Genomic DNA, 124,220 nt, shown 5'->3' on the forward strand with positions numbered 1-124,220 from the left:
ACAAAAAAGCTTTTTTTCAATTTTATTCTTCTCTAATTTTTATTTTTTTGCTTTTTTGTTTTGCCTTTTTTTTTAATCTTTTTGCCACTTTTCCTTGCATTTTTTTAATTTTTGTTTTTTTCCGTTTTTCTTATTTTTTCTGCTTTGTTTTGCATTTTTTTTTTTCAATTTTCTCTTTTTTTTTTATTTTTTTCACTTTTTCTTTTTCTTTTTTTGTTTTTTCTTTGTTTTTGTTTTTCTTATCCTTTTGATTTTTTTTTGAACCATTTTTTTATTTTTTCCTGTTTTTCTTTTTGCATTTTTTAACAATTTCTTCTACTTTTTTGTTTTCCGAATTTTTTCTTTTTTAATACTTTCATTTTTGTTTGGTTTTTGCATTTATATTTTTTGAATATTATTAACCCGCTTAGACATATTTCATTGGATAGAGGATGGAGAACTGAAGCAAACAACGAATGGTTGACCGTGTGAGGAAGACCGATTGACCTGAAACAAAAAAAAAAAATCACTGATTGAAAAACTATGAGATAATCATTCAATTTCAATTATAGTTATTCAATTTTTCGTTTTTAACATTTAAATCTTGCTTTTTAAGTGGTACCAATTTCTTACCTGAAATGAAGAGGTGATGAGCATCCTCTTCTCTCCCCACAGAGCCAGTTTTTTTTATCTGTTTTTCGCTGATTATTGCCACACATGTCCTCGGAAACCAGTTGAGGACATGAAGTTCCACCGCTGCCGTTCTGTATGCGACCGTAAATCAAGATGGCAGCAAGAGATGATAGCCACAACGGGCGCAAAAGCCTGGAATATGTATGATTAATGAGTCTACTGGCTTTTAAATGAATCAATGTAGAAACATCTTTAAAAACTAAATGAAAATTCTATTTCAAAACACTTACCATTTTGCCTGTATTGTCTTTGAGGCTTGAATACGTCACTCTTTCAGTTTCTAACTGTTTGCCGTAAATACGCTGAAAATAGAAATTATAAGAGAACATTGTTGCACAAATTGTTGTTAGAATATCGAATGAATCGATTTTGGTGAAGTTCATAAGATTTTATCACGAAGAGATCAAAATATATTATATTTTCTCCCACAAATTACAGACATATAATCATTTCCAAAGTTATTAAAATTATAAATTACCCGTTTTATTGTTCTCTTCTCCTTGAGCCACTGTGTATGGTTCTGTCTGGGGCACTTTCAACTCCTTTCGGAGTTGCTTTGAATGATCATTTAAATTATCTGGGTGAAGTTCGTTCATTATTAATGAATATTTCAAACTATTCAACAAAAATTCTACAATTTTATCATTATTCTACAATCATATCATTGATAAAAAATATTGAAGAAACCTCAGAAATTTTTGTTTCGGCATAAAAAAGTGATATGTTAAATATTTTAAAAGAAAATCAAACATACGTTTTGTTCGAGTTTTTCAATGATTTTTTTATTATTTAATTGGGTTTTTTTATAAATAATATATATTCCAATTAATACTTTCACAAAAAAATGATTTAATTTTAAATATACTGTAATTTTTCAAAATGCTTAAACAAATATAAATTTTTTAACTTTTATTTTATATCATAAAATGATTTTGTCTTGATTGGATAAAAACTGCATGGATAATATGAATATATAATTCATAATTCATTACTATCACTTTAATTAATATTGTTGCTTACATAATTTTTACACCTTTTACGATATTTTGTGAGAAAAACGTGATAAACGTTAAAAGTGGTTTAAAATCTTACAATAAAAAAATGAGTTTTCCAGTTTTTCATTTGAAAAAAAATGGGAGAAATTTCAAAAAGTTATGCCTTTTATCAATTATTCTTTCATTTATTAATAATATTTCAAAACTGTAAGAAGAAGAAAGAAGAAGGAATTTTTCGTCCTTGAAATTGTTACAACTACTAGAAATCATAGTTTATCTTTCTTTTCTGTTAATTAATCCCTTTTCTTTTCTTACTGATTGGATAAATAGGAAAATTTTCATACAATTATTTAACCACAGTTTCTGTTTGTTTTATATTTAAGTATAATTCTATTTTCAGTTTTTCTATAATTTCAATAAATATTTAAAATATCATTTATGTGTTCACTTTACTTTATTAAGTTCTTTTAATGCTTTTTGTGATATTTTAAGTTAAAACAAATGATATATAATAAAAATATGATATGATAGATATGACAAGATCTATTGAAGTAATTTTTTCCGTTTTTTTTTTTTTTTTTTTTTTGTCTTATGAAACTTCATGGTAAATATGAAAATTATAAATTATTATCTTTCCTTTCCTTGTTGCTAAAATTTTTTTTTTCGAAAAAATAAGAAAAAATTATGATAATTATATTTAATAAATTGTTACTGCAATTATGTAATGATTTCTAATGATCTGTAATTGTTACTTGAGGAGGCATTTTTGATTATTAAAATTTGAAGCATATCAACAATGAATATGTAAATCTTCGGATTTTTCACACATGAGCAATTCCATTCTTATATAAACCTTATAAAAAACTTTCAAAAAAAAGCAAAAAAAGAAGGGGAAAATTTTCACTGAGAATGAATAGTAATAGTAATATAATAACATTAAATTACAACATAAAATCTCTCGACATAATGCTACAAATTATCAAAATTTAAAATTAAACAAAACTTTCTAAATTTATGCTTTAATATGGAAGACAAATAATTAGAAGATAAAAATTTAAGATTTATTTTACAATAAATTAATTTGTAAATAACAACAAAAACATGCAAAAAAAGGAATGGTCAATAAACATATCTAAACATCATATACAAACAATTAAAGCTATACATGATAAAAAAAAACGAAATGCTCGTGTACTACAAAATATAATAATGGAAGATGAAATATTATTCATAAAAAGAACAATCTTTTTGTTAAAATTATAGAATATTATTTTATTTACGATTAATAAGAGGTTAAAAAAGTTTCATTTTTCTTTCTTCACACCTCATTGTTAACTTCGATTCAAAAATGCCATTTTGCTTAAGCCAAGGACATTCTGTCGTTTCCAATTTCCCGTTAAAATTCGCATATAAGTTAGACGAAATCGTGGATTACAAAAAGCATAACAAAATGGATTTATCGTTGAATTGATGTAGCATAAAAAGTATGCAATATGAAAATATACCGCCGGAATGGAATCTTTATAAAATGCTTCCCAGCATACAATAACTGAAAAATAAAATGTACGTATAAATATGATTGTTAGTAATTCATTTCATTTATGAATAGTTCATTTTTTTCTGTAACGAAAATATTAATTAATTTTGTGGATAATAATTATATATGTATTATAAATACTTGTCATTTTTTCTAATTAAAGTATTGAAATGATTTCTTTGTACAAAACAGAAAAGGAATAAAATGCTTAGAATTTTTAGAATTGTATGAATAATTTTAAAATTTCTTATGTTTGTATGTATTAAAAAAGTAATAATAATATATATTTTGGAATAAAAAAAAAATAGAAAAATAATATTTTGGAATGAAAAAAAAAAAAACATGAAGCAAATTCTATCAAATGTTTTCGAAATTTCACAATGTATATCACTTTAAAAGTTTATTAGTGGTGAAATTTATTAATTGATTTTAAATCATTGAGAGATTTCAAAAACAAATAATTTCGAAAATTATTGTCAAATTTAACGAAAATTTTGATTCATTTCATTATTTATTTTGCAACTTCATGAATACACAGATGTATTCAGCTTTGAAAACGCAACAACAACAAAAAAAAATAAAAAACTTACCATCAATTTTTTGTAACATTTTTCTATCTTTTCTTAATTAATTAATGATATAGCAGTGGAAAATTGCGCATGCAACAAATAAATGATGAAAAAAAAAGTGAAGCTTAATTTTGAAATTCGAAATTTGCTAATTTAAGATGATCAAACAATGCTAAGTTTTGAAGCTAGCTTAATTTATGATTTTAAAATTTCAGTATTTCGACGCAAATTCAAGAACTTGTTCAATAATCGATGAATAAGTGCGCATTTCCGGCAATAAATTAACTATATAGACTAAACTGTGCAAAGTTCAGAAGGTAATTCAATTTATCATTTTAGAGTTTAACATTTAGAAAAAATTCGAGAGTTTAATTAATAATTAAGTAACGAAAGTAAGCATTTCCAGTACTGAATTAACCATATGAGCTATCACCTTTTTTTGCTTTGTTAATATAAATGAGAAGTAATTATTGATAAGTTTAACTAATTAAAATGAATATTATTCACCATTGTAAGGCGTCCAAGTAATAATAAATGCTAATAAAATGGCGGAAAGTGTTTTTGCTGCTTTACTTTCTTGCTTTCTTTCATTTTTTCTGCGTTCCTTCTCACTTTTTCGTTGCTCGTTAAATAATTTGCTGAAATTATTTGCTTAAAAGGCATTATAAAGTTTTACTACAAAAAAAGTAAACTTAAATATTATAAAATTTTATCATTTTCATAGTAAACAGCAATAATTAACTAAACAAGTGATCAATAAATAGTTAATTATTCCATATACATTCATTTTTAATTAGCTATTCACACTAATTCTTATCAAAAGTTCAAAAAAGGAAACGATTAACTAGTATCTAAAAATAATTCACCACCCTAAATTTAAAATAAAATTTCTTGAAATTTACAATACTCTCTTACTTGGCTAAAATAGTTCCATTTAAAAGTTGTTGAGAAACCATATTTTTACGAACATCTTCTATTCTGTCCGTTCCAGAGCGTGATAATCTTTAAAAGAAAACAGCTAATTTAAATTTGATTATGAATTTGATAAGAAGTACTAAAAATCACAATGAAAGAAAATATGGCTTAATTCAAATACACTTAAATGTTATCTGTTAAATTAAGTTAATTAATTTTATTAATTTAGTAATGAATAAAGTAATTCTTTAATAAATGAATAAAATTAATTTATTTTAATTTAGCAAAGAAAAAAATAATGAAGAAAAATTCCTCATTCATTTGCCAATTCAGCAATTTAAGAATAAGGATAAATGATTGATTGCTGATATGAGGATAAACTTGGATTAATGATTAATTTATAAAGAATCATGACTTCGTTAATAAATTAGTAAATAATGATTCTTTTTTTTTAGAAAAAAAAAACAGGAAAATGAAAAAGAATTAGAAATATACTCAGAAATATCCGAATCGCACGATGAAAGACGTATACGTGACTGTCCTTGCTCGCTATCTTTTAATTCAATTAAAACAGTATATGTGGAAGATTTATCTTTACGTGAAATTCGATCACCTGCAGGTGATATTGTTTCCGTTAATAAACTGTTACTTTCCTGCAATATTTTACTTCAAAAAAAAAGCGAAATATTTTTTAAATCTTATTTATATGTCAATCAGTAAAATAGTATCAGAATAAATGACAAAAAAAAGTAGTAGTAAAATTAGATTTTTATATTTGCAATCGTTAATTCATAATTTTGTTCATTAACGGATGTTGCATCGATCATATTTAGGATACTGCCAGATATGATAATTTGATAACAAATTTTACGTGAAATTTAGTCAATCAATTTTAGTAGGAAAAAAAAAAAGAAACAAAGCAAAATTAACGATAAAATATTCACACGATTATTTCAGAAAAAATTAATAATATTAAAATATAGGTATGATTATTATGGTTTATCATTGATATAGGTTAATTAACCTGATTAATTAAGCTTGCTTGTGGTGATCGTTTTAAACGATTTTGTGCACTGTAATATCGGATATAATTACTGCTTGCTACTGAGACTTCATCTGGACCAATTTGTTGAACATCGCCGCCACTTTCTTCCATTGAGCTACCAACGGTTTTTTCATGAAAAATCCGTAAACAACAATTTTGCTTTCTCACTATCCTAAAATTCATTTTAAAATGTTTGTTTAATAATAAAATGTTTGAAAATAAAAAAAAAATGCTAAAAATGTATGAATTAATTAAATGATTAATTTACTTTGATGAAAAATTTGGTAATGAATTTTTCGTTCGTCCAACGAAAGAATTTTTGGTTGAATTTGTTGATGCATTTGACTGTGCTTTCTTCTTATCTTTCCTATGCTGATTCTGCAATAATTAATGCATAAATGTTTTTAATTTTACATTTCTGATAAACATTTCTGATAAAATTTCTGATAAACATTTTATTCATTAGAAAAACGAAAAAATTTTATTAGTATTATCAATTTGTTAATTGGTTTTGATCAAAAAAAGAAGAAATAAAAGTAAAATGAATTAGCTATTGTTTCAACTAATAAACTAACAGAAATAAACATGCAAAATTTGAAGTTTGCTAATATAGAATAATATGATAGCACACTAAGAATTAATATTAATTAAATCAGAATGTATTACTGCCATTTATTGTTATTGTTACTATCATTTATTATTGTTGTTATTACCATTATTATTATCACTAGTATTATATTAATATTGATACCTGGCCAGCTTGCAAAAGGCACATATCTTTTTGTTGCTTTTTTGTTTCATAATATACTCGTGAATATAATATAATCATAATTACAAGAGGTAACCAAAATGCAGCAATTGTTGTACCAACAGAAGCAAATTGATTCGTTTCAATAAATTGTATAACGCAACGGTCAGGATGAGTAAATCGACCTAAATTAAGCAAATTTTAATTTTAATTACTGTGAAATTTGCAAGATTTTTATTTAAAGCTTGTTAAATAAACGAGTGTACTATTACAGTTTTGTTTTAAACAGAAAAAACTTTATATATGATCAATTTATAAATTAAAGTGATAAACTCTTGGTGGAAAAAAGAGGAATAATTTATGAAATGATAATTTTTTACAATAAATCATTTGTATTTTCATTACATTTACTTTAGGCAAGGAAATAAATAAAATGGAAAATTAACAATTTGTTTTTAGTAAACTTTAAAAATTAAAAATACCTTCAATATAAGGCCAACTAATAATCCATGGTGGCCAAAGCAGAGCTGAAGCAATATAAGTACTGGCTATCATCAAGAATGCTTTCTTTGCAGTTCTTCTATAAATAGCAAATTGTTGGGAAAATAATATATATTTTCTTGGATGAAAATACTTTAAATTTATTTTTTTTTTTTTAATAATAATAAATAATTTTAAGAGGAATTTGGAAGAAAATTAGAAGCAGAATGAATGGGAATAAATTTTCTAAATTTAAGTTTGAATAAATTTTTGACAAATGATGAAAAACCTTACTTTTTCAGTATGGTGTAATTAATATTTAAAAAAAAAAAAAAAAATGAATAAACCTTGGACGATAAGTTAATGGCCTAGTAACAGAGAAATAACGATCAAATGAAATAAGCAATAAATTGAGCACAGATGCATTACACATCATATAATCGAGACATAACCAAAATTGGCACATTGCATAGCCTAAACCCCAAACAGTATCAGCGGCCATATAGTATGTCATAACTGGGATCGATACTATCCCTGAAATTCTTTTTTTCTTTTTCTCTTTTTTAAAAAATGAAACATTGTTTATATAAGTTAGACTTCATATAATAATACTAGCAATCATATAATTTATTATTATTTGGTTTGATACTAATCTTTAAAAATATTTTTTCGTTATTTTTTGCTCAAAATAATTGAAAAATGATGCTTGCATAACGTTAAATACAAATAACAAATAATATATCATTACTGGCATCAATACTAATCCTGAAATTTTTCATTTCTTTCTTCTTTTGGCCAAGATTATTGGCAAAATGAGACATAACCTAAACTTTAAACAGTAACAATAATTACTACAATTAATAATTTTTTTTTTTTTTTTTTTTTTGAGGATTATTCAAAAATGAATAGAATATTTTGAATATAAATATTTTTAAGATTAATTTTTATATTTACAATCAAAAATATGAAATGATAGAGTTGAAAAATTATTGAAATTCAAGAATATTCGTCCTATCATCTTATGATTCATCTGGGAATTTAACCCAAATTGCACTGTTAGGCTTTCAGCGGTGAAAAAAAAAAATGAAAAATATGAAAAGATATGATTTAGGCTAAATTTGTTTCGTTATTTAAGACTTTGACAAAGAAAAAATATTTTTTTTTTTTATTTTTCTACATTTCTTTCTGTTTCAAATTCAATGAAAATAAATTTGTTTCAAAATATTAATAATTAATTTGAAATTTTTTTTTTTTTTTGTTTTTGGTAAAATTTGTCTGTTTATCATTGATTTAGTTTTTCTTTTTTAAATTGGTCATGCAGTAATAATTGGTTTTCCAAAGACATATTTAAGTATGATGCATATCTTTACTTTCTATTTTTAAGAATTAAGGCTCACTTTGTTTCATAAAAAAATTTTTATTCTTTTTGTATTTGCTAAAGATAAAAAAAAAAATTTCCAAAGAAAAATTATGAAAATATCATCGAAACATTTTATTTCCAAAAATGTGAAGAGAAAAACTGAAAAAGTTTTTTCTACGAAATTTAAAAAATAGGTTGAATAAGAATGATAAAATTTTAGATGAGAACTAGATAAACAACAAATAGACAAGAATATCTTAGTAATTTTACTTAATAATTTGTCTTCTAAACTATTCAAATGATTAATAGAATTTAGATGTATTTAAAAGTTGAACCTTAAAATTCAGATGAGCCATTTAAACAAATTATTAGTTCATATATGTTAGAAATTTTTATTACTTCTAATAGAAATTTTTCTTTTTTAAATATTTAATAGTTTTGAAAAATATTTGATAAATCTAATTGTACAAATTATGATGTCTTTTTTTTTTTTTCGTTTTCTTAAATTTTTTTCTTTTCAAATAAATGCTAAATACATTTTTCTTTTTAATTTTATTAAGTTTAAATTTAAAATGAAAAAAAAAAAAAAAAATAAAAAATGATCATTGGTAGAAAATAAAAGAGAAAAAAGAAATCAATACCAATAGCAATATCAGCAACAGCAAGACTGAATAAAAAATAATTACTGATTGTTTGCAATTGCTTGTCAATTTTGAAGCTTACCATAACCATCAAATTACCACCTGTTGTTAAGAAAGCAAATACACTTCCAATTGCTATGATACATATAAATCTGTAATAGAATTAATCATAATTTTAATTTTGAAAAAAATTAAATTTTAATCTAATAAATTTACATATTTTTATCATTGATTTGTAATACATTGAGTGAATGAATGAATTAATTATCCATCGAATATTTGGCTTTACAATTTTTTGCAGTATTTTTTCTTGAATTCATTAGTATGATTTTAATGAAATTTTAGAATTTTGAAATATTTTCATACGAACTATTATTCACTTAAATAACAATAAATTATTTAATTGTTAAATTGAGTAACGGAAACAAGAAGCTAGTTTATGGGTGAAAGTTTTGTTAAATATTGAAAGTCAATTAATTAAATTAAACTAAAACTTATTTCATATTAATATGTAATAGATACTTATTGCGTCCTATATTATTAAAAAATATATTTTGAGTAAAAATATTTGAATGAATTAGTAGCGGTAAAACTTATTTGAAACAATATTGAAATAACTTACAAAATTATTTCCTTTTTATGTAAAAGCAAGACTTTTACTATTAATAGTTAATAAATCATTTCGGGTAATAAATTTTATCAAACATATGTACGCAAATAAATGATAACATTTGAAATTTTAATTTGAATTATATATATTTTCTTTTATGCTTAAATAACTCATAGAAGTTTTTATTGCTCTAAAAAACTGAATCCATTGAATTAATTAAATTAATGATAGAAGTAATAAGACTAAGATAAGTTTACTTTGGATGATCCAATTTTTGCTGCATATGTTCGATAGTAATATTGGATAACGCTTCATTAGTACGATTAATTATATTATCGTTCATTGATGTTTGCTTGAAATGAGGAGAAGGTGTTATTGTGTGATTAAAAATAAAATTTAATTCAGATAGCGTTGAACTTTCATCATTATAAGAAGTTGACGATGCAAGCACCTGCAATATTCACCAGACAAAAATTATTCTCGAATTTTGTTAAAATTTTAATCACACATTAAGTTGATTCATTTTATTAAAATTAGATGTAAAAGAATTTTAAAGAAAAAAAAGAATAATGCATTTATAGTATCATTGTTATTTACTTCATCCTATACAAATTTAATTTTTGAATAAAGTTTAATAATATTTTAGAAATTAGCTGCTATAATTGAAAAATTTCTCCATATCTGATTCAGTCTCACTTTGTTACTTTTAGTAAATTCAATTCAATTTAATAATAAGTTAACAGTATTTTATAGATTGAATTAATTCAGTAGTTGCAATTGAAGCAAAATTTATTGCGTTTAATACTTTAATGTAATTTAGCAAATGTTTAGATTTCATAATTTTAAATTCATTTCAAATATATAAATATAAAGTTATTGAATTATGCATGCACGTACGTTGCAAAATAAGCAAAAATGAAAAACAAAAAAAAAAAAATTCATAAAGAAAATAATAATTAAATTAAAAAAAACAAGAGAGAAAGAAACAGTTAATAAGAATTGAAGTATTAAACTAAAATAATTAATATGGAATGTTTAATAATAATAATTATGAGAAAAAAAAAAGACGATGCAGCAAATATTACAACAATAACTTTAAGAGTATAGCCATAAAAAAAAAATGTTTATTTACTATAAGTAAATAGGAAGTGCAAAGGAAATAGTATGATTCAAATTTATATTATAAGTGAACTGAAGCATAAATTAACAATTTGCTTTATTCTTACATAACATAACAATAACATTTTTGGCTTTAGCTTCTTTTTTTTCTTTTCTAGACTTAAGGCTTTTTTTTTTAAAAAAAAAAAGCTTCATTCTTTTTTTTTTTTTTGTTGTTTTTGTTGTTTATAATCACTGATGCTTAACAAAATACAGCTAATGATACTACTATACTGCCTTACTAGTTTACCTTTATATATATTTCTTTTGGCAATATTTATCATTTGTTTAACTGAATGGTATATTTATATGAATTTTCATCTTTTTTATTCTATCTCACTCAATTAAAACATTACAAGTTCTAAGTAAATATTCTTTATTATTATTATTATTATTATTATCATTATTATTACTATTGCTATTAATGTTTCTGTTAATTGTACTTTATTTTCTTTGCTTGTTGCTGTAAAAGTTAATTTTAAAGTATTCAAAGAAAATGTCAAACTGACAAGTTGATTAATTAATTGGCCAGCTAATAAGTCTAGTTTTCTGTTTTGAAAAATAGCCAAGGCATTCTATAAAAAAAATTTAATCAACAAACTTTATCAGTTGCCTTTTCTCCTTTTCTCTCTGTTTACCGTTTTTTAAAAAGGCAAAATGAAATATCAGTCAAGAGATTTTTACTCATAGATTTCTATAATTAAGGAAAAAGAAATTTTAAAATTAAGAGTCATTATTTAATAAATAACTGTAACTGATTAAATAGTGATAGATAATAAAATATTTTCAAAAAATTAGAAAAAATTTTTGCAAAAAAAAGAACAAATATTTTTTGGAGATATTATTTAATATTTATTTAAAAAAAAAAAAAGTGATATAACAGGAATTAAAATTTTTGTTGAAATAAAGGACAAAAAAATAAGAATGAAAATAAAAAGAAAAAAAAACAAAGCGACAATAAGCAATAAAATGTTATGTATTTTCCAGCAAAATTAAACAATGATAAAGGATTTTGAATCTTTTGAGGTGTACCTGAAGGTGTAATTAACAACTGTTAAAAGTAATTATCTGTTTAAATTTGATGAAGTCATCAAATTGTAATTAATTGCGCTTAGCAGGAAGCTATAAAAAAAATCAGATGGTTAAAAAATTTTTCTTCGACAGAACTATGAACAAAAATATGAAAAAATTTTCAAACTGAGTCAAAATTTTTTCCACTTTTTATTTCATTGGCAAATTTAACAATTTTTTTAATTACTTAACTTTCACAAATGGCAAAATGTAACAAAGTTAAAATAGACTTGAAAGTTGAAATAATTACAAGCATATTTTAATCACTAAATTTACACATATTAGAAAATCATAATTTATATTAAGTCAAAGTTAATAATCAATTAAACTTGATAATTAAAAAAAAAAAATTAGCTTATTAAAAAAAATGCTTAATGTATTAATACGTTGGTATTCAACCATTAATTAGGTTATGTGTAGTTTAATTTAAGATTTTATAAATTATTACTTTTAAAGATCAAAAATTTTTTTCTGACTTTTGTCATTTCGGTCAATGGTGAAATAATTATTCACCTGCATAACAATTCGAAATATTTTGGAACGAACGAAAGATCCAGGTAATGTACGCAAGATTTGCTCATATGTTGTTGTTGTTGATGATGCCATCATCCTTCACTTTGAACCAATTTACCAATTTACCTTTGATGAAAAATAAAACAAGGAAGGAAGAAAGGAAATAAAACAGTAATTTTTATTTTTTCAATATTTGACATAAAATATACATACAAAATAATTTAATTATAAAAAGCATTCAATGATTAATTTAAGAGGCTTTTTAAGGGTTTTTTTTTTTGAAACCATTTGAAGTGAAAAAATTTTCAATTAAATAGTAACTTTAACAAACAAATTCCAAGAAATAACAACGAAAAATAAAAAATTAAGTGAAAAAAAAAGGAAACGGAAGGGAAGCAATAATTGATTACAAATTTTGAACAATTAATTAAATATCATGAAATAGATATTAATGAGTAATAAATAATTTATGATTTGTATTTATTGATTTATCAATTAAAGGAGACGAAAAAGAAAAGAAAATAAGTTATGATCAAAAGAAATGAGATAAAAATGTCAAAACTATAAGCGGAAAAACTATCAGTTAAATAAATGAAATATTTCCGCCAATAAATTTATCAGTTCGTATAGATAGATTATTTCCTTTTTTCGTCAAAAATTTTATGCGAATATTTTGACTCAACAAAAAATGTTTTTTTCTTGGTGAGAACATACTACTTTCATGGTAACACTAGTAGTAGGATTAATTAGTAATGAAATAACTGATATTTGTATCAAATTAATTTGCATTCGAGAAAAAAGTATTAATTATAATAAAGTGCAAAAGTTAATGCCAACATTGCCATAGCTGTAATATTGATAAAATTGTTTAAGATGTGTTTTTTTTTTTTTTTGATTAGTAAAAAGTTTTTATAAATAAATTTAGGATAAGAAATAACGTGTGAAAATTAATGAAGCAAATGAATTTTTATATTACTTAATTAAATTTATTAATTTTGTTATGAATAATAAAAATTAAAAAGTGAGATTTTTTTTTTTTTGTTGTACAAAAAACTGGAAGAATTAATTTTATCCACAAAAACTAAATTTGTTAAAAATTTTAAAACTACTGCTACAGAAACGAAAAGAAAAACTATTATTTATAAGGTAAATTACAGGAAGCATTAGAAAAATATCAAAATGATTTTAGTAGTTTGATGAAACAAATAGAAAAGAAAATATTGAAGAAACGAGTAAGAGTGAATTCAAATAGGATAATCCTGTTAATTCATCATTAATTAATTCATTGTTTTATGGAATCATTTATTGAATTCCGGTTTTCATTGACAGATGTATACTGAATAATATATTCGAATGTTAAACTCTCGATGCTACTAACAATAATAATAACAAAATGTTTACTAATTTATCATATATTGCTATTTGCTATTTTATTCATTTTTATCATTTAATTGGTCAAAAATGAAAAGAAAAAATCTTTGGGTAATTTTTTAATTTAGTTGATTTTTTTTTTTATTTTTTGAGAATTTTTTCATTTATCAAATGTTTGCTTTTTTGATTTGAAATTTTATCTCTTTTTTTTATAAAGTCAAAATGAAAATGCAAAATGAAATGATTTTCAAATAGTAAGTAAATCTTCTGATAAGATAAAAAATAATATTAAAAAATGATTATTTAAAAAAATGCAAATTTAAAAAATAAATCAGAAACGATTGAAAAATATATAACAGTTGATAAAGTAATATATGAAATGATATTAGAAATTAAAAGTAAAACTATTAAATAATCGAATGTGTTAGAATTGAATATTATTATACTCATATACTTATTAAGATGTATTTTTAAGTAATATTTGCAAAAAATAAAAAAATGGAAGAGCAAGATTGAAGAAAAGGCGACAATAGTGGAGTTTTATCGTTTTCTACTTCCTTTTTCTTTTTTTTTTTTGTTTACTTCTGCTTTTGATAATCCCTCGATATTGTTAAATAGCTCCCTACTGGATTGAAGTTGAAAAAAAGTAAGAGTTAAAATTTATGACAAAAATGGGTCAGCAATATCATCATTACCATCATCCTTCATTTTAAAATTATCTTCAATTTCCTTATTCTCAATTATATCAATTTTACAAGTGATAATTTGTCAGAAAGTCAAAGTGCAATAATCTTTATCATATATTAAACTTAAATTTCTTCATTGTCTTTTTTTTATCGTTCATTTTTATAATTTAATAAATTATCATTGCGCAAGAAATTTTTACACAAATTATAATTTATTCGCTTGAAATAAATTTTCGTATTTTTTGTAAAAAAAAGTATAATGAGAAATATATTAAAAACTTGCAATCATTGCAAATACTTTTCATTTCATCTTTAACTTTTTTTCAAAAAAAGACTGTTAATAATTATTATCACTAACAAATAAAAAATTTTTTAAATAGGCAGCATTAAAAATTTAACTTAATACTAAAATAAATCTTACCATTATATGCAAAATCAAAAAAAAAGAAAAGCAAAAGTTGCATAATTTATTTTATTCATAATAACGGACAAAACAAACCAAATTATTAACAACATACTTCTTAATCTCTCTCTCTCTCTCTCTCCTTCTTTCTCTTTCCAAATTAATACGAAGGAAGAGAAATGGATGTGTTTTAAGTGTCACCTCAATATTTAACAAGTATTAGCATAGCTAATCGAGAATAATACGAAATTGCATGAATGATGGATGATATTTGCATGGATCAATTTGTTTACTAAACTTGAATGAGATGAAAATTGCTTATCAAATAATATCGTAAACAAAAGACAAAAGTTTTATTATTAAGGTATCAGTATTGAGTAACTCTTTTTTTTTTTCCATTTCATCATACCTAAATACATATATGTTAAAATAATTATGAATAAATCAAAGAATATATTTAAAATATTAGTGATATTAGTGAGATGTGATGAAAAATTTTCAAAATAATTTTTTTTTAATAAATAATTGCTGCATTTCATAATTTAAAATTGTTAAATAAGTAACTTCTCATAGAAGAAAAAAACTTAGCTAGTAAACAAAAAAAAAGAAATTGCTAAATATGCATTATTTTTGAATTTGAATAAAGTTATTAAAAAAATTACATTCCATATTTATTTGATTTAAATTGAAACTCCGATATATAATTCCCTCCTTTTTTTGTGTGTTTACTTTGTTTTAATACATTAAGAAAAGGAAAAAAAAAAACAAGAAAAAGATGAAAGTGTTGAGGAAAACAACAATATTGCAAAACGATTGAAATATAAAGATAGAAATATTTAGAAAATACTACCAAAAAAAGAATGAAAAAAAATTGCTACCACTAAATATTTATTTTTTAACAGCTGTTAATATCTGACAGTTTAATCATTCATACAATATTTCTCTGTTTCTTTTCCTCCTTCTTTTTCTTTTTTACAAAATATGACAATAATTACTTTTTTTTATTGAAAATTATTTTTTTTTTTATTAAAATTATTAATTTACAATGACAAAACAATATATTTAAATTCATTTATTTAATTAAAAGAAAAGGAAAGTATTATATTTATATATTTTATGAAACAAAAAATAGTGCATATATATGGAAATAATTAAGTAATTTTTTTTCTTTCTTTAATTTGAAATTTTTATTTTGATACATTTTAATTTTAATTAAAAAAGGAAAAAATTTTGCTCAACATATTTATCACTTTAGGATGCAAGATATATTTATTATTTAATAAAAAAAATAATAAATGTAATAATTAAAGAATTGATTCAAAATTCTGAATCATTTTATTTTAAAAAATTTCGTATAATTTCAACACGAAAAAGATGGAAAAAAAAAAAAAACTTTTTACTAATGAAGGCAAATAGCAATATATATATATATAAGTAAATTTTTTTAAACTTTATAAATTGATGCTAAAAAAGCGAAAGAAAACCTTAGCTAATATATTTATTATTTAGTGAAATGAAAAAAAAAAAAGAAAGAAAACGTCCATTGATTTTGCTAAAATTTATAATCAAATATTTTAATCTTTTTTGAAAGTTAACTTGAAATTTCGAAATTTTTAAATTATTAAAGTACTCACAGTAAAGTTGATTGTTGTAAGATTGAAAACAATATTATAATTGAACTGTTGTTGATAAAAAATGATAAAATAAGACCATTCAGATAAACTTTGAAATATATTATGTTCTCTGGTCAATGCAATTTACCTGTATGTTATTTTGAAATTAAATTTTAACTTAAATAAATTATCTATATCGATTTAAACTTTAAAATAACACTAATGAAAAATTTTTAAACAGTTAAATATAAAATAGTTAAATTGGTAATGCAAAATATTGTTACATACCTATTGCTAAGATGAAAAAAAAAAAATAATTTAAACTTATCAAACATGAAATAATTTAAAAAATTTATTTTAATATAACAATAACTATTTACTACTACTAAACTAAAAAAAAAAACTTAAAAAATACTTTTTTTTATACTTTCAAACTTGCAAAATTATCAAAGCTATCATTAAATATTAATAAAATTGTATTATTTTTTCCCTTAAGCAACATAAACAGACTAATATAAAATATGGAATACGTATGTTTGTGAAAATTTTAACTCATTTACATCTGAATAAAATTATAATTATATTTATGGTAAAATGACAATGTCAAAATTTTTTCTTTCAAAAAAAAAAAAAAAAAAAAAAAAAAAACAAAAATTAGAAAATGATAAAGAGAAATAATAAAATAGTATTGGTGTAAAAATATGTGATAAAATTCAAAAAAAAAAAAAGAAAAGAAAAGAAAAATGCCATTAACAATTCTTTTAAGCTTTTTGGTAGTGTAATTGAATTTGAACAAAATGTGGATGAGAAATGCAAAAGCGCAATAAATGATAAAAGGAAAACATTCAATTCTAATAAATATTTTCTTATTTCTTTTTTTTTTTTTTTCTCTCTCAAAATTAAGCTTTGCATGTGATAATGGCTTAAGCACTTAATGCACTAATTTACTTTACTTTTACATATTGCATAAACATATATTACTAATCCATTTTTTGTTGTTTCTTTTTTTTTTTTTCTTTTTAGAAAACAAAAAAGTGGCAAAAAAAAAAAAAAAAAGAAATTGTTAAAAAAACGAAATGAAATTTTAACACACACACAAAAAAAAAAAGCTATTCAATTTTAACAAAAGAAAAAAGAATGATATAAGGAATAATTTTCAAATTTCAATTATTTAGTCTTACTTTTTAGCATAAAATAATTTTGAAAAAAAAAAAAAAAAAAAAAAAAAAAACGACATCAAATTGTTTTTTTATATTTTTACTTCAAACTTTTTTTTTTTTCTCGATGCAAACTATTTATGTAAAAATTTGCATTGATGAAATGATCAAAATTAAGAGTTATTAATTTTAATATATTCTTATTAGTTAAATTTTTTGTTTTCCTTTTTTCATATATTTATTTTTGGTAATAAATTTTTTTTTATTATATTATATTATGAAAAAAAATCAACAATTATTAATCAATTTCTTGTTATATATTATTTTTTAATTTCAAATTAACGTATGAAATAATGAGCTGAATTAAATTAAATTTAGATAATAGAAATTAAATTAAAAATAAATTTGATGGATTAAACAAATAAAAAAAAATAAGAGTTTGATCAACGTTTTCTTTGTTATACCTAGATATTATCAATTCAATTTTAAATGATTACAATGATAAATTATTATAACATCGATATTCTCGCATACTTGAATATATGATTTAAATTTAAATATATGATTTAAATCTAAAGCAGTAAAAAATTATCTCTGTTAAATTTATATATGTATATCAATTATGATTTTCAATTCTTAATTATCAAATATTACTCCAGCATAAGTGACGTATATTATTATACAAAATTATTTATTAAAATTTAGGATAAAATTTAATGTTTACTTCAATTATTTGCTTTTATTTATTTATTTATTTTTTGCTTTTAATAAATTACTAGCAAATGTTAATTAAAAAAATTGGAATTATTGTATAAAATGTATTAATTAATATATTTCAAATTTTGCTAGCAGTTTTTTTTTTTTTCTCGTAAATTGGTTATCAAATAGCATTCAGAAAAATTTAATTTCATTATAAATTTCATTTGTACCTGTCATTTATGTATTCATAAATAATTAGTAAACTGTATAAAAAGAAAATAATTATCATATGATTTGAAAAAAACTATGTTATAGTCTACATGGCTTATATACATGCATTTAAAATTTAAATTTAAAATTTTAGATAGAAGCATTTACTAGTTTAATTAATTAAAAATTTAGTTAAATATTTTATGCTCACAGTTTTTAATAAGATTCAAATGAATTTTCTCTTTCATAAGTGATACTGAAAATTTATGAATGTAACTCAAAAATTTATTTCTTTCTATCATGTTAATTTTTTCACCTGTTATTTTAACTTAAATTACAATATCAACAATATGACAATGCTTTTAAATGTTTTAAAAAATATTTTAGCAATAAATAAATAATAAACAATTAAAAATGTCTTATCTTCGTATCAATCTCGTTCAGCTCAAACATATTAAAATATTTTAAAAATTTGATGGAACATTTCAAAAATGCTTAAACATAAACTTTTAACAATAAATCATTTTATTTTAATTAATTTTTTTTATTTTTATATTATTTTAATAAATAATTTTTTTTTTATTTATTTTAATTAATTTTTTTACTGATATTTTTCTGCAAAAATTATCTATTCTTATCACTTACTTCCGATAAATGTTAAACAAATAATGAATATATCTTAAGTTTTTTTTTTGTTTATTTGTTTGTTTTTTTCCTTTTTGTCAACAATTTTTCAGTTTCATTAATTTAAAAACTTTTTTTTTGTAACATATTTTTTTCTAATAAAAAAGGAAAGAGGGAAAGAAAAGAAAAGAAAAAAAAAACATAGCATAATGATATACTAAATTATTTTCTTTAATATAATCAAAAAATAGTGATAAAATTATAAAAACAAAATGAAAAAAAAAAAATCTAAATTTCAAATAACTGAAAAGTTTGTAAAACTTTTTAAAATTATTTATCTTTTTTTTTCATTTTTTTTTAAAATGATTGTCATTGATAATTTAACTATAGAATGAATTAAATTATAATAAACATTCTTTAAATAGTCTAATTATCATCATTTTTTCTCTCTTCTCTCTCTCTTACCCTCTCTCTCCCCCCTTCCTTTTCTTATCAAACATGCAGCACCTCTATGAAATTAACATGCACGCATGCATGCATGCATGCATGCATCTCTTGTGCATACTTATTCCACTTTTTTTAAATGTTAACAAATTATAAAATAATATAAATTAACATTCCTTGCAATGTGATAATACAACAATTAAAATACTTTCTAAGAAAATATATCAATCAGTTTTTTTAATCTAAAATTAAATACTTAAAAATTAATCTCAAAATAATAAAAAAGAAATGCAATAAAATTAAAAAAAAAAAACAAAAATAGCAGTCTTAATTTGCAAAATAAGTCAAATATTCTTCATTTTATCATTTATAGTTTTATTATTATTATTTGAGTAAATCATAAATAACATCAAAATATTTTCTTCTATTTCTTAAATTTCTTTCCTCTTTAAAAAAAAAAAGTGAAAAAACTAGAAAACAAAAAAAAAAAAAAAAATGATACTTATATGAAAGAAAGATTTAATTTATAATTTAGAAAAAACATTAACTTATTTTTAAAACGAATAAGTTCAAACTTGTGACATATGTAAACGGAAGAATTTGTAATTTATGAATTTTTAACAAAATGAAAAAAAAAAAAAATGTGAAAAGAAAAAAATGAGAAACAAAACGAAAAGTTATATAATTATTTATTTATCGGTTAGCAATAAGTTTTTTTTTTTTTTTTTTTTTAAAGATTTATGCGAAAACTATTGTTTTTTTATTAAGTTTTGAAAAGAAAAAGAAGATTGATATTTTATTGATAACAATTATTTCTCATTCATAAAAAAAAAAAATTATCAAATTTCATTCATAAATTTTTGAGAAATTTTATGCTTTAAAACTTTTTATTTCATTAGAAATCAATTGTAAAATTAAAACTTTTTTGGTGCTTCTTTTTTTTGTTAAAAATTAAATAATTAAAAACAGTAATTGATTTCTTATTGATGAATTTTGTTAATTTTTACCTTTTTTTTTGGACAAATTTAATTGTTTTGTTAAGTCTCTTAGCTATTAGTTAAGCTTACTACCTGTTTAATTAAAAAGTAATTTCAAAAAAAAAATGGAATGAAAAAAAATTTCTCAAATCAGATTATACTAGAAATAAAATATTATTGTATCCTGAAATATCTCAATGTCATCCCAAAATTGAAAGTGGAATGGTAGAAAATAAATGATGAAAAAAATTAGTTTAAGCTAAATAGCTACGAAAATAAAACTTTCATATTCTGGAAAATCTCAGAGGTATGCCAAACTCGCAAATAATTTCATTTAAATTTTAAATATATAAATTTAAATATATAAATTTACAATATATTTTCCTTTTTTCTAATCATTAATTATATTATTATTAATTAATTATAATATTCCATTTGCAATTTTGGAATATTTTTGCAAATATTTTAGATAATAAAAGTAGGAAATGAAAATGAGAAATTACTCATATCAAATAGTATCGAAGAGTTATTTGAAGATACAAAATATTTTTTGCATCTTTAAAATAATTCGATGATAACATAAAGTTTGCAGAATACTAATAAAAGATGGAAGAAAAAAAAAATTTTAAAGTAATTAAATTAAAATGATAAAAATAATTTTTGAATAATTATATGAACAATAAATATAATATTGAAATGAAGAAATGGATAAGATGTAATTATGAATGAAGGAGAAAATATGAAATAATTATGGATTGAAATTACAGAAATGTTCTGCAAAAAAAAAAAAAAAAAAAAAAAAAAATGAAATTTTTTTTTAAAATTTGTTTGAAAATCTTAATAAATATTTTGTATTTTTCTTTTAAAAAATAATATAGTGCAATTTTAGTGACAATACTAATTAATATTTAAACAATATGCAATTTCAAATTTGATAGCAAATAATTTTGAATGTTTCAAACGTAAGTTTAATTGCAAATTTCTTAGAAATATTTCAACATGTAATGTTGCTTTTTTTTTTCTTTTCATTTTTTATTCGTTGTTTTAATTTTTTTTTTTTTTTTAAATTCATTTTTTTTTTTCTTTTTTATTAAATATTCAGTTTTCACGCTATGCGATAAAAATTTTTGTTATATCTGAAAGCCATAATTGCAGATAAGTCATTTCTCAACCAAACTGATAATGAAATTGTTACGCACGCTAACAAATAAAACAAATTTGAATTGAAAAGTTCTACCTAAAATATAGGATAAATTATTTGAAATTCACTAATTGTATTTATGATTATCAAATATTAATTAGCTTAATTAGCTTAATCATGATTATCGAATATTAATTAGTTTAATATTAATTATTAATTATTTGTTATTCGTTGATCGATTAGCTCAAATATTTGAATTATATTTCTTATACTTATGCACATATAACAATTATTAAATTCAAATCTTAATTACAATTACAAATTTACAGTTACATTTCTTATTAGCTACGAAATCGAAATTTAATTTTTTAAAAGCATTGGTTTTTATTATTATTGAATGCTAATTCAAATATATTAATCATATATTAACACTTTTCTATACACTAATTATTAATTCAAGTATTAATTGTTGTTATTCTAAATTACTTTCCATTTCACATTAAATATTAATTTGAATAAATAGCCATTCAAAAGAAAAAAAAAAAGAAAAGTAAAAATGAAACATAGAATAAAAGCAATTATATTTATAGTTGTTTGTTAGTTGATAAAGAAGTATTCGAATATTTGAATTGTGATAAAAGAGAGTTTGAGGCAATTATAAAATGCAAATGAAAAGAGTTGAAAGATTGGCAGAAAAAAAAAAAATTTTTCATAAAAAGTCAAACTTTTCATCTCATTTTGTGTATGGCATAAACAACTATAAATTTGAATACTTCATTAAAATAAAAAATGAATAAAGCAATTGTCAAGTTGAATAATTTTTTTTTTTTTTTAAAAATGAAAAAAAACTAAAAAAAGCATTTCTCTGTGATAATAAACGAATATTTCTTTATGACATATAAATAAAAAAAAAAAAAAAAAAAAGAATGCAAAATAGAGTTCCTATTTTCTTTAATCATTTATCAATAATCTTTATCATATCACTATGATATGATACGATGTGGTATTATTTAATGCATTCATTTATATTTTCATCAATTTTTATTATTTATTAATAGTGATGATATGATATTACTTGAAAAGCATAACTTTCTCCAACATAATCGGTTTTTCATCAATAACTCGGATTAGTCTTTTATCATTTTATCTTTTATCACTTATCATTAAAACACAAATTTCTGTGATATTACCTAGAAAATAAGTAAAATTTTAATTGCAAGTGTTTGCAAAAGAAAAAAAATTTGATAGATGATTAGTAGATAATTAATTAAATGACATTTCAATATTATCGGAAAAATTCTAAAAAAAAAGTTTTTAAAGAAAACAGATAAAAAAAAAATTTACATATTTAAAGACATTTATTTCATCGACAAAAATGCTAAATTGCTGCAGAAATTATTCATTTTTAATTTATTGTAAAATTAATTCAGAACATTTCCATATTTCATATTATTTTAATTATTTCTGCCATTTTTTTTTTGTGAATAGTTGACAAAAATGAATTGAATTTCAAAATTAATTAATTACAGATTGCTGAAAACATGATAGATTGATCAGAGTGATAAAAATATGATAGTTGATTTGATAACAAAATGTAGCTGATAGAGAAATATGAATTAAATGTGTCAAATGTATTTATTTATTTTCTTTAATTCTATTTGATCATTTCGTTCTTTTCTTTTTATCAGTTTTCTTTTCATTTGCTAATATTTGTTTTTATTTTTTGATTGTATTTATTTTTATCATTGATTATTAGTCCCAACTGCAATGATATTAATGAAATTTCAAGTATTTCATTGAAAAACTTATTTTTATATCTTATATTTTATCCTATATTTTTTTTTAAATTATCTTATACTTTTTAATAATTTTGCCAGCTTTTCATAAAACATTATAATTTATTATTCAGCCATTAAAATAATTTTATATTTTTCAATTTACGTTTTATATTTTGTATTAATCAATTTAAATTAAATATAAATAATGCTTAAATTAATCGAAATGTAATTTCCAGCATCAAACATATGTGCAATTCAATTAAAATTATGCAATTAAAATTTTTAGTACAACATTTTAATATAACAAAAAAAAAAAAAAAAAAAATTCATTAATGAAATATTTCATTCGTAGATTTTTTATTTGTAAATTTGATTTTGACTTTTTTTATACATATATGCAGTAAAAATTTGCATAACAGACATTTGGAGTTGGAGAGTTTTTTTTTTTTTTTTTTTTTAAAAAAATGTTTATCAAGTAAGTCAATTTTCAAGCGTGGAATCTCACGTAAGGATTAGATATTATTGTTTGAGATAGTTCTGTGAAATTTTTAAGTGAAAAAGTTAAAAGTGAAAAAGTGGAAAAGTTCAGATCTCTACGAATTCAATGCTTTTAGACATATAATTCTATTTTCCTTCCATATACACGCGGGAAACTCCTGGATACCCAAAGGTAAAACTGAAATTAAATGTATGCGCTATATGGGTAAAATATGGGAAGCAAAACCATTTAAACTTCCGGTCATGCTTGATCTTCCAGAAATGTCATATATTCCCGATCCGAATATTCGCGCACGCTAAATCGCTTTATGTGGGTCTTCTTTTAATCAGAGTTGAAACCAGTCTGGTTTTTTGCCCGTATTAAGAAGAATCATTGCCCGAAGAGTTACCCTAAATTAATCTTGGGTAATAATGCTAGCCAATTCCAATTAGTTTTTCCATACCATTATGGAACGAAACGCACAACTAGCAGAATTTTTAGCAAAGTAGTGATATGAAGGAATTTATGAAGTATTAGTAGGATGGAAAAAAAAAAATTACTAACATTATATAGTAGAAATAGAAGGTAAATTAAATACGTAAACTTTGAATGACTTTGACTTACGGTCATTGACTTACGTAAACTTTGAAGATTACGTAAGCCCCCAATTACCCCAATTGCTAAACACCAATGATTAGGAAGAATTTTTCATCCACAAATTAAGTTTTTCCCTCCACAAACAAAGAAATACTACATAAGGAAGAATTTGCATTAGTCAACAAATCAAAAGTTTCCCGCGGAATATGGAAATTAGTTGTGATCAAAGAAATTTAAAAAAAAAAAAGAAAGGAAGAGATAGAGAAATAAGAAGTGCCACAATCGATTTATCATACAAACTAACTAATGAATATATCCGTATCACTTGAAAATGAATTCAATAATTGAAATTCAATAATTAAACCAAAATCATTTCCATAATTTAATATCAATTTTTTTAAGTACGTAAAAATTTCATATTTAAACATTTGAATGCAAAAAAGAAAAAGAAAATGACATACTGCCTAATATCCATTTTGTTAGAATTTATTATTTTTTTTTAATGAGAAAAGAATGAATAAACATAATTTAATTTCTAATTGATTCATTTTCATTGCTTCAAACTTTCAAATACTTTAAAAATTAAAAAAAAAAAAGTTTTCAGCTTTGCAAAATTAAATGAAAAAAAAAAAAAATAAATGCTTAGAATAAAAAATAAAAAGTTAATGATGAGAGAATAGTTTATATAATAGTTATATTTTATTGATTCATACATTAATTAGTTTAGATTGTTATGATTCACTATTTTTTATTTTTTTTTTTTATTAATTATTTTTCTGTTTTGAAAGCTTATTTTATTTGAATTTTTAACATTGAAATAATATCCGTGGTTCATTATCAACAATCTTTCATACATTATTTCTTAAAATTTAGTCCAATATTTCAATTAAACAAATCATGATTTTAAAAATGATTGTAAAAAAATGAAAAAAAAAATGATTTTAAAAAATGAAAAAAAAAAAAAAAACATTTTGCACAAAACTTATAATTAAATATAATGAATGAATTATTCGTTATTTTTATGAAAAGCGATAAGTACTATTTAAAAATATAGGTAAATTGTAAGATATCAACAAGTGAGTGAATATATATCTAACAAAAATTGAAAATAAGCATAGATAAACATATTACTTGATTGATTGATTGATTAATTAATTAATTCAAGTTCCAAATAGTTAGATAAAAAGGTAAATTAAATTATCAAATAGACAGATCAGTTAACTCTCAAATAAATACACAAATAGATAAACCGGGAAAAAGTAGATAAATGAGAGCTTTTCATGCTTTTTTTTTTTTTCAAATATTAAAAAAAGCACAAACAAAAAGCATAAAAGATTATTGTATTTTACTTAAATTCAACTCTCACTCTATTTTTCCATTATCAAAATTAAATTTTTAAAATTGAAATTTTTTTAAAAAAATTACCCGTTCTTTAACTTATCATTTTTTAAGCTCAATTCTTTAATGATTTGTTTAATTAATTAATTAAACAACTATTCGTTCCATTTATTTCTCCTTTGTATTCATTACTGTCAACAGGTATTATTTATATAATTGGAATTAAAATTTATCAAAATTTTGCGTATTTGAAATATTTTAATTATAAAATTCCATTTTCAATTAACGGAATGATTAATTATTTGTTCTTACATTTCAATTTCAAATATTACTTAATATTTTGAATATCTAAATATTTGTAAATAATTTTGCAATTTATGAACATTTTTGATAAATAAAACATTCATAAAGATATTTTTTTTTTTTTTAAAACCATTCATCAGTGATTGTCAAATAACTTATTGTTGCTTCTTCTTCGTCAATTTTTTCTTCTCTTTTTGTAATTATTGTTTCATTTACAATTGTTATTAAAACTTATTGCTTTTTCACATTTATCAAAAATTTAATTCATCGTTTTTCTAATACTAAACAAAAAATAAAAAAGTAAATTAGAGGAACATTTAAGCGATTCATCAGTTTTCTATTGATGTATTTCATGTCATCTCACTCATATCATGGATTAACATCGAAAGAGAGGAATGATCATCAAATTAATTAATTAAATGAAATCAATTAATCCACACCACATGAAATAGATTAGTGAAATTAGAAATTAATCAGTTAATTAAATGAATCAATGAAGGAATTTAATGAAAGGATGAAATGAAAATTAATTGAAAAGAATTGAACTGAATTGATTATTAATAACTGATAACAAATGAGCGATGACAACAACAATAACAACAACAACAGACATTATCAGTTGCATATTATCATTATCGTCGTAATTTAACTCCATTCTTTGAGGTCAAAGGTTTATTTCACAGATGAATTAGTGGTGTGTGATTAAATCGGCAATTAATTTTGTTTTTTTATTGTTTCTCATATAATAAAGATGTTTTTACTGCTAATCATTGTTTCAATTATTCTACTCTTCATTTTTTTTTTGTATTATCCATAAATTTCATTAAAATACTGTTTGCAAAATAATTAATAATCAATTATTAATTGGTTCACTGATACAAATCTTAATTGAATGATTGATTGTTACATGCAAATTATCCATTAATTTCCTATGTAGCATAAATGCATTTTGTAATTAATTTTTTTTTTTTTTTTTTTTCAGCGACAAATTAAAAGTTTTTCTTTTTTTTCAATGCTGAATAAATCTTATACAATTGCTTTTTCTTTTTTAATTTTCATAAGACATTAGAAAAGCTATTGATTTATAATTATTTTATTTGTTAAATTATGTCAATATTACAATGTTAATAACATATAGATTGATAAAAATTAAAAGATAGAAATTTTAGTAATTAAATTAAAATCTATTTTTTACATATTTCTTCACAACTGAGATATTATGAACATTAATAATAATTATGAAATGCTAATAAATAAATTATATGGTAGAAGTAGTTAGTAAATAATTGTATTTGTATTATTGGTATTAACAGTAATACTAGTGGGTAGTAAAAGTAGAAGCAATGGTGGTAATAAGATTGTCACCATTAACACCTAATCTAACCGGTTTTTATTAAAATTCCCCAAACATTATTTTGGTAAGAGAGAGCAAGAAAATGTCACGGATAAAATATGTCACATCTGAAGCAGTATTGAGCAGTACTTATCGTTGTAGAAGTAGTTGCTGTAGTAGCAGTGGAAATAGCAAATTGTAGTAATTTAAGCAAAAAAAAGAAACAAATGAAAAATGAATAAAAAAAAAAAAAAAATTGTATAATTTGATATTAATATGTATAAAAGTAACACATATTTTGTTATGGTGATTATCACAAATTATCACATTTTTCTCAACCAAAAAATTTTTTTATCATTTTTTATCAGAATTAAAATATTTTTCATACTGATAATATATGATTACCAATTTCTATTTGTTTGCAATAATAAAAGAAAAGAAAAAAAAAAGACGAAGAAAAAGAAATAGTTAAACATATGCTAGTATGACGTGATAAGCTTATCATGTTCAAAATAGATTAGATGTTCATAACTTTAAAGTTATAGCATGCTAAAGTTTGCAGAAAAAGAATTTTTTTTTTTTCATCTTCAATTTAAAAAGAAATTAATAATGAAATGATTCCCACAATATTTTACATTTAGTCTTTAATTATAAAATCAATAGGTCAAAAAGATATGTAATTTTTTGCTTCTCATACATACTTTATTGTTTGCTTATTTTAAGCTTTAGAAAAAGAAGTAATACATTTTATAGCAATAAAAGATTTAATTTTATAATTAAATTCAATTTCTGGATTTACTTCTATGTGAGGTATTACTTTTCCTCTTAAGTTGAAATAATGTAAAAATGAGGTAAGTATATTCAAAAACAGGCAAATAATTTCATGTCTTTCATTATGCTATATCAATATCTTTCACATCTATCCTTTTATCTTTTTTTCTATTGTGTATATTTAAAAAAAAAAATTTTTTTTTTTTTTTAAATTTGGACCTACTGAAAAAGACATTTTGTTCGTTTTCTTATATTCTTGTCTTGTCGCAATTAATTAACATCGTTAAGTTATTGTATGGAAAATTCTTATTCTTCAGTTTTGTTCGACTTTCATTTAGACAATTTCTTCGCGTTTCTCCTGTTTTAAAAATGATATCTTTACAATGAAATTAAATTTTTAACTCAAATAATTTTATATATATATATATATATATATATATATTTACTTATTATTTATCTGTTATTTTAAAAAAATAACAGATTTGAGACTAAATTTTTATTTTTTTGATTTTTTAAATTTTTGTTTGAATAACTAGAATAATCAAAAGGAATATAACTATGTATTATCGAATAATGAGTAATAATAGGCTAATAAATTGTCCCAGATGTTGTTAGCAATTTGCTTTGCATTTTTTTCTTTCATTTTTTCTTCTTTTTTTTTCTCTTTGTTTATTTACATGTTCCATTCTTTTTTTTTTTTTCTGTTTTAATTTTCCCATCTGAAATGCAATTTTAAGAATTAAACAAGACAAAACAAGAGAAAAAAAAAACAAATTCATTTCTAAAAATTTTATTTAGGATATTGATAAAATTATTCAAAATTATGCTATACTATAATGACAAATATCGAGAAATTTGAAAAAAAAAAAAAAAAAGGAATTAAAAATAATCATTCAATTATTAATTGAAGAATTTCTAATTTAAAAATCTTGACTAATTTTATCCTTGAATAATTTTATCCTTAATTTGATAGTTTATCATTTTGATTGTCTTGAAATAATCCAAGCTGAAAAATATTTCATCCCAAATTGTGCAAATGCTTTTAAGAGCCATTCTTTTTGGCCGACCGATGAAAATTTACAAAATGTACGTACCATCGACACTCGTCGAATGGTAGAATAAGAGAAGAGGAAGAAGAAGAAGAGGAAGAAGAAATGATGGGATGGAGAGGGACGTACATTTGAATGACAAGGTGGCAGTGGGAGTGGGAGTAGGGGTATTCGATGAGGGGGACAGAAGGGAAGGAATGGAAGAGGTGGACAGATGAGATGAGGCTTGGGAGGTAGGTCGGTAGGTACTCGTGGTACAGGGGAGGAATGTGAGCGGGGGAGAAGAATTAAAGGTACCCTCACACACACCTATCTACCTCCCTTTAATGTTTGCTCACTGCCAAAGAGGAAAGAAGTATTTTGGATGCCGCGGGAGGGTTACAGGCTACATTCTTACACACACACACACACACACATACACACACACACACACATACATACATACATAGCAGGAGAGCAATTGACCGGTGTGCAGAAATGAAGCACAGATTGGTCCGATTGATCTGTGGCCTCAATCGATACGATTCGAACTAGGCCAAACATTGTCGGTCGACTTCATTCTGTATGTTCAGTCTGTGTTCATCCGTCTGTCTGCTGTCTTGTATTTTCCTTCATGTATCTTATTTATCTCATCGGTATGTGCAACTAAACTGTACGGGAGTTGATGGGCTGTTTATACTTTCTCTTTAGGCTCTTATATGTGTGTCTACGTCGGTTTGTCTATTTGTCTGTTTACTTGCATGTGAGGCCAAATGGTGTACATACACTGACATACACACACACACACACACACACACATCATCATTTCGCCATTTTGCAGTATATGAGAGTCTCACCTTAGACTAAACAGGCATTCGTAACAATTTAGGTAGATGCGACGGTTCTTTCCTCACCAATGTAGCATATCAAATGTTTCAACCTATTCTTACGTGTCTTTGTATATGCATATGTATGCTTGCGTGAGTTTACACGTAAGTGAGTGTGTAACTATACGTGAGTGGGTCGTATGCATACTTGTGGCCAGGGTACATATCTGGCTTTGTATGTATACGTGTAATATCTAATGTGTATAAATGCTGTATGAAAATGCATGCATGCATAGCTATAGTGCGTGCATACACGTTTGTACGCATGTATACGCGCGTACTTTACGTATGTACAAACATTCCTAATATATTTGTGCATATAATTTGTGGTATGTATATTATATGTTCACACTTGCATGCACTGTATGTGCATATGCATGTTTATGTATGATAATATAACGTATACACGTATCTTACGTGTGTGTAGTCAGCACTTACAGCTCTTTCAAAATTGTCATGTTATCAAGATAGAAATGACATAATAGTGTGACAGAGATGAGTGATTCCGGTGTACAAATAAGTGTTGCAAAAAACCAGCAATGATTCCGGAAAATAAAACTGATAATGTAGTATTGAAAAGGTAAATAGGATTGTTGCCGTTAATATATACTAGTGGGTTTAAGCTAATAGTACTCTGCACATATCATTCACGTATCTCTCCTTTGACCTTTGCTGATCGATTGTTGTGTGTATGTGAATGGAGGAAGAAGGAATTTTCTCTTTGTGGTTACGTTTAGCTATTTATTAGTGCTTGATTAGCTAATCTTTTTATATCATTAACACACCTATCTCTCTACTTCTTCATTACTCCATATTACATCCTCAGTTTCGGAAACAGTAATTCCGGATCGAATCCAGATTGACTTGTATATGACACAGAATATGGCATATATTAACTAAAGTAAAATTATCCATTTAGACGTATATATACACCATTTATTCGTTTCATGCATTAAATTTTCAACATTATATTTTGCTTTGAACTATTATCCATTTGTATTCTTTGCAGAATGTTCTTTGTCTCTTTGTCACATATATTCTTCAAGCTTCTATTCTTTCTACCTTTTCCTTCTTGGAAAAATAGGCTGAATGGCATTTTAAAGTTTTTATTGGCGTAGTAAAATCAATGGTCAATTGTACTAATTATGTTTTGAGTAACAGTAGTAGTAGTAGTAGTATTATTTGAAGTTATCCTTTAAAAGGCCTGTATGTTACATTCATTCTTTACACTTACCATCTCATTTCAACTATTTCGATAATACCATTTAACACAATCATTCATTTCATTTCTAGTGCAAAGGCAAAGGCAAAAGACATATAGGCATCTTTTTTCCTTCCATCCACCCATCATCCATCCATCCATCCATCCATCTATCCATCGAACCAACCAACCAACCAACCAAGCAACCAACCAGTCAACCATTCAGACCTTTCATCCTTCCATCTATCTATTCATCCATACCTCTTTTCTCGTCCTCTTCTTAGTGTTCTGTATCCCCAACCCTGTTTGGTCTTCTCTTGCTCTGATTTCCGTACCAAAACTTCCATTGTGACGGCTCCATTTTCACTCGACTCAACTCGACTCGTTTTCCTTACGATCAACGTTAGTTCCTGTTGTCCCCATTGCGAAAATTATGACTGGTTTGATGCGGCTGATGCTATTACTACTACTACTGCTTCTGTTGTTGATGTTGCTGCTGCTGCTTCTGCTTCTGCTGTTTGGTGGTGGTGGTAGTGGTGCTGGTGATAATGGTGTAGTAGTGGTGATATCGGTAGGTAGTGCTACTGCTATTACTGCAGTGGCACTGCTAGGTATTACTGCAGTAATAGCTGTAGCACCACTGTTGTTTTCATTGATGCCACTTTGGTCATTGACATATATTTCATATGCTAAGAATGAGAAGTAAAATCAACTTAAGAAAAGATTCTATAGCAGGTTACGAGAAGAATTTCATGGTGAAAGATAAAACGATGAAATCTTCGGAAATTCTTGAAATGAACGGAAGAGATAGACCTGCAATGGCTAAAGTTTGTAATTCTTTTTACGATATATTTCATATTGGTATGTATATATAAAGTATTATAGTGAATTATAAAATGACTAAAGTGGTACTTCAGATTTTGGATAACTTGGAAGTTTTATTATGCATATGTGTATTTTGAAAATTTTGAAAAGAAGACAGAAGAAAATTTAAAATGAAAAAGTGAACAATTTGCGGTTTGATATTTCATGATTTCATGAATTATTCGCTAACTTTAGTAGTATTTTTGGTTTTATTTGATATATAAATTTATATTAAAATATATTTTAAAAGAAGTAAAACTTGACCAAATAATAAATTATTATATAATTAATTGAATTAAATGTGATGTACTGAAATATGATTGTAGAGTAAAGGAATAATCTTAGGTATGAATGGAAGCAGTAATAATTTTCGTCAATTTACAGGTGGCTTGTTTACTTCTTTTTTCCTTCCTATTTTATATTAAATCTTAAAATGTCAACAACAAAATGAACAACAACAGCCATAATAACAAACTGAAGAGTTTTTGGATTGCTTATTGGCAAAAAATAAAAGTATATATTGTTTTTCGTCTTAATGTAATTTAAAGAATTTTAATAAAAATTTGATTTAAAAAATTTTCATACACAAAAAAGAGAATGACACGAAGCAAAAACGTTTTCATTCCTTTTTTTTTCTTTTTTTTTTGCTTCCTCATTGTTCATTTTGGTCAAGTTTTATTTCTTTTAAAATATTTTAACTGTTTCCGCATACTTTTTTTTTTTTTTTTTTTAATTTTATTTCTCATCGAATATATTTTCCTTCTTAATCATACATTTTATTGCTTCTCTATTTTTCTCTTTTCTCATTTATCAATTATACAAACTAATCTTCTTCCTAGATTTTGTGCAATTTTTTTTTTTTTTCTTTGACTTTTTCACAAATTTAATAGATTTAAAGATTTAGATTAAACATAAAACATACGAAATTTTCCATTTCCATAACAAAATGTTAAATCATCGATAGCATTGTTAGTGGTAAATTAGCAATTGATAAGATGCTTTCCACTAGATAGATGATAATCGTTTTCAAGTTTTCATTAGTTTTTATTTTGTCTGTTGAATGCCCTTAGGGTTCTTGTCTTCGTGCCTTATCTTGTTCATACCATTGAAGTAAAATATTCTTGTCTGTGATGACTCTTCCTTTTGTTTGATCAAAAACGGGTAAATAATAATAGAAATGATAATGATGATGATTTTGTTGATGAGATGAAGATGTTGACCAGAATGAATTGTTAATGTAAAATTCTGAGGTTATGATATAGGTTACAATGAATGATAATGTTGATAATGATGATGATGATGATGATGATAGTGATTGATGCTGATGTATTAAGTGGGTATAAAGGTTTGCTAACCAAAACTTTTGAGGAATTGGATGGGGAAAGGAAGAGAGGTGGGAAAAGAAGAGGAAGAGGGAATGACAAGAAGAAAAAGAAGACAAGATTTTGTGAAAATCTGGTTTTGGCGACTTAAATGAGACCAACGAAGGCATGGCAATAATACCAACATTACCGATTGTGTCCCCATTTTGAAGTTTGAAGATGGAAGGCTATTGACAGTTATTTTATTTGGGCGCACATTCAGCCATAAAATGATCAGTGGAACGGAAAGTTTATTTATTATATTGTTCGTGGTAGTAATATATTTATGAAGGGTAAAGAAAAGAATTATACCTAACTTTTAGTATCACTAATATTTATTTTTTTTTTTTTTTTTGGTTCATAACTTTGCGAGTTAATCTTTTTGAGAGGTAATATTGAAATAATTTCTTACTTTATTACATTACCTATGCAATATATACATATAGCAATTCCCAAATATTTACTTGGAACTATTAAAGTATTCAGAAGAGGGAAAAAGCGAGAGAGAGGAGAGAGAGAGAAAGGGAGAGGAAGAACTATTCATAAACCAGTATGTCTGATAAGTAACTAGACTGTTAGCTAGCATCGTAGAAATGACAGAAAAAAAGTGCTAGTAAAAAAATATATTTTATTTGCTAGATGATTTATATTTTTTTTAGAAAAAGGAAATAAAAAAAAAAGAGTTGGAAAGATTTTGTCTAATTTTTTTAAATAAATACTTAAAATTTGAAAGAAATATTTTTTTTTAAAAAAAAGTTTTAAGCATCATTTCTAATAAATTCTCTTTTCTTTTCTTTTTTTTTTTTCTTCTTGTCACAGGCATATATGCTTATGTTTTAGGGCACAGAATTTTGTCCATTGCCAGCTCAAATATCATTCGCATCGAACTTTTTCATCTTCAAACAGCAACCGGTATTTTCGGTTATAACACCCCGGGACCACCTTTTTCCTATCCCATAATTCACCTTCCCTCCCCCGCCTGTCCTATTCTTTACCCAATTCATCTTTCTTGCCCAAACACAGCCCATCATCATCATTATCAGCACATCTCTTTCATCTAACAAATTCTCTCATTATCATCACTAAAATATATATTCTGAAATCGTTCGTAACCTACTGGTTTGAGCCAGCCATACAATCCAAAAATTTCTTGGTGATCATCGGTGTGAGAATGTATATATTACCTCTTAGGCCTGTCTAAATATTCCTCTTTTACCATCCTATTCTTCTTTCGTGATTTCTCTCTTCACTCTCTCTCTTTCCCTTTTTACCTGTCCTCCGTTACTCCTACTTTTGCATCCTTTACCTTTCATGTCATCGTCATCATCATCATCATCATCACCACCATCATTTCCTTTTGGTAATTTTGAGCAACAATTAAGGACAAGTGTGTGGTTTGATGGATGTATGTTTGCAATATCCCTCTTATAGAGCCAATTAATTATCATTAGGCTAGTCGACCCATATCATTCCGATCGTACTTGTACCTTTCATCGTTTTTCTATCCATCAGGTTGTTATCATACTACCACTTTCAGTAGTTGTAACTAGCAACCATTTACCACCGTTATCACCATCATTACATCATTACTACTAGCATCACCACCACACCACACCATCACACTAGTACTGCATCTGTGAGTTGAAATCATATGGAAAAATGATGATAAAAAGATGATAAAAATTAAGAAGAAAAAAAACTTTCTTTATGATAAAAAACCTATTGCAACTTAATCAGCTTAACTTATAATGCAATCGGAGCTGTTTTTATTATATTTAAAAAAGATGAACTTCACAATCATTTTGCTAATTAATCTTTTCTAGGCTCATTTATTCCAAATTTTACAACAAAGCCTGTAGAAATTACTATTAACTCAACAATCCTCATTTGTTTGCTTATTTATTTATTTGCTTATATAAAAGCTAATATGTACTGTTAGCACATGATTTGTGTTAAATCGCTTAGAAGAATTTTTCAAAACTTTTCTCAACTATTACCCATGTTGCAATAAAATGTTTATTAGCAAAGATTTTCTTTTTTTTAATAAGATAACTTACAGTTTAAATTCAATTAACCTTTTGGAATATATGAAGATATCATTGAATGGAATAAATTTATCTTTATCCATTTGCAAACAATTTTTTTTCATCAGTTATGTTTTCTTTTTTCCCCTTCCCCTCCATGAACTGTACAATTTTGTTTTCAATTAAATTTTTTGAATGTTTTTCACATTTTCTTTTATCTTTCCGTTCTGAATATCAAAAGATGTTACATTCAAGAGAGAAGTGAATCAAAAGTTGTTACATTTTAGGAGATGTGTTTTGATTTAGACGATGATACTGTTATCTTCAAGAGTAGAAAAATTTATAAATATTTCAGATCTAAAATGAATTCATATCAGATTTTATTTGTGAATTATGACGTTTTCGCGCAATTTTACACTTTCGAAGAGAAGCTTTTGCTTTTACTGTCTTCTGAAATGGTTAAAGTGTTGTATTTCAGAAAATAAGTAACCACGGCGGACCAACGGCCTCCTTCGATGGTTTTCACGGCTGCTGAACTTCCTAAGTTCACTACGCATCCAGCAACATTCATTCCAACAGTATTTGGTGGACATGTACTGGTATATGAAAGCCGTTCACATCCAGGACATCGGCGTGAATTCGCTTTCAAGACTCGATTTACCAATCAATCGGGTGTCAGCTCATGCTATTATCGGTGTATGTCTTGTCGTAGTATGAAGAATAAGGTACCACCAGGACCAGATGGAAAACCACCCCAAATTCCGTGTATCGCTGTGAAAAATGGATTCATCGTGAATGATCCCGATTTTCCGGAAGCAAATGATCATTTCTGCATTCCACCAACACTTGATGAATCTCGGCAGCGTGAAGCGAACGGTTTTGCAAAGGCTATTGTTAAAGGACGTCCACGACAAAAGGCAACTCGAAAGAATAATACCGGTGGTGGTATCGGTAATGGTAGTAATCTTAAGAAAGATTCGGTAATAGCAGCACAACTGCAAGCATATCAGGAAATGAGTAATGCATTGCTGAACGGTTCTGCTGGAAATATCTTCGACATCTCCAGTATTGCTGGTGGTTTCGATCTTAGCTCCGACTTTACGGCATCTTCTGCTTCGCAACTATTAAGTTTGGTTACCGGTGGAGTAAAAGGTGAGCTGGATTCAGCGGGTGATAGCAGTGACTTCCTGAATAACATCAAAATTGAAGATGATGATAGTGATGGTACCGCAAAAGCAACCCATCTGCTTGCATCGCTAATAAGTTCAGAACCAGCTTTACGAACACAAATGATGCTACCGGCAACAGCTCATCGGACTAATGTGCTACCTTTAGCAATAGCAACATCCGCTATACCTACTAGTAGCGGTGGTACCGAAGATGAACAACTGAACAGTATAAATGGCCCTGACACTCGTAGTAGTCCAGAAAGTAGTACAGCTGTGGTTATCAATTCATTGCAAAATTCAGATTCTCGACCACCTTCCGTAAGTTCTTCATCGGCTTCCGTACCTCTTTCTGGTATCACGGTTCCAACAGTGTTAGTCAATGGTTTATCAACAAGTAGCCGGAAACGAAAAGGCAATAGTGGAAATTCACTCGAGAATCATTTTGATGAAATTTTCGAACGATATATACTCAACAATTGGGAGATTGTTGATAATGGTTTGTTAGCTTCCGTGCCATTTCATGCATATTTTTAGTTGTTACCTTTTGGAATTTGATTATTTAATTTCAAGTGTTATTGGATTGCTATGAATCCAAAAAAATTGTTGCACCAAAAATTTCTTAAAATATGAGCTGCAAAAAGTATTATTTATATATATATAAGAAATATTAATTTCCTTGCGTTAATGTATTAAAAAATAAAAAATCATAATTACGCAGCAAAATTTATTTTTTTTATGTTTTCTCCGCCTAATAACTAGTATGGTAGAGATTTTCGTTGTTGTTTGCAGGTAAAAGACCTGAAAATATTGCTGAACATACCTGTGCATTAATCCTTTCATTGGCTCGAAAGATTCCGCAAGCAGTAGCATCAATGAAAGAGGGCAAATGGACAAGGACAGAACCATACGCCGAAGAGGTTTCATATGCTTTTCAGATCTTTATTCATGTGATTTCGTAAGAAATTTATTTCCCATTAATTTTGATGTATTAGAACTATTGGTAGCTCAGTATTAACTTTCAAATTTGAGACTTCATCATTTATCAGATTTTTTCTTTTTTTTTTTTTTTTTTTTGGATTTTATGTTTCTGTGCTTCTTAAGAAGTTTTTATGATATTCACTAAAACTGGATGCTTCAGTTTTAGTGAATGTCATAAAAAGAAACATTTTATTGGATTTGTATATTGTTGTGTAAGAATTTAACCTCATGAATTTCAGCTCAGAATTATCTTTTATTATTCCAGATTTTTGGAAAATCATTAGCGATTATTGGCTTAGGGCGCATTGGTTTAGAAATAGCAATACGTATGCAGGTCTTTGGTATGCGAACATTTGGGTATGATCCACAGGTTACACAAGAAGTTGGTTTATTTATTTTTTTTCTTTTTTTTTTTATTTTTAAAATGCTGTAGACATTGATTTAGATGTAGAGCTAGCAAAATTTTTTATTCCTGGATATTTTGTCATTAAATGTTAAATAGAAATGGAAAATATATGTAAACAACGCTTAAACCTAATTGTAATTCAAGTGTTAATTCACGTGGGAATTCCGGATTGGCTTTGTTAAGATCTTAGATATAGTAATAGCACCCCATTATCTATAATAGTCGCTGAGCGAAATCATTCAGAATAATTTAATACTTTTGGGTTTGAATAAATATATACAGGAAGCCGCTCGGCATGGTATTAGATGGCTCCCCCTGGATCAACTTTGGCCTCAGGCTGATTATATTGTCATCCATGTACCACTGATACCACGTACCAAAAATTTATTGTGCGCTTCAACGTTAGCTCGCTGTCGAAAAGGTGTGAAAATAATTAATATGGCTAAAGCTGGTATCATGAACGAAGTTGATATGTTGCAAGCTTTAAACAAGGGACGTGTCGGTGGTGCAGCCTTTGATGTTTATGTAGAGGTTAGTACTCCATTTCTGACTATTTTACAAAGAACTTTATATCTGCCTGTGTTTATGCTCTTAGCATATGGTGTTAGTATTGATAGGATTATATCACTGAAGAATTTCAGGATGCTCCGCTTGTTCGTGGGTTAGTTGAACATCCAAATGTTATTTGCACACCGCATATGGGTACTAGTCCCTTGCAAGGACATCAACGAATTGCAAATGAAATTGCAGAAAATATTGTTTCACTGAATAATTCGACTGGTCCATATGGAGCGGTAAGTTTCAATTTTACTGATATCGATTACTGTTGCTCAATAATTCAAATAATAGGAATGATTAAGAAGGAAAGATGATTTAGTACAAAATGTGATTAAAAGGTTGAAGTGCAAAAAAGTTTTTCTTTTTTTTTTTGCAGTGATTTTTTCATTAATTTCATTACTAATGTTTATAGAAGATTTCGTTGTCAATTTTGTGAACTTTACTGATTAAGGGATTTGAATTCATTTTTTTTTATATCAACTAGCATGTTGCCGCATGTTTTTGTTTCTCTATTTGTTTGTTTTCTTTATTATTTATTGTTGTATTGTTGTTGTTGTTGTTGTTGTTCTTGTTAACTGTCGATTTGTAGATGAATGCAGCAGCGGCTACAGCTGCATTGGATGAGGCTAAAAGTCAGTGGATTCGTGCTGTAGCAACATTAACGCAAACGTTGGCCGTAATCGGGAATTCGCCAAGAGCGGTTACTGTACGCTTCCCTAACTGTTCGTATTTGTACATTTACTGCCTTTTATTCAACCTTTTATCAAATTAGTATCAGTTCATGCAAAAATACACTGTTGCAAATTTTCGGGATTTGACGTATATACATTTCGAAAAGTTTCAGGATTTTTATCTCAAAAAAGAGAAAAGGTTGAAAAAAAAAATGGTCAGAATTGGTAAGTATAACTCAAAAATCGTTGTGCCCTTTATCGTAGTGATAGTGATTGTATTGTTGTGATGAAATGTGCATTCGATAGTTTGTCTTTTTAATTTAAAGTTTAGTTTCAATTTCGAAATTATATTGCAATAATCTTGTTTCAGCCCTTGTTAGCCTCCAAAAAGCTTTACATGCTGGTGCTGTTGTTGGTTTGATGTATGCATCTGGAAATATTGGTTCAAATCTGGCAGCTGCTGAAATGAATGCACGAAAAGAAGGTATACAGGTAAGAGAGAGGACATCATCTCATTCAGTGGTAAACGCTGTTTGATGGACTTTTAAGATCTTTTTAGTTTGTATATATGTTCTCATGGAGGAATATCTCAAAGTTTTATGGATCGTGTTCGAGTAAAGGAATATGAGTTACTGCTCTTTTGCAATAGTTAATCTGCAGTGATTTATCAGAAGTGTTACAGGCTATATGCTTTCTAATCTTTGCAGATACGTGAAGAACCATGTGCAGCAAAAGAATTGATTGTTGTTGCTGGAACGCGAAGCGTTAGTGGTTATCCGGCTCCAACAGGCACTATAATATCTGCATTCAATTCATGCAAAGTACCTGTACCTCTCTTAGCAAGTGGAACATTTATCATGGATTTCTCGGATAGTCATTCGTTTGATATCAGTGATGATGATATAAAGGTAAAATTAATAATATATATTAGTAATATGCCTGTTCTAAAAAAAAAAAAAAAAACAAACAAACAAACAAACTTTTAGTCATTGTCTATTATAACACTACTGTTATTTGTTAATTTATTTACTTATAAATTAAGTTATCATGCATTGAAGCTATTTTATACTGTTTATTTTTTATCAGTTTCAGTTATTTGATTTTAGTTTTACTTAATATTTTAATCGAATTTTCCCATAGTAGCCATTTCAAAGGAAAGCGAGTGAATCAGTTAATCATTCAGTGCACTGAAGCTATTTTAAAATAACTAGTAGATTGAATTAAAAAAATTTGTTGTTCCAGGCAAAAATGATGGTTGAATTCGGCTTATTGGGTGGTGGTCGAGTTGGTGTACTTAACGATTTGAGCAATGATGATGTATTGCATTTGTCCAAAAATTATTGTCTAGTTAAATTTGATTGAAGTCCATCAAGCGAAATAATATGTTTCGCAATTTGTAGCAAAAAAAATAAATAAGCATTTTTTTTTAGGAAATAAGTAGCAGACATATATTTCTATCTTTCTCTAATTAATTCGTTTTTCATTGAATTGCTGAATGAATTCGCATAAATTTAAGCTTAGCAAGCTGCAGAGATCGGTGTTTTATTTCTTTCCATTTTGGTCTTTATTGTATGATTGATTATTGTGTTATTTATTTTTTTTTTTTCAAGACTTCATCTTTAAAACTAATAATTATATCCTTATTGTTTATTGAAGTTGTGTATCAATGCATTGGCAATAATGTAAATACTTATTATACTTTCGATCTGCAGTTAGCTTTCTCATAGAATTATACTAGAAATCAAAGTATAAAAATCGTCTATGTTCATCTAATCTGAAAATTTATGGTCAGGAATGACCTTTTACTTTGGTGCACACCATTGTAAATGAAAAGATATGATTAAATTTAGATGCAATTATCATTTGGCACTACTTTTCACCTCTCTTGTCATCTCATTAATAACTATTAGTTGTTGCCATGGCATGGATGAAATGAACAAATAAATTTTATTGTTTCATTCCATTTTAGATTAATTTATCGTTATTGTTGTTGGAAAATTATGAAAATCATCCTTTGTTTTTATCTCTATGATCTGATTTCTCAATTGGAAAATGTATTATTTAATCTATTGATTACAATGCAATATACAACATAGTTAATGAATGCTAAAAAATGGAAAATGATGCAAAAAAGGCAAAATGAATAAGGGAATAACAATAAATAAAATAAATAATACATATTCATAGTATTTATGCTAGTTTTTTTTCCTTTAAAACATTGTTTTTCTGATATGTACAGCTTAAAGTTTAATGTTTGGTTGTATGTATTTTCCAACTTTTTGTATTTAATTTTTGTTATTTTATAGTTTTTTTTTTTTTTTATAGAATGCATTGTTTATTAATCTTTTTATTCCTCCTCCTTTTTCTTTTCCATCTTTATAGTTTTCTTAAATTATTACAAATGATTTTTTTTTTTTTTTTGTTTTATTTTTATTAAATAATTAACAATGAATTTTATTACCAGTACACTTATATCATCATTAAAATGCCTTATTTTACTCCTTTCTCACTATTATCAGTGCTTATCTGTTTTTCATCTTTGTTTTTCTTTCTTTTTTTTTTTTTTTTTTAATCTCCTTTATCTTTGGTTTTTCACTTCTGTTACTAGTGCCTTTTTTTTTTAATATTATACTTTTTTCCCCCTTTTATTTCCCTTTTATCCTTTCCCCATTGTGCATATAAACTTCTTTTTTTTTTTCTTGGTATGCCTCATTTTTTTTTTTCTCGGTATGTTTGTTGTTTTTTTTTCTTTTTTTTCTTTGATTTAATTCTTATTTTTGTCAACACTTATTGAAATTTTCAATATTTAGATGAATATTTACAATATTTACTTGTAATAATTTTCTCAAGAATTTTTGATTCATTTTATACGACAAATGTAAGTATAGGTCAAGTAATATGACAAATAATGTATAGAGGAGATATTTCCAATGAGCTTTTCAAGTCAATGAAAAAAATTTTAATAAAGTGTTGAGTGAGTAGCTAAATTATCACTATCAAATAGCACTGTTATTGTATGAATTGATGGTGTAAATCTTCAAAATAAATGAAACTGTGAATAGTCTCACACCTGGCAACTATTAATGGAAGTGATAAATATCAAAAGAACTTTTCTTTTCTTTTTTTTCCTACTAAAAAGTCAATTGCCTATTCTATTAACTTTTTTTTTTTTTTAATTTCAGATTCTATTTTAGTTTTCTCATTTTGGATATTTTTTTTTTTTTTTTTTAAAAAAAGTTTGCTTTTTTCTTACATATTAATTTTAATACTCGTATTAAAATGCCTAATGATATTTTGTCATTCATTTTTTACAAACTGGCATATTCAACTAGCAACATTTCATCAGTGATAATAATACAATCATTTTATCATCAGGAATTAATGGCAACAATTTTACTTTATTTCTTTACACTGTATTAAATACTGAGCAAAAAGAAAAAAGGAAAATTTCTTATAAAGATATGCAATTTTTGTTTTTTTTGTGAAAATTTTTCAGAAAAAAGAGGAAATGACAACATTAAGTGCTGTTGAATAGTAAATAAAATGACATAATCGAATAGTGAAATTGAGTTATTAATGCCATTAATTGAATTATAGTTAATCAGGTATGAGTTATTAATTTATTAATTGAATTATAAGTAATAGAAATCAGTATGATTTTTGAATTATAGTTAATCAGGTATGAGTTATTAATTTATTAATTGAATTATAAGTAATAGAAATCAGTATGATTTTTGAATTATAGTTAATCAGGTATGAGTTATTAATTTATTAATTGAATTATAAGTAATAGAAATCAGTATGATTTTTGAATTATAGTTAATCAGGTATGAGTTATTGATTTATTAATTGAATTATAGTTAATAGAAATCAGGTATGATTTTTGAATTATAGTTAATCAGGTATGAGTTATTGAATTATTAATTGGATTATAGTTAATAGAAATCAGGTATGAACTAAATCAGTAACTAGAGTGGTAGAATGCATATAATTTTCTCTCGAAAAAAGCAAAAACAAATTTTCATACATTAATTAAATTGCATATTTACTTACTGATAGCAATAATGCTAATATATACATCGCCAATGTATAATTAATTAATTAATTATAAACGAGTGGAAATCTTGAGGTGTGATTCCAAAACGACTAAATATTGTGAATGTTTGAACTTTTTAATAAAAATTGATTGCTGTATGAACAATTGATGATCATATTTGGTTGATCATAAATGCATTTATTCATTATGCATAATGATTATTCAGTATAATATTATTAATATTATATATATATCATAACAACATTATCATTATTTTTTCTAGTTCTTTCAAGAAATATACATATTCTCGATTAAATAAAGATAGATTGCTTAATTTTTTTTCTTTTTTTCTGATACTTTGAATTTAAAAAATATTGACAAGATGCAAAGTTAAATATTATTATAAATATTAATTTCATTTAAGTAATGTAAAATAAATGCAGAATTTCACATATGTGACACAATATTCTCTCGAATAGTTCATTCTCGATAATCGTTACACAAAATCACTGTTATATATGTAATCATTATATATCACTGTATCACTATATATATACATGATCATCGTATCCAGAATTAGCAATTTATTCGATTTTTTTTTTAATATGTCTCGAAACTATTTTTAGAAAATCCTCTTTTGTCAATGATGGCGATACGAGAAAATGATGTTTTCCTGATAGTTAAACTGGTAATCTTAGATGTGATATGAGAATAATCATAAATCTATCTGCGGTACAGCAGAGCTTATCTGCATTTAACAAGATGAAATAATCGAAATTATTATTAGAAAAATTGAGGAAGTACATCTGAGGGAGAGGAGAGAGTGTAGAACTTCCGAAGTGCAATCGAGAAAAACTACCTTCATTCCTCTATTTAACTTGTAGAATAGGAGTGGTTTATAACAAAGCACATGATTACCGTATCTAAAGAGCTTCCGTTCCGGATAATCTTTACTCTCTCATTACATCAATTACTCATAAGACTGAATGTCAAAACAGCAGACTCTTACAATTTTTAGATGTTAAAAGTTAAGTCTAAGTTTGGCTGTTTGGTTGGAAATTTTTAGTATTAAAATTGGGAGCAATTTTCAACATCTTTGTGAATACAGTAGAATTCCAAACAATTTAGATGAGTTTTAGATAAGGAATTTCTTAACTGAAACATTTATCTAAGAATTATTCAAATAAGACAATCTTTAGTCTTATGAATTCAATACAAATTTATTTCGACATATTCGATTCAAATTTATTTCGTTATTCAATGCATTTCAGAACTCTCTAGAGCCTTCTGAGGTTAGAATTCATATATTACTGACTCATCATCTGTTCTTGATGTTCCGAAATATCTATGAAGCTTGCAGTATGTAAGGTTGCTTTTCTTGCAAGACGGGTAGGTGAGCAAGGAGTTCAGAGTACCTGGACTTCTAGGTCCTTTGAATTCCTTTGATGAGCACTCTGGGCATTTTATGGTGAACTAAAGGATGCTATTTTTAATTTGCAAGTTTGGGCCATAGCAGCGAAATATTGAGGTAGTAGGTTAGATGAATAACTTTAAAGGGTTAAATGAGTTCCATCTGCCCGCATCCGAAATTGTCACTGTTTAAAATGACTGCCCAAGGGGTGCTGGTTAGTCCATTCTGCCCGACACGGTCGTAAACATATTACATATATTTGATAACTGTTTTGTTTGCATTACTAACTGAAATAATACAAAAATATTTGATTTTATTCATATTAAATGATGAGTAGTAATGTGAAATCAATCTTTGATTATAAATATTGAATTACCATTCTGATTCACATGCAAGGAAGTATTCTTCGGTAATACTGCTGGACAAATTTTCAATGAATTCTTTATGGAGAACTGCTGATGCTACTTTTTACGTTGTCAAAGTGCTGCTGGAAGGGAATACATTGAGTAATCTGTATGTTTGGTTCAGAGTTTAGACTCTGAGATTGTTGCTAGTATTGAAAACAAAGGAAAGTTTATTGAAAGACAAATATCTTTGTGTCATTTATGTTCATTGTTTTACATTTGCACCAGCAGAAGCCGCCATAAAGATACTAATTCTTGTGATCTTATAGCGAGACTGTACTTTTATTCGATAAAGTAACAATTTCATTTATAGAAATTTATTTGGGTTGGATGTGTTGGTTGGAATATTGGGGTGCTACTGTCTTTTTATTATCGATATCGTTATTACAGCTGTCTTATTGAAATTTTAATTGCCAAGTTCATTGCAGTATTAAGCATTTTATAAGAATAAAGTTTTACAAATCGAGAACTAAAAGGGAAGAATTGACTCTCTCAGTCTTTCCATCACGATAGAAAGAATTGTTGACAAATTTGACGTCACAAGCCAGGAATGAAAACATCGGTAAGTAATTCAACCAGATGCATAATAAACAAGATGAAAAGCTCATGTTATACCTTATTAGAACGAATTTAAACAAACTTAAGCCGATAGGTAAATTAGTTTTCGAAAAGATAGAAAGTGTTTATGCAGAAGAAATACAAGAATTAAGTAATCAAAATAAGTCGAAATCTTTAGAAAGAAGAGTACTTATGAATAGAAATTTAAAAATAATTGAAAGAATCATTTCTAAGGCAAATATATTAACAAAGAAATGCAAAGAAGCATTACGATCTGCTAAAGACAAAAAAGTTTGCGAGTCGAATGCTTATTCAGTAATTGTCACAAATCGCTTTCTGTTCGATCTTTTCTAATTGAAATAGATCGGATACGCTCATTGTGTGAGAAAAATCAGCAAATAATGGATAAAACGCAAAATCAAGTCAAAAGACTTTAATTGAACTAATCAAGAAATTAGTAACGACAAGTAAGAAACCCTCCAGAAATGAAGAAAGGATTTGATGGAAATCACTTATAAGCAATTTGAAGATGCAACTGATAAAAGACAGCTATAAATGAATTTTTACACTTAATTGGATGTTTCAAAGCAGAGACATTAGAATACGTAAGTAACTTACTGTCAATGATATTGATCATGAAATTTGAAAAATAGTGGAATTATGCAGTGCGTTACAGAAATTGGGCAGGATTAGACAAAAATTTGATAAAGGAACTACCGAACATTCTCCCCAAATTAAAAACATTAGAGGAGAACAGTGAGACAAACAAGCTGTGGACTACCATAACTGATAAGTTGCCGGATTATCTCTTTTGCTATCCTGATAAAGGAGAAGTGGACGAAGTCTCGACAATGGAAGTTATAGTAATATTAGAAGGGTAAATAAAAGTTATACAGTTCTAGAAATCACGAAAAAATCCAGCAAATGGAAATTTGAAAGAAAAGTTGCTGAGACATCATGAAATGAGTTTTTAGCTCCCAAAACACAAAGTCTAAACTTAATTATCGATAAATAAAAATGAGTGACTATTTGTGCGACAGCACTCAAACCCCTCAGAAGAACCCTCAGTATATAAGATTATGTAAAACGACCGGAGGAAAGGCAAAAAGTCTTTGATATTTTTTGCCTATTTATCAGTTGAATGATAACCGAAAAGTAGTAGCGAGACTAGGAAAGTTAAAGGATTTGAGATGATGCAAGCAATGCTTAAGTTTTATCCAAAGAAAAATATTATTAAATATTTAAATATCAACTATTTCACAGATCAAAACAGTACGCTGTGTGGAGTACTGAGAAGGATCCGGCAAGACGGAAGTTCCATCGAGATGGAGAAGCAATCTCAAGAAAAGTCGAAAATAGAAGTAGAATTTGGTTAAGAGGACAAAACATGAAGAAACGATGTTAGTTATTCCATGCAACCTAGAAGGACATTAATGATTTTGGATATGAGAAGCGATTGCAAATTGGTCACTGAAATAATGGCCAACAAATTAGGTCTGTTGTTAGACAAATCTAGTAATTAAGTAAAGATTACAGGTATTGCTAGTAACATTAGGAATTAGAACATCATCGGAACAATAAAGAATATTCAAACATATATTACAGAATTGATTATGATGAAGGAATAAGGTTAGAGAAGACATATCTGGAAATGGATCAGGATGAAAATGGCAATCAGTAAAATAACGAAGTTTGAAAGAAAGATTAGGAGAATGAAGAGAATCATGATAACTCAGTGAACTAATAGAAAGAAAAATGTAAACTAGAGGTTATTGCAATCGAAGAATTGATGACAAGACAGAGAGAAGTACTGAATGCTTTTCAAAAGTTTATACTATAACTAAAGATGAAAAAGTCGTAAGTTGGTCTTAGAAAAATAAAGATGTTGTCCCGTGTCAGCAAAACGATATAGCTTAACTCAAGAAAGGTTGAAACGACAGTGAAAATAAGTCTAACTGATTACGATGAATATTTGAATGATTTATTTCAAGATGAAGTTATTGAAAAGATGAAGAAAGAATCTGCATTAGACTGTGATAAGCCCATCAGAAAACCACCTGCGAGTTTTATTTGATACTTTAGCAAAGACATACATAGATTATTGGTAGGAATAATATTACGTATAGAAAAACATTCCTAGAAGTAGTCTCTCTATAAGTATAATATGGTCATTCTTAGAGTATTCCATCAATGAATTAGGATTCATTGAAGTTTAAAAGTGTTTGGTATTATTCACAAATTAGAATGAATAATTGTTGGTCATTAGCATTTACACTTCTATCTTATAGAATTAAACTAATTGTTTGAAATCGCTTTTGTTTTTCCTTTAGTATTTGTTTGCCATCTAATTTACGCAGAGTTACTGAAGATGAATATTAGATATATAGAATTTTTATATCTTTAAAAGAAATTACTTCCAATTATTCCTTACTATTTTATTAATTTGTTGTGCTATTTTAATAACTTTTGCATTATTTGATGCTGAAAATGATTAACTAAAGAGTAATAAACAAAAAACTCTCTTTTTTGCTTTTATGATCAAACTACTTAGTATATTTCCAATATTCATATTATTAGGATTAAACCGATTTTTAGTTGGTTTACTCATAGTCAAAGTTTCTCATCAATTATATCAGCTCGAGATACTGTGATATTACATAAAATTATTGTGCTGAAATTGCTGAACCAAAAAAGATATTAAATAAACAAATTAAATTGTATAAATGATATCCTTGCAGTTATAGAATAAAACTGTCAGTTATTGTTAATTGTGGCATCAAAGTTTATTGCTCAGCTAAAATAGCATAAACTGAAGTTATAAGTAAAACAACACACATAAAAGTCATATTGAAATGTAATTTTTATTCATTAAAATTTACACATCGAAAAATTTTTTGGCGGATATTTTTCATATTTTTGTAGTTATATTAATAGTTCCACAAGTTACTTCTTTTTTCACTGTAAAATATATTTTTTGTTACAGAAAAGTTGGTAGTTGTTTAGATTAGTTCAATACTTTGATTCAAAATTAATGAAGCAGGAAATCACCGAACAATTTTATGTGGAAATTTCGAAAAAATTGTAAATTGCAGCGTTGATTAGAAAAAATAAAAAAATAAAACAGATATCACATAAGAAAACGAAATCACTTATTTTTGATACTGTGGTTGTTTGAGAAATGATTATTTCTGGTGTTGTTTTAAAATTTTGAGAAGAGAATCCAATTGTTGTTTGCTTTTCAGAAGTCCTTCAACGACAGGCTTTTGTTTTTGGAGAAGTTGTTGAAGTGAAGGTTGCTTCTGCTGTAGTTGTTGGAGAAGTTCTTGTTGTTGTTGCATAAGTTGTTGGTATTGAGCCTGTGGTTGCTGAAGTTGCCGAAGAAGATCATGCATTTTCGGTGGTTCTAGAAGTATTTGCACAGCAAGTTGTTGTTGTTGCTCCATAAGCTCCACAAGTTGTTGTTGTTGTTGGAGGAACTGCTGAATGAGTGGTTGTTGCTGTTTGTATTGTTCAAGAAGTTGTTGTTGTAGCTGTAGAAGTTGTTGAAGAAGAGTTTGTTGTTTTTGAAGTTTCTGATCAGAAGGCGGCTGCAGTAGAAGCTGAATTAGTTGCAGTGAATATTGAAATTGTTGGGAAAGTAGTTGTCCCTGTTGTTGAAGTTTTGCAGCTACAACACCGCGCTGCTTAAGAAGTTTAAGACGTTGTTCTTGCTGTTGAATTTGATTTTTAAGATTATTTTGATCTTGATGTCGAGATTGCTCGTGATTTTGTTCCATTTGTTTTTGAAGTTCAAGCGCTTCTTGATGCACAGTCGATGGCTGCATTCTTTGTTTTAGAGAAAGCAGTTGTTGCTGCAAATATTGTTGAAGAATAGGTTGTTGTTCTTGAAGTAATTTTTGATGACCTGGTAGTTGCTGCAGTAAATATTGGACAGTCTGTTGTCTCTGAAGAAGTTGCTGAAGAATAACTTCTTGTTGTTCTTGAAGTTGGTTCAGAAATGGTTGTTGTTGTTGAAGTTGTTGAAGGGTACTATGCAGTTTATGAAGAAATTCTTGTTTATTTTCACAGGTAGGATTCTGTTCAAGTTGCTGACGAAGTTGCTGTTGTCGTTGAAGAAGCCACTGAAAGTGCGAGTGGTTTTTTTCTAGTTGTTTGAGTTGCTGTTGAAGTTGTTGGTGAGGCTGTTGTTCATTCAGGAGTTCTTGAAGAAAAGACTGTTCTTTTTCTATTTGTTGGACAAGTAGTTGAGATTTTTTCTTATTTTCGGTTGACAATGCTGTCATTGTTGTTGAAGAAGAAACTGTTCTTGCTGCTACTGTCTGAGTTAATGTGAAAAAGGTTGTTACTACCGTAATTTCTGGAGTTGTTGCCTAAAAAAACGAAACTAGAAAATAGAAATTACAAAATTTGTGAAAGTGGAAATGCTCATTTAAAGAAGCTCACAAAAAGGCATCTTGATTTCCTACGGGACGTGAAACCAGAGCCTATTTCAGTGGAAAAAGATTCATCCGAATCATTCTTTTAACTACTTAGATATCAGTAAAAGCTTTATTGATTGACTCAAGCTATTTCAAGAAATTGCAATTCCATCGTGGACATAGACTGATGATGAGTGCTATCAAACTGAAACAAATTTAATACCTTTGTGCTGGATGAAAAAGCAATGATAAGAAGGAAAATGATTCCTTTCTTCATTTTCACCATCTCGATTAATCAAATTTGAACTAAAAGAAAGTAATTGACCGCGAATCAAAATAGTAAATTTTGAGTTTTTCAAAATCAAAATAGTAAATCTTGCATTTTTAAAGTTTTTAATTGAGTATAGAATTTTAAGCATTAATTAACAATCATTCAAATCAATAATGCAAGTGTACTATTTGGATTAGCCAAGCACCAAGCAGTTTATGATTCGAGAAGTCTCGGTCAAATTCTTTCCCTAATTTCCATGGCAGTGAAATCCTCCCTCCAGAATCGCATAATATTTCTAAAAGGGTTTCATTTTCAAAAGAACCTTCTCCTTATGCAACCTTTGAGAAACTATGAAAAAGCATTAAGTTTTTTAATTTTTGTTCATAGGAAAGCACTGGAATTATTGCCACACTGAATAATTTGAGTTGTGCTGCAAAATTTAAAGACATTTATATGCTATTTCTTTCATTCTGCTTTTGCAGAATTTTCCAGTTGAAATTGATTGAATTGAATTGAAAGCTTTGTGTTCCAAAATTGCATTTCTCATCCAAAACTTGGGGACAACATGCATTGCTTTGAGAAAATTCACCGTATTATTGTTCTTTCTGTTTAGATAGATGAATTTTATTACAATAAAATAAATTAAACGATTGGTTTGTTTTCTTATTTTGTTATAATACAAACTTTTCTGATATTGAAAAACGGTTTTTGTCCGTGCTTCCGCCTCTTTCTTTTCTTTAAAGGTATTACCAAAAACGATTAGACTGATCGCTCACCAATTTTGGCACTTCAGTGACCGACTGTTAATTCTGAAATAGTGTTGCACATACACATTACATTAGCATTACATAGGTGTTTGCATACTTGCATGCAGTTGAATATTTAAAATTTATTACGGACAGTTGGGATTTATCAAACTGTGCGTAAGTCACTAATAATTTGGAAATGAAATGGGCGATGTGCTCTACACAAATTGAAAATTTGAAAAAAAAAAATTATTTGTTTCTTTGAGAAGCTTCAGCCATCAGTTCCGATCAGTGATGAAATAAACTTTTTCCTTTCTTAATGTACTGTCATTTGAAACATCTTTTTCCGTTTCATTTGCTGAACGACCGATACTTACTACTTGCTCTCCTTTCTTCCTACGCTTTCTAGAAAGTTCAGTGATAGTTTGCTTTGTTCCCAGAAGTGCATAATAGCTTATGGAAATTGAGTAATTAACCTCTGCTTTCAGATTTCACATGGAATTCCATCAAGCCTAGATGTTTTGGCTGTTATATGAATTTGCGAGTTGCTTGCAAATTTTTTTTCACCGATTATTGCATGTTATCTTTAATTACTAGGTCTTCAATTGGACTGAAGAGAAATTGAAAGTGTCCAGCTATCAGTTCAGAATGAAAATGAAAGTAAGTTTGATTATATGCGTTGAGTGGATGTTTTGTACCTTACCTGTCGTGAAATGGGGTCTGATTTGAGTAATTTATAGAGCCAAATAGGGAGTACTTTGTGAAGTAGCAATGTTTAACAGTAATCTTAATTTTATTGAGATAAAATTATCCTAATCGAAATTATTATTAGAAAAATTGAGGAAGTACATCTGAGGGAGAGGAGATTCCTCTTTATACAGACAAATTTTAAGAGAAATTCTTCTATTCTTTGCTGCACTAAATGACTTCCCTATTAGCTAGTGATTGCTTAAGTTTTCTTTTAATGATAAAGCAGAAAAAAATTAATGGTCAGTTCATTTGAATGTTTCTGATGAAAAATTTTTGTATAAATCCAACAAACAACCGTTTCGTCACCATTTATAGTTTGCTTTAATTCCATTTTGTTTTAAGAATGATAGCAAAAAGCTTGATTCAAAAAGAATTAGTTTTCATCAAGTGAAAGTAACTTTTTGCACTGAAGAATAATAAGTTTCCGAGTCATTATTTGATGGGGATTGATTTAAATTAATTAATTAATCAATGATAACGATTCATGACATTTGTTAACTTTTCATTGACTATTCTTTGCTAAATTATACTATCAGTTGTTGCTCATAATTTACCAATTCTCACCTTTTTTTTCTTTTAAATGAAAAAAAATTTAATTTTTGACAAGCAGAATTTTTTTTTAATTCTTTTTTAGCAAGGCAACGAAATATGATCAAAGTAAAAAATCAGATGGAGATATAAACAAAATTCAATCGCCGATGGAGCAAATCCTCTATTAATAGTGCATTCCGGAAAATATTTAATAAATTAGACCCTCAAGTTGTTATTATCAAAAATTCTATTATTATGCCACTGCTTGAATTACTATTATTTTTTTTTTTTTTTTTGCAACATCGAAAACGTAAAAGAAAATTATTTCAGTAAATTGTGAGGTTTTGTATAAAAATGATTTCATACATATATAAAATTATGAAAAGAATGAAAAGCAGAAAAAGTAACAATAATAAATGAAATAGAAAGTAGGCAAACGGAATTTATTTAAAATAGAATTTGAAGAAAAAAATAATAATTTTTAACTTTGCATAAAATAATTTTATTTATTCTATTTATAGCAATGCTTCAATTATTCATTCTCTGATGTTATACGTACAAAATTCACATACCTTTCATATTTTTGACTAACTGTCAATGAAAAGAAGCTACGAATGAATTATAACACTAGATGTTGTTTCTATATGAAAAGAATTTTTGATCAGCAATACGATTTGTGCTCGGAAATTAAATGCCAATAAGATATTGAAATTTTAAATTCAAAAAATTTTAGTACCAAAACGTATAAGTTAATTTCAAAGGAGAAGTAAAGTAGAGAAGAACAATGAGTTAAATCAACAAAGCAGAGCGAGAGTTAAATGAAATTCAATAATATAAATTCTCTTATCATTATGTTATCATATCATAAAGTTGAAATGATCAACGAATAGTTTAAAAAAAGATGTCCGCATTATACCAGTTAAAAAATACCGCTACTCCATCAATCGTTTTATCGCCGATTCGTGCAATCTTTCAGAGAAATTCAACAAACCATTATCCATTGCTTACAGTCGTTCTTTCCGAATGAATAATAATAGAGAATTTTCCGGATATTAACCTGTAGAATTTTTGCTGTTAATTGAGAAAAATTTATAAGAAAGCACCGACAAACTCAAATTCCACGCAAAATCGATACCAAACGACAAAATTAGCGAAGGACTTACTAATTAATACCCAATTATCGTTGCTAACAACCAATTTAAATGCTCAGCTTACGATTTGAAATGCATAACTATTCTCTTAAATATTCGTGGAAAGTCTGAACTGACTAATTTGAAATTAAAGATGTTGCCAGTTTCTTTCAGATAGCAACAAAGATAGAAGGCTGTTTTTGCTTCTTTTGTTCTTCCCTTAATATCTCAAATGCAGGTAATTAAACCTTCAATTTATGAAATGTTTGTTGCAACAACGAATCCAGGAATTTCAAAAATAATTTTAATAACGATACCAGTATTATCACCCAAAACTTAAATAAAGGAAAAATGAAGTATTCTCAACTTTTATATCGATATTTTTGTTTTTAATATTTATGTTTAACTAACGTTTTAATTATGGATATAAGCCAATTATTTTTTTTTTTCCTTTTTTGTTCTTTGCTGCAGTAGTTAAAGCAAAATTACATTTGAATGTGATTTTCTCTGTGTTGTTTTACTTTCAATTTAAGTTTATGCTATTGGAGCTAAGCAATAAACTTTGATGCGACAATTAACATTAACTGACACTTTTATTCTACAACTGCAAAGATATCATTTGTACAATTTAATTTGTTTGTTTAATATCATTTTTGGTTCAGCAATTTCAGCACAATAATTTCATGTAATATCACAGAATCTCGAGCTGATATAATTGATGAGAAACTTTGACTATGAGTAAACCAACTAAAAATCGGTTTAATCCTAATAATATGAATATTGGAAATATACTAAGTAGTTTGATCATAAAAGCAAAAAAGAGAGTTTTTTGTTTATTACTCTTTAGTTAATCATTTTCAGCATCAAATAATGCAAAAGTTATTAAAATAGCACAACAAATTAATAAAATAGTAAGGAATAATTGGAAGTAATTTCTTTTAAAGATATAAAAATTCTATATATCTAATATTCATACTCATATTCAGTAACTCTGCGTAACTTAGATGGCAAACAAAAACGAAAGGAAAAACAAAAGCGATTTCAAACAATGAGTTTAATTCTATAAGATAGAAGTGTACATGCTAATAACCAACAATTATTCATTCTAATTTGTGCCATGAATAATACCAAACACTTTTAAACTTCAATGAATCCTAATGCATTGATGGAATACTCTAAGAATGACCATATTATTCTTATAGAGAGACTACTTCTAGGAATACTTCTCTATACGTAATATTATTCCTACCAATAATCTATGTATGTCTTTGCTAAAGTATCAAATAAAACTCGCAGGTGGTTTTCTGATGGGCTTATCACAGTCTAATGCAGATTCTTTCTTCATCTTTTCAATAACTTCATCTTGAAATAAATCATTCAAATATTCATCGTAATCAGTTAGACTTCTTTTCACTGTCGTTTCAACCTTTCTTGAGTTAAGCTATATCGTTTTGCTGACACGGGACAACATCTTTATTTTTCTAAGACCAACTTACGACTTTTTCATCTTTAGTTATAGTATAAACTTTTGAAAAGCATTCAGTACTTCTCTCTGTCTTGTCATCAATTCTTCGATTGCAATAATCTCTACTTTACATTTTTCTTTCTATTTGTTCTCTGAATAATCATGATTCTCTTCATTCTCCTAATCTTTCTTTCAAACTTCGTTATTTTACTGACTGCCATTTTCATCCTGATCCATTTCCAGATATGTCTTCTCTAACCTTATTCCTTCATCATAATCAATTCTGTAATATATGTTTGAATATTCTTTATTGTTCCGATGATGTTCTAATTCCTAATGTTACTAACAATACCTGTAATCTTTACTTAATTACTAGATTTGTCTAACAACAGACCTAATTTGTTAGCCATTATTTCTTGTGACCAAGTTGCAATCGCTTCTCATATCCAAAATCATTAATGTCCTCTCGAATTTTCCTCGTTCGCATGGAATAACTAACAACGTTTCTTCATGTTTTGTCTTCCTAACCAGTAATTATTTCCAACTCTTCCTTGCTAATTTATTTATTTATTGTACTATTTAATAACTTCTGCATTATTTAATGATGAAAATGATTAAAGTATCAAACAAAAAACACTCATTTCTTGCTTTTATGACCGAACTACTTAGTTTTCAATATTTTAATATTTTTAAGATTAAACTGATTAAACTGAATATTCATATTATTAGGATCAAACCGATTTTTAGTTGCTTTACTCATAGTCAAAGTTTCTCATCAATTATATAAGCTCGAGATTCTGTGATATTACATAAAATTATTGTGCTGAAATTGCTGAACCAAAAATGATATTAAATAAACAAATTATATTACACAAATGATATCTTTGCAGTTTAGAATAAAACTGTCAGTTATTGTTAATTGTGGCATCAAAGTTTATTGCTTAGCTCCAATAGCATAAACTGAAGTTATAAGTGAAACAACACGCATAAAAGTCATACTGAAATGTAATTTTTATTCATTAAAATTTATACATCGAAAAATTTTTTGGCGGATATTTTTCATATTTTTGTAGTTATATTAATAGTTCCACAAGTTACTTCTTTTTCAACTGTAAAATATAATTTTGTTGCAGAGAAGTTGGTAGTTGTTTAGATTAGTTCAATACTTTGATTCAAAATTAATGAAGCAGGAAATCACCGAACAATTTTATGTGGAAATTTCGAAAAAATTGTAAATTGCAGCGTTGATTAGAAAAAATAAAAAAATAAAACAGATATCGCATAAGAAAACGAAATCACTTATTTTTGATAGTGTGGTTGTTTGAGAAATGATTATTTCTGGTGTTGTTTTAAAATTTTGAGAAGAGAATCCAATTGTTGTTTGCTTTTCAGAAGTCCTTCAACGACAGGCTTTTGTTTTTGGAGAAGTTGTTGAAGTGAAGGTTGCTTCTGCTGTAGTTGTTGGAGAAGTTCTTGTTGTTGTTGCATAAGTTGTTGGAATTGGACTTCTAGCTGGCGAAGTTGTTCAAGGAGATTAGGTATATGATGAGGTTTTAGAAGCATTTGTACAACAAGTTGTTGTTGTTGCTCCATAAGCTCCACAAGTTGTTGTTGTTGTTGGAGGAGCTGCTGAATAAGTGGTTGTTGTTGTTGGTAATGTTCAAGAAGTTGTTGTTGTAGTTGCAGAAGTTGTTGAAGAAGAGGTTGTTGTTTTTGAAGTAATTGCTGATAATAATGAGGCTGTTTTAGAAGCTGAATCAGTAGCACTTTATGTTGAAGCTGTTGAAAGAGTACTTGTCCCTGTTGTTGAAGTTTTGCAAATAGATCACCGTGCTGTTGAAGCAGTTGAAGATGTTGTTCTTGCTTCTGAATTTGATTTTTAAGATTATTTTGATCTTGATTTCGAGATTGCTCGTGATTTTGTTCCATTTGTTTTTGAAGGTTAAGCGCTTGTTGAACCAAAGTCGATGGCTGCAGTGTTTGTTTTGGTGCACGCAATTGCTGCTGCAAAAATTGTTGAAGAATAGGTTGTTGTTCTTCGAGTAATTTTTGCTGATCAGGTAGTTGCTGCAGTAGAGTTTGGGCAGTCTGTTGTCTCTGAAGAAGTTGCTGAAGAATAACTTCTTGTTGTTCTTGAAGTTGGTTCAGAAATGGTTGTTGTTTCTGAAGTTGTTTAAGGGTAAGTTGCTGGTTATGAAGAAGTTTTTGTTTATTTTCGCAGCCATGATTCTGTTCAAGTTGCTGACGAGCTTTCTCTTGCTGTTGAAGACGGTGCTGAAAGTGTGACTGGCTTTGTAGCTGTTCGAGTAGCTGTTGAAGTTGTTGGTGACGCTGGTGTTCATTCAGGAGTTCTTGGAGAAAAGACTGTTCTTTTTCTATTTGTTGGACAAGTAGTTGAGATTTTTTCTTATTTTCGGTTGACAATGCTGTCATTGTTGTTGAAGAAGAAACTGTTCTTGTTGTTATTGTCTGAGTTAATGTGAAAAAGACTGTTGTTACTAACGTAATTCCTGGAGTTGTTGCCTAAAAAAACGAAACTAGAAAATAGAAATCACAAAATTTGTGAAAGTGGAAATGTTCATTTAAAGAAGCTCACAAAAAGGCATCTTGATTTCCTACGGGACGTGAAACCAGAGCCTATTTCAGTGGAAACAGATTGTTTTACAAAAAATTGGAACAAATTTAATACCTTTGTGCTGGATGAAAAAGCAATGATAAGAAAGAAAATGATTCCTTTCTTCATTTTCACCATCTCGATTAATCAAATTTGAACTAAAGAAAAGTAATTGACTGCGAATTAAAACATTAAATGCTGCGTTTTTAAAGTTTTCAATTGACTATAGAATTTTAAGCACTAATTAACAATCATTCAAAGTGTGCTATTTGGATTAGCCAAATACTAAGCAATTTATGATTCGAGAAATCTCGGTCAAATTCTTTTCTTACTTTCCATGGTAGTGAAATCCTCCCTCCAGAATCGCATAATATTTCTAAGAGGGTTTCATTCCACAAAGGAACCTTCTCCTTATGTAACTTTGAGAAACTATGAAAAAGCATTAAGTTTTTTAATTTTTGTTCATAGGAAAGCACTGGAATTATTGCCACACTGAATAATTTGAGTTGTGCTGCAAAATTTAAAGACATTTATATGCTATTTGTTTCATTCTGCTTTTGCAGAATTTTCCAGTTGAAATTAGTTGAATTGAATTGAAAGCATTGTGTTCCAAAATTGCATTTCTCATCCAAAACTTGGGGACAACATGCATTGCTTTCAGAATATTCACCATATTATTGTTCTTTCTATTTAAATGAATGAATTTTGTTGCAATAAAATAAATTAAAGGAATGGTTTGATATAAAATGATCAAAAGATAAAAGTGTTTTACTTTTGTGAAAAAAATTAGCATCATAAATCCAGAAGTTCCGAAAATTGAAACGAAAAATTAGCACCATAGTTCGATATAGAATGATCACACATAACTGTTTCAACGAATATTCATCTCAACAAACCTGATTAATCGACTAAATAAAACTTCAAGAAACAGAAAATGTTGGAAATTGAGTACCTCATTTCGTACCTAAAAACTAAAAATGCTATGCGATTAAAGTGGGTACTGGTAATAAGGAAATCTCACATGCGAAATTAACTTTACTTAAATATATGAACGACAAAAGTATTACATTTAGAGAGAATATAGAGAATATTATTTTAATGACAAAAGTAAAAGAGTGATTATTGGTGATCGCTTGAAATATTATGGATACTTTGATCTCATCAAATACTTCTGAAAAATTCCTTTGTTCTACTTATTGTGAAATCATTCATAGGCTGAATAAACATTCATGTATATCGACTGAACAAACATTCGACGAGGATTTTGATGCTTTGCATGTTTTGCTATTTTCTAACTTTTATATCAATATTTTTATCTATAATATTTAAATTTTAATTAAGTTTTAATTAAAGCTATAAGGCAATTATTTAAACGTATTCTTATTTACCTAAAATTTTTCCTTAGTATTTATATTTCTGTGCCATGGCATATTAGTGGCAAAATAGTCTATGGAATCCATTTATTATCTACTTTTCGTTTTTTCTTTTTACTTTTTTTTTTTGTACACTACTAATATAATTCTTGTTTACAACTCAATTCTTGTTTACAACTTTTTTTCTTTTTATCACTGACCTTTATTCCTGGAAAAATTCTTTTTTCCATGCCATTTTACATTTGTTTATTATATTTGTCATTTTGCAAAATCTCTTTTTTATGTTTTTTATAAAGCTCACTTATTTCATGTTTCTTGTTGATTAAATTTTAATTCATTTTAAAACATGTCTCTTCGCTGATGTTCAATTTTTTCTCATGACCCATGTTTCTTATTACTTCTTTCCAAGTGTGACATTTTTATATAACCAAATTTCAAAAAAAAAAAAAAAAACCAAAATTGAACAACGACACTATAACTGCGTACTCCAAAGCACGATTAATGTTAACAAACATAAAATTAGTAAAAATATTATTGATCCTTGCTTCCATTTCCAATTATTTGCAACTACTTGTTGCTACTTGTAAATATTTGTAGTTGGAACCACTTGCAACCACAGTAAAAATTTACAGCACCTGCTTATTTACCTTTCCGTATCATTTGTTTTCCTTTCTTTTGGAACCACCTGTTCCTACAACCACTTGTAACCATCTGCTACCGTAACCACTTTTTACTTTAACCACTTGCAACCGCTTTCTACGACCAACTTACGACGACACATCTTTAGTTATAGTATAAACCTTTGAAAGCATTCAGTACTTCTCTCTGTCTTGTCATCAATTCTTCGATTCCAATAATCTCTAGTTTACACTTTTCTTTTTATTAGTTCACTGAGTTATCATGATTCTCTTCATTCTCCCAATCTTTCTTTCGGACTTCGTTATTTTACTGATTGCCATTTTTATCTTGAAAATTCATTCACAGCTTCTTGTCATTGACAGTTGGCCAAAAATATGAAAGGTATAATTATGGTGAAAAGCAGGAAAGGATGCCTTCAATAATAACAACTGATAAAATCATTAATGTTCAAAAATCTCGAAATGAAAGTAAAACTATAAAATGTGCAAAAAAGTTACACAATACAATGAGTCATTCAAAGTAATCATCGATTTTAATTACTACAAAAGTACAATAATTCCACTTATCAATTCTTTATAATAATTATGAGTTTATTTCCATATGAAATCATTTCTCTGCCTAATCCATTTTATCTGTTCATCAAATTTTTACTTTTTAACTATATTTGTAGTTAATTAGAATTAAAATAACTGATAAAATCTTCACTGTCAAGTCATTTATTTTTGCCAATGAAAATTGCTTAAACTTTTTACACTTTTGCTCCATCGGCGATTTAATTTTGTTTATATCTCCATCTGATTTTTTATTTTGGTCATATTTCGTATAATTAAATTTTTTCATTTAAAAGAAAAAAAAAAGGTGAAAATTGGTAAATTGGAAATAAACGACAACTGATAACAGAATTTAGCAAAGAATAGTCAATGAAAAGTAAACAAATGTCATGCATCGTTATCACTAATTAATTAATTTAAATCAATCCCCATCAAATAATGACTCGGAAACTTATTATTCTTCAGTGCAAAAAGTTACTTTCATTTGATGGTAACTAATTTGAATCACATTCGAAAAGCAAAATGGAATTCACGCAAACTATAAATAATAACGAAATGGTTGTTTGTTGGATTTATACAAAAATTTTTCATTAGGAAATTTTTAATTATAATCATTTTTCATTTAAACAAACTGAAGAAAACCAAATGATTTATCTGCCGTTTTTTTTTTTTTTTATCACTGACCTTTATTCCTGAAAAAATTCTTTTTTCCATGCCATTTTACATTTGTTTATTATATTTGTCATTTTGCAAAATCTCTTTTTTATGTTTTTTATAAAGCTCACTTATTTCATGTTTCTTGTTGATTAAATTTTAATTAATGGAAGTTTTTTTTCTAAATATTACTTCTTCTCACTTTTAAATCCTTTCTTTTTTAATTTTTTTTTTTTCAATAAAAGATTAAAATACTGAAAAGAAGTAATATTTAGAAAAAGCTTCCATGAATTAGGCTCAACAAGAAATAAAAAAAAGAGAGAGGTTTCATAAAACGATAAATGTAATAAGCAAATGTAAAATCGCGTGATAACAGGTTTTTTTTTCAGCAAAAAAATTGCGAAAATGAAGTCAGTGATAAAAAGAATGAAAAGCTGAATTGCTAAACAAGAGAAATATTATCAGTATTCTGTACAAAAACAAAAAAAGAGTAAATTTAACAGAAAATTAGAAATATTATGAATTCTTTTAATTTTATTAAAAGAAATTATAAATTGCGACGTGTTGACATGTTGATTTAGAAGAAATGAAAACAGAATCAGATTTCCCAGAAAAAAAGAAATCATTTATTGTTGATGCTTGGTTGTTTGAGATTATCCATGGTGCTGGAGCATATAATCTAATTGTTGTTTTAAGGTTTGGAGAAGACTTTGCTTTCTGGTACCTTGAATTTAAAAAATATTGACAAGATGCAAAGTTAAATATTATTATAAATATTAATTTCATTTAAGTAATGTAAAATAAATGCAGAATTTCACATATGTGACATAATATTCTCTCGAACAGTTCATTCTCGATAATCGTTACACAAAATCACTGTTATATATGTAATCATAATATGTATCACTATATATATACATGATCATCGTATCCAGAATTAGCAATTTATCCGATTTTTTTTTAATATGTCTCGAAACTATTTTTAGAAAATCCTCTTTTGTCAATGATGGCGACACGAGGAAATGATGTTTTCCTGATAGCTAAACTGGTAATCTTAGATGTGATATCAGAATAATCATAAATCTATCTGCGGTACAGCAAAGCTTATCTGCATTTAATAAAGATTAGATGAAATAATCGAAATTATTATTAGAAAAATTGAGGAAGTACATCTGAGGGAGAGGAGAGAGTGTAGAACTTCCGAAGTGCGATCGAGAAAAACTACCTTCATTCCTCTATTTAACTTGTAGAATAGGAGTGGTTTATAACAAAGCACATGATTACCGTATGTAAAGAGCTTCCGTTCCGGATAATCTTTACTCTCTCATTACATCAATTACTCATAAGACTGAATGTCAAAATAGCAGACTCTTACAATTTTTAGATGTTAAAAGTTAAGTCTAAGTTTGGCTGTTTGGTTGGAAATTTTTAGTATTAAAATTGGGAGCAATTTTCAACATCTTTGTGAATACAGTAGAATTCCAAACAATTTAGATGAGTTTTAGATAAAGAATTTCTTAACTGAAACATTTATCTAAGAATTATTCAAATAAGACAATCTTTAGTCTTATGAATTCACTACAAATTTATTTCGACATATTCGATTCAAATTTATTTCGTTATTCAATGCATTTCAGAACTCTCTAGAGCCTTCTGAGGTTAGAATTCATATATTACTGACTCATCATCTGTTCTTGGTGTTCCGAAATTTCTATGAAGCTTGCAGTATGTAAGGTTGCTTTCTTGCAAGACGGGTAGGTGAGCAAAGAGTTCAGAGTACCTGGACTTCTAGGTCCTTTGAATTCCTTTGATGAGCACTCTAGGCATTTTAAGGTGAACTGAAGGATGGTATTTTTAATTTGCAAGTTTGGGCCATAGCAGCGAAATATTGAGGTAGTAGGTCGGTCTGTTAGATGAAAAACTGTAAGAGGTTAGATGAATTTTATCTGCCCGGATCCGAAGTTGGCTGCCCGAGGTTAGTCCGTTCTACTCATCGACACACTTCGACTTTCGATTCTTTAGTTGAAGACTATCTGGCATGGAGTGAAAGGTACGTAAGTTCCTTTTGCTAGCATACACAAGGAGGTGTCCAATGAGGATATATATATTTGATAATTTTTTCCTTTGCAACAATATTTAAAACAATACAAAACAAAAATATTGGATAATTTTATTCATATTAAATTGTGAATAGTAGCATAGCAGCAATTTTTAATTGACAATTATCAAATTACCATTTTGATTTGCATACAAGAAAACATTCTTCAGCAGCACTGTTATGATATTTCCGCATTTCATCCAATATTTTGATAAGCTCTATGCGATGCTTTTCTTTTTTAGATTGAATTGTACCTAAAGCTTCAAAAACCTGCAACAATTTAAAGTTATTATTTAATAGTAATTTCCATGAGATTATTTTAAATGATAGTAAAATAACTAAATTTGAAATTTGTTACGCATGAAAGGAAGGGTTATTAATATGTCATCCATTTGATCTAATAATATTTAAATAATAGTAATAATCATACTCCTTATACTTTGCCTTAATTAAATTTCAATTTAAATGTGAAATATTTGTTTATTTAATTTTATTTCAATAAAAATATTTAAATTCCATTTCTCTAACCTCATCTGATTGTTCCTTAAATTTTGCAATTGCTTTATTGCAACTTTCTTTTTTTTGTTCCGTTGGATTATTCGCATATTCATGTTTTGCAAAATCCATTTCTTGTCGACGTTTGATGAGTTCTTGACGCTGATTATTTAATACTAAGATCATTATAATTTAATAATTACTATTTACGCAAAATATTTTAACAATTTTTTTTCTTCCTTATCAATTATTATTATTATTTTTTGCTTAGGTATCAATAATATAACATTCATTTAATAATTAGCAACTATTTTTCTCTACACAAATTATTCACTAAATAATTATTAATCATTTATGTCGTTCAATTTTTCATTGATATTTTTTTGTTTAACCTAACCGTATTTCTTGGTTTAAAATTTTTGCTTAATTAATTATTCTCATCCATTTATTGTTTTCAAATAATTTTCATTTATTTGCCCTATGTATTTGTTGTTAACATCCAAAAATTATTTATTACTTATGCAATAACTTTAATTATTCTATTTCAACATAACTAATATGACAAATAACTTATTACAGATGACTTTAATGCTAATAATTCCATCATTTGTTACTCAACCCTTTCTTTATTGTTATAATATAATGTCATATTAGAATAATTATAAATCAATGATTGATATAGTAATTAAAAATCAATTATTGGTAATGAATAATAATCTTTATTATTATTCATCATCATTCATCAATAATATTCACTATTAATCGTGATTTCATTTTTCAGTAGAATATTATGATAAATGATTATAATTAGCATATAATTATTAAACTTATAATTAGCAAATATAAGAAACGCATATCTTACACACATAATCAACATTAATAAATGTTCGAATAAAATGAATAGCTCGACGTCCTCGTTTGCAGTAAGATCGACGTAACTCGGCTAATTTTATGCATGCACGAATGCATGCCTGAAATTATAATTAAACTTGCAAAAGTTCAAAACAAATGCCAAAAATTGTAGAAAAAAGCAAAATGCAAAATAGATTATTATTATTATTATTATTGAAATATCTTTTTCTCTCTGTTCTAATTGAAGAACTACTAACGAGCAGTAAATAGCATTAAGTTTAAAATTAAAGCTCAATTAGTTATGAACACTTATGCTATATTGATTTCCTTTTTATCGTATTTTAAAATTTTCTTTGCTGAATTTATAAATTATTTTTTTGTAACTATACGAAAAATATTTTTGATTTTCACTAAATTATTAAGTTATCAAAAGTGCATCTAGCATATGTAATGATAAATAAACTTTAGTGGCATAATTAAGTTTAAAATTTTTGACATATCTAATAATTAATAATGGTAATTATAATTATATATGATTCTGTTAATTATTTTAGATTATAGAAACCTCAAGTGCTGGAATATGAGCTGAAAAATTTTCTCTCATTGCTTCTAATGAAACGCTTAATAATTCCGTAGGATCTTGATTTAATGGACATTCAAATTCCATTTTTGATTCTGCTTCAGGTACTAATTTCGGATTTTGTTGCAACACATGCATAATGCTTTCTGCTAATTTGCATAACATTTCCTTAATTAATAATACTGAAGGCAATATGTTAGCCTAAATCTGCGTTTTTCTTTTTTTTTTTTTTTTTTCTGTTTTTTAACGAAAATATATTTTCGAATTTAGCTAAGCTAAAATGATTATGTAGATATTGATTAATTATGATAAGAATTAATTTTTATATGGATAAATGGAAAAACCATTCAAAATTGCTTAAATTAGCATACACTTATCTAATATTAAGTTACTAAGCAAAATAAAAAAAAATATTTTCAAATTTTTTGGAAAAAAAATGAAAAGTTCGATGAGCATTCTTTGAATTAGTCATTCGTAATTGATACATTATGGTAATTAGTAAGTACATCATTTTATGTTATATGAATCAGATAAAGTTATTGCTGAAAGTTTTTTTACCTTATAAGTGTCTGCATCTTTCACTTGATTCAAATAATCCGGATTAAGCTCAGAAGTCTTAATAGTACCAACTTTTTCGCCTAATTTCATAAATAGCTTCCGGAATGCACCTCGTCCTTCTGGTTCCGTTTGTGGTGAAGCCATTTCCATTGGTTCTTGAATTTTATTTGTATCCTTATCTGATTGTTTCTTATTTTGGTCATATTTCTTAGTTTCGCTAAAATTAAATTTTTCATTCAAAAAAAAAAAATAAATAAATAAATAAAAATTGATAAATTACTAATTTATAAACGATATCAAAATTGGAATTTATCAAAGAATATTTAACAAAAATTTAACGAAAATCATGCAACGTTTATCATAGATTAATTAATTTGAATCAATTTACACCAAATAATGACTCGGAAACCATATCATTCTTCATTTAATTTTAGTAAAAAAGTTACTTCCATTTGATAAAAATTCAAATCATTTGATAATTCAAATCAATTATCATTGACCTTCTTTTTGCTGCCATTCCGAAAGCAACCGAATCGTTTGATGAATTTACGCAAAGTATAAATAATGATAATAACGGTTGTTTAGTTGTATTTATAGTAAAAATTATTTTAACCAAAAAAAAAATTTTTATAAAAAATTTTTAAATGGAATCATTTTTCATTTAAACAAACAAAACGGTTTATCTAGTGTTTTTATTACATTCTGATCAACTAATCATTAATTTCTGTTTACTTTATCATTAAAGCTTAAGCAATCACCAACTAATCAGTGTCACAAATAATTCCTTAGAATTTCTCTTAAAAAGTAGCCTGGATAATGAGATAAATGTTAGGTGTTAAGAGATAAACCGCATGAGCATTAAAGCAATTTTAATAAAAAGAAGAAATAAGAGTTTGTATTTAGTATGCTGAAATATGTTAATTCGAATTTCAAATACTTATTTCGACTTTATAAACTTTAGTTCAACAAATGGCTTAATGGATTGGTTTAACAAATTATATGAAAGTTACAATAATGAACCGAAAAGATTGTTTCGAGTAGCAGTACACTGAGGAAAATTTTATTTATTTTATCTACTGATCAAAATTGATGGCAAAATTTTGGAATTTTCTTAAGCCCTTTGCCCACTTCATTTTTAAATCATTAGTGATCCAAATCACAATTTAATAAATTCCAACAATATTATCAAATATTCAAGTCCTTGTAAATTATTAGTATTTTTGCAAATATCTAATTTAATAATCAGGAAAAAAAAACTGTAGTGATGTTAGCATTTAATTCACACTGCACTTTCATTCAAAATTAGCATCCACCATCAACAATCGAACATAACCGATTACTATTGTTGAAATGCTCAGACTGGTAAGCAACTTGTATAATTAGTTTTTTTTTTTTTTGGTAATGTCTTTCTTCAGAGAAAAGAAAGAAGCAAAAGTTTTGAATAAAGACAAAAAGCTGTTTTTTTAATATCAGCAAAGTTTCTATTATACAATCAGTATGCTTATTTTAATTTTACAAAATAAGAAAACAACCCATTCTTTTAATTTATTTTATTGTGACAAATTCATTCATTTAAATAGAAAGAACAATAATATGGTGAATTTTCTGAAAGCAATGCATGTTGTCCCCAAGTTTTGGAGAGAAATACAATTTCGGAACACAATGCTTTCAATTCAATTCAATTCAACCCATTTCAACTGGAAAATTCTGTAGAAGCAGAATGAAACAAGTAACACATAAATGTCTTTAAATTTTGCAGCACAACTCAAATTATTCAGTGTGGCAACAATTCCAGGGCTTTCCTATGGGCAAAAATTAGAAAACTTAATGCTTCTTCAAAGGTTGCATAAGGAGAAGGTTCTTTTGTAGAATGAAACCCTTTTAGAAATATTATGCGATTCTGGAGGGAGGATTTCACTACCATGGAAAGTAAGAAAAGAATTTGACCGAGATTTCTCGAATCATAAATTGCCTGGTGCTTGGCTAATCCAAGTAGTATACTAGTATTGTTGATTTGAATGATTGTTAATTAGTGCTTAAAATTCTATACTCAATTAAAAACTTTAAAAATGCAAGCATTTACTATTTTGATTCGCAGTCAATTACTTTCTTTTAGTTCAAATTTGATTAATCGAGATGGTGAAAATGAAGAAAGGAATCATTTTCCTTCTTATCATTGCTTTTTCATCTTGTACAAAGGTATTAAATTTGTTTCAATTTTTTGAAAAACAATCTGAAATAGGCTCTGGTTTCACGTTCCGTAGGAAATCAAACTGCCTTTTTGTGAGCTTCTTTAAATGAGCATTTCCACTTTCACAAATTTTGTGATTTCTATTTTCCAGTTTCGTTTTTTTAGGCAACAACTCCGGGAATTACGGTAGTAACAACAGTCTTTTTCACATTAACTCAGACAATAACAACAAGAACAGTTTCTTCTTCAGCAGTAACGACTGCACTGCCCATCCAACATAGCAAAAAATCTCTTCCTCAACTACTTCTCATACAACAGCAACTTGTCCAACAGACAGAAAACGAGCAATCTTTTCTCTACCTTCTGGAACAACAAGATCCTGTGCCTCACCAACTTCAACAACAACAACAACTTCAAGAACTACAACAAAAGCAGCCGCACCTTCAGCATCTTCTCCAACAACAACAACAACTTCTTCAGCAACTTATACAACACCAACATAAGCATAACTGTAAACAACAAATACAAAGTCTTCTTCAACAACAGCATAGTATCCTTCAACAACTTCAGCATCATCAACCATTTCTGAATCAACTTCAGCACCAACAACGTGTCATTCTTCAGCAACTTCTTCAGCGACAAAAAATTGTCCAATATCTACTGCATCAATTGCCTCATCAACAACAATTATTTCAAAAACAACAACCTATTCTTCAACAATTTTTCCAGCAACAATTGCTTTCTGTCCAGCAAATGCTTACTGTTCAACAACAAATGCAACAAAATCTCCAGCAACTTGAACATCATAATCATCATGATCATCAAATTCAACAGCAACAACAACTTATTCAACTGCTTCAACAACACCAAACTGTATTAAAGCAACTTCAACAACAGAAACAATTACTTCTTCAGCAGCTTCAACATCAAGTGCAAATACTTCAGCGACTGCAACAGCAACAACCTTTTGATCAGAAACTTCAAAAACAACAATCTCTTCTTCAACAACTTCTACAGCTACAACAGCTCCTTCTTCAGCAATTCCAACAACAACAACCACTTATTCAGCAGCTCCTCCAACAACAACAACTTCTTGTGCAGCTTGTACAACAACAACAGCAACTGCTTCTACAAATGCTCCAGCAACCTCAGCAAATACCTAATCTCCTTCAACAACTTCTCCAGCTACAAGTGCAATTCCAACAACTTATGCAGCAACAACAACAACTTCTTCAACAACTCCTGCAAAAGCAACCTTCACTTCAGCAACTTCTTCAACGACAACAGCCTGTCGTTGGAGAACTTCTGAAAAGCAAACAAAGTCTTCTCCAAAAGTTACAACAGCAATTGCATTATTTCCTTCAATTCCAGAAATAATCATTTCTCAAACAACTAAGCATCAACAATAAATGATTCTTTTTCTTTTTTTCGTGAGATATCTGATTTCTATATTTTCATTTTCTCCAAACTCACCATGTCAACACACACAACATCACTTACAATTTCTTTGTCGAAATTTCAACAAGAACTTTTTCAATAATTTTTTTTTTTCAGTAATTCCCAGCCAAAACAGTATCTACTTGATCTAAACAATCATTAACTTTAGAAATAATATTGCACAGTGGAAACAAACCTGTGGAACTACTATTATCTGAGCAAAAAATTTTCCGATATGTAAATTTTGATGAATACTAATCAATTTTGCTTCATGGAAATTATGTTATTTTAACTATTATTTTTCCGTTTTAATGTTCAATACCATATCATAGATATCTATTATAGCGTTGAATTATTCGCTGATAACGTATTCGATAGAGATAAGACATTAAACAAAACAATAAAACATGAAAATAAGAGAATAATAAAGCATTTACGAAGTAATTGTAATTAGACAGCACTAACACGGAAATATAGTGACGTCTAATTCAAGGTAAAGTACTTCAAGGTAAAGCAGAAGAAAGCTCAATAGACTGTGTTGCAAAAAGGTCAATTAATTTATTATATATACTCAACTTTTTGCTGACTTTCGTAGTTATCCATATTATCAGTTCCTGAAATGTTGGTGCTTAGACTGTCACAGATGTCCAAGTTATTACTTCCCAGAAGTTAGTGTTGTTACCTTTTCCTTTTCTTCACTTTTATTACTTTATTAATACATATTCCCACTTTGTAATAATTAATGATATTATTGAAATGTTAAAATCAACTCGGAAGCAATGCATTCTTTTTGCCATTCTGATATTTTGCTGTCATTTATGAAATCAGAAACAATTTATAGCGATAATTTCACGCCCACTTTAAAATCTGCAAATATTTCACTTTTTAAACTATTAAACTATTTTCAAAGTGATACTAAATCGTTTCTCATATTTGAATTTTCAGTCTTTTGGACTTTAAAAAGAAATTAATTTGTATGCAAAGTTTAATCAAAAACCTTCAGTGATATCAAATTCATCGATATAATCCATCAACTGATCTATTTTGCTATCCATTATCTAATTAAATTTTCCATTGCAAAATTAGGCAATATCCCATGCAACGATAGAAATAATTGTATATTCTAAGAATGAAAGAAATTTTGCTAATGCACAATTTATTATTGATTGCAGTGATATTAATAATCAAAATAAATGATAGTTTTTACTGATAAGATAAGTTATCTGAATTGCATTTCGACTTAGTTTAGTATACGACATTGCAATAAGACTAACACTTGTTTTTAGGTATTTTTCCTGCAATCTAAGAGTATTATTTGAAATTGAACCAAAATATTTCATCCTGTCTCTATCGATTTCTGAAGCAACTAAAGGCAGTAATAAGAAATTAATTATGGACAGTATGATCGATCTCATTTTTTGATCTGAAATATTCATTGGTTAGCAGGTCATTCCTACTTGTTAATAATTAGTTTGTTCAAATATTTCCAGTGATGAATTATGAATGCTTCATTCTTAAATAGAATTACGCAAATTTTTTGAATTATTTTCAGAATAAAAGTTATGAAAAGAACAATAATAAATGACAGAGAGCATAAAATACTGAGAAAGACAAAAAAAAGTTACCAATATAAGGAGAAAACGAATCTTATCAGCAATGCTTGTGCTTATCACAAATTTTTTTAATGTATGTGACCAAAACATCACTGCTTGCCAAAAGATTAAAGGACAAATCGATTGCTTCAATTATAGAATTGAACTGTCACAGTTCTTTTGGGACATCAGTTTTGCAATCATTAAAGATTTTTAGTTTCGAAAACTGAAAATATTCAGTTCATTAGTTTTCAGTGATTGCCAAAATCCCTGAGACTTTCAGCAACCGGATTCGGTATTATTTACGTTGCTATCTTTATCACTGCTATGTGATATATCCATAGCAATTTCTTTTAATCTTCCAACGTTTCTCCTTCATTTTAAAGTGCTAATTTCTGCAAGATGGCACATTTAGTCCTTCATTTTGAGTAATTAGAATTTTAAAATTTGGCATTTAGGCAAATGAATGGAAATATTTACAAAATTGTCTTTCAAATATAATAGAAAGTATTATCATTTGAAAGTTACATTAGAGATGGAGAAAATTCGAACAGTTCCGTTAAAAGAGTATCTTCAGGACGTGAATAAATCATGAATAGATTTTTCACACTGCAACGAGTTAATTCTGACGATAGCAGATTTACAGAGTTCATAATATTCAGCCCAGGACTTTGGTCACTCGAGAATGACATAGTCTTGTCCGAATGACCAAGCAAAGAGCGACGAGAAGTATTGCTTTTTCATATGGAGGAGTGAAGAGTACAAAGGGGTTAGATCTCTAACCAAAGCTCATCTCCGGTTGGCTAATCGCAGTCAACGAAAGCTTTCTGCTACAGTCGAATTAGAATAAAGAAACAAAGGCTTCAAAATTGTGTTCAAATTAACTCATTCACATTGAAATATCCGAACCAATCTTACACTGAGGGTATGAATAACCCGAGTGTTCTGGGTTTAATTGCCCACGAAATGCTACGACTTAACATTGACATTGTCGTCCTTAGTGAAATCTGTCTCTCAAAGAAAATCATGCCAGCTGAACACTCTTCTGATCAGGTAAACCAAGAATTGAACTTTCCCAGCTAGAACTGGTTTCATGATTATACCTCTCTAAATTTGTTAATGTGACAGGTGATTCAACTATTGTCCTTTCAACATATGCTCATCTAAAGAGTTCCTATAGGGAAAGAACTAAGGTCTGGGATGAATACAAGGTAAACATAATGTTGAAAACTACAATGACAACAAGCGTCTCCTGTAGGAGTTTAACACAGAGTAGCACACGATGATTCTTCACATAAATCCGGTCCGGAAATAACTGGATGCATTCTCGGCCTAAGCACCGGTACTGAATGACGTCTGGTGACCTCTGTAACGGTTTTTATATCTAATCATCAATATTTTTGGTTTTAAATTTCACCAAAAATAGATGCAGATGCAAAACAACTATAATTAATGAAAAGATATTGCAAAAGAGAAAATAAAAATAATTTAATTCATAAATAACAAAAAAAAATGGAGTTGACTAAAAAGCGCGTAGAAGCAAAAAAGACCAAAAATGTCACACATTGAACAGAAATAATAAAAAAAAAAACGCGAGCTATGAGGAAAGATTGGATATTAGCAAGGCGACATGTTTTAAAATAAATTAAAAAAGATTGAAAAAGTGAAATGAAGTAATATTTAGAAAAAAACTTCCACAAATCAAAATTTAATCAACAAGAAGCATAAAGTAAGTGAGCTTTATAAAAACTATAAAAAAGATATTTTGCAAAATGACAAATATAATAAACAAATGTAAAATGGCATGAAAAAAAAATTTTTTTTTTCGAGGAATAAAGTTCAATGATAAAAAGAAACTTAGCAGTACAAAAAAAAAAAGAGTGAAAAGAAAAAACGAAAAGTAGATAATAAAATTGGAACGGATTTCGTAGACTATTTTGCTACTAATAGACCATGGCATATGGATATAAACAGTAAGAAAAAGTATTTCATAGTTCTCAATATGAATGTTTAAAGTAATGATAGCTTTTCTTGGGTCATTCTATTAACTTTAAGTTGCCCAGGATAAGTTTGTCGAATTCTCAATTAGAACCTATTTAAGCAACTAGCATAATAATCAAGACGTCCAATCATTTCCTTTGATGATCCGTAGTTTGACTTATTATTTTCGTGGATAAGCTCATTCCCGTTGGGTTAGATAAATTCATTTATTTCATTGAAAAGTTTTTGAATCTTTGACTTTGGTATTTCGGCTCCTTACAACAAAGTGTCAGACATACCTCAGTCACTTCGGACTGCAATAATTTTTTTGTGAAATTTGGGCTTCTGACTTTCTAACTTTTGTAGCTTACATTGGTTCATCAGATTTAAACGAATAGGTTTAAAGAAGTAATCAGCACCAATAAGATAGTCAACTGTTTTCAATAACTCGCTGAATCTCTCAATTGATTCTCAATTGATGTCTGAACCATTCATTATTGCGTAGGTAATAGATGGATGTTAGGATTATTACATAGTATCAAATTATATCTTAAAAGATTAAAGACTGACTGTAGACTGTGTGGTTCGAACAGATCTTTAGATGATAGATTATTGATCGTAATGACATTCTTAGAGTATTCCATCAATGCATTAGGATTCATTGAAGTTTAAAAGTGTTTGGTATTATTCATGGCACAAATTAGAATGAACAATTGTTGGTCATTAGCATGTACACTTCTATCTTATAGAATTAAACTAATTGTTTGAAATCGCTTTTGTTTTTCCTTTAGTTTTTATTTGCCATTTAAGTTACGCAGAGTTACTGAAGATGAATATGAATACTAGATATATGCGATTTTTATATCTTTAAAAGAAATTACTTCCAACTATTCCTTACTATTTTATTAAATTGTTGTGCTATTTTAACTCTGTTGCAGAAAAAAGCAACTTTTGCATTATTTAATGATGAAAATGATTAAAGTATTAAACAAAAAACACTCCTTTCTTGCTTTTATGACCGAACTACTTACTTTTCAATATTTTCATATTTTTAAGATTAAACTGAATATTCATATTATTAGGATCAAACCGATTTTTAGTTGGTTTACTCATAGTCAAAGTTTCTTATCAATTATATCAGCTCGAGATACTGTGATATTACATAAAATTATTGTGCTGAAATTGCTGAACCAAAAATGATATTAAATAAACAAATTATATTACACAAATGATATCTTTGCAGTTGTAGAATAAAACTGTCAGTTATTGTTAATTGTCACATCAAAGTTTATTGCTGCATAAATTGAAGTTATAAGTAAAACAACATACATAAATGTTTTTATAAATTAAATAGTAAAAAAAGTTTTAATTCTTCTAGATTCTGTTTTAATTAAGTTCTACCAATGATAGAAAAATATAATATATTTTAAAAAAATATATTTTGAACTTAACTGATTAGTTTTATTTGCATTATAGCTGATCCGCTTATATTTTGTCAAGGATTTTTGACATTTTATGCAAAAAAAAATTTTTTAAAATTAACTTTGAAGCAAACCTTCAGTTTAGAAAATAATTAAATTTGCAATTATAAATGATTATAAATATACTTTAATGACAGTTCTAGATACAACTATTTAAGAAATTTCGGCAATTTTTAAAAGTTTTTATAAATTAAATATTAATAAAAGCTTTAAATTTCTGTCTTGAATAAGTGCCAAAGATGTTAGAAAAATATAATTCACTTAAGAATGAAAAAAAAAAAAAAAACTAAGCCAAATCATAAGTGGAATGTATTTAATTATCAACTGGACTGCCTGCCTAAGATTCGATGAGATGAAAAAACTAAATTGTCCTTTCGTTTACAGTTTTCCTAAACTGCCAGTATAAATTTCTCTTAATAAATTTTAATAAATAAATATAAATAAATTCCCATTAACTATATAACCCTTTCCATTTTGATTATTACTGAACGGATATTATTGTTTGTTCCTGCCCATTTGGTTTTCAGAAATTCATTTCTCAGAAGAAAATTCCTTTCAAAATATAGTCAACATTGGCATTGTACTTGGTTGATAATAAAGCTGTATCAACAGACTTTCGTTCTTATTTAAGAACGAATGAATGACGGTTCAACACTATCTAGAAAACTTAGATATCGCACTGATGTGGACAATTGCGCAATTGGCGGTACTCGCCTTCTTAGCCGCTTTTGCTACTGCTGGGTGAGTTTTCAATAGATTTTTTCATCCTCTCTGCAAAATTTATCGCGAAATTAGGCAGTTTTCTCTTGCATGCTGGATTTATGTTAGTTGAAGTTTTATCCCAAATTATCCCAGAAGTTTTATCCTAGAGAAATTAACAGTCACAAATTACCTGAGAATTGCTACTTCTCAGGACAGAGCATACATATTCACAAGCAAAAAATGCAATCGTAACATCTGCATGCACGATCTGCAGTCATCAGAAAACCAGCGAAAATACCGATAATTCGGGATTAGTTTATTTATAGCAAGAAAAACCAAGGCTTAAACTTATTATGAATAGAACAATTTTCAGCGAAATAGAACAGCTGAAAGAAGTTCTAGGAAAGTTTGACAAAGATTACAAACAGGGCAATATGACGAGACTTGCGTCCGATTTCAGAAGTGCATTGAAGGAATATGGCGATGGTTTCGTTTTCCTTCTTATTTCACTTCAAATTTTAACCTTTTGAATGAAGGAAACCACTTAAATTAATTTTCATCTGAATTTATTGTAGCAGAAAAGTTAGATTTAAAAATTAAGAATTGTCATATTTTCAGGACAACAAGGGTGAGCACGATTCTATTTCACTGAGTACCATATGATTTCTATTGCAGAATTCTGATGGCATTGACTGAATAAAGCATTTGAAGCTTATAACATAATTTGAGAATTGCTTACCTTCAACACTTCTGATTGCATTTTTCTTTTTATGGGTGGCTAATAAAGCACTCTCGGAATGCAGCATAAAGGCGCAGAATCTGAAAATTAATGAAATAACAAGACGAATAGTTCAATTCATAAATTCTTCTAATCCCGTAGGAAATTGAAAACAGATTGCATAGTTTTCTTTGGAGCTATCTTAGGAATATAGTGGGTATTACTAAAATATCTAACTAAACTAAAGCAAGTAGAGATTGTCTCTAATTTTTCGCTCGTAAAAATTCTTGAAAATGAACCCCATTCAAAAATTACTGTAAATTTAAACAGCAAATCGACCGTTGTGCAAGAATTCTTGAAAAAAATGGAGAGCAATGGCGAGCAACGAGCAATGGAAAAATTAGAAACCGAATGGAAAGATTATGTAACCGCTCTCGGTACAGTTTTCCATCATTGATACTTCAGTATTTCAGAAAAGTAACTCAGTTCTGTGTGCATTTTCATTTCAGTTTTAAATTTTTCTTTTGTAGAACTAAAATTTTAGACGAAAGAGCAAAATTACTGTGAAATAATTCTTGCAATTTGCAGGAAAACATTACGATCAAAAGGAAACCAATTTTAGAATGGCAATATTTGAAAGCAACGAATTAATGACGGAAAAGATAAATAAAAAATATGAACAAGGCTTAGTTTCTTATACAACGGCCCTCAATGACTTGGCTGATTTGGTAAGTAAAGTGAAATGGATTTTGAAAAAGAAAAAGAAAAAATGGGAAATGGGATAGCAATATTTGATTTTGATCTTTTTAAATAGGAATTGTTGATTTTACACCTTCGTTTTGATTCAATTCTAGACCGATGAAGAATTTATGGTGATGAATGGACTTCGACTGCCCAATCAAACTGATCTTCGTGGGAAAAGGCAGACTTCTGAATTTTATAAGTATGATGAAAGGGAGCAACTGCCAGATCTAGTTGATTGGAGAACGAAAGGTGCCGTTACACCTGCCAGAAATCAAGTAGGTTTTATAGACTTATAACTTGTAACATATAACGTCTTGTCCACAATTTCAACACGGATCAATTAGGACTTCTTCAATGATCAAGAACTTGGCGACTAATAGCGCGTGTCACAACATGATCATGACCTCAAGAAGTGAAATATTCAGGGGAACTTGCTAAGATTTTTCAAACGAGTCATAATTGATCGCAACATATCGATTGGGAGTGTTATGAGATTTAGAGTTGAATCTGAATATAACTTGTAACTTGAATTTGACTTTCGTATGCTCAAGAGCCTTTCTTGATTGCTATTGTAGTTGGTATAGACGAATGCTTTGAATGAAAGATTTGTTGTAACGATTTTATTCGCTAACGACCACAATATGTAGGTGTTTAACTATAGCAGCAATAGTGATAATTTCATATAGCACCAACAAATGAAATGAAGGAAATGGATAAATGAATAAATTGTTGGAGAAATGAGTGAACTGTGAGTGGGGGAGAGCAGCTGAGCTGTAGCGTACTGATAAGGAAGAACTGAGAAAACTGATGAAGACAAAAGATTTAAATTCTTATATAGTGGGCACTGACTTGCAGCAAGAGTATAATTGTTGAGTAATGAGCTATCAGATGATCGTTACTCTTTAAGAAGTAGGTTTTAATATTGTAGATTCTCAACGAATGACTATTAGCTTAGGAACCTTTACGATTTTTTTTTACATAGTTCAATCCTTACATATTTCGACATAGCAAGTAAATTTGATTTGGAACAAAGAGTATTTAACATATTAAACAATGTACATATACCCGTTGTTATCAGATGAAAATGTCTAGACAAGAGATAAGCTCAGCTACAATGGGAAGATGAGTGCTGGAATAATGGTTGCTTACAATTTACAATTTGAAACAGTTCTATACTTCTAGTGTTCATTTAAGACAAATTGTAGTATTATGGATTAGTACAATTTTGCGTGATATATTTTGTAAATTATTTGGTGAATCGTGAGATTATTTCGAGTTTCTCGACAAAGGAATGTGTAAACTAAAAATGCATGCAGTGCGGCGGTATTGATGTATAGTGATTATTTGCGCTGAAGTTTGATTAGTTTACATTTGAATGGTTCTAAATAGATAGTTTAATTTTTTGAACTAATTTTGCAGGGACAGTGTGGTAGTTGTTATGCATTCGCTACAGCTGCAGCATTGGAAGCTTATCATAAGCAGAGGACTGGAAGACTTCTTGATTTATCCCCTCAAAATATTGTTGACTGTACAGAGAACTATGGTTGTGATGGTGGCTACATGGTTCCGGTCATTTTTTGATCTTTTTTGAGTGCCTAAAGATTTTTTCATCATTCACTAGCTTTTACTCTTGGTTCCAATTTTTCATTTTATGGGCTTAAGAGGATTTTCAGGTGTTCGAATACGCAACAAAAAATGGAATTGCAATGGAAACGAAATATCCTTACGTTGGGGTTCAGGAAAAGTGCAAGTGGCAAGAAGACATCGCTGTTGTCACAGACAATGGTTTTAACGAAATAGAACCGGGTGACGAATTAGCACTTAAACATGCCGTGGCCAAACGTGGACCCGTTGTTGTTGGAATTTGCGGTTCTAAGCGTTCTTTCAGATTTTATAAAGACGGTAAATTATAATGTATATCTCATCATAAGTTAGAGAATAATTAAGCAATTATTTGTGATAAATGTAATTAAATCATTATTCAACTATCGGTACAACATTGTTTATTTCATTATATTTCGTTTTCCCATTCTTCAATATCTGTTATAGGCGTTTACTCTGAAGGAAACTGCGATGAAATTGACCATGCAGTACTGGTGGTTGGTTACGGAACGGATCGCTCATATGGGGATTACTGGATTGTTAAAAACAGGTTTGCCGCAATTCATCTGTTTTTATTTTGGTTTCCCTAAAAATTTTCTTTTAATGAAATGGACTCAGTTTATTGCTTTGCACTAATGCTAGTAGCAGTTGAAATTTTTTCAGTTGGGGTACAGATTGGGGAAAAGATGGGTATGTTTATATGGCACGAAACAGAGGGAATATGTGCCAGATCGCCTCTATGGCTTCATTTCCCATTTAATATTTACTAAATTTGATATTGGAAGATATTTCTTGCACTTTAGCTTATGTGATATATGTGTTGAGGATGTTAATTATGGTTAATTATGACTTAATAAATTTTTGGTATTCAGAAGAAAAATGAATCAAAGACTATTTTATCAAATAAAAGTAAAATTTCTTGTCAATCCGCATACTATCTTAAAATCTGCCTTTATTAAACCAGGCTATTTAACTCTAAGTTATTTCCAACTAACTTTTTTTATTCATACCGTAATAAAAGTCGCAGAATACTGTAGATGTGATTAATTCATTACTGAAACATTTCTTTTAGCATACGAAATTGTTGGAAAGTGTTAACACTTGCAACTTAAACATAGAAATTATTCGTCGAGCATCGATTAATGGATGATCACTTTTTAGCCCCCTTTTAGTAATCAAAACAAAGAAATGTCATGATATCGTTATTTGACCAGAGAAATAATTCGTTTGATGTTCAAATCTCAACTTGCAGGAAAATGGGCAAAACAAAATTTAATCAAAGGATAAGCAAATTATAAGCTAATAATTTGACGAAGTAATAATTTGCTACAAGATTTGATAACTGCTTGCTATACTAATTCAAAATTTCAAACATAATTTATGAATGTTCTCTTTTTGCATGCGGCATATTTCATTATCAGAAATTTATCTTATTATTAAACCATAATTAGCATATGTATCAAATGTTAAATAGCGAAATAAATATCTTGTGAAATCAAAATTAATTAATATCAGATGGGAAATGAACCCATCGAAGCAACGTGGCACATATTCCCTTTGTTTCGTGCCATATAACCGTATCCTTTAACTCCCCAGTGGGTTCCCCAGCTGAAATTAAAAATCATAAATCCATTTAATTTCAATTCATTCAAAGCAGCCATAATATTTTATTTAGTATTAAGAAAAACTTAAAGAGATACAACGACAAAAAATCATACCAAAAAAAAAAGTATGAAATAAATAAAGTATGAATGATTGTAGGAAGTGAATTGAGACATACCTATTTTTAATGATCCAGTAATCACCGTGAGTTCGATGCGTTCCGTAACCGACAATCAATACTGCATGACTTGGTTTAGTACAGGTATTACTGGAGTAAATACCTGAAAATTTTCAAAGATTAGAGATCAGATTAGAGTTTGGTATAATGTTTGTTTAAAATTTTCTCTTCATATATCCACTGCTTATTCCAAACTTAATTAATTCAAAGTATTTCAGAAATATTTCATTATAACATACCGGACTTATAAAATCTGAAACTTCGTTGATGTCCGGAAATTCCGACAACAACAGGTCCATGTTTAGCTACAGCATGCTTAAGTCCCAGTTCGTCGCCATCTCGTATTTCAAGATAACCTTTATCAGTGGCAACAACATCAGCTTTTCTCCATTTACACGATCGTTTTGCAGTGAACACATACGGATATTTCGATTCTGCTACAATGCCATGCGATTTTGCATATGTGAACACCTGAACACTTTAAATAAGTGAGGTTTATCATTCTGATTATAAACAAATTGCTTACTTACCATTAATTCAAATATCTGCTAAGTGTGCTGCGGTAAAATTTTGGCTTAATTTAGCCAGCAAACATTAACCCAAAATTTGATAATTAAAATGGATTTTTCTTTAAATGTACAGAATTGTTCAGAAAATTTACAGAAAGGATTAGAAAATTACCGGAACCATGAAGCCACCATCACAACCATTGTTACCATGTTCCCATGTGCAATCAATAACATTTTGTGGGGATAAGTTGACAAGTTTTCCAGTCCTTTTCTTATGATAAGCTTCCAATGCCGCAAGTGCACCAAATGCATAACAGCTGCCACACTCTCCCTACAAAATCAGTTTTCACTAGATTTTATCAATCTATCAGCCTATAAAAAAAATTAATTCTTCTATTTAGGATGATTCAGATGCAAATCAATCAAATTTCGATCTCAAACTTCAATGCAAACAATCAATATGCAATGATATTGCTGCATTGCATGCACTTTCAGCTCAAGCATCCAAATCGATATACTGTGATCAATCATGAATCATGAACTCTTGCTGTCCCGATCACGTGGCACAGTCGCCAAGTTCTCGATCACTGAAGAATTCCGATTCGATCTATATTACTTGTCGAATTTGATCACATTGAAATCAAATCAACATGATATTACGGAAAAGAAGTTAAATGTAAATCCTACTTGATTTCTAACAGGTGTAAGGACTCCTTTTTTTCTCCAATCAACTGAACTTGGTAAGCGTTCCCTTTGATCGTACTTGTAAAATGTATCAAAAGACTGTCTTTTCCCACGAAGATAAGTTTGATTGGGCAGTCGAAGTCCATTCATCACCATAAATTCTTCATCGGTCTAGAATTGAATCAAAACGAAGGAGTCAAAATCAACAATTCCTATTTAAAAAGATCAAAATCAAATATTGCTATCCCATTTCCCATTTTTTCTTTTTCTTTTTCAAAATCCATTTCACTTTACTTACCAAATCAGCCAAGTCATTGAGGGCCGTTGTATAAGAAACTAAGCCTTGTTCATATTTTTTATTTATCTTTTCCGTCATTAATTCGTTGCTTGCAAATATTGCCATTCTAAAATTGGTTTCCTTTTGATCGTAATGTTTTCCTGTAAATTGCAAAATTATTTCACAGTAATTTTGCTCTTTCGTCTAAAATTTTAGTTCTACAAAAGAACAATTTAAAACTGAAATGAAAATGCACACAGAACAGAGTTACTTTTCTGAAATACTGAAGTATCAATGATGGAAAACTGTACCGAGAGCGGTTACATAATCTTTCCATTCGGTTTCTAATTTTTCCATTGCTCGTTGCTCGCCATTGCTCTCCATTTTTTTCAAGAATTCTTGCACAACGGTCGATTCCCTGTTGAAATTTACAGTAATTTTTGAATGGGGTTCATTTTCAAGAATTTTTACGAGCGAAAAATTAGAGACAATCTCTACTTGCTTTAGTTTAAGTTAGATATTTTAGTAATACCCACTATATTCCTAAGATAGCTCCAAAGAAAACTATGCAATCTGCTCCCAATTTCCTGCGGGATTAGAAGAATTTATCAATTGAACTATTCGTCTTGTTATTTCATTAATTTTCAGATTCTGCGCCTTTATGCTGCATTCCGAGAGTGCTTTATTAGCCACCCATAAAAAGAAAAATGCAATCAGAAGTGTTGAAGGTAAGCAATTCTCAAATTATGTTATAAGCTTCAAATGCTTTATTCAGTCAATGCCATCAGAATTCTGCAATAGAAATCATATGGTACTCAGTGAAATAGAATCGTGCTCACCCTTGTTGTCCTGAAAATATGACAATTTTTAATTTTTAAATCTAACTTTTCTGCTACAATAAATTCAGATGAAAATTAATTTAAGTGGTTTCCTTCATTCAAAAGGTTAAAATTTGAAGTGAAATAAGAAGGAAAACGAAACCATCGCCATATTCCTTCAATGCACTTCTGAAATCGGACGCAAGTCTCGTCATATTGCCCTGTTTGTAATCTTTGTCAAACTTTCCTAGAACTTCTTTCAGCTGTTCTATTTCGCTGAAAATTGTTCTATTCATAATAAGTTTAAGCCTTGGTTTTTCTTGCTATAAATAAACTAATCCCGAATTATCGGTATTTTCGCTGGTTTTCTGATGACTGCAGATCGTGCATGCAGATGTTACGACTGCATTTTTTGCTTGTGAATATGTATGCTCTGTCCTGAGAAGTAGCAATTCTCAGGTAATTTGTGACTGTTAATTTCTCTAGGATAAAACTTCTGGGATAATTTGGGATAAAACTTCAACTAACATAAACTCAGCATGCAAGAGAAAAGTGCCTAATTTCGAGATAAATTCTGCAGAGAGGATGAAAAAAATCTGTTGAAAACTCACCCAGCAGTAGCAAAAGCGGCTAAGAAGGCGAGTACCGCCAATTGCGCAATTGTCCACATCAGTACGATATCTAAGTTTTCTAGATAGTGTTGAACCGTCATTCATTCGTTCTTAAATAAGAACGAAAGTCTGTTGATACAGCTTTATTATCAACCAAGTACAATGACAATGTTGAAGATTTTATTTGAAATGTGAACTTTCTTTTAACAAATTGTTTGTTTTGTAGAGCATTCCAATAGGTCAACTGTAAAAAACAAACCATATTGAAAAAAAATATTTATGCAATTGAAATTTTATTCAAAATAATCCTCGGATTGAAAAACGGAAAAATAAAAATATTTGAGAAATGATTCGTATAGTATTCGAGAAGGAAAACAGCTCAATTTAAAATCAATTTTTGTTTTTCGTTATTCGAAAGCAATGAGAGCTTGATTTCTTGCATTAGCAATTTTGGTCATGAACTGACACATTTTGATAATTTGAGATTTTCTATTAATGCTATTTTAAAAATGATTTTAAGAAGTACAAAGATTTCCGTTTTGGAAATTTCTGCTTATTATTTGAATATTTAAGTCTGAAAGTGAAGTAAAATTTTATCTTTTCTAATACCTCTTCTTTTCAAGATATTGTGATAAAAAGCAAGCAGTTCCGCTTCTTTTAGAGTTAATAAAAGTTATTTTGATTTTGGATGAATTAAAATACATTACTCCAACAGTCATTCGAAATGCAAAGAATCATATAGCAAAAGGAAGTAATATTTCTAGGGTAATTCCCATAGTCGTTAAACATCTCTGATTGTTTTATTTACTTTTTTGTCTTTGTGTTTAAAATAATTCATAGCATTTCTAATTTATCCCTTCATGATAACTTCGATTAAAGAGATCGAAGGTTTATTTTCGCAAATTATCTCTTTAAAATTCCATCATATGTTGCTCGCTTTATATTAGCAGCGTCAAAATAATTGCTTTACCTCAAAAATTGAACATTACTTTATTCACCACCTGCTAGTGCTAATCCTTAGTTCCTCTTACAGGAATTCATTTTGTCAGATTTTAAGATTATTAGAATGTGCTCTTTACTTATCACAACTAATGAGAAGATATGAAAATTGCTGTTATTATCTAAATATTCTTTTTTATTTTCTAAATAACAAAAAGCGACTATTCTGTAAATCCTTGTTAGAAGAAGGAAGATAAGGTCATAGCTAATTATCATCCCTCTCTTTTTATCTCCCTCTCTCCCTGCCTCCCTTTCTCGCTATTCCCGAACATAATCATCATTTAAAGGTGGGTTTATATGCCTCGCATATCCTTAGGACGATTATCTCATTTCTCAAGTGAACCAACCATGCATCTGTTGACTTTTGGAATCGGTCATCTGAAATGCAAATTAACCGAAACAACAAATTATCCATGAAAATCGCACCTTTTGTTAGATAAGCCGTTGAAATAGCTTTTGACGTTGAAATCTTTTTTCTTTGTATAATTATTATGGCATACATTATAATAAAATATATTTTAATGCATATGAACTGATAAATACATTTAAAGGAATTTTTTTTTAACAATTTTAATAAGTTTTTTTTTTTTGCTATTATACATAAAAAGAGTAAAATGAAAATTATCGATAGGAACTTAGCTCACAAATGGAAAGTTAGATTGATAAAAGATAAAAGTTAAATTGTGAAATGAAAAGAAAGCCTGAAATGTCAAACTATTCCAATTAATTTAATTTCAAAGAAAAATGAAATCAATTTACTGATGAACAATTAGATGTTAACATAAATTATAGGAATGATCTATTCGTAATCATTAAACTAGCGCTATCTTTTCACTTCATTAAGTGATCACTTTAATTTATACTTATTTTGTGTTATTAATATCAAATTTTTGTATGATGATCACAAATACTTGATCTTGCTTGTATCAAATTATGCAAATTTCAGACATGAATTTCATCAATAAGTGATCACACGTAAAAAGATATGACTGTTATTTTGTTTAATTTTGAACTATTATTTAATTCATTTGATTAGAAGCAAATATTTTCTTACTAACAGATTTATTGTCTATTGAATATTAATTTTTTAAAAAAGAGACATCAGTTTGAGAGAATTTCTGAATCTTGCTTTGTTTATGCTACGATAAAGTGTGAAATCATACATCTGGTTGAACTTCTTAGAAATAAGACTATTTCGAGAAATCTTCACTCTCGAAAAGTAATAATCGATCGATGTGATATTTATCGAATACCATAATCATATAACATTATAAAAATGGCCAAATAAAATCCAGTAATTATCGTGGAATAACAACTGACTACCATTACCTTACAAAATAGCGTTAATCGCTTGTCGACTTGCATAATCTCTTGAGTAAACTTCGGTCTTCTTTTCATATTACCAAAAAATGAAAGAAGTGAGTAAGTGTTGAAAAATAATAGCCAATGTTAAACATCGCTAAAAAGAAATAACTGAAGCAAACAATGAAATTATTAGGTGATAATGACAGTTCGGCTAAATACAAAGAAATTTAGGAAATTGCTGAAAAAATTGCGGAAATTTTGAAAGATTTTAAGAATGAACAACAATAGCTGTACTGCAGTGATTAATCCACCAATAAAATATAAAAGAGTAAACGAATTAGTACAAACAATAAGCAATTTGATGAATGATTTTTTTTTTCTCAAATTTCGAGCAACTTGGAAATTTAATAAATTTGCTCATTCAGAAAATAATTTATTAATTACAATTACGAATGATTTACATGTGATACTATTAAATCAATCAATATGCAATTAAAATGTTTTATGCTAAATATGGAAGTAGTAATTAAAGGAAGAAAAAAAGAAACATACAAAAGTCAGAAGTGATAAAATGATGAAACAATTTGTTACATTGGAGATGATTTATGGATGCTAGATCAGTTCATGATATCGAATCAACTTTACAGATCTAATCAAACTGATCTTAAATTGTTTGCAAATTTTTGGATTCTTGTCGAAAATATAGGAGGGAAAGCAAAAGGCTATTTAGTTATGCATGTTTATTCCTGAAACCTGATAATATCTGTTCATACAGTAGTTAAATACACATTTAATTAATATTGTTTTGGCATCCTAAACATAGCAATTTTCATTGTTGTGGCTAATTAATTTCTGTTAATATATTAACTACATGGCAAACAATGTATTGAAATTGAAAGATAGCAAAAAGATAGACACAAATGGTACTCATTATATGGCATTTAATTACCAGGTGCACCAGAGGTAAGTAGGTGCTAAAAGTCCAGGAAGTAATACTTCACCCACAAAAAACTGAAATATTGGCTACAATGATCTGTTTATATTGTAAGATAATATAAGTAACAAATTTTTAAGCCTCAAATATCTAAAAAAAAAAAAAAAAAAAACACATACTTCAAATCATTTCGTAATTAATTAAATGTTAATTAACCTTTGTAAAAAAAAAGATTTCAGAAATAGTTTAAACAAAGAATTAACTAAATACAGTAGTAAATATGAATGTTGTTTATAAGATACACACATATCTAAACAATAAAAATATTCTCTCAAAAGCATTCTCTCTTTATTATTTTTTTTTTTTTTCATAATTTCAACAATAAATTAATAACAAAGGTTTCTATAGCTACATTTGTATATATCTTTCAAGAAAAAAAAAAAAAAAAGAAAAAGGCTCATATTTCATCGTATATATATCTGTCTAATAATAGAAATGCATTTGGTAGTAACATATTCATAATTATATTGCAGGATGGGAACAAATAGGTAACTACCGTAATTCATTCACTCTTGAAAAATGATCCATCTTTAGGAAGGCAAAAAAGAAAAAGCCAATTAATGCAAATGTTCAGGAGGCGCTGTTAAATTATAATTCCACAGATATGAGAGAAAATTTGTCATTGTCATTCAGCTCATCATCGAATGAAATTTCTACTTTTTCTTTCTTAAAATAAAATGAAAAAAAAAAAAAAAAAATTTTTTTTTCTCCTTTTCATTTTTCCACATCTTACTTTCTTTTAAATCTAATTTTTCTATTCAAATTTTATTCTTAATTAATACTTCGATATATTTTTTTTTTTTTTTTGTTCCATTTTTCATTTTTTCTTCAATTATTAGACTTTTATTTTTAATAGATCTTTCCAATCGTTCCTTTTTTTTTTTTGTTCATTTTATAAACATACCGTAAACTGAAGGCGGAGTTAGTCGAATTTTATTTCCGCCAAAATAAAATCTGAGAATGCATTCCATTTTTCTCAAATTCTTATGCTTATTTGCTGTATTCTTTTTTATTTTTTTTACTAAATATTATCATACTTTTTTTTTCTTTTTTGTAAACTCTAATTTCAAGTAATTTTTTTTAAAAAAAAAGGAGAAATCAAACAGTTCGAATTAAAATTAACAGTTAGTGTTTTTTTTTTTGGTTCCCACTTCAAATACTTTCGTAATTTTTAAAAAATTTTTTCACAGTTCGAAATGTTAAAATAAGCTTTAATCATTTATCACATATTTGTTTAAATTCTATGCTAATTATAAAAAGTAGTAATATATTAAGGTGGAAAAGAATTCATATTTATGTAATCAACGTTTGCAGTAATATTTCTAATTCAATATTCAAATCAATGGATGAAAAAAATAATGGGAAATATAAACGTAGAACAAAATGATCCATGTTTATTTCGGTTATCTGCTACTTTTTCATCTGATCAGGTAATTTTTATTTATCATAAAAATAAAAAAAAAAAAAATCATTTTGGATTGTTTATTCAAAATTCAATTAAAAAATTAACAAATATTCACACTATCAAAATCTTCTTTTTTTTTGAATTAACTGCTAAAATTTAGCTATTAAATTGAAATTTATAAATTATATAAAAAACATTATAACAATAATAAAATAATAGCAGAATATTGTTGGAGCTTTTTTCAACAAAAAGAAGAAAAGTTTAAAAATATTAAAAGTCTAAGATATTTGAAAATTTTTAACTAACTTTTGCTCACAATAAAAATCTTTTACATCATAGATGAAATTTAAAAATGTGAAATTTGATTCCAGCTTTATAATTTGTTAAATTTAAATTACTTTTTAGATAGACTGTATCTGTGAAGCACTCTATCAAGCACGTGATGGTGCGAAATTATTAGAATTATTTGAACCAATTGCAAATAATATTATGTTTTACCGGTGTCGGTACTATTCAAGTTCCGTACTTCGTGCTTATCTTTATGCACTCTATTACGGAAAACGTTATGAGGAATTATTTCAGGTTTTCCTTTCATCTATCACTTTTTCCTTTCATCACACATCTTAGCACTTTATTTACTTATTTACATCTTCGTTTTTGTAATATTAATTTATATGTTATACTTTTTACATTAATATTTATTTTGACTGTTTGTTTTGATTACTCTCGTATTAATAGCTTCCTGTAATTTCAATTACTGCTGTAATTACTACCTGAAAGAGTTTCTGAAAGAGTAAATTTCCGTATAACTACTACTTTATTTACGATACTGGATGAACTGAAAGTAATTTACAAAGTTAGATGTTTGTGTTATCATTTTCTAGTAATTGAATTCGAATTTTAGACGATAGCGTCAAATACGTTCGAACAACGATTTTATAATGAATTGCAAGATTTATGGTATAAGGCGCGCTATGCTGAGGTATTCTACAATACAATTATATCTGTAAAAGAATTTTTATTTTTGATCATTGATCTGAAATAATCTATGCTAAAATGACTCGTTCAGGTTATTAGGTCATTAGTAAAGTAAGAAAAAGAAGAATGATTTCTGGAATTTATTTCCGGTTTTTTCATTATCTACAACTAAGATAATAGTTAGCTCACAGTTCATGAAACATCATTACTTTTCATGCAATAGTGAAGTCAATCAAATATCTTTCCTGATTAGCACATCTTAAAATTAAATTGATTAATAGACACCTCAACTTTCGAAAAAAAAATTAGGGTTCTATTTCGTTTCAGTTTTCTTGAATAGTAAAATTCTTGAAAAGAAAAAAAAAAGAATTTGCTGATTATTTTTAGAATGAAGAACGACGACAAAAGGAGCTGGGCGCAGTAGAGAAATACCGCTTACGAAAGAAACATCCGCCACCGCGGTCCATCTGGGATGGACAAGAAACTATTTACAGTTTCAAGGAAAATGCTAGAAAGTTATGGTTAACCGATCTACTAAGTCAAGAAAAAAATGCATCAGATAATATCCAATTCGCTATAATTGTAGCATTTCAATTCCAAATTTAAGTTTATTTTTACATCAATTTTTCTTTTAATTTATATATTGTTGAATCATTTTTTTTTTCTTCTTTTTTTAGATTCTTCGACAGTTCTATAGAAAAAACAAATATCCTACACTTGAGGATAAAAAAGAAATAGCACGAATTACCGATCTAAAGATTATACAGGTAAAATTAGGATATGTTTAATTTCTTATTTTTATAACTGGTAGATCTAAGAAGGAAAATAGTAAGCCAATAAAATTTTTAAAAATTTTAAAAACCTCCTTTACCTTTTTTTTTTACTAGTAAGCTAGTTCGTAATAAAATCTTGATTAAGAAAATTGAAATGCAATTGGATTAAGGAGACGTAGGGCAACACATTATGATAGCTTCAGCGGTATACTAAAATTTTTTGTTTTTAGGTTAGTAAGATAGTCCATTTAACATAAAAAATGCTAAACAATTATTAGAGCTCTATAATATATTATAATTTATTGCAATATTTATAAGTGAATTTTCAATCTTTCTTATGCAAATTTTGAAAAAGTAAATTTTTTGTTTTTTTTTTTTTTCATTTATTTATTTATTTATCTTTATTTTTTGCTTATATCATTAAAGTTTTATAAAATATCAGTGATAATTTATCACAATCTTTCTAATATTTGAAAAAAAAAATACTTTCAGATTTCAAACTGGTTCAAAAATAGGCGTCAACGTGATAAAAGCTCGTCAACAGGGCAATTTTCATCAGGAGTGCCGATACAGTTTGATAATTTGAATTTATAATATATTCTATTATTTCATTTATACAATTGTGAATAAAAATTTTCGGACAATGAAAATGAAAATCTTTGCTAAATTACAGATTTTTTTTTGGGGTGAAAATACTTATTTTTTTTTTCTTTGTAATTATAATTAAATGATTATATGAATACTTGAATGATTGTACGAATGTGGTGTATATTTGATAAATGTTTTAAGTCTTTTAATTAAAATCATATTAAATTTTTTTTAATCTCAAACTCATAAAAATTTCCATTTAGAAAATACATTTATTTACAAAGAATTGAATCCTAGATTATTTATTTTTTCATTTGTGGTTTAATAGGAAGAAAGAAAACAATTCTATCATTTTCAACCATATTACCATCATTTCAGTGTATTCTTATCATCAACGATGACAGTCACAAAATTGAAAAACCATTTTAAATTTAATTGGTTATAACAATTCCGTAAGTATAATTACTATTTCTCGGATTTTACTAAAATTCGTGTAGTTGAAATTTTTGGTTTACTTACTGATTTCCATAAAAAAAACTAAAAATAATAAATTTGATAAAGAATAGTTTTTACTACAAACTTGTATGATACTATCAACTAAATGTATGATACTAAAACTGCTATTACTTTGCATACCAAATATTCTCTAAAATTTTAGGTGTAAAAAAAAAAAAAAAAAAAAAAAAAAAACCAAAATATTATCTACTAAAAATAATTTCGAGAGCAAAGAGCTAATTTACTCTTGAAAGTATGGAAATGCGTAAGGTTTACAAAATTTGATATTAGCTTCAATCAAGGAAAACATATTTCATTTTAGCATTTAATAATTAAATAGTATATACCTGAAAATGTTGGGAACATGAAAGGTACAATTGGCATTGCAAACTGAATTGCGTATGCGTATGCGTGTATGTACGTGTATGCATATGCGTGTGCGTGTATGTACGTGTATGTATATGCGTGTGCATGTATGTGCATGTATGTATGTGTATGCGTGTGCATGTATGTATGTGTGCATGTGTGTTGCTATCATTCTTCTATCCTTTCTTTTCCTCTTCATTACATTTTTTCAGATTGATATTCTTGAATAATACTCAATATGTCGAGAGTTTTCATTCTTGTGTTCGTCATTTGAATCGAACGTAAAGCAGGTAATCTAGGTAATTAATTAATTTCGTCGAACATTAAACTGTATCTAACGTGACATGAACACGTATTGTTTACTCTTAATTCCATCGTAATAGTAAATGAGAAGGCTTAATTTTGCCTTGCAAAGGATCATTTTGCTTATGAAAATCAAAATTTTTTACTAAAATTATTTCTTTGTAATTTTCTATATTATATTTTATTTTGAAAAAGAATTTTTATTCCAAATTTTTTCTTTCTTTCCTTTTTAAATTTTTAGATAATTATTTTTAAAATTTTGAAATATTACATGAAAAAATATCATTTTTTTTTTTGAATTCGATTTATTAAATGTAAACCAATGATCTTTTCGTGTTTTACATTTTTTTTTATGAAGCTGAAATCTTCAAACAAAGTGGTTAGCATTATAAAAGTAAGTGGAAATAATCTATCGATAATTAATACCACAAAATTTAGTTTCCTAAGAAAGTGCTGTGTTGCACTTCGATTCATTTAGCTTTCATACATTTGCTAATTTTCTGTTCATTTTCAAATTTTTGATTTATATCAATCAAAATTTCTATTTTTAATTTTTTTCTATTCTCTAATTTTCTTTTTTTTTCTAAAAATTTTCTATTCTTTTCACTTTTAAATCTAAAATTTTGCAAGCATGGATTGTAATAAGGATTGAAAATTAGGTCATCGTGTCATAAGTCCAATCCCTTTCCATTCATTCATTCATTCTTGTTTCTTTTCATCATTTATTTCCATTAAAGATTTTATATAATTAAACAAATATCATGAGCGAATGTATGTATGAAAGAATAAAAATAAGTTGCTTAGCTCTAAAGTGACACAACTTAATCAATATATCAGACAGACATTATGACAAATTTCTATTCCTTTTCAAAATTTTGAAATTATATGAATCATTATTGTTATATTATCTTCTTATATCTTATTACTCTTTTCCTTCTTATTCTAATGCTACTTCAAAGTTTTATTGCATGAAATTGTTGATCAATTCAGTTTTAAATGACCATTCTTCATTTTGATAATATCATAATTGGTCGAATCGATGATTTCCAACACTTAAAATTATCCTTTTCTATATGCAATTTTTTTTTTTTTTATTTTTTCATAGCATTATTTTTTTCTCATTAAATTTTCTTTTCTTTTTTTTCAACAAATCATTCATTCATTCATTTGCTGAAAAATTCCCTTTTTCATTATATTGATATATCGATTTTTATATCAATGTCAAATATTTTCTTCAAAAAGAATAGTATTGTCCATTTCCTAAATTTATTCATCTTTTCAATTCTTCTAAACTCATAGAATAGACTTATAAATCTAAACTTAAATGTTGTTTAATTGACCGAATAATATGTCAAATAGTACCGCAATAATCATTTGTCACAATTCTTGCGCTTTGACATTGATCTCTTGTTGACATTTTGACATCTATTTAAAGTTCATAGGACAGAACTATTGTAGAAAGTTCATAGAATAGACTTATAAATCTATTTATTCTTATCATTTTTCTCCTTCTTTCTTCTTCTTTTATTATGATTTTCGTATAATCGAAATGAAATAACTTTTTATTATGCATACAACAATTGTAATATAATTTTAGATTCTTCTATCACTGTATTTGATATTATTGGTAATTAATTCAGATTAATTTCATGAAAAAAAAAAAAAAAAAAAACTTTATAATTTTTATCTTATTGATTTATTGCGTATCAAAACGTTTTATATCTAGCATTATTTGACTGAATTCAGGAATTACTTTATGCTATTGCTGCAGTTAAAGTAATCAGTTAAAGTAATCATTTAAAATAATCAGTTAAAGTAATCAGAAAGATGAGTTCAATGAGATTAGTACAAATTTCAATTAATGCTAAATTATTTAAGAAAAGTTAAGCAGTAGTAATTCATTATGCAAAGTAGCAATTTTCATTATATTGATTGATTTTTAAATAGGTTTATTGATGAGTGCTTAAATTGATCTCTGTCATATTTTCATCTGAGTTATTCGAGCTTTTGGTTTAGCTAAATTTTAGATTCGTGAAAAAGTTCACCTGAATATATTACCTTTAGCTAAATCAACTAAAGTTTTTTTTTTTTTGCTATTAAATTTATTAAAAGTTATTGGAGAAATGAAAGAGCCTACAAACTTTTAACTTTCATTTTATTTTTCTTTTTCTAACAAAAAAACATAAATAACAATAGTAGTAGTAATAATAATTTTTATTGTTGTCATTATTTTTCAATTGTAAACAAATAAATATGCTCTATTGTCTTGAATTGTAAACAAATAAAATATGTTCTATTGAAGAAGGATTTAAATTGTGGGCGCTTTTTGTCACATTAGATGAAAACGACGAGTATTTATTGTAGCACTGATCTTTAATCATCTAATATCTGCACATCAAATATTTCAAAAAAAAGAATTTGAAAAATTGAATTGTCAACATGATTGTTTCATTGATGATTAAAAATTTCAATGATTCATTTGTATGTTAAAAACAGAGCAATATAAACAATATCGAAAATATATATTTCATATTTTTTAAACTTTCTCCAAAGATTTTTATTTCAGTAAATATAATGAAAAAAAAAAAAAAAAAAAAAAAATTTGCTAAAACAAAAATACAATTTTATCATTTGAAATAATCACAAAATTATGTGCTTTGCTTATATTTTTAACGCTTTTCTAACTAACATAAATTAAAAATCCAAATGTTTTTAAATTTTAAAATTTTTTATGAATTAGTTTTATATTATATATAATATAATACCATCTATTTTTGCTAAAATTTTTAAACATTTTAAACACCTTTTTCATTCATTTATTCCAATTAGAACATAAAATTTTTTATAATTTATACTTTCTTAAAAGTTTCAAATAAAAAAAAAAATTTTTTTTTCAAATATGAATTGAATGATTAAAATGATGCACAGGTAATTAAATACCTATGTATTGATAATTCAATTTACCAACAACCGAAGTAATTTTTGGAAGTTATTTATTTTGCACTCATAGCTTCGGTGTTTATTTTTGTTTTTTTTTTTTGAACTTTTCCATGTAGCAAAATCAAATTAATCTCTTTCTCACGAGATAGTTAATTACTATTTGATTAATAAGGGGTTGAGGTGGTTTTAAGGTGGTATATTTACGGTGGTATGTCATCTCGAATTTCAACATGCTGTGCCTACGATGTCAACAAATGATCTGAGGATGACCTATATCGTAGATCTATCTATGAACTCACGAAGGTATACATATATGTATCAAAATTAAGCAGCTCCTAAATAAAATTTATTTCGCCCATTGTTTTATGGGTTTCCAAAATCTAAATTTGATAAATTAGTGGGATCAAAACATTAAGAACTGAAATTGTTGTTTTTCAATTTTCTAAGATTTGCTGAAGATTAGTGAGAAAAATATTTTGTACCCCTCACTTACATCTCTTTTTGTTTTTTAAATTTAAAAAAAAAAAAAAAAAAAATAAAAAAATTGGAAAATTTTAAATTGGGAAATAAAATTTTGAATTCCATAGATGAAAAGTTGAGAGAGTTTCGAGAAATCCATAAAATTTAGCGAATTTTTTTTTTTTATAATCTGAAAAAAATTTGATTTATTTATTTCTGAGATGGAATCGGAGATTAAGTCTGCTAAAGTATCACTGATCGCATTACAAAATTGGGGAAAATTTGGCAAAAAGTTTCAAATTTAGAAGATTTTTTCAGCTCCAAACTGTTATTTTTCACGAAGGATTCCTTGCGTAAGTATATAAGTGTATACGTGTGCGTGCGTGTGGTGCATACGTGTGCCTCTACTTCCGCAAAACTAAATTATTATGCATAGATGCATACTTTTCATCATACAGTTGAAAAATATTTCACACTGATTGTTACTCCGTGATAAGTTAAAGTAAAGTTAAAGTAAAATGCCTTTTCAGCTTTTCTGAGTAATTTGAGAATTGAGAGGAACAGAAAGTGCACTGTTGTTTGATGAATGTTTGCAATTTTATTATGTAAATTTTTTTATATTATGTAAATTTTATAAAATTTTTTAAAACTTTTTCTGAAGAGATGAAAGATTAAAAATTAATTACCATCTTTGTTTATCATTAATTATCATTGTGAATTTATTTGATATTTCTTATTTATAAAATCATTGATTTATCCTGTCCTCATTCTCTTCATTACTTTCATTTTGATTGAACTTGTTTACTTACTTTATCCAATCGATATTCAGTTTAGTGTTTTAAAGTTTACTAAAAAGTTAATAGCGATGAAATGTCAAATGAACAGTAAATGAGGGAGGTGTATAAAAGCCATAACTGCGATATTACATTCCTCATAGTTTACTCGGAATACCGGATCAGGTTTCTGAACTGTTATTACTCGGCTACCTTATTTATATTACTTTTCTCCTGAATTTTTCACTTTTTTGGTAATAATTATTTTTTTTTTTTTAAAAAAGCAAAGTTATCAACTCGTTTTGATAAATTTGTTATAAATCACGAAATTTTGAAATTATTAAGAATCAATAATTTAAATCAATAATTTGAAATTAATAATTTAATTACCATTCCGATGTCGTAAATATTGGATACCTTTTCTTTGATTAATTTACACTTCATTCTCTTTATCATTATTAAAATTCAACTAATTATCATTGCTTATCTTTAACACTGAACAGGTTTCATTGGAATACTTCCTGGAATCATTTTTCCAAGGTTAATTAATTCATATTTTGCTCTATTACTTGGATTTATATCAAATTTCTTCTCTTTCTATCTTAATAAGAAGATTGAATTCGAAATATTCTTCTTTTTAATAGTTTCATTTTATTCTTTTAATAGTAAAGATATTTAGGTTAAGATAAGTTAGGATTATTTTAATTTAAAAACAAAGCACTGAAAAAAATCATTTCACAGTAATTCGTTCTATAAATGCAGAAAAAATAAAATTTGGCTTTAGCTAATAGATTTTAACTTTTTGTTTACTAAACTTAAAAAAAAAAGACTTTGTCAAGAATAAAAATAATACCAATTCATATCCTATTTCAATTCCAATTTTTTGATAAATAACTTTCGATATTTTACAATGTCAGCTACAACATCCGTATTTGACTTATAGTTTATACTTTGGAGTATTCAGTCAAAAGTTATATGAAATTAATAAATAAGTAGGAACGATTTATTACGTGATGTCACCATATCACGTAACTAATATGTCGCACGTACGTGGCATAGTTAACAGTGATTACTTTCTAGAATAAAAACTATGAAATCCATCCTAACAAAGAATATAATTATCTCTAAAGAATTTTTTTATCTTTTATTGATTTGATATTTTCTTTTTTTTTTTTGATATTGAATTTCATTGGTTGTGTTAAGTGCAATGTATTAATTTTAGATTGTTTTTTTTTTTGAAATTAATGAAATTATGAATTTAGATCAAAATACTTTATCACACATTTGCCACACTTTTTTTTATCATTTTAAAGTCATTGCAAACAATTATTGATTATAATTAATTGATAAGCTTTTAGTAAGCGTTGGATGAAAAAATTTTATTGCAATTTTTAACTGATAATTTCTTTCTTTTTTGTTTTTTTTTTTTTATACATTACTAGTTAATCACTTCTTTTTTTCCTTTTTTTCTTTACCATTGATATCTTACTGATAACATCTCAATCAATTTCTTAACAGCTTATAATATTGAATTCGAACTGATAAGCTAGTAAGTTGAATTATCGATTATTTTGATTGATTTATTTTTCTTCTCTCTTTTTATTCAATCCTTGGGTGCAAATACAAGAAATATTTTTGATTTTTTCAGCGAACTAATCCTGAAAATTTAAATTACCGGAAAGTTTTTCCTGTTATCACAATGATAATAGCTGTGATATATTCTGGTAACTCATTTTATCCAAGATTTCATTATTAGTAATAGTGAAATTCCACTATAATGCATTTAAGTTAACATAATTTTCATCACAATCCATTTACTAGTTCATCAACTCTTCAACTCATTGTTTATATTATTTTTATCGGAATTGAAATTATTGCCGAATTCAAATTAATTCAAATTTAAAAAAAAATCATTGATAAACTTATGATAATCTTATTGATTTTATTTATATTTCATTTTCATGACGTTTAAATTATAACTATTATTACAGCTTTTTATATTTACACTTTTAATTTTATTTCAGGTGCATTTTTCGAAGTTTGTCCTCACGTGAGGCATTGAAATGAAAATGTACGTCGTTCTCGACTGCATATTCAAGTAACAGTAACCTTGCAAGATAATTCCAAGAGATTTTTAAATAATTATCAGCATTGAAATAGCATTATGATTGCTCGACTTATCATATTACCAGCAATTTTTACTTTCTCATCTATCATTTTATGGATTCTTATTTGCTCTGCACCTACTCATCCCAATTCCACGTCTTCTGGTATTTTTTTTTCTTGTATTTTAATTTAATTATTGATCAAGTTTATCATTTTTCAAATTTAAATTATTTGCATTTTTCTTTTTTACACCAATTTCAAGATTATCTCGTAGTTTACAAGAAGGAGATATTCTTAAAAATTTAATAATTCAAATTGATATTTCAAACTAATCCTAATTTTTATGCATTATATACTATGGAAAAGTATGCAAAGTAATTGTAGCATAATTTTTTCATTTATTTTTTATAATAATTTACCAGTATTATTACATTTTATTGTCATAATTTTCGATGCTAAATATTAACAGTAGCTAATTAAGCAGTAGCTAATTAATTTAAGCCAAAAGAGAGCAAATTTCCTTTTTTCACACCTATTATTCGTTTTCTTGATTATCACTGAAAAATTCAATTTATCATTAATATTTTTTAACTTATAAATAAACGATATCTTTTTAAAATTCCAACAATAATTAAGACAAAAAAAAAAAACTATATTTAAATTTAGATAATATTATTGAAAAGCTTATAGTTTTGCTATCGATAATTTTTAATAGCTTTAGAGAATTTTTTTTCAATATTTGTATTAATTTAAAAGTTTAATGATATATTTTAGTTATCATAAATTGGAAGCCACCATGGAATTTGCCAAATAATTTAGCAAACTTCACTGCTACAGCTAAATTATTCTATGCTTACAAAGATCAACATTTCAGCTATATTATTACATTGTTTATTTTTGCCTACATTTATAAACAAACATTTGCCATTCCAGGATCATTCATTTTAGTTAGTTAACATTTCAAATTATTTATGTATGTATAGCAATGGATAAAATTGTTAAAATAAAAAAATGAAATAAAAAAAAAAAAAAATTTGGAATAAAAAATAAAAAAATTAATTTTGTCATATCATTTATTTGTAACAAAAAGAAAAAAACGAAGTGTAGAATAATGTTGAAAAATTATGATGAAGAAAGTGATGAAATTAAAATATCATTTAATGAAATGTTTTTCTTTTTTTTTTGCTAATTAATTAAATTTTAAGAATTTAATAGCTGGCGTATTATTTGATGTTTGGTTTGGCTTTTTATTGGTATGCATTTTGACAACAATTGGCTCAACATTATGCTATCTTTTTTCAGAAACTTTTGCTAGTGAATATGTCTGTTATTATTTAGGCCATCATATTATTTATTTACAACAAAAGGTTTGCTAATAATTTCTTAACTTTTTAATTTAATTCTCTATTAGCATCTTTTTTTTTTTTAAAAAAAATAACTGTACTCTTTTACTTTTAAAAATTTGAAATTAATTAAAATTTCAAATCTTATTTATTTTTTTTTTTCTCTTTAATTTTCATTTTCATTTATAGGTAAACAATAATTCGCATCGCTTATTGGCATTCTTATTATTTGCCCGTATGTTTCCAATTTCACCAAGTTGGCTACTCAATATTATTGCACCATTTCTTAATATTCCCATTTTCATTTTTGCATTGACTACTTTTATTGGTAATGGAAAATAATTTGAAATTAATTCAAATTTCATTAAAAAAAAACTGAATTTTTTTCCTATTTTATGATGAATTTTAAAAAAGAAATTTAAATTTAATCTGAATTTTGAATGTTAAATGATTGAATTGAAAACACAAATTTGATTTTGTATATAATCTTAAACTGACATACTTAATTCAATTTTTTTTTCGATTTCAAGTAAATGAATTCTAACTTTGACATTACTTTGTTTACGTCATTAATGCATATTGTGCTAATATGAATTATTTTTTGTAGTCCTATTCGCAACAAAGTTTTAACAATTGAATTTGATCACTGTATCTTATTTTAATTTATTCATTTCCAATTTTAATTTCTTGCAGGATTAGCACCATATAATTATATTTGTGTACAAGCTGGCCATATTTTATCGGAATTTCATAGTTGGTCGGATATTTTCAACATTTCTACGCTGTCTAAACTTTCATTACTTTCATTACTACCCCTTATTTATGCTTTTTATATTAAGCCAAGGAATCAGGTTTAATTTGAATCAATCATTTAAAATTATCATCAGGCATAAGTCATACCTTATCCATGCTCATTTTATAAGGATGTCCATAAATTTTGAAAAATTTAATTCAAAAAATGAACAATTGCCAAAATGAGCAAATAGCAAATTAGGCGGATAATTAGACTGTAAAATTCCAAGAGAAGAAGATGAGATGTTTTAATTTAAATTTAATTGTATTGAATGCAAAAAAAAAAAATGATTATTGGATGTTGTTACTTTAATTAACTTTTAGTTTCAGTACATTACTTATAAAGTTTATTTTCAGGTTGCAGTAGCTGAAAAAGAACAAATCAAAAAAGTGTTAATTATTTAAGAAAAAGAAAAAAGAATGTTACGCAATTATAAATTATTATCGAATATTTATGTCATTTCATAACCTAATTCTTTCTGATAATTTTGAAGATTCAAATTTTTTTTCTAATTTTTTAGTAGCAAAATTATGGAAAATTTATGCAAATATTATCAATTTATCACTTTGATTTTTTAGCATTGATAAATAAACAGAAATTGTAATAACGAGTTCTTTCGCAAATTTAACGGTTGAAATTTTAATTTATTTTGTTATGTATATAATAAATGCTGTAGTTGTCCAATTGTATTACCTTAAAATTTGTTTTTTAGATCTAATTGATAGCATTTTAGATCAACAATCTCATTTTTTTTTTTTTTTTAACAATTTAAAAGAAAATCTAAAATGTATTCATTGTTTTCATTTGCGAAACAATTCATAACTATAATTAACAAAATTAAAAAAAAGTTTTGAATCTTTGTTGATCTTTTTTTTTATTGTTTGTATCATATATTATGTTTAACGATTAAAATTGCTGTATATATTTTACATAAAATATTGATTGCTTTCAAATGGAATTTAAATGAATGAAAATAAAATGTAACAAAATATTTTTGAATTATAAATAGTGCAAGGAGATTGACTAACTGAACAATAGGCATAATTTACTGAGCATTTAATTTTATAAAATTATTCCTTAAAAGATTTCCATTAAAAAAAAAAAAAAAAGGAGCAGATTGCTATTGTTCTGAATCGTTTCTTGCTAAAATGAATAAACTTGTTAATAAAATCAATAAAACAATTAATTATAATTATTTAATCACTAAAAAATTAATTATAATTAAATTATTGATTGGTAATATCTGGTAATTGACTTTTTAGATGTCGTGGATCAGAATTGAATTACTAACTAGTTTATCATTAACATCCACAGATGATTGTGAAAATTGAAACAATTGTAATTAAATCAATTGTTTATTATTTCTGATAAAAATTAAAAGATAAAAAATTGCTCAGCGTCTATTGTTTACATAAAAAATTAAATTGTTTAAATCAAAAAAAAAAAAAAGAAAGAAAAATGTGGTATAAGAGAGAGGAACGGAGAGAAATTATTGTCTGTGCCGCCCAATTCATCCATTCTTCTGCTTGCTTACGGTTGTTTACATTTCAACTCAATATTCGCTGGTATGCATTCATTTGCATGCTGATGCCTCATGCTAGCATGCATTTATCTGCATGCTGATTGCCTCATGCTGGCATGCAAATGATTCCTAATGCTCATCATGCAAGTCATGAACTGCCCTAATTCCTTTATAATGATTCAACTAAAATTTCTCATAAATACTGATTTAATTTTAACCTAGCCATTTTGGTAACTTGGCTAGTTAGAGAATTCTAAAGAATTTCCTGATAGTATTACCCAAACTTTAAGCATTAGACTTCTGTTTGTGACAAAAAAATTAATAGGCCAGATATTGCATAAATTAATAGGCCAGATATTGTATAAATTAATAGGCCAGATATTGTATAAATTAATAGGCTAGATATTGTATAAATTAATAAACTAGTTATTGTCACTAGTTATTTGTTTAAAATTGATTTAGCTGAATTTTAACCTTTGTGGTGTTGTACCATACAACAACAAAACAAGATTATCCTTTGTGGTGCATAATTTTTTTTGTCACACGAACAAAATTCTCAATTTTATTTCAAGTCACTTTAATTTACTTCAGGATGATATGTTAATGAAGATGATCAATTTTTTGACGTATCACGTAGTAATTTTTGACGTACCACGTAGTAATTTTTGACGTACCAAGTAGTCATTTCAAGTAGTTTTGTACCGAAAAAACTATGTCGCATTATCTAATTACATAGCTATACATAAAATTAAGCTTTAGAAACTTTTTACACCAATTTTAGCACTAATTTGCTGTTTCTTTCTTAAAAAAAAAAAAAAAAAAAAAAATTGAAAAATGATGAAAGAAGCTAAAATTGATGGAAAAATTGTTTAGAATGATGAATGCTGTTTATTATCAAAGAAAGGATTGGAATAAAAAGATAAATTTGAAAAAGTTTGAAATCTTTTCAAGATTTGTAAATTCGTTTTCTTTAATTATTTCTCAATTAACTTAATTTTCAATTTCCATCCACTAATTCATCATCGGCTTTTTTTTTCCTGTCACGTAATTTATTTTAAAAAGAAGCAATAAATATGAAGAAAAAATCGATTGTTAATATGGTTTCCTAATTAAGTATCATTTCTGACTTAAGCTCAAGACTTAATGACTTAAGCTACAGGTATCATTCATTCAAATTAATTTCTTATTGAATAGTAGCAATGAATAAATGACAAATATGAAAAATAAATTTTCAAAATGCTTTGCTTTTACTAAACAAAACTTCAAAATACTTTGTTTTTACTAAACAAAAAAGCAATAAATATGGAAGAAAATTCATTGTTTCCATTTCTATAGCACAATTTTTTTTCTTTGATCTTTGCTATATAATTAAACGAAATATTATTTGGATTTGTTTCTATTCAAAAACAATTCTCTTTTAAATTTACATTTGTTGGGGAAGAATTAGAGGAATGAAAAAAGCAACTATGAACGGAATCTTGATTGATTGTTCCAGCGGTTTCTTTTTTTTTTTTTAAATTAGTTTCTATGTTATTTTTTTTTAACTCGTTAATTTTATTCAAAAGAATTTTTCGCGAAATTAAGTTTTGCATATTTTAATGTTAAGTTTGAAGATTCATTCTTTTTTTCTTAAAATTTGATTTCTTGCTATAATTTCTATAGAATTTTCTTGATTTACCTTTTAAACATCTTAAAATCATAAATTTCTTCCAATTCCTTAAACTTATTTCCAATCTTTTTCATTTTTTTTTTTTTTTCATTTCATCAAATAATGAAATAAATATCGAATTTAGAGGTGCAAAAAATAAAAATTTCAACATTTATTTCTTTAAAATAAATCAAAATTAAACTTGAAAACAAAATATTAATTAGTGAAATATCAGGCATATGCAATAAGAATGCGCAAGTTATTGTCAAAAAGTTTTTGTTAAATTTTTTTGCTAACACTTATAATTTTCAATGATAAAATTTTCGATGAAAAAAATATGAGAATAATTTTTAGGTATGTGTTAACTATTTTCTGTAAAAGCTAATAAGTTTTCTCATTGTTAGCTTAAAAATTAACAAACAATAAATAATACAACTTTATTTAAAATTAGAAAATTGTTGATATTTGAGATTTATTTACTTTTGTTGGCAATATGTGAATATGTTAGGATATATTCAAAATAAGTAAATAAATAAGATGTATATCACCGGTTATTTTGTTTCTTTTTTTTTTTTAAAAAAATCCTTTTTTAAAAGTGTTTACATCCAGAAGAAAATCAAAAACATTATTTAAATTACTGATAAAATATAATTCCGTGAAAGTTTGCCAGCAAAATAGTTAAGTTAAACTATTTCAAAATTGTTAAATTTGCTGCGCAATGAAACGAGATTTATCCCCACCAAATTTAGCAAAATTTATTGAATGCAAAGAACCGGTTTTATTAAGAGAAGTATGGAGATAATCACCGTTATCAATGATAAAGATTCGTATTGTAATGATTAATGGTAGAGGAATTCCACACCTGTATCTATTAATGGATTTTATAATTTATTCCATAAATTTGCTTTACTTAATATTCATTTTAACATTGTAAAAAATTTTTTAAAATCATATTTAAAAATGAGCTAATAAAATTCATTCTTGAAATATGCAAATTTCAGGTTAACAGAAAAAAAGAAGAAAACGATCTCATGAAACGATTTGCTGCAATTTTGCAATATATTTTCATTTGTCAAAAAATTTTTTCACATTTAGCAAATTCATCGCATTCATCATTTGCTATTGACTATCAAAATGATACATTTCTGCTAAATGGTAAACCATTTAGGTAAAAATTCTATTAAAATTATAATTTTTTTTTTTTTTTTTTAAATTAATTTAATAAAAATACATCAAATTTATTTTCCTTTCTTTTGGTATAATATATTTTTACTGAAGAAAATAATTACTGAAAAAATAGTACTAAACAATTTAATGAAATATTTCTTTTTTTTTTTTTTTTCATTCATTTCTTCCAATAATTTTTGTACCATCAATTTTCTTCTATTAAGGAATACATTTACATTCCATCAAAAATTGACTGCTGAATGATGCATATCAATTCAATAAGTCTCTACTATCATATTATCATCTTTTAGTTCTCTTACTTTCCTTATTTGTTAAGGTAATTTAATTCTTTATTCAGGTATATTTCGGGTAGTATTCATTATTTTCGAATTCCTCCTTATTACTGGGCTGATCGATTGCGTCGAATTCGTGCTGCAGGCTTAAATGCAATACAATTGTACATTCCGTGGAATTTTCATGAAGTTTATAATGGAAGGTTTGCTGTTTGATTACGATCAAATAATTAAAAATAATAATATTATATCATATAAGCAAAAATGTCACATCTTTGTCACCTTGTGAATTAATACAACTGCATGGTAATTAGGAAATTGTTTAAATATTTAAACTATTTTGTATAATATTTAATTAAAAAAGAAATTCATTTAAGCTTTTACTTTATATGAAAAAAAAAAAAAATTTAAATTAAAACTAATATAGATACCTGTTTAATGGAAAACGCAATATAACACGTTTTATTGAACTTGCTGCATCTAATCAACTTTTCGTCCTTGCAAGGTAAAAATTATTTTTATCATATTTATTACTTTATAACATTTCTAGTATTAATTGATCTAAAGTTATCTTACTTAGTGTCTATGTCTCTTACTTTTGTTGAAGTAATTTCATTCTTTATTCAGGTATATTTCGGGTAGTATTCATTATTTTCGAATTCCTCCTTATTACTGGGCTGCCTTTGTATAAATTTCTTACTTTAGGATTGGTCCATATATTTGTGCTGAATGGGAAAATGGTGGTCTCCCATGGTGGCTTATTCATAAATACGGAAATATCCATCAAAGAACATCCGACAAACGGTGCAAAAACAAAATCTTCGGAAAAATTCACAGAAATTTAGTTTGATCTCTGGGAGGTGCCTTATTAATTGCATACATAGTGCATTTTTGTAATCAATCAATGATACATTTTTATACATTGAATTGATAATAAATGCATTAGCAAAAAAGAGAAATGAAATGAAAAACTCCCAGCAAAATTAGGGTTTATTATTTATTAAAAGTAAAACAAAAAAAAAAAAAAAAATTACCAAAACAATTTATTCCATTTTTGTATTTTATCTAACTATAAAACTAATAAAATCAGATTCCTAAAAGAAGTGGAACTTTGGTTCAATGTTTTGTTACCTATACTGAATCCTTATTTGCTTAAAAATGGTGGTCCAATACTGATGGTACAACTGGAAAACGAATATGGTAGTCATTATGCATGCGATCAGATTTACCTGAAACGATTGAGTGAAATAGTTCGATATCATCTTGGGCCAGATGTCATCCAATATACCAGTAGGTTCTAGAATTTATTAATTAAGAAAATATCGCATTTACAATTTTACATCATAACCTTATTACTTTATTGAATTTGAAATTTTCAAGAAGTTTAGATAAGAAAGTCTTAAAATTTAAAATACATCCAGAACTATTATTCAGAATTCACAATGCCTTTTTCTCCTCTAATTAAAACTTCTTGAAAATTACAACTGCAAATCAAACTTTTTAGATATCAATAATTTTATTCATTTCAATTTCCATTCTTTCTTTTAGCTATCACAGGAAATATATCAAAATGATTTTGCGTTGATGTTTAAGAAATTTTAGCTCTAAGTGAATTGCTGAAGATCTTTATCAGTTTTTCTAGCTGATAAAGTTTAAAACTTAGAAAACCGAGAAGCACTGAGTCCAGTTATGGATATTTGAGATAAATTTATTGCTCATAGCTCTAAATCGAATGCAATCAAATTCTTTTGACGGTTAATTTCAATCGTAAAAACCCCTCAAACTAATTCGATCTCATTATTTTGCAAATTATCAATAAATAAAGCTATTTTTTTTTTAAAGAAAGTGCTAAAATTATTCGACAATTATTTGTGTTCACTTCTTATTGAATAAAATTCCCAATTTTTTGATAGTTTAATTAAACTACCTATTTTTTAATTCTCTGAAACTAAAAAATATATATATATGTATGTGGAACACAATTATCAAAATCACATTGGAATGTTAAAAATATTACTAAAAAAATTTCTAGTTAATTCTAATTTTTATTAGCAAACAATTAAAATAATTGTTATTTTCTCTTCAAAGATTAAAATCCAAAAAAAGTGCAGAAATATTCCAAAGTATGAATTTAAATAACAGGGAGCACTAAGCAAAACCATTACTGCAATCAGTCAAAGTTATTTCATCTGCAGTATGAAAGTTAACTTTATAAATTGTAAAAGTAAGAAAGCGAAGTTTAAGTTCAAAAATACAACTTCTTACTGAGTGATTTTATTGTTATAAAGTTAGGAAGGACTGTCACTCTCTAATATCCATCAATGTCAACTTTCTACAATTATTTATAGCTGATGGATCAGCAGAGTCTTACCTGAAATGTGGCACACTAGCAGGTGTTTATCCAACAATCGATTTTGGTCCAACAACTCGACAAAATGTTCAGGCATATTTTGCAATGCAACGACATTATGCACCGCATGGTTTATTCGTTTCATTTAAAATATGTCATTGAGATTTTTTATTGGATTCATTGATCTATCAGAAAATTGAATGTCTAATTTAAAATTTCTATACTTATTGAGAATGAACTGATCGATTGATTTTCCTATCTCATTAGACTTCTTTATTCATCCATACATAAAAGTTTAGATTGATTGATTGTGCATTTGTAATCAATCAATAACTGAAAAGATAGTAGAGCTCAATTAATGAAGCACTGAGATCTATCGAAAAGTTTAAAATGCAATGTGCTTAATGTAATTTTTGTGATTTTTAGAGCACTGCTTTTTTATAACAGTCATATAAAAATTCAATTAAAACCTTTTAATCTTTCTGAAAAAATTTTGCTAAGTTTTGAAATAAATTAATGAATAGGACCATTGGTGAACTCCGAATTTTATCCCGGATGGTTGGTTATTTGGGGTCAAAAGAGTGAAAAGTTACCATCAATAACAGAAATCATTGATACGGCTGATTATATGTATCAACTTGGTGCAAGTATTAATTTTTATATGTTCCATGGTGGCACCAATTTCGGTTATTGGAATGGAGCTGAAATTACCGCACCGGTAAGATTTCAAAACCAAAAACTGTTACTGCAAAGTAAATCTGTGTACAGAACTTTTAGAAATTGCGAAAGATCCTTCCGTATTTAATGACTGTTATTCTTCCGTATATGAAAAACCTTCCGTATTTGATGGCCGTTATTCTTCCGCATATGAAAACCTTCCATATTTGATGACCGTTATTCTTCCGCATATGAAAACCTTCCGTATTTGATGGCCGTTATTCTTCCGCATATGAAAAACCTTCCGTATTTGATGGCTGTTATTCTTCCGCATATGAAAACCTTCCGTATTTGATGGCCGTTATTCTTCCGCATATGAAAAACCTTCCGTATTTTAAGATCGTTGTTCTTTGCCATTTACTTTAGCGATAACAGTCATTAAATATACCAACAGATCAGCAAATAAATTATAACAATTTTCTTAGAATTGAATAATTCGTATACCGTTTAATGCTACTTTCCAGATTGATCTGTTATTCAGAATAAATTAAATTCGTTATTAATTCATTAAACTGAATCTACTCAATTCTTCATTTTCTTTTTTTTTTGCAAGCAATTAACAAATTGTAAAAGTTTTCAAATTTTCATTGAATAGTTCTATTAATGAAAATATTTATTACATAGGTAATAACATCTTACGATTATTCTGCTCCACTAACTGAGGCAGGTGATTTAACTCAAAAATATATGGCAATAAGAAATTGGTTAGCGAGTAAATCAGATTGGCCGCATAAACCAGGTGATATACCACGGGATAATTTGTAAGTAATTTAAAATTATAAAAAAAAAAATAATATAATTCTAAAATTGAAGGAGTTAAAGATGTGGTTTTTACATAGTTAATATGTGTTATTTCATTACTTTGAATGCAGGAAGTTAGAATATTGTTGTCAAAATAAAAATTCAAAATAAATTTTGCACATTTTTTTTTCATTTTTTAATTTGAAATGCTAAAAATTTTGTGTTACATTGTTTCTCTCTATCATAATTCATCATAAAATATATTATAATTTTAATATCTTAGAAAGCAATGCAATATTTTTTCTTTTTTTTTCAAGTAATTGTATTATGATTCAAGTGATTATATCTTATTTTTCGAGTAATTATATTAGGACATTTTGTTCATTATAAAAATCAGTTCTTTTCCAGGAAAATTGGTTATGGTAGTGTAAAGTTGAAAGAAATTTTACCGCTAGGGAAACATTTTTGGGAATTAGTAACAGTGAGTCAATATTGTCAAGCAACAAAGTATCCAATTTCATTTGAACAACTCGATCATCCATTTGGTAGATTTCTTTTTTAAATTACTTCTTTTTTTTAAATCCTAAAATTAATTGAATTAGCTTTTTCAAATGTTTAACGCGTAAATGTACTGCAAATTGCATCATTTCTTTTCCTATCATAAATAAATTATTAAGATATCAAATTTGACATCTAAATTTCGAAAAATTTTTGACAGGTTTTGTGATATACTATACGACACTAAAGTTTGGTGGAACAAATCTTACAATACCGTTAATGAAAGATCGTAGCTATGTGTTTATTAATAATGAATTACAGGTATATTTCAAAAGGAACTTTAATTTAATTACCTTATTTCATTACTCAATTAAGTGAATGTAATCATTATTAAATTAATTAATTTTCAAGACAACTTCATTTCGTCTAATTTTAATTTTAGAATTAAAACAAAGTTAATACATTTCAAATTTTTTATCCAAGAGAAATTTTCAGGGAATATTGGTGAATAGATTTGATAGTTATTGGAAACACTGGGTATATTTAAAAGATGCAAGAGCAAGTGCAACACTTGGAATATTAGTAGAAAATCAAGGACGTCAAACAATACCAACGATCAATGATTTCAAAGTATTTCATTTTTCTTTGTAAAATTTGAAAAAATCAATTAAAATTCATCAATTAATTGAAATTCACCTTTTCGAAGTGTGATAAATGTTCGCTTCTGGTTTATTGAGCTAACTATGACGTTTTAGAGGAAGAAAAGTTATTTAAATTATATGAAGTTCATTGTTACAGCTCATAATTACAACGATAATTCATAATAATGATAATTTTATTCTAATCAGTATTATCAGTATTGTTTTGATGTTTATCACAAGAAAATAGCCTAATATTTAGGGTATATTAACAAATGTAACACTTGATGGACAAATAATCGATGATTGGATACAATGTGGCCTACACTCAAAATTAATAATTTCAATGGCTCAACGAATTTCGAGATGGAACTATTTTAGTGTATGTTTATTTTTGTCTAAGTTTAAGTGATATTTCAAAAATTTTGAAATTATTATGACTTATACTAATTTATATTTATCAATTCATTTGGAGGAGTTCGCAATCATTAATTTAATAAGTTTTGCATGTATTTTTTCGCTTTGGTTATCTTCTTTATCGTATCTTTTTTTCTTTTTTAAATCCTATTTTTCATCCTAAAAACTTAAGTTTATTGGATTAAATTTCATGTAGCTAGCTAAAGTGCTGCAAGGATTTCAGAGAAATAAAAATGGATTAGGCTTATATATGGGACATTTTTATGCAAATCATCTTGCCGATACTTTCTTGAATCTAAGTAAATGGGGTAAAGGACAGGTATTCATTAATGGACATAATATTGGCCGATATTGGCCAAGTATTGGACCTCAGGTAATTGATTTCATGTAATGATTTATATTACAATTTTTAAAGTAATTCTGTTGTCATTAGATCATTTACTGTTAAATTCAGATTACTCTCTACGTACCAAAACCATATCTAAAACATCACAATACGGTTATTATGCTGGAATTGGAACAACCCGGAAATTGTCAGAAGCAATTCTGCATTATTAATTTTATAGATCATCCAATATTCAACTTTACTGAGAGTTAAGGTGATCATATATACCGGTTACTGAGAGCTGTGACATTTCTATTAAAATTTCTCATAAATAAATGTTACATTAAAAAAAGAAAAATCTGATAAGTTATCTGTACCAAGTAGCGAACAGAAAATTTAAGACTAATCCAATGATAACATTTTGCAAAAAAGTTTTTGTTTATATCAAGAAAAAAGTTTAAATTTCATTTCTAAAAATATCAAATTGTATTGTATTTTTGGAATCATTTACTATCAAATGTTATCATCCACACTTATTCCATTTCCTTAATTCTCATCCTTCTTTCTTTCCTATAATATTTTTTATCTTTTCAAAAATCAAAATAATTTAACTGTCAATATTTTTGTTAATTAAATATGTTATTGAAATAATTATAAAACTACAGTCACTTTGACCACTGTCCATTTTTGCATGCTTCGTTTCACTTCAATTATTATTATTAATCTCTTTCACATTACTTTCAAGCAAACCAATACTGTCCATTTCTTTCTGACATTGAATGACAAACATTTGTTTATTAAATATTCATTTCTGATGATTAATTTGGCGCTTTCATAATTAATTGTTTCAATGTTTTCAAAATTGGATATAAGTTTTGATTTTTTAGAAATTTGATAAATAATTGAGTTTGATAAATAAATCACTTTTTATCCTCTAAAAATTGTTTTAGTGATAATTCACTTCTTGTGATAATTCCATAACATTTTAATAGATTAATCGAATTTAATCAAAATGATCAGTTCCTGTTGCATATATCCATTGCAATTATCACTGATTATTTTAACATTTGATTTATAATTTCAGTAAGATGTAATTTTAATGAATGTAATAATTTACAATGAATTAAATATTTTGTCAACTTTTGAAGTAAAAAAAAAAAAAATTAGCAGTTTTACATTTTTATTTAATTTTAAACAATGGAAAAACAAATCATTTCTTTAATTTTGTAAAATATTTTCAAATTTTAATGTTATATAATTCAACTTTCTTATATTAAAAATTTGTCAATATGATTGTTAAGTAAAAGATGCAAAGAAGCTAAGAACAGAAAATTGTGCTAAAAATTCGATTTGAAAATTGGAAATTTTTTTTTGTGAAAAACAAACAAAGGAAGCCGAGTAATGCTTGCATGATATGATGACAAAATACAACGTAAACATATAAATAGAAAAAAGAAAACAAAAAACAAAAAAGGAAAAACAATGTGAACATTTCAGGTGGCAATGAACACATATGTCATTTAAAATAAAATTTTAAAAATGATAAAATTATGAATTTTTGTAAATTGAAGTTTTTTTTTTTTTTTAAATGGCAAAGAGTATTTTATCCGAGAAACGTTGTTATATACGAAGCAGTCTGCTGTTGTTCGATGAAATTTAACAAAGATTGAAATCTCTGCTACAGGTAGAAAGAGCAAACGGAAATAATTGATAAGATGAAATATCATTGCAATATTATTCCATAATTATTTGATGTGATAGTTTTTCGATGAAATTTGCTATTTCAGTTTTAATTTTGTTATCACTTGAAGTGATAAGCGATGTTTAAGCAAAGAGAAGACAAATTTTTACTGATATTATTGAAGCCTGAAAGTTTTAGATTGAAAGGTTTGTCTAACTTTTTAGATAGAACAAATGTATAAGTACACTTAAAAATATGATAGTTAGAAGATAGTAATAAAACTTGGACAAAATTTATCAAAAAATTTTCCATTTTATTAAAATTTAATTGAATGGAAAAGATAATAATGAATTAAATCAGTTTAGCAAATTTCAAAAAACTTATTAATGCTCAAAGAATGAAATTATAAAAAATTGAAATTACTAATAAACTTGTTGTACTGAAATAAAATAGTAAACAAAATTGAATGAGTATAAGAAGAGGGTTGTTAGTGTATAATTTTAAATAAATTTAAGCAAATTTCGTAGGAAAGGAAATGATTCTCGCAGTGATAGCATTAGAAATATTATTTTTCACTTATGAATTGAGTAAATAAAAGTGGCAGTGAGGAATACATTTGAAGTAATTTATGAAAATAAAATTTTGATATATAAATGAAGTGATCGTCTTAAGATGGAAAGAATAAATTGAAATATTCAAATTATCGAAAGACCATGCAATATTTACCAGAATGGATGAGAACAATTTCTGATGCTAAAACAGGAAAATAACATCCAAATGATAAGAAATTTTTCAAAAAAAAAAAAAAAAAAAATGAAAAATTTTGAATTTTACGTAATTTTATGGTTACTCGAATTCTACTGGAAATTTTAACTTTTAAGCTTTCAAGTTTTTACTGTTCATCGTTTCGAGAATTTGATACTAAACTATGTTTCATTATTCAAATTTATCACTATAGATATCAAAGGAATTGAATTATGATAATACAAAAAAGCTTTTAACAATAGTCCTAACAACACTATCCATCCTGGCTTAATATAATGGAGGCGATAAAATATTCTGAAATTTCTTCGAGACTAAAATTTTATTTTTTCATTAAAACTCTAATTGATCAGCTTGAATGACAAGAAAAGAAATCATTAAAAAGCATTTATTTCTTATTTTTTTTTTTTTGTTTCCTATCATACTTTTATCCAAAAATTTTTGTCTTCTTTTTGTTTTTTAAATACAAATGCAAAATTAGGAAACAAAATGTTATTTTCAGGAACGGAAAAGTGAGGTAGAACTTTTGTTGTAACAATTGGCTTAGATGCAATTTAAGAATATTAATAGTGAATTAGTGATAAAATTTAAGCAAACTTATCATAACAGTATATTAGTAAGTCAAAATTAGGATTTGTTTATCAGTCTGAAAACAATCAGTTGACTTGCTGAACTGATAAATAAGCAAAATGACCTAATTGAGTTCACAAGAAGGTATATGCATAACATTCATTCAAAATTCTCTCAAATTTTATAGAAATATACATTTAATTTGAAAATATTCGAATTATTATCAATAATAAATCGATTAATTTCGAATTGAGTATATCAAATAAAATTTGGAAGAGATTTTAAGTTAAACAAATACAACAAAAAATAAACTATCGAAATACGTAAATAACAAAATGTTGAAAATATTATAACTCAAAATGTAAATTACAATTAACGAAAGAAAAGGCAACATGTTGAACAAAGGCAAAAAATTTCATTTGATCAATATGCTCTGAGATTTCCAAGAATTTCACTACCCATTAAAGCAACCCACGAATTCGCTAATTTGAATAGGGTATTCTTGTATCACTCGATATTTGCCCGTATCATAAATCTGAAACAATTCAAAATTGAGTAATTTTACATGTCTAAAACAAATGCAATCGCTCAAATTGATAGTAAAATTTCATTCAACAGTGGGTAATTTTGTAATCAAACTTTTATTAGTTCGTTTAAATTAATTAATATGAAAAGAAAATTGACCAAAAATTTGGTTTATTTTATTGAAAAGAATTTATAACTAATCTTTCTAGTAAGATTCTTATCAGATAATGAAACATTATTAAATTATGTGTGATAATAGAATAACTTTCATAATTAATTATTTATCATTTTCTACCTGTATTTTATTGGATGCTGTATAAAGAATGAAAAAGGTATCATTCTGATAAGTTAATCCAATTAAATCGCGTGGAAATTGTGGAAAATAATTTGTTGTTAAGCCAGAAAATGTTGCAACATTCCAGTATGCATCGTATGTTGCAAAATTATCTCCCTAAAATTTCCTCTAATAATTCCATTTTATTTTGAATATCCAAAAATGAAACAATTAAATTTAATTATAAAAATAGCAAAGTTTTTTTTTTTTTTTAAATACAAACAGATAACAGGTTTCTTTTAATAAAATACTGACAAAAGAAAATGAAATGAATTTACTTCGACAAGAACTTGATTACCATCTACCCATTGAAATCCTGCACGGGGATATACGGGCATTTTTGTTGTTAATGTCTGAGGACTCTTTCGAGCAAGCTGTAAAATTATTTGTCACAATTTTTAATTTCATTATTAAAATAAAAAAAAAAAAAGGTACCATTGAAATTAATAGTAGGAATACTAACATAGAAAACTTTATTCTTTCGATTCCATCGATATCGGTAAACTGTTTGATGTTCAATAAGTACCGTTACACCACTTCTACTATTAGTGTATGCTACGGTAACGGTACGTGGACCTTTTGGAAACATCTCACTGATAAGAAATGATGCTTTTTGATGTAAATTATCATGTCTCCACAGCTGATATACACGATCACGAGCAAATACATATGTACGACCGTTAAATGCTACAAATTTTAAATTTAAATTTTAAAATTAAAAACAAAACAAAACTCGTACGTTTGGATAAGAATGTCAATTTTTATAGTTTTATCCGCAGAACTAAATTGAATAGCAAATAATTTAGTAATTTAAAAAAATGAGTAAAACTTTTGAGTTTTTTGATTCAGTGCTTTTTTTCTTTGTTCTGCAATGATTTCAATTCAGAATATTAATCAATACCACGTGTAACTGCATCAAAGCGATGTGGACAATTTTTCATTGGTAGAGCAAGTGGTTGATTTGGTTTTGGCGATGTACCTGGTGTTGCAACCTGTAATCGTTCCCAGATAAACTCTTCTTCGGTTACATCTGGTACAGGTGGTGTAGAGGTAGTTGTAAAAACAATAATACTATCAGTGATAGGTGATGTAGTAGTAGTTGTTGTAGTTATTACTGTTTCAATATTTTGCCTCCAAAGTGGATGTTTGGTAGTTGTTTGCCAAGAATTAGATGTCACTGAGGTATGCCAGTATGTTGGATTTGTTGAAGTATCCCAGTACCATAATGTTGAACTTTCCCAATGATTACTTCCATTGTATGACTTTTTTATATTTTCCCATTCAGTTTTGACTGTTGTTGTTGCTAATTCCGTATCTGCTTCCCATCGAGAATTCTCGAATCTTCCAGATTGTTGTTGTTGTTTCTGCATTTTATCAGTATCACTTTCACGATACATATTAATATTCCATTGCAATTCATCACCATCGTTATCATCCAACAACAAAAATGCATTGTTCGGATATTGTCGCACATGTCTTAGCTTTCTTAAGCGTATTTTTCCTGAAATCAATGTCAAATCCCTTAATATCTCTTTAAAAAAATTTCATTAAATACTTTCTTTTCTTTTTTTTTTTTTAATAAATAAAAATTGATTGTTTGTAAAAATTGCTTTTTTTTTTTAAAAATAACCTTTCTCTTTTCGTTTTCGCTTCTTTTCAAATGGATTTTGTCCTGATTCAATAATCAATGCTATTTTTTGTGCTCTTGATAATTTAGGTATTCTCATTGGAATTTGTATCTCTTCTTTATCAGCTAATGGTAAACGATAACGTCGACGATAATTTACTGATGATGTATGATTTCCATTCTTAAAATTCAAAAGAGAAAAAAAAAAATGAAATTTTAAGAATTCTATTGAATGAATTTTGGATTAAATCCATACAGTTCAACACAGTTGTTATAAATAAAAGAAAAAAAAAAAATTTCAACTGTTGCTTTAACAAAACCTAAAGTTAAGTAATGCAAGTTAACTCTTCGAAATTACCCCATTTAGCGATCTTTGGTTAATTTTTATATCAAATTAAGAACAGTAATACATATAAATATAAATAATAAATTGAAAATCGATATTAAAGTTAAATTTTGTTTGAATTTTAAGATTGTAAAATGGAAATAAAACATAGATTATTACCTTTTTGAGTCGTTTTTTGGCATCAAATAGATTACTGGAACATACCAAATAAGTAAAAGCAGTCAATACGGTTGCACTGTACAACCACATTTTATATATAAGCTGAATTTTGTAGTGTATATACGAGCTAAGCTTATATGTTCTAATTATATTATCGAATCGGATATCGTTGATTATTGTTTTATTTAATCTATTAAAAATTTACAATTCAAAATGACGATTCGTTTCTTAGAAATATAATTGTTTATGACAAGTTAAATAACTTTTTGTTGATATTTTCTGACTTTTTAACTTTCTAACATTAATGAACAATTAAATGAGTTAATGAGACATCCAACTAAAATAATGTTGAAATATTTGAAATATAAGTTTCATGACATTTTCACAAATTTTACGAGAGAAAAATATTGAAATTGATATTTGACAATTCATTTTTTCATTTCCAATTATTGAGGAAGTAGCTTTCCGATCGTCAATAATTGATGTAATTTACAGGAAATAGTTATATTTATCTTTCTTTAGAGGAAATTACGATTGAGCCGTACCGTTCGTTTACAATGTCAAAAGCTAAGGAAATTTTTCAATACTTTAAGAGGTCACTTCAAGACAACAAAATTGAATTTAATTCCGGAATATAATCGAAATTAATTGCAGTAGTTGTAGTAATTTAACGAAAACTATTACATATAATTCAGTTAGCTGTAGCTTTTTATATTTATCAGTTGGCCTTCTGTATTTATCAGATTTCTTATCAAAATGATACAGCTTCAAAGATGTATTAAATGATACAGCAATATGAAAAAGTTAGCAAAAGCTATTACAATAGCTAAAGGGGAAAGCATTAGATTTCATTGCAATGTATTTTTTTAACTATTTAAATTTAATTATTCAAAAAAGAGAATTTAAAAAAAAAAACTCATAATTTTTTTAACTATTCCAAATAATTTTAAAAATGAAAAAATGCCACAAATATTAGAATAAAAGAAAAAAAACTACTAATAGTTATAGCATTTCATTTGTAATTTTTTAGATGTAATTTCCTGAATCTGATCAATCAACAATTAAATTTCATTATTTTTAAAAAATTTGCATTTTAATAATAGCAAAATAAGATTAGATAGAATTAAAAAAAAAGAAGAACGATTGATGATAAGCGATTCGGAATTTAATCAAAGGAAAGTATATGATTTTTTTTTGATAAATAAAACGAAGATTAGCAAAAAAAAAAAGTTAGCATTGATTAAAAATGATAGAAAAAAAAGAACGAAAGATTGTAGTCTTATAAGATCTTTTGTTACTTAACAATACTTAAGAGAAAGTAAAGTATACCACAAAGTGCTACTAAGATTATAAATTATCCATTTTTCCATAGTTTTTTTTTAATCGGCTTCCTTTTTTTTTTTAAGATTTAGCACACTAAAAAAGAAAAGATTAATTTTTTTTCTCTTATTTGAAAGGGATGTAATAATAATTTTCTACATTCATATTTTAATTGTTATCTAATCTGATTTCATGTCAAAATTTAATGTTAAAACTTAAAATGTAACTTAAAATCTAAAAAAAAAATGTGAAATGATAATAAAAATGAATATATTTTGCTAAATGATGATGCATGATGCAGATGATTAATTTAAATTTACACACAACTGTAGTATTATTGAATTCGAAAAAAAAAAAATTAAATACTAATAATTGTAAATTTACAATATTTTTTTTTATGCCCCCAATGCTAATAAAATTATTGAAAAAAAATTATCTATAATAAAATTATTAAAAATGGAAAAGTGAGATGAAAATAAACAGATTGAAAATAATTTTCACTTATTTTATCACATAATCACATAGATTATATTAACAATTATGATAAGTAAACTATAAAATATTCTTCTATTTACTTTTTATTGCAAAAATTATTCTCTTCGATGTTCCATGCTGCAAAATATTAATAACTATTTTAGAATTTTATGTTTATTTTTCCTTTATTACTCTTTTTTTTTCCTTTTTTTGTTTGTTTGTTTGAAAAAAATGCATCGATGAAATTAATTGATGCATTTCAATTTTCGAATTATTAAAATTTCGTTAAATTAAAATTAATAAACTATAAAATTGATTGGTAGAAGGAAAAAAATTTTTTAATTGTTAAGCATTTTACATAATATTAGCAATTATTTTCATCGTTTTTTTTTTTGTAAGCTATCAAATTATAAATGATTTCTGAGAAAAGAAAAAAAGCAAACGTACCATTTTTGTAAATGACAGATGTACAGTGAAAAAAAAAAATTTCATATGTGATTTTCTTTTTTCTTTTTCATTTATAATGAAAAAGTTTTTTTAGTTATTTTTAATAAAATTTATTTTAAAAAAATCATCAAAAATTTTACTTATTTTCAACATTTTCATCTCTTCAATCCAAAATAAAATAGAAATAATCAAAAATATAAAATTCAATTATTCAGTGATGGATCTGTTTGCTTTGTTTAAAAAATTTCAAATATCTGATAATTTTTTTTTTTTGTAAAATTTGCATAATTAATTTTATTTTATGATAAATAGCAAAATTTTTACTTTCATTATTTCACAAATGCGAAATAAATAAGCTACTACTACTATGGTAGCCTTTCTTTGAGCTATCTTATAACTTCTATCATTTCTTTTAGCTAACTGATAAGAAGCTAGTTTATAACTCTTATCAAGGTGATAACATTCAAGCCTTCCTACACAACAATATCATCTCTTCATCTTCCTATCATATAAATTCAATCTATTTCAGTAGTCAAAAGTGATATCTCTTTTTTCTGCCTTTTAATTCCTTTTTAATTCAATTTATATTTCAAATTATATTTGTTTCGTTATAAAATTGCATATTTAAGAAAGCAAAAAGTAAGTTCATTTTTTCAAGTAATAATATAATAAATTTCAAATATTAATGATAATAAAAATAAATTTAATACGATAAATTTGAACATGGAATAAGAATTTAAAATTTCTGCTCCTATGAATAAAATGCTCATATGACTTTAGTTAAATTCAGAATAAGAAATTGTTGAAAGAAAAAGACGGAATAACTGTTTTCTAATAAAATGTTATATATTTAAAAAATAAAATCAATAAATTCCTTTATTAAAAAAAAAAAAAAAAAAACGGATAAAAGAATATTTGTTGATAAAAGTTTCGTCTACGAATGTTATCGTTGATTCGTTTTCTTTTTTTCATCAATTTATTACTCATTAAAGCAAGGAAATCCAAAAAAAAGTAGCAAAGAAAAATAGTAAAGTAATATTTGAAATTTTTGTGAAAAATTAAAACTGTTGAAAAGTTTCCTTTCATTAAGTAATAAAATATTTCATGATGAAAGGGAAGAGATGATTATTAAATTTTTAATTTCAATGTTTTGAAATGAAATTTCTTCTTGCAATTAATCAATCAGATGATAGACTTTATCAATTCAACCTTATAATTATCCTTCATCTTCTCCTCAAAATAATATTCCTCCAAATAAACATATTTCATTCAATTATATACCAATTAAAAAATTATTTCAAAATGCTTTTTAAATGCAATATACTTATTTCAAAGAAATTATGAATAATTTAAAAAAAAAAAAAATAATAATTAGTTGAAAGAAAATAATTTAGAAATAAAGTGATTGGGAACAAATTTATATTTCGTATAAAATTCAAAACTGAGAAACTATAATGTCACAAATGGAGGAGAAGAGACGTAGACAGAGAAGAGAGAGAGAGGGAGAGAGAGAGAGAAAGGTGGGAAGGAAGGAAGGAAAAAGTTTTCTCTGTTTAATTTCTACATCAAAAAACCGTAATCTTTGATATTACAACGATATGAAATATGGGAATGGAGCAAGTAAAACGAGACAACAACAAATCAAAAATTTGCATAGAAATGAGAAAATGATTGAAATGAACGGTGCACAAATACCACTACAACAAACAATAATGATACTAAGAGGAGGAGCAAACTTATTTGCTTCTCAACTGCTTATACACCTACTATTATCATTATTGTCATCACTATTGTCATCATGAGTGATTAATAGGTAGTAAAACTTAAACAGAAGAAATAAAGAACAGATTCAATTTTATTTTTATTTTTTTGCTTTTTTTAATTTTTAAATTTACTTCAATAATTTAAAGAAAAAAATGTATGGCATGGCTTATTTGTATATATTTTTTATTATATCATCTTATCATCTATACATTTTTTTTTACAAAATTATATAGTTTATTTTCAATATTACTTTCTACTTTATTCATTATTGGAGAGAAAAAGGGAATGAGAGAGTAAATATATGAAAGTAAACAAAACCATGAAGAAACCTAATAAGAGTTAATTAATTAGTGGTATTTTTCATTCAAATACAACCGCAGTAATTTAATACAACAATTAATGAATTAATAGTAATAGAATTAACTCATTCAAACCAGATAATCAAATTTTTGAAATCAAAAATATCGAACTACCTTTATTAATGGCATTTCAAAGTTGTTAAGAAAGAAAAAGTTTATTAAAAATTGATGGGATAGAAGTTGTCGTTTATTATTTAATGACAACTTATAAACTTTTTAGGCGATTAAATTTAGCTGAGACTGAGTGAAGATTTTTAGAATTTTAAGTTTTAAAATATTCTTTTTTAGAATTCTTTTTTAAATTATTCATTTAAGCTCTTATAAATTGGGATCGACATTCTTAAAATATTATTTTAAAATGCTCTAAGCTCATTTATTTGCATAGTATGTATGACTTTTAAATGTTGAATCATTGCTTGGTTAAACTAAAATTCTATTGACAGATGACATTTTTTCATCTTCCTATCATTTAATGCTTCTTTTTTTTTTTACTTTTGTAGTCTTAAATTTTACTATATCATACTTATTTCTATTTAATTAAAATTTTTTGATAACTCCAAATAAAATAGTTGGAAAAGTTCCGCAATATTCCAAATTTCAAATAATATAAATGTTATTAAAAAATTTTAAAACAAAATCTCAATTTTTGCAAATGAATATTTTGATTGCTTAAAAAAAACTTTTTTTGTTCATTTCCAATCATTTTTCTTTATTATAATTGAATTGTAATACTATTATTATCTTAAATTTTGATTGCTAACTTCGTATTTCTTTTTTTCTATTCACCATGCTAACATTGCTAACATATCAGAGAAGGAGATCTGATCACGAATATCAGTATCAAATGTCAATAAAACATTAAATTTTGCAACATTTCAAAAAAAAAAAAAAGAAATTTTTTTTTCGTCTCTTTTATTCATTGCTTTTTCCTAACAATCTTAAAAGAAGAAAAAAAAAAAAACCAAAACAGAAAGAGAAACTATTAAGTAATTTATAGAAAAGATAATATTTTTTTCAGTTTGAGAGGATCACATGAAACAAATTATTTTCACAGTCATTATTTTATAGAAATAAGATCAATCAATCAAGAAAAAACAAAACAAAAAAGTCATTCTTTTTACATAAGTGGAAAAATTCCGGTTTCTATAATTACTTAAATTAACTATTTAATCAAAATACTAAGAAATATTTTTCAAAATTACTAAGAAATATATATTAACTATTTAATCAAAATACTAAGAAATATTTTTCATCAAATGATAAATACTATTTTTCCATTGAAAATTGTTAAAAGATAATAGTAATAATATAGCTGAAAAAAAAATAATAATGTACAAGAAATTTAATTTAGATTCTAAATAAAAAGATATGAATAGGTGGTTCAAATGCTAGGAATATGAATTATTCAAAAAATAAATAAAAAAGAAAATAATCGTATCTGAATTGATGATAATGATGCATTCTCGTTATCAAGTGAAATAAGCATTGAAATAAAAATTAAAATAATTTTTATTGGAAAAGATGATAATAATTAATATTTTTCATCCGTAAATAAAATATCAATTTTCTAAGGGAAAATTCAAAAATTACGAAGGAATCAATAACCAAACCTACTGTTTTGTTGAATTCCTGATAAATATATTTTAACCTAAAGATAATCAATTCCATCGTATAAATCCATTATTGTTAAAAGTGAAAAGCATTACATTACGAATTGCTAATTGCAAATATTGTGCTTTTATTTTTTTCAAAAAAAAAAAAAAATTATGTCAATATGATATGCTTTAAAAAATTGAAAATTTTACAAGATTTAATTTATTATATAAATACATGCATAAGATAACATGAATGGTATGAATAAAACAATAATAATTATATTTCTTAATTTAAATTTCTCAAATTTTGTTCATCTAATTTTTCCGTCCAAATAGCTTTAAAAAAAATGCAACCTTCCTTTTTTGTTAGAAAAAAAAAAAAAAACCATTCATAGCATTAATTGCATTTTTTAGAATTTTTGGAAATGAAAAAAAAAAACTTTAACTATTTTTTTCTGCAATAATTCAAAGTTTCCTAATTTGTTGATAAGAAGCAAAAAAAAAAAAAGAAAATATTTGATTTAAGATTAAATAAAAAACAACTCATTTACTTTTCATTAATATATAATCATGTGAAAAAAAAAACAAAAAGTCATTTCTAAAACAAAAAAAAAAAAGAAAAATGAAAAAAAAAGTCTCATCAATATAAGCCATCTATTTTGGTGTTATCGTTTATCAGATTATACAATCAGAACACATTTGCATGAATAAATGATTTTTTCTCAAAAACGTCACATCCTAATCTTTCTTTTTCTTTTTTTAATGCAAATGAATAATAATTGTATAAAAGAGATTATTTAAGATTTTTATGATTAAATGATATATAATAAAATAATCTGATCACTGATAATTTAAGTAATATTTTAATTTAAATGATAATAATTCAAATTTTGTTAGTCCTTCTTAGTTCTGATTAATTTCTAATTAAGTTCCGATTAATTAATTAGTTTTGATTGGTTAAAAATTGATTACGAAGCGGTGTAAAAAAAAAAAGGAAATAAATAAATAACACACAATAGAATGATCATTGCTCAATTGCTCATCCATATTAAAACATAACAAATACATTTCATAAATTTTATTATTAACAACGATGTAACTATCATATTTAAATTATCAATGATATTTAATTTCATTTTTTGATTACAAATTTTATAAGTGAAATAGTTTATTCAATGTTAGTATCATTTTCTTTTTCATTTCTTTTCTTTTAAAATTAACTTTATAATTGATTACATAGTATAGCATTAAATGCATTATTTTAAAGTAATGAAATTTAATTTTTTTTTTTTTTTTTTTTTTTTTAATTCATCACTAATCAATTTCTCACAATTGTAAATTTCATTTTTGTTCTTTTCAAAATTTCATTTCATGGATTTAATAGATTTTTCTTTTTTTTTTTTTTATTTGTTGTTGGATGATACAGCTTTGTGCTTCCTTGTAACATTTATATTTAAAAGCTCTCTCTCTCCCTTTAAAAAACTCTCTCTCTCTCTCTTTAAAAAACCCTCTCTCTCCTTCATTTCATGATGACCGTTATGCCAGCTGTCTGTTCGATCTCTGAACGGTGTTGCTACGATACAATTTTATTCGATGATTGTATAATTTAATACTACTCGTCATCGTAACCCTTCCTCTTTCCCAATAAAAAAAAAAAAAAAAAAATTAAAGCTAAATGTTACATTTTCAAAAGAATCAATTGAAAATTTTATATATTTAATTGTAATTTCAAAAAATGCTATTTGAATTTATTGCAAACACAAATTTTTATTTAAATAACAATGAATAAATGAAAATATATACTCAAATACACAATTTAAAAATAACAAGAAGTATTAAACCTGAAAAAAAAAAAAAAAAAAGAAAGAAAATAATTAGCATAAGCTTAATCATTTTATTTCTTACACTGATTAATTCTTTCATATCATTATCATTAGTGGGAAAATTTTTATCAAATCTTTCATACTGATAGTTATTATATCGTTTGTATTATCTTTTAAATAATATCATATAATATTAGTATGAAAATAATGCAATTTGTGCAAAAAATTGAAAAAAAAAAAAGAAAATAGTTATATAATTTTATTTTTATAAAATTAAAAAAAAAAAGAGCAATATTTATGATTTAAATTTTTGTAATTAAAATCATTAATTTAGAGATTATTGCTTGCTTTAGCTAAATTTTAAATTTAAACGAAGCAGAAATTAAGTTTTACTACAAAATTTACAGTACTTTTCTGCCAATTCCATTTTTTTCTTTCTTTTATGAATTTATATCTGTTTTACCTTCATTGTATTACTCACAAAAAAAAAAAAGTGTCGTACTCATTAAGTATTTATATGAATTCTTTTATTTCTGATTTGTTTCATTTGAAATATACATTCAGTAAATTATGATACTTAAGGTAAAATTACAATACTTAAATACTTAAAATATAATACTTAAATATAGGATGTTGATTGTTACGAATATGTTAAACAATACTTTTTGAAAAAGTTGCAAAAAAAAAAAAAAAAGCAAATATTTATGAAACATTTTTTTCTTGCAATTAAATAAAATTGCTTTGATATTTTTGTATTATAATATTTATTGTATTGTCAAAAAGTTTATATTGTTTCCAAAAATAATTTAAAATTTTACAAAATTGTGAAAATCTTTGCAAAAAGATAATGCATT

The 124,220-nt window shown here is 26.3% G+C and overlaps 13 protein-coding genes and 1 non-coding gene across 18 annotated transcripts; 7 read left to right on the plus strand and 7 right to left on the minus strand.

Moving 5' to 3' along the window:
- Positions 1 to 2,998: 2,998 nt before the first annotated feature.
- On the minus strand, positions 2,999 to 12,410 carry Bma-gar-3 (Uncharacterized protein; the record flags this gene model as incomplete). 3 transcript variants are annotated; one of them, XM_043081323.1, is made up of 12 exons in its annotated part: positions 2,999 to 3,216; positions 4,281 to 4,411; positions 4,689 to 4,775; positions 5,184 to 5,341; positions 5,713 to 5,905; positions 6,002 to 6,111; positions 6,485 to 6,666; positions 6,964 to 7,061; positions 7,309 to 7,495; positions 8,963 to 9,114; positions 9,830 to 10,023; positions 12,315 to 12,410. In XM_043081323.1, 12 exons carry the CDS (start codon positions 12,408 to 12,410, stop codon positions 2,999 to 3,001), a joined length of 1,806 nt encoding a protein of 601 aa, XP_042937257.1. The 3 variants fall into 3 exon arrangements, with proteins under 3 accessions (XP_042937257.1, XP_042937258.1, XP_042937259.1); XM_043081324.1 differs by lacking the exon at positions 12,315 to 12,410 and having other exon boundaries at positions 9,830 to 9,915; XM_043081325.1 differs by lacking the exons at positions 8,963 to 9,114; positions 9,830 to 10,023; positions 12,315 to 12,410 and having other exon boundaries at positions 7,309 to 7,475.
- Positions 12,411 to 29,492: 17,082 nt separating this feature from the next.
- On the minus strand, positions 29,493 to 29,612 carry Bm16411. Its single transcript, XR_006228061.1, has one exon. It is a non-coding gene; the product is annotated as an Unclassified non-coding RNA Bm16411 (non-coding RNA).
- A 2,174-nt stretch (positions 29,613 to 31,786) lies between these two features.
- On the plus strand, positions 31,787 to 33,536 carry Bm10185 (Uncharacterized protein; the record flags this gene model as incomplete). Of its 2 annotated transcripts, none has more annotated exons than XM_043081326.1 (3): positions 31,787 to 31,964; positions 32,086 to 32,180; positions 33,480 to 33,536. In XM_043081326.1, 3 exons carry the CDS (start codon positions 31,787 to 31,789, stop codon positions 33,534 to 33,536), a joined length of 330 nt encoding a protein of 109 aa, XP_042937260.1. The 2 variants fall into 2 exon arrangements, with proteins under 2 accessions (XP_042937260.1, XP_042937261.1); XM_043081327.1 differs by having other exon boundaries at positions 31,841 to 31,964.
- Positions 33,537 to 36,117: 2,581 nt separating this feature from the next.
- Positions 36,118 to 40,370, plus strand: Bm2496 (D-isomer specific 2-hydroxyacid dehydrogenase, NAD binding domain containing protein; the record flags this gene model as incomplete). The annotated part of the gene is made up of 8 exons (XM_043081328.1): positions 36,118 to 37,267; positions 37,561 to 37,688; positions 38,015 to 38,131; positions 38,438 to 38,686; positions 38,797 to 38,949; positions 39,303 to 39,435; positions 39,755 to 39,876; positions 40,092 to 40,370. The coding sequence occupies 8 exons, from the start codon at positions 36,118 to 36,120 to the stop codon at positions 40,368 to 40,370; spliced, it is 2,331 nt and encodes a 776-aa protein (XP_042937262.1).
- Positions 40,371 to 48,975: 8,605 nt separating this feature from the next.
- Bm17718 (Uncharacterized protein) lies at positions 48,976 to 50,497 on the minus strand (the record flags this gene model as incomplete). The annotated part of the gene is made up of 2 exons (XM_043081329.1): positions 48,976 to 50,163; positions 50,435 to 50,497. The coding sequence occupies 2 exons, from the start codon at positions 50,495 to 50,497 to the stop codon at positions 48,976 to 48,978; spliced, it is 1,251 nt and encodes a 416-aa protein (XP_042937263.1).
- Positions 50,498 to 56,436: 5,939 nt separating this feature from the next.
- Positions 56,437 to 57,856, minus strand: Bm17719 (Uncharacterized protein; the record flags this gene model as incomplete). The annotated part of the gene is made up of 2 exons (XM_001892450.2): positions 56,437 to 57,627; positions 57,794 to 57,856. 2 exons carry the CDS (start codon positions 57,854 to 57,856, stop codon positions 56,437 to 56,439), a joined length of 1,254 nt encoding a protein of 417 aa, XP_001892485.2.
- A 5,309-nt stretch (positions 57,857 to 63,165) lies between these two features.
- On the minus strand, positions 63,166 to 66,035 carry Bm10184 (Uncharacterized protein; the record flags this gene model as incomplete). The annotated part of the gene is made up of 6 exons (XM_043081330.1): positions 63,166 to 63,303; positions 63,562 to 63,704; positions 64,391 to 64,499; positions 64,946 to 65,128; positions 65,519 to 65,735; positions 66,019 to 66,035. 6 exons carry the CDS (start codon positions 66,033 to 66,035, stop codon positions 63,166 to 63,168), a joined length of 807 nt encoding a protein of 268 aa, XP_042937264.1.
- Positions 66,036 to 67,654: 1,619 nt separating this feature from the next.
- On the plus strand, positions 67,655 to 69,086 carry Bm7678 (Cathepsin L-like precursor, putative; the record flags this gene model as incomplete). Its single annotated transcript, XM_043081331.1, has 2 exons — positions 67,655 to 67,717; positions 67,875 to 69,086. The coding sequence occupies 2 exons, from the start codon at positions 67,655 to 67,657 to the stop codon at positions 69,084 to 69,086; spliced, it is 1,275 nt and encodes a 424-aa protein (XP_042937265.1).
- A 5,795-nt stretch (positions 69,087 to 74,881) lies between these two features.
- On the plus strand, positions 74,882 to 78,725 carry Bm7679 (Cathepsin L-like precursor, putative; the record flags this gene model as incomplete). Its single annotated transcript, XM_043081332.1, has 10 exons — positions 74,882 to 74,940; positions 75,275 to 75,387; positions 75,520 to 75,529; positions 75,950 to 76,056; positions 76,208 to 76,347; positions 76,474 to 76,638; positions 77,783 to 77,932; positions 78,037 to 78,265; positions 78,413 to 78,515; positions 78,629 to 78,725. 10 exons carry the CDS (start codon positions 74,882 to 74,884, stop codon positions 78,723 to 78,725), a joined length of 1,173 nt encoding a protein of 390 aa, XP_042937266.1.
- Positions 78,726 to 79,476: 751 nt separating this feature from the next.
- Bm1666 (Cathepsin L-like precursor, putative) lies at positions 79,477 to 82,745 on the minus strand (the record flags this gene model as incomplete). Of its 2 annotated transcripts, XM_043081333.1 has the most annotated exons (10): positions 79,477 to 79,573; positions 79,746 to 79,848; positions 79,985 to 80,216; positions 80,427 to 80,585; positions 80,942 to 81,109; positions 81,237 to 81,376; positions 81,527 to 81,633; positions 82,055 to 82,064; positions 82,197 to 82,309; positions 82,645 to 82,745. In XM_043081333.1, 10 exons carry the CDS (start codon positions 82,743 to 82,745, stop codon positions 79,477 to 79,479), a joined length of 1,230 nt encoding a protein of 409 aa, XP_042937267.1. The 2 variants fall into 2 exon arrangements, with proteins under 2 accessions (XP_042937267.1, XP_042937268.1); XM_043081334.1 differs by lacking the exons at positions 82,055 to 82,064; positions 82,197 to 82,309; positions 82,645 to 82,745 and having other exon boundaries at positions 81,527 to 81,599.
- Positions 82,746 to 87,300: 4,555 nt separating this feature from the next.
- On the plus strand, positions 87,301 to 89,692 carry Bma-unc-39 (Homeobox domain containing protein; the record flags this gene model as incomplete). Its single annotated transcript, XM_043081335.1, has 6 exons — positions 87,301 to 87,372; positions 87,753 to 87,929; positions 88,252 to 88,329; positions 88,713 to 88,840; positions 89,023 to 89,092; positions 89,591 to 89,692. 6 exons carry the CDS (start codon positions 87,301 to 87,303, stop codon positions 89,690 to 89,692), a joined length of 627 nt encoding a protein of 208 aa, XP_042937269.1.
- A 7,494-nt stretch (positions 89,693 to 97,186) lies between these two features.
- Bma-bus-19 (Uncharacterized protein) lies at positions 97,187 to 99,668 on the plus strand (the record flags this gene model as incomplete). The annotated part of the gene is made up of 6 exons (XM_043081336.1): positions 97,187 to 97,292; positions 97,903 to 98,075; positions 98,334 to 98,495; positions 98,661 to 98,799; positions 99,165 to 99,322; positions 99,621 to 99,668. 6 exons carry the CDS (start codon positions 97,187 to 97,189, stop codon positions 99,666 to 99,668), a joined length of 786 nt encoding a protein of 261 aa, XP_042937270.1.
- A 3,797-nt stretch (positions 99,669 to 103,465) lies between these two features.
- Bm5835 (Uncharacterized protein) lies at positions 103,466 to 109,853 on the plus strand (the record flags this gene model as incomplete). The annotated part of the gene is made up of 14 exons (XM_043081337.1): positions 103,466 to 103,602; positions 103,960 to 104,097; positions 104,322 to 104,399; positions 104,600 to 104,698; positions 104,985 to 105,184; positions 106,243 to 106,374; positions 106,769 to 106,962; positions 107,586 to 107,722; positions 108,111 to 108,247; positions 108,421 to 108,521; positions 108,696 to 108,830; positions 109,101 to 109,220; positions 109,479 to 109,628; positions 109,710 to 109,853. 14 exons carry the CDS (start codon positions 103,466 to 103,468, stop codon positions 109,851 to 109,853), a joined length of 1,902 nt encoding a protein of 633 aa, XP_042937271.1.
- A 3,194-nt stretch (positions 109,854 to 113,047) lies between these two features.
- On the minus strand, positions 113,048 to 115,674 carry Bm4781 (Uncharacterized protein; the record flags this gene model as incomplete). Its single annotated transcript, XM_043081338.1, has 8 exons — positions 113,048 to 113,128; positions 113,414 to 113,569; positions 113,731 to 113,826; positions 113,916 to 114,139; positions 114,354 to 114,444; positions 114,568 to 114,953; positions 115,083 to 115,260; positions 115,585 to 115,674. The coding sequence occupies 8 exons, from the start codon at positions 115,672 to 115,674 to the stop codon at positions 113,048 to 113,050; spliced, it is 1,302 nt and encodes a 433-aa protein (XP_042937272.1).
- Positions 115,675 to 124,220: the final 8,546 nt, after the last annotated feature.

Source organism: Brugia malayi (genome assembly GCF_000002995.4).
Source record: "Brugia malayi strain FR3 genome assembly, contig: Bm_v4_Chr4_scaffold_001, whole genome shotgun sequence".
NCBI classification, from domain to species: domain Eukaryota; kingdom Metazoa; phylum Nematoda; class Chromadorea; order Rhabditida; family Onchocercidae; genus Brugia; species Brugia malayi.